We start from the raw sequence: 111,273 nt of genomic DNA on the forward strand, positions 1-111,273 counted from the left end.
CTTTTTTTAAAAAGCATGCACGTAATGATATATTACGAAAGCCTAGTGAGGTCAAATATGAATGTTAAAAAAAATAATAAAATGTCGTTATAACGAGATAAAAGTCGTTATAACGAGATAAAAAGTCGTTATAACGAGATAAAAGGTCGTTATAACGAGATAAAAAGTCGTTATTACGACTTTTTAAAGTCGTTATAACGAGATAAAAAGTCGTTATAACGAGATAAAATGTCGTTATAACGAGATAAAAAGTCGTTATTACGACTTTTTAAAGTCGTTATAACGAGATAAAAAGTCGTTATAACGAGATAAAATGTCGTTATAACGAGATAAAAAGTCGTTATTACGACTTTTAAAAGTCGTTATAACGAGTTTAAAAGTCGTTATAACGAGATAAAAAGTCGTTATTACGACTTTTTTAAGTCGTTATAACGAGATAAAAAGTCGTTATAACGAGATAAAATGTCGTTATAACGAGATAAAAAGTCATTATTACGAGATAAAAAGTCGTTATAACGAGATAAAATGTCGTTATAACGAGATAAAAAGTCATTATTACGAGATAAAAAGTCGTTATAACGAGATAAAATGTCGTTATAACGAGATAAAAAGTCGTTATTACGACTTTTAAAAGTCGTTATAACGAGTTTAAAAGTCGTTATAACGAGATAAAAAGTCGTTATTACGACTTTTTTAAGTCGTTATAACGAGATAAAAAGTCGTTATAACGAGATAAAATGTCGTTATAACGAGATAAAAAGTCATTATTACGAGATAAAAAGTCGTTATAACGAGATAAAAAGTCGTTATTACGACTTTTAAAAGTCGTTTTAACGAGATAAAAGTCGTTATTACGACTTTTAAAAGTCGTATTAACGAGATAAAAAGTCGTTATTACGAGAAATTGCTATATATATACCGTTATACATCTTTAAGGTAAAGGAAATACCAATGGAATATTAAAGGTGTGATAATGGAAACTGAAGAACTAGTAAAACGGTATTTTTACCTTGGTTTGTCAAATGCGGAAATTCTAGCCTTTCTTGCCTTAACTCATCATATTGTCATTAGCGTTTCAACCTTAAAGCGCATCCTACGGCGTTTAAATATGAGAAGAAGAAAAGATTATAGTGATCTATTGGATGTTGCGATATTCATTGCCCAGCAGCAGCAGACTGCTGGAAAACTACATGGTTACCGTTGGATGCATCTCAAATGCTTGCAAAATAATCTACGTGTTCCAAGAGACAGTGTATATGAAATAATGAAGTTACTAGACCCGGGCGGGATGGCAGCTCGAAGAAGGCAACGTTTAAAAAGACGCCAATACGTTAGTAAGGGACCAGACTTTGTATGGCACATTGATTCATATGACAAATTAAAGCCATATGGCATAGCTATTAACGGATGCATCGACGGATTTTCGCGAAATATAATGTGGCTAGAAGCTAGTACAACAAACAGTGATCCTAAAGTAATCGCTTACTACTTTATTCAAGCAGTTCGACGGAAGAAAGGTGTTCCAAAACGAATTCGAACAGACATGGGAACAGAAAACACCCATGTTGAACAGATGCAAGTTTTTCTTAGACGTAACCATCAGGATGAATTATCAGGACAAAAAAGCTTTCTTTATGGAAAAAGCACACATTATCAGAGAATAGAGTGGTTTTGGGGATGTTTGAGAAAAAAAGTAGGACAATTTTGGATGGATCTTTTCCAAAACCTATCCAGTGATAATGAAAGTACGTCATTTTGTGGTACCTTTCTCGACAAAAGCTTAATACAGTTCTGTTTCATCAAGCTAATTCAGGTAAAATTTAAATATCTCTCTTTTCCCTCTCTCTCTCTCTCTCTCTCTCTCTCTCTCTCTCTCTCTCTCTCTCTCTCTCTCTGAGTGTTTGTTGAATTATTAAGTTATACAACTAAAAGGGATCAAACTCGTAAGTGGGCGGTTAGTTTATGAGTTTTGTAGGCCTAGGCTAGCACTTCTTAATTTTTTTTGACAGAAAGACCTGGACGAGTTGGCAGCAATGTGGAATACCCACACTATTTCGTCGAGTGTTAACAGGCTTCGCGAAGGAAATCGTCCACTGATGATGTATACTTTGCCTGAGCTGTTCGGTTGTGAGAACCAACTTTGCCCTGTTAATACACACGAAGTTAACTTGTGTGAAGAAGAAACAACCCCAAAACCAGAACACCCATGTGATGACACTGTTAAAGAACTCTGTTTCGATATAATGGAGGAAACTGGAGATGTCATGCCAGACAATGCATTTAGTGCCAAAGAGTTGTACTTAAGTCTTAGAGATGCGATTCTTGAACAGCTATGAACTATTGTGACTTAATGATTGTCTATTACAATGACAAACGGAATTTACTTTACTGGCTCGATAGAACTATTTAGAATGACATAATTGCAGAATATGAGGAGTTTATATAAAACATTTAAATAAAATGGCTGACAATTCACATATTTCAATTGCCTAATGAATTTCATATTAACGTAAAACTTTTTTGTCTGTAAAGGTTTGGGTATTGTTAACATATAATTTTTCTTTAATATATTAAATTCATATAGTATGGCGTTTTAAAGCTAATTAAGAAATGAACTCAATTTCTACCCAAGTTATACGAGTATTTACGCTTTATAATCCGCGAAGCGGATAATAAAAAAGCGTAAATTGCTCCAACCCAGGTAAACTCGTATAACTTGGGTAGATAATGAGTTCATTCCTTATAATTTAATTTTCTGTAATTAATTATACGAATTGAGTGCGTTTTACTTTTTAAAATGATAATTACCTCTTCAAAATTCAAACGTAACGTCAAGCGGATTAGTACGTTTTTTACGTTGGTACATTGTGACGTGTCTTGTGACAAGCAAACCAGGTTATACAAATTTAACAAAAATTTTCTATCCAATCAAATGCTTCGTTACAACCAGAATTTATATATATATTAATTCTAGTTGTAACGCGCTTTCTGATTGGCTAAACACACAGAAAAAAAATAATTTATTTTGTATAACCTGGTTAGCTATGTAGCCACCCCTCTTGACAACCCCATTTTCACGCGCGTGTTACAGTTTTTATTTAAATTCAAATTTTAAATAATTTCTATCTTTTACAATTAATATTTTTTTAATCTATTCGCGGATTATAAAAAAGCGTGCACTGCCTCAAACCAGGTTATATCGGATAATCTGGGCAAAAATTAAAATTATTCCTTAAATAATTGTTACTTTGACTGTTGCTGTAATAATAACTGGTATATAGCACCCCCCCCCCGCCCCATTTTCTATAACGATTATCACGTTGTTCTATACTTTTGATTTTTTTTCCTTTTTCAGCATTGTCAAAATGATATATTCACTCCTTTTTGCACATTGATATTTAGTTGATATTATGCATGCCCTCTCTGTAAGGAGGAACAAAATATTGAATGAGAAATTCGAAAACTGGTCATACACATTTTGTTCTGTAATTTACATACATGTATAATATATGAATTATAAAATAAGCACACAAGAACAATCTTTTACATTTTGCTTTAATGAACAAACCAATACAAAATATCATCAGCTTCCCGACAAAGATATTTGAATGTTAAAGAACATCAAACAACACATAATCAATGTGAAAGGTTCTGATGTACACTTATTATGAAATGACATCATAATCTACGTACTAGTAGTTTTTAAGTGTGTCTTATAATTTGCAAACTTTAGATCTATTAATAATTATTGGCTGTATTTCTTATATCAATACACAATTCCCCTGTTCCCTACTTATATACATGTACACATGTACAAGAAAAATATAGAATTACATTTTTATGAAATTAATGCTGATATCATAAAAAATCTAAACAAAAACTTTGTTACAAAAAGAATTTAAAAAGAAACAAAACTGAAATTAAGGCTTCTTAAAACTGAGCATACAAGTATTTCCTTTCATGCTTCTTTTCATAAAACACATAAAAAATTAAAGATCAAAGTTAAAAGATTTACGATCTGTTTCGCTTTTAGCAACACATATTCGCCAGTGTAAATATGTACTGCGCATGTATTGAGGCATTTCAAATAATGTCCATTACCCATACATTTGCATTTAGAACTGCCAAAAATTCCGTCCTAAAACCTGGAAAATTTTCGTATGTTTTCGGAATTTCAAGCAAACACGAGCAAGTATGAGCAACAGGGCGGCGCGCCAAACCTTGAACGTTCACAAATGACACTTCAATTTTGTCTTTAAGCAGCAAGTCAGACCCGGTGCAGAATCTCATGAATTTTTTCAAGGTAAAAATGTCAAGCTCTCTGACAAATCGACGTACATGATTTGACACAATTATTTCCTCCTGAGACATGGTTTCGGGGAACTTCAACAACGCTAAAACTTTCCTGGTTGTTGGAAAAAGACTTTCGTACATTGATTTCAGCTTATCTTCTGGAATGCCAAGTTTCTTAAGATAAGGACTGATACAGTCTATGACAAACATAGAAGATTGAATCAGTTCTTTATGTGCAATTTCTTCCAAAATCTTGAGAATGGTATCTTGTTTAGGAACTCTTTTTATTTCGTGTTGATCTAAAATTTCAAGAAACTCATCCATATCAACTGATTCAATGTCTTCTAAGGCAGATTTAAGACACTGCGCATCACTTTCCGGAATAAACTTTAAAAATTCATCAAGTATGTTGCTTTTAACTGTGTTATATAGACATTGCTCTAAAAAAGCAATCGAAAGCTGTATAGGGAAGTGTCCAACACTCTTCCATCCAAAAACAATAATTTTCCCTACGGAATGCCACTCAGACTCTCCAAAATCATGTCTCAGGCATGGTACTTTGAATGCGCTTCCTAAAGTACACTCTTCAAAAAATGAGTTCCAGAACTCGCAAAGGATGTCCCTAGTAACACCCCCTCCATCTTCGGCAGTTTCGGACATCCCATTAGGAAGTATCACGTCCAGAGTACAGAGATCTTTAAAAGGGTCAACATCCTTAAACTCCTGGATCATTTCTTTCAGAACATGTCCTCTATGTACTGTTATTTTCCGTTCCGTAAGCGTTTTCGGAGGAGGGGTTTCATCTAAAACATTGTCATCTATTTCCTCATCTATTCCCGCCAGCTGTATTGCTTGCTTCAAAATGTCATGTTCCGGAGATGCTGTTCTCCTGTGACGTAAGGTTACGTGTAGATCAGGAAGTTCGTCTTCGTCGTCTGACTTATTATCATCTTGCGATATTTCATTTGCGTCCATCTCATTGTTTTCATCCTTTTCAGCATTTTTGAGTTCATTTTTTTCCTTTGTTGTAAAATAGAAACGCAATAGGGAAAGTTTTGTTTCATCATATATTTCTTTAACAGTCATCTCATTTCGAACACTCCTACCACTGAAATCTCTCAGGTCAGTCACAAAGTCTGTAATTGGTCCTTTTGGTGATTCTCCATTAGGAAAAAACAATCTTATTCCTTCTTTTATTAAGTCATCTTTTGTTGCATTTTTTTTAATACTAACTTTTCTGGTACCTCCCCCCTTTTTGAGTCTTACTTGGACTCCTCCATGCATCCACCCTAACTCAATTTTTCTGGTTTGTTTTTCTGCGTTTTTGTTTCCTATCTGCCTAGGTCGCATATCTTCAAGTTGCTGCTCTTCTTCTTCTTCAGACAAATCATTAAATTTGCGCTTTTGTCGCGGGTCTTCAATTTTTTTTCTTAACACCGCAAGAAGATTCTCTCTTTTCGAATTCTGTTTTTGTTTCTTTTGTCTTTGTTCTAAAAAGCGCTTGACTCTTATTCTATCTCCATGCAAAGGGATGTATACTGAGAGCTCCTGATCGCTCATTGACGTTATAAGTTCAGGGTCTATCTAAATAACAAAGAGATCGAACATTATACTTAAGAGGACCTCAAATTATTGATTGTTTCTTAAATTCAACATAAGTACACTTTTACCAATATGCACTAACAGGTATTATTATAGTTTTAAAAAAGAAGAAACCAGAAGAGAGCAATTTAAAATAATCCAAATATTAGTACACTTAAAGGAAAAATCCGAAATTTTAATAAGTAAAAACGTAACTTTGCAAATATTAGTACACTTAAAGGAAAAATCCGAAATTTTAGTAAGTACAAACGTAACTTTGCAAGGACTTTTATAATTCTTGACACATTGCAATTGGGTAAATGCAATTTTATATAAAAATGTGAGGTATAATATTTAAATATATTTTCTGATTCTTTTAATAGCTTTTCTATATGTCAAAAATGGCAAAAGCATTTGTACTGATTTTCATTTTGCTGTGATGTTATTTTATTGTTAACCTTTTGCATAACAAGTAAAGAAGTTGAAATCAGGCAAGCTAAGGCGGAGGGGGGGGGGGGGGGGGGGTGTGTGCCAAAAAATTAAATTTTAATTAACCATTCGATTTTCATGTACCTGAATATTTTTAGAAATGATTATTGAAGCTATCTACAATTATTTGGTAAAGAAAAAAATCATATATTTTGACTTAAATTTTTATCATTTTTTATATCTTTATATGGAGTTTTTCTTTTCAAGGAGGCCAAACTGATATAAAAGGACATCGACCCAAGCCCTCTTAACACACACACACACACACACACACACACACACACACACACAGAGAGAGAGAGAGAGAGAGAGAGAGAGCACGTTAAATAATGAATGCAGATCACTTTTTCTTGAAATTGAATGGTTTACATTACCACTAAATTTGCATAGCCCTGACTTTTTACCTCAGAATTTAAAGGGTTCATACTTCTAAAATATTTATGATCTATATTAATGAAGATTGCATGTATAGTATCAGGCATTTGGCGAAATCTACTTTTTGCGCACACATTAAGCCTCGCACTATTAACTATGTAAACTATGCAGTGACAGCTTCGTGAAAATTAATTTCATATTTTGATGCATTTTACTTGATATTTAAACTTTTATACAGTGACATAATTATTCAATCATCTATTTATATACGGTCACATACTTATTCAATCATACTTAAATGCTTAAAAAAATTTTAATCGGGAAGTACTCTAGCCTCGCCTACTATAAAAGTAAAGTTAATTAAGCTACATGTGTATTCGGAAAACAACAAAACATCGCGATTTATGTTATTTGATGCATGTTGTAGTTTCGGCATAACATTAACTTATTCCATGATACTGACAGTTCATATCACATGCCGATCATTTTTTTTTTAAAGGAATACTTTGTTTCTGTACTGTTTACCGACAACTTTACAATTACTTATGTGTACATATGGCATGGAATCCCGATCCCGATTCAGATTAACGTGTGCTACCCTGGTTCCCTGAGCTACCCATTACGCACAAGAACCATGCTAGCTCATGCGCAAGCTGAATTTTCCCCATAGCATCCGGTTTAACCTCGCTTATATATTTTCTGCGTGGACCTCAGGGTCCACGCAATTAGCAGATCAGATACGAATGGGAATCAAGTGAATTGTTCAAACATGTATTAACAATGTTTGTTTTATAAACATGAATGAAATAGGTGTTAAAAATGTCCGCGGCGAGGCAAGAGAAAATTGCTGAATTTAATAATATGATTTTGAGTTCAGATACGGTCGGTTAAAAAATAAACTGTTGATTTGTATTAAAAGTGTTTGTTTTCTAAATATACGGTATTCATGTAAATAGTTAGTGTTATTATTGTGAAAATGTCAGCGATAAGGTTTTACCACGTAATGACGTTTTCCAACAATTTTAAAAAAATTATAAACAATTGCATGCACAATGCATTGTTATGTGTTCGTACTTATTTGTAAATATAATAGATACTATAAAAACACCAAATCAATTACTTTATCTATCATTTTGAAACATTATGCTAAATATCAAGTATATAATTAAAATAAAATCCAATAATTGTTTTAATAAGGTATTTGATGTTGGCAAATTCATAAGTCTCTATTCAAAGGTCACCTCTGTTAAGAGGTCACTTTGGGTGCCTCCCGCAGGTGACTGCTTAATACAAGTTTGACTGTATATACCTTTTCATCTTTCATTTTTCTCACACATTCTACCGGAATGCAATCCCAAATATCTTCCATCGCGATCGATACTTTATAAAGAGGATAAAATACACAAATTGTCATATTATATACAAAAAAAGTCGTTATTACGACTTTTTAACTCGTTATTACGACTTTTCAAAGTCGTAATAACGACTTTTAATCTTGTTATAACGACATTTTATCTCGTTATAACGACTTTTTATCTCGTTATAACGACTTAAAAAAGTCGTAATAACGACTTTTTATCTCGTTATAACGACATTTTATCTCGTTATAACGACTTTTTATCTCGTTATAACGACTTAAAAAAAGTCGTAATAACGACTTTTTATCTCGTTAATACGACTTTTTATCTCGTTATAACGATTTTAAAAAGTCGTAATAACGACTTTTTATCTCGTTATAACGACTTTTTATCTCGTAATAACGACTTTTTAACTCGTTATAACGACTTTTAAAAGTCGTAATAACGACTTTTTATCTCGTTAATACGACTTTTTATCTCGTTATAACGACTTAAAAAAGTCGTAATAACGACTTTTTATCTCGTTATAACGACTTTTTATCTCGTTATAACGACTTTTTATCTCGTTATAACGACATTTTATCTCGTAATAACGACTTTTTATCTCGTTATAACGACTTTTTATCTCGTTATAACGACATTTTATTATTTTTTTTAACATTCATATTTGACCTCACTAGGCTTTCGTAATATATACTACATATTGTAAAAAATTACATTAATGAGAGTCTATTATTCGGTCCCCTATTATTCAGGATACTAATACTCTTTGAAAGAACAGATTAAGATACATGTACCCCTTTTTTAACATACAGTTATTGCTTAAAAATATCTAGAAAGAAACACATCATTTTAAGTTGTACTAATCTTACAATTAGCAATTAAAGGATGCATAGAAATATCCACTATTGCTTTGTTTTTATATACATGTAGTACAGTGCATTAGAACTGCATGTTTCTCCGTGGATTTTGTCCAGTTTTTAAGGATAGCACGTATATTCATGGCAAATGATCAAAGTAATCGTTTTATATAAGATGTCAGTATATGCAGTCATACATGTAGATATCACTTCGACAACAGAATATTGGAGAGGACTACAGAATTTGAACTTGTGTCTACTCCCATTGTAATTATATATTAATTACTGAATACAATAAAATAAATTAAAAGCAATGAACATTTAATTTCATTTTTAAGGACGAAATCTACGAAATTTAAAAATCATTTACTCATAACATAAATAAATACAAAAACTGCCGAAACATTCTGATCTCCACCTATCACAGATGCTTCAGGACAGGAGAGACCCCCCCCCCTTCACCCCACCCCAAGTATCTAACCCCCTTGACTTTACTCATATTTTTCTTTAGATTATCCTTTAAGACACATTTATAATATAATGTATACATTCATTGCTTTAACAAACATTTTGAAGAAAAAAAATCATATCCCATCTAAAAAAATCTATATAGAAGGGATATGGTTTTTTTCAAAATGTTTGTTTTAAGTAATTTTGTGTAATCATTGTATACATTAGAATATGAATATATCGTAAAAAGATAATTCAGAGGGGAAAAAATGAGTAAAGTCCCAGGTCTAGATACTTGGGGGTTGGGTGGAAGGGGGTCGGTCCTGTCCTCAAGCACCTGTGCCGCCTTCTATATTGGCTGATTGCTTAAAAATGAGGATGTAGGTTCATATGCATCTTCGCCAGCCAAGGGTTTTCGGTCCACTTTGCTCCCCATTATGGGGAGCAAAGTGGACCGAAAACCCTTGGCTAGCGAAGATGGTTCATATGCCCTTATGCCTAATTTCTCATAAACCGTTCTCTCTCTCTCTCTCTCTCTCTCTCTCTCTCTCTCTCTCTCTCTCTCTCTCTCTCTCTCTCTCTCTCTCTCTCTCTAGTTCACGCAAATTCTAGGTGATTTCTTTTTTATCACTGCAGTGAATTTGATTATCTCTGTCTTCCCACATCCCTGCATTCTGGATCCGCCGCTGTATATTTTGGGATTAATACGCGCTAATGTTATGCCTGTTCTTTACATTGTCAAAAAAATAAGTTTGCATTTTAAATGTGTCTGTTGTAATGTGATATTAGCCCTTTTGGAGATACAAGATTTGAATTGAAACTTATTCGGAAAAGATTAAGGCAGAACACAGGGACTAGATTTTTCTCTACGTGAGTTGTTCGGTTCGAGAAATTGACAGAAGAGAAATCGATGTCGGGTGACAGACTGCGAGGATGATTATCATATCGTCAGATTGCAAAAAAATTAAAGGATACTCCCCTTCCGTCATTGGAATCTAATCACTCGAGTAATGCATTTGCTTTAACGTTTCTGTATTTATTTTAAAGTATTTTTTACTGTGTATATGTCATTGTATGATCGAGGAAATTCTAGTTAACCAGCAAATAGTCGCAAAAGACTGAAAAGTGTCTGCAAATGGTTTTAGTTTGGTAAGGATAGATCTACAGGGTAACTGACTTTAACTTAAAATGTTTACCAAGTGGTATAATTGTGATTAAACCTATTGTCTATTTTATGCAGAAATCTATGTATAACTATATATCTTATCCCTTATTATTGAGAGATACATGCTAGCGTGCGACCAGTTCTCGCCGATTACCATTTCTCGCCAAAGCATTGTTACATTATTTTATCAACACATAAAAAATATAGACGAAAAATGACGTAAAAATGCGCTTGTGACAAATGGTACACAGCAGTAACTGGTCGCACGCCTGAAATTCTGGTGAGCAGGCCAAAAACTTAAAGCTACATTTTTTTAATTACAAGAGAAATTGCAATCTACCAGGCTTAAAATGCGGACCGGGCTCCAAGAATCCCAATACATTCTTGATATTAAATATATTTGATACAAAATAAAACACTTCAGTAAACATTTTACTACTGTACGTGACGCGTGAAGGTGAAAGGTAAGTAAAGTAATCAAAATCAGAGGTGAAATGTCTGAAGACTTTTTTCAATATTTATCAATGTCAAACTGATTAAATCCAGATTTTATAGCAACTCGGACAATATTATGTTGCAACTTAAATTGTCGGGATAGGTGACAGTTCTGGCTTTGATCAGGTTGGCCTACCCAAATTTTCTGTAGAGTTAGAGTTCTGCAAGTATGTTGAATCGAACAAGCTTTTCAATGATATATGATTGCAGTATATACATGTATGTGCACATTCAGTGCCTTTTAAAGATGAAGCTGACAAATTTTGATATCTATAGAGACTGGTTGAAAAGCCTGGGAACCCTGCATCGCACGATGTCCACTAGCAGTAACCTAGTGGTACCAGTGGTACTGTGGGGGAGGAGACCACCCACTCACTGTATAGCTGCCATACTTATGACACCTGACCAAAAGAACATTATAACAGGATGTAATGACGGACAGATTGGCATCTGGGATGTTGCTGAAAACTCACAGGTATACATTGTTCAACCTTTTCTATAGCCAGTGCCAGATAACTCGGTTGAGAATATGATTAAGAGATTAAAGTGGTCCTGGTTTGAATTCAGATCTGGCCTGACGTCACTGAAATTAAAATTAGACCTGAAAATAACAAGATCTATCAACACTCTGTACAGGCTCACCTCAATATCCAATGAAATCACCACTGCCAAAATCTTAGCTAGTAATTCAGACATGCTTTTCTTTTTCACTGACGAACCCAAATGCCCCATTTTGGCCTAGACGGTTTGTAACATGTTGCATATACTATAGGTTACATTATCCTTCAGCCATTAAAAGATATTGCACACGTTGTTATGTAGTTGCTTTTTGAAGACGATGAAGTCAGAATGACTTTGACCATAATTATTCCTGACAGATCTACCCCCGCAGCATGTTGTTTGGTCACACGGCAGCCATCAGCTGTTTAGCACTAGGCAGCGAGAAAGTAGACACTCCGTACATTGTGAGTGCTTCAGAGAATGGGTAAGTGCACTTCACCTTTCAAGTGAGATTCTCTTTATAGTTTTGAATTATATTTATGTTTATCAAAATTTTTAAGTGAAATTTTTGATTTTCGAAGCTTTGAGTTAGACCTGTTTGTAGAGGTGTTGTTTACAGTTGATCTAATGTTCTTTTTTTACACACAGAGAGATGTGCTTATGGGATATTAGTGATGGGAGATGTGTAGAAAACACTAAGATGCCCCACATTCACACCAATATGCAGGTAACTCTTTTACTCATTCCTACATCATATTCATTAATAGATTCCAAATTGTCTTTATTATAATTAATGATTTGTAGATGAACATCCTTCTAGTTAGGGTATTACAGAATCAAATTGCGCATGTGCCGGTATTCTGTTTTTTTTCTTACTTTTGAATGAATTGAACATTTATGGTATTCTGTAGTACATGTAAATGTTAATTGAATTATTTCACTATAATTTATGATGATACATTTTATTAGTAGACTTCCCCCCACCCCCAAAACCAAATAAAAAAAACCCACAAAAAATAAAATAGAATAGTGCAGGAATTCTAATAGCATAAAACGTTTAAATTAAGACTGAGGTCATGCAGTGTTTGACACATCTTACAGGCCTATCACTTTCAAGTGTCCAAGGATGTGCGTCTGGTGTGTAACGGATACTATCCAGAAATTTTCATCATCAATCCCAACTCTTTGGAAATCCTATACACGCTGTCATCAAAGGTCGCCCCCGACTGGATCAGTGCATGCTGTATCCTCCATCCCGTCACAAAGGAGGGCCGATCTGTCTGTAAAGGTATTGTTACTTGAAAATGTTTAAGGGAACATTTTTTTATCTTTACCGTTATTTTCATCTGTGTAAAATTTTTTTAGATGAATTAAGGTGGTGAGGGACATCTGCCAATATTAATGTGGATAAAAGTACATTATATTGGTAATCAAAATACTTTCAACGGCTTAGAATTTTCAAATTTTAAAATATTTGACCAAAAAATACATTTTAAATTTTTTTTCAAAGGTAAAAATCTTAAAATCCCAAGTGGTATTCAAACTCATGACTTACAGATTCACAGTGAACGCTCTAACCCTATGCGCTATACTGGTATGTGACAGTTTTGTGGATAGAAAATTTTAATAAAATTACACAATTTTTTTTTTTATTTAGATAAATAGTACGTCACAATTTGGAGGTGTCCCATACCACATTAATGTCACTGAATCATAGATTTATCTTATTGTACATGTTTATTAAGTATAAAAATCACTGAAACAAACCGTGAAAAAAAAAGCAGTATATAATATTGTTTTGTTGTTGGTTTGTTTTCTTTGTTGTTTTTTTTTTTTACATCTTAACAATTTTTTTCTTTACAGATGATGTTGTGGTAGCCATTTCTAATTCAGGAGCAGTCAAAGTTTGGACCCTCACTGGTAGTGAAAACATGGTAGGCATCAGCACTGTTATAATACACTTACGGGTATATACAACTGCATGAAAACCAGTGTGAGGTACTCAGGTAGATTTTTACATAACGTGGTCATCATTGAGGTTTGTGATCTCTTGGAGCAATGACATCTTATCATTTAATGCTCTGATAACTGAGATAAATGGGCACATTGTTAAAGGAAAGCATTTTTAGCATGTGATAATTATTTGCCAGATTTCTTAGCAAACTCTGCTCATTGATACTTCACAATGACATGAAGACAAAAAAAATTCAATTCGGTGGAAATTTATCAAATTATTCACAGAAATGAATTGTCATGGATTAATTTTATTAGTTCTCTAGACTCAAAAGAAATTCTAAATCAATATTTTGTTTATCTGTATCTCAGACACAGCCAGTGTATGAAAATGAGTCCAAGCAGATCCGCTGTTTGAATGCGCAGACTTTAACCTGCTGTCCTTATAATCAGAGAACTGTCCTGATAGTCTGCTCCAAGTATTGGCAGGTGAGTTCCCACAATGCACTGCAACAGTATCTATATACATGTACTTACATTGTATTACAACATTTTTTTTTCAATGTTAAAAAAATTATTTTCTGCCTTATCTGAAGTTTGTGAAAATCACATTTTTATGCAGAGTTTAATTTTACTTTTATTTATGTAAAAATACTTAAATTAGTGAATTTGAAAGCAGCTACTTGTACTGTGTTCAATCACATGTATGTCATTTAATGTACATGTATTTGTGTGTTTCCCCATGCTCACTATAACAGTGTGAAAACTTGATTTTTAGATTTATGATGCAGGAGACTTCACCTTGCTGTGTTCAGAATCCAACAGGTGTGGAGAGCGGTGGTCAGGTGGGGACTTCATCAGCGTGGACAAGGTCATCGTCTGGAGCAATGAGGGCAAAGGTTACCTGTACAAGTTACCTGTCAGGTGAGAGGAATCGCACTGTGGATGTGGCTAGTAGTGCAGTGTTCTTGTACAGTATATAGTCATTTGATAGATACTGTTTGTTCTATATAATCTTGACTTCCTAATATATACCAGTATGTTCCAATTTCTAGGGTTATGGTCATACTTATATTTAATGTTATTAGATATAATCTTTTCATCTCATTTCATTAGAAAAAAAATAAGATAATTGTTATGTCTCACATTTTTTGCACTGAAGTTAGATTGAGGGCTGTTCAATCTTTGTACACTACATATGGAAATGTAGATTGATATGTGTGAAATTAGAATTAAAAACCAAATGCATTTTGAATACCAAGAGATCAAGAAATATTATAGAAATGATGAAATGGCATTTGTGATCAGCATTATATTTTCATGTGTACATTATATCTTAGAGAACATTATGGTTCTGAATCAGAACTGGATTGAGACAACAATTAAGTTGGATTAAATAGCATTTTCTTATGAATAGTAAAAAGTTCAGAAGAAAAATAACTGCTTAAGGAACCATTAATATACACAGGGAGTGAATGTTGTATTGTTTAGAACCATATTTTGTTGTTTAGTATTTGTATATTCATTTGTCATTGTGGAACTGCACTTTGAGTTTGTAATTACTCATTTTTATTAGTAATTATTAGATTTATTTTCACTTTTCAAGTTTGCTTAAGGGAAAAGTATTGGAAAGGTAACAGATGCATTTCTTGAACAAAACAGAATTTTTTCTCAATTTGTATTTTGTTTAATTTGCTTTTATTCATTCATTCAACCTCAATAACCCTTTGCAATAACCCTCTCTTTTGCTAGTCATTCTTGGGAAGATGTAATTATTTATTAAAAAAATAAATAAAAAAAAAGCTAGTGTTTTAATCTGACAAATCTTACAACTTTTGTAAATGTCTGCTTCCCTCCTATAAAACTTTATTTTCAATGTTGTTAGTAATTCTTTTTGCTTATTCTTTTCTCTGATCATTTAAACTAACCAATTTATTATAATTTTTTAAATCTTTGAATTACTACATGTAGTGTCAATTTATTTAAAACTATGAAAATTGATATTTTTGGTCTAAAGCAGGGCTTTTACATGTATGTACAAATTAACAAAAGCATACAGAAAATTTACACATTTATACACATACATGCATATGGAAGAAAATGAATATACAGCTACTTGTACTTATGAATATGCAAATCCTTGGGTGTCTCGGCGCTATTGTATAGTTGTTTATGTGCTGACTATGATAGCATTAGCGAATGTAAAAACGTAGGGCTATACATCTAATGGTGAAAATGTCTTGTCCAGAATGTTTGCTTGCTTGTTGTTCAGTTGTTCTGCAATTAAGACTCACCTGAGCAGAGGAATCTATCAACGTCTTCTGATCAAAGTTCATCTTGGCAAATTCGAATGAAAAAAAAAGAAGATAAAACATCATAGTCAAGTATTTCTAAATGCCAGTATGTTTCACCCAAATGAGTCTCTTGCACAATCATTTTGTAAAGGTCCTTGTCACGATATTTAGGGTCATGGAAAAAGTAATGCAATGCTTGACCAAGGGGTTGTGCCTTAATGTAAATTTACACTCTACTGCTCAGGTGAGCAACCGGTTCATAAACTTCTTCTTGTAAATTGTTAAAATGAGGAAATCTCTAGTTTTAAATACCATTTCTATTTTTAGATAAATTTAGAAAAAAAGAAAAAAGAAACAGGCATAGTAAACCTATGAAGCAACTTAACATGAAACTATTTAGAGAACATGTAAACAAAAAAAAAAAAAAAAAAAAAAAAAACGCAATTTTTTAAAAAAATTTGTGTTGTTTTTCATGAAGTTTATATTATTATCTACACTTTCTTTCTAGTGCCAATGCTGAAAGTATTGAGTACCGTAAACCTTCTAATCAGACCTCACCCCATGCTTATTACATCCTAGACATGTTTTCAGAGTCTGTAAGTATTCATGAAAATCTACAAAATGATAATATTTTCATTCTTTTGTTAAGCCATTTGATACCAAATGTTATTTGTTTTAGTCTATGGCTTGCTCTCCTGCCATGACATTTCACGTTGGCAAAAGTGACATTCCGGGCCGGTACCTGCTCCGTGGAGATTCTGAGGGCCAGATTGTGATGTGGACACTTCCCGAGGTCACAGAGAGGCAAATGACCTTGGTTCGCCAAGAGAGTTTTGATAGATTACCAGGTAAGAATTATTTTTTTCAGTAAACTACATACAGCAAAACTCGGTTATAACAAAGTCACTGGGACCTAAGAAATTACTTCGTTATATCCGTAAATCGTTATAACAGTATAAGAAATTCATTAAATTTACATAGCTGGGGATCCAAGATGACTTCGCTATATCCGTAAATTCGCAATATCCGTGTTCGTACTAAACGAGTGTTACTGTAGTTGCAATAATTTTGACTTCATAATTTTTAATAAATTTAAATCTGAGACTATGTTGCTTACAACTGAAAGGTGATCCCTCCACTGAATATTTTCAATGTGCAAGTTAGCCACTTCATAGATGATTTTGATATTTTAATATTTATTTCTCATTTAAACATTTAGTGTATATTACTGCAATGCAATCATTTTAATTTGCAATCTTTTTTTTTTCTACAGCTTTGCCTCCTAGGTGTAGTACATCCCTGGCTGATATTTGGGAGAATCTGCATCACCCACCAGCTGGCATCATAGATGGACTGGTACAGAGATACATTTGTATACCTGAACATGTCTATGTCAATATTTCTTAAGATTAATCACTATTGTCATGTTTCAGGATGATAAAAATGAAGTTTAGCAACTAGATTCTTATTTGAATCAATGAAATCTCATCTCTAAAGCAATACTGTACAAGGTCCTTCAACATTTTTACCTATATACTTAGTGCCAAGCCCTTTGTCTGTAATCAAATGCACTTTTCACCTTAATGTTAGCATCCACATCTGTGTACATGTCTATTTGGCAAAAGAGAAAATAAATCGGCTGTCTAGAGCTTTAGATCTTTTTACTTCCAGTGTGATGAGAATAACCAGCCATTAGCTATTACTTCGACCATTTACATACCATCCCAAGGAAAAGTGGCCTGTGGGAGAGAGAATGGGTCCATCGTGATTGCCCCGGCAACACAGAGCATTATCTTACAGCTGCTGGAAGTAGAGGAGTTCAAACACAAAGGTAAATGTGTGTGATGTTCAACTTATATCATAGGAAAGATTTAGGTAGTCTCTTCCTTTTTAATGTGTGATGACATTCATTTATATAACAATCATAATTCAATGACAAACAATTCCTAAAACATGGTTTTTTTTATTTTTAAAGTATGGCCATGTATGTTTATAACTTTATAGTATACTGTCTTTTCATTGCATCTAGATGTTCCAATAAAGATTCTACATGGACATCATGGCCGTGTGACCAGTCTGCTGTACCCGTTCAATGAGAGCACTCGCTATGAGCCCCAGCACCTACTGTCGGGCGGGGCAGACTTCTCCGTCATGCTCTGGGATATCTACACTGGCTGTAAACTCCATACTTTCACTGTCCATGGAGGGGAGATAACTCAGTTACTGTGCCCACCAAACAATTGCAATGCAAGTTTCATCAAACTGTTATCAAACTGAATTTAGTGCATAATAAATGCAGTGAAGTATTCAGAGAATATTGTCTCTTAATTTTTTCCCTTTAGTCAACCTACTTTCAAAAACTGTTTTGGAAAAAAAGTTACTAATTTTGATTTTTTCCTCCCTACTTGTATAGTCTAGAATTCTGCCATGTGTGTGTTCAGTGGCCAGTGACCATTCAGTCACCCTGCTGAGTCTGAGGGAGAGGAAGTGTATAATGCTTGCAGGGAGGCACCTGTTTCCTGTACAGACCATTAAGTGGCGACCACTGGACGACTTCATGGTAGTCAGCTGCTCTGATGGCACTGTGTATGTCTGGCAGATGGAAACAGGTAAAGAACATATTTCATCAGTCCAAACTTTGTGTCATTTATCTACAAATGTCTCACAGAATAGGCCAAGACATTTGAAGAATCATGTTGTGTTACATGTAGGTAAAACAGAATAAACTCAATCAGTAAAAGTATGATCATGTAATCTGGTGTAGATTCAAGAGCAGCTAGGGTTTTACAGTTTTAAAGTTTTATAACAATTGAAGCAGTTTATTTATTGCAAATGTTATAGATTTTGAGAATTTAAAAAGGGAACCACATCATATACATACTGTACCTTTTTTAATCTTATCATTTTAAATGTTCCATTCCTTCCCAAGAGTAATATTTTTTAATGTAGGACATGCACAAATGTATGTATATTAATACTTATAGGTCACCTGGACAGAGTTGTACATGGAATAACAGCAGAGGAAATTCTAAATAACTGTGATGAAAATGCTACGCCCATGGAGAGCCTTGTTAACCCAAATATCACCCTCACCCAGGCACTCAAACGCCGCAACCTGGCAACATTTAAAAACCTTGCTCAGCAGAAATTACAGATTCAGAGTGGGACCAGCCACCAAGCATCTACACACAGGAGTGACTTCTTGAAACAACAGACTTATCCAATGTTCATTCAGGGCATCAGAGCCAATCTGAAGGACCCAGACATCCACATTCTGTTTTTTGATACAGAGTCCCTGATTGGTTAGTTGGAAAAAAGCATGCTGTTCAACAATCTTTATGATTATCATTGATGTGATTTAGTGTATGATTCATCTTGATAACTAAATATTTCTAAGGAATCTATGGTTGATTATATGCTATATTTGTACATTCAGTCCAGCTATTGACAGAAGAATATTCCACAATGTCACCGGGAGAGTTGGAGGCCAAGGGATACCTACCATACACTGACCAGTCAGACCATGGTGGAATGCACAGTAAGAGATTGTTTTACATCCACATTTATTGTAAATAGTGGAACTAACACTACATATAAATGTTTAGAATATTCATAAACTAAATCAAGTCATGATTGTGTTATATGGAGACCATGAACTGTGATTTAATGATTTTATTTTGGGCTTTTGTCCATAATCTAAAACAAGATATGGTACATTTAAGAACTGATTCTGTGCAGGAAATATTTGCATTGACAAGACCCTCAAAATTATAGCAATTGAAATTTAAGTCTGTACTTTAAAGTCTTAAATATTATTGAATCAGATATGAAATGCTAATATAACAGAGCAATGCCTGATAAATGCAGAATTAAAGCTTTAATAGGTAATGATTGATTTGTTTTTAGGTATGATGTTTAAGATGAAGGAGAAGGCAGATATTGTAGCTGGAGGACAGAAGAGTCCCTCTCGCTCGGAATCCAGTTCACATGGGGGATCCCCCGCCCACACTTCCTCCCCCAGCCATAAATCTGTTACCTACTCAGACAGGAGCCTAACCCTGGACATTGCTCAGCTCTTCTTGTCCTGCCTACACGCTTGGGGCCTGGACCCAGACCTTGATAAACTCTGTATGAACAAGCTGGGATTGTTGCAGCCCAGGTGCCCAATGTCTTTTGGACTGATTTCACGCACAGGTCACATGTCTTTGATGCTACCTGGCTGGCACAAGTTGTTCTGCCAGGAGGAATCCACGGGTAAAATGCCAAAAGAGGTGATGCGTACGCCTGCTAAAGTCACCCTGATGCAGCAGGCTCGGTCGGCCTCTAGTGGTCAGTTTGACAAATCTGTGAACCTGGCCCAGAGACATGGTCTGGCTCAGTCAGACTACACCGATAGCGACCAGGACAGTGACCCTGGCAACAAGCGAGTAATACCAGAGAGAAGGCCCACCGCAGTACAGGACGAAATGAAGGCGTTCTCATCAAAGGCCCGTTGGCAGATTTCCAGTGCTGTGACAACCAATCATTTGCTGTCTATTATCTCAACAGCCAACACTCTAATGAGTATGAGTCATGCTACCTTTGTAACAGACAAGATAAAGAAAAAAAGAAATAGGTAATATTTTTCTGTCACATTTTATGTAGGTGTTTTATATTTTGCATATGATATGTTTGGTTGTAATGTGTTGGTTGTAGTTTGTGGGTTTTGATTGTAGTGATAGAGAATTTTGGATGCAAAATTATGGTTTTGGTTACGAAGATTTTGATGCAGATTTTGGTTGCGGGCATTGTCCCAACCTTGGCCCATATTTAAGATCCTCTGCCATTTGGCCGGGGTTGCATGAGACAAAAATATCTTGTAGTTCATTGATATATTGACCAAAGCGAATAAAGCATAGACAGGGACTGACCTTTAATGTGACCTCTTATCATCCAAATGCAGTTTACATATAACATGTTGTTTACTGCTGATGCGGTAACAGTGCATTGTATGTAAAATCAAGTTAAAACATGATGTAACATATTACACAGGTATATTCAGCTTTATGATACTTTATATGATTAAGCAGCCACTGGTAGAAGAGAGCAATGTGGAATCAGGACTGTGGCTTGAGAGACGATGGGTTACTGATTACAATTTCGAGGTTTTGGAATTTTGGTTGTAATGAAATGTTTTGGAGTGAAATTTGAAGGTTTATATCATAACTTTAAAGGTTTTTGTATGAATGTTCAGGTATCAGTTAAGAAACATCAATGTAGAGAAGTTGAGGGTGGGTTATCTGAAGAATCTGGTTGAATTAGTGTTGTTGTTTTCTGTAGGAGTAGAAAAAGATACACAGGTAACCTTGGGTTGGTGGTGTCGGAATCCATGGACAGTCCAGGAACTAGTGATGATGAGACAGACGCCATCATGATGCAGCAGTCACAGATAAAGCAGGGGTGGAGTCTGAAGGCGGCACTTCACTGCGTCTTACTGCCAGAAATGGTGGGGTCTGAATACCTGAAGGCGCCCCAACTTGAGATGTTGGCCAGGAGATGGCAGGACAGGTGTTTGGAAGTGAGTTTTGTACAGTTTCATCAACTGTAGAAAGTAAAATGTTGTCAAAGAATTTTTACTTTACAGTTACACATGCATACCGGTATTATTGTAAGCTATAAAAAATAGTATTTGAGCAGACATGTATATCATACTGGTAATGTTGTTACATTTCATTGCTAAGTATTTAATAAGCCCAATAAAATAAGACCAAAGTGTTTCTTTGTACAGGAAAAATATAAGAGAAAAGTAAGCTTAGTTTCTAGGAAGATACAATGGAATAACTAAACTTAAGTAATGGGGGGTAATTTCATAAATGAGAAATCCAATAATGATTTTCCCTTGGCAGATCCGTGAAGCTGCCCAAGCTCTGCTGTTGGCAGAACTGAGAAGAATCGGTCCTGAGGGGAGGAAGGAGATACTGGACCAATGGTCTCCCTTCCTGCCCACCTACGTAGACCCCCAGCTCAGCCTGATGAATGCCGAGTCTCTGCAGAAGAACGAGGAAGGGGATGAAGATGACGAGGAGGAAGATCCCATGATCAATGGTAAATATACTATTATTTATTCAAGTGTAAATGAACTTCACAGATGTATGCACAGGTATGTGTACTATAATAAGTTGAGGCTCATAATCCTGATTGTCATTTATAAAAAGGTTGCTTTAGTGATAATGATTCAGCAAAAGAATTTTAAGATTTTGTCAGAAATTCATTACATCTTTAATAGCCAGTACGTTTTTATGTACTTACAAAGCCTAATTATATGAAATTGTCCCCTGTACATTGAAAAATACTTTATTTCAAATACTTTATCAACTAAGAAAAGAATGATACCGTATATAATAAAAATGAAATATTTGTTTTATTTAGATATCCCCCTTCAGAAAGCTTCATCATCATTTGAAAGTAGAAAGAAACAAGCCACAGCCATTGTGATGCTTGGAGTGATAGGTGCTGAGTTTGGACACGAGATAGAGCCAAGTCGACGGAAGTTAGAGGAACTCAAGAAGAACAAAAAGTCGGCTCAAGAGGGATTCACTCTTCAGAACTATTCCTTAGCCAGACATACCAGTAATTTAAATTCTTCAGAATTTCTTTTTTTTTAAGTCTCCACATTATTAATGAACATCTGTTATGAAAATCATTGCAAACGTGATCAGTGCAATGTTCTCAACTGTGTTTCTCATCCTTGTCTTTAGAAAAATGCCTAGGAAAATATCAACGGAAACAATAAGAATCTTAAAACAGTTTTGATCATTTTTAAATTCAGGTAAAGCTTTGACATTCCTCTTACAACAACCTCCAAGCAGGAAATTACCTGCATACTCTCCCATTCGTCGAGCTGCGATTGATTTGATTGGAAGAGGCTTCACAGTTTGGGAACCATATGTCGAAGTTTCTGCTGTATTACTTGGACTGTTGGAGCTTTGTATAGATTCTGATCGTCTAGTGCCAAGGTAACTGGAGACAATTCCAAATTCTAAATCAGTTTAATAGATGAGTTATCTCTCTTTGTACAAACATACTCTGTCTTCCAGTTTTATACACTTTTGAGTAATATCCCTGTGAGAGTTTCTATGTGAATATTAATAATAAAAAAAAATTCAGCAATTTTTTTATGATAAAAACATAATTTTATGTTTTTCCTGGTACAAGAGAAATTATGATAAATATGCAAACTGTATTCGTGAAATTAAGATCATAGCTATTTAGCCATGTTTTTTGTTATTAGAAAATGTACAAATTTCAAAGCTAAAATATATGGAACTTTTCCCTACATGATAGAAGTTTATAGCTTAAAATATCATTATAACAGCATGACTTATGGTCTACCCCTGACCCCTATTGCTGATGCTTGTCGAACAGCCAGACATGCCCTGTCTCTCATTGCCACGGCCCGACCCCCGGCGTTTATCATCACCATGGCCAAGGAAGTGGCACGCTTTAATGCCATCGCCCAGACAGCGCAGGCTCAGCACTCTCAGATAATTAACTCCGTGCTGGTCAGGGGCAAGCTAGAAATTCTCAAAACGGTGGAGCTACTGGTGGAGAAGATGCCCAGTGATGTCGCTGACCATTTGGTGGAGGTATGTTGACATCTGTCCATACATATAGATATGATTTAAGACTGTCTTGTAAATTGATACGCCTCCATCATGGAAGATGATTTTACATGCTGCAAAAGTTTTGAAATGAACAACCTATTACTGCGAAAACAAAGGATGATATGGGTTATGTTAATTAAAAAAAAACCTGTTTACAGTTGTCCAGGAATTAATGCTTCAACTTAAAGTTAATATGTTTTAACGACATGATAACTGTATGAAATTGCAGTCATTTTTTTACAGCAAAGATTATGGGAAAAAATTGTAACCTTTTTTTTTCAGAAGGTTATTTGCTTTTATTTTTCAGTTTATAAACTGAAAGCAGTACAATGTATAAGACTTATACCCTTAATTATGTGGGGAGGGGATAAAATTGTAAATCATGAGTTTTTGCAGGTTTATTTTCTGTACAGTGACTAATTTTGATTGAAAATACAACATACATTTCACATCATAGACAAAAGAAAACACATACTGGGTACATGTGCACTGTAATACATGTTGCACAATGTAAAACTATAGAATTGCATTAAAACTAAGGTATTGCCAAATCAAATTAATTTGTTCAATGAATACAAAATTTCCTATGCAATACTTTTAGGCAATGGATGTGACTATACACTGTTTGGACATAAACCAACTAAAGACCAAAGGACTGCAGGAACTTTTCCCCACAATATGTCGGTGAGTCACCCAACCAGGCCTCTCCCATTTCAGTGAATCTACACAGTCCCTCCCATTAATGATTATATTCTCCAGAAAGTGCATCAGACTATGTGTACTGTATGTGGTTTCAATATTATGCGTGGGTATCTATTTTGGGGGATTTAGTGGAAATCATGCACATTTTCAATGATACGTAAATTTGTGGCCAATTATTCAGCTATCATGTCATTCTATAATGTTATTTGAAATTGAAGTTTTAATGAAAATCTAAATATCTTAAAAACAAAATCCATTAAAAAATAGTAAATTTTAATGAATATGAATGAGTTTTTGTGTAAAGATTTGCATAAAAAGGGAATATTTCTATATTAGATTCAGCATGGTGTGTATGTGTCCAGTCACAAAGAGGATCTGGGTTGGGGCCAAGAATGGGGGCCTGGCATTTTATGATCTAAAGCAGCATTCCAAGTGTCAGGTATGTCCTACTTGTAACAGCAGGGATCAATATCAAAAGACCTATCCTTACATTTACCATGTGTTTCATTCTTTCTTATGCTTGTATACTACCTCTCAAGTGACCTATTCTCATCCTTACCTTTGATATGCGTCACTTTCTTTTAATGCTCTATACTTGTAATTGAAATTTTACATCTTTTAAAGGGGCATGGTCACGATTTTGGTCAAAAATTATTTTTCCGATTTTAATGTTTACAAAGCTTCAGAAAGGTTTTTTTAATGGGCAACCGAAATTTGATTGTCATTTGTTGAGTTATAAGCGAGTTACAGAGCTTGAAATTCTTCGCTATGTAAACAAAGCGTTTGTTTACATTTTGAACGTTGAAGTAAAAATTTCAGTTTTAAACCTAAAACGAATGTTTTAAACGTTAGGAACTGTTTATCTATGCTTAGAATAAATCAAAAAAAAGACAGAGAAATAAGCTAGAAAAAGATGTTTGACTGGTATATTGAACCTATGTAAACAAAAAAAGGGCACGAGCCTTGTTTACATGACAAAGAATTGTGAGCCATGTATCTTGCTTATAACTCTACAAATGACTCTCAAATTTTATTTGATCAGTTGAAATGTATTCTAAAGCATTGTAAATAATAAAAACATAAAAATAAAATTTGACCAAAATCGTGACCATGCCCCTTTAAGGCCCAGGTACTGCTTATGTCACCTATTCAATCACTGCTTGTCAGTTGCTTCCCTTTCTCAGTGTCTGTTAACATTTAAACATTCAGAGATTCCTCACAAACACAACTTGGCCAGTTGTGACTAAAATAGGGATGACGCATTTGTTAGAGAAGAGGAATATGATTTGTTAATTTCAGGACCTTAACCTCTTGATTAAAGGACTACCGGGGTATTTGCGGTTTTATGCATATTTTGCCCCCAAAATCAAAGTTTTAGAAAGAGCTTTAAAAATAAGGTGAAAGATAGTTAAAAGCATATTGGAAATAAAGGTTTAAAAGTTTATCACCACAGTGACGTCATAAAGTAGAAATGACGTCATGAATATTGCATCATTTTGATAAATTGATGTTTTGTAGCAAAATATGGGTGTTTTCGGATTGTTTTTCGACTGGGAAACATCGAGCACAGGCTTGCTCAAGTACCATTTTTTAGTATAATGTGCATAACGATCTAAAGAGAAACATATGTTAAAATCGTACTTGAGTAGACCTGCGCTCGATACTTCCGAATGCAAAATATAGAGCAAAAATGAGAATATTTCCATTTGTTTGCAAATTTGCAGGAATTGGGTCATTTAGGTGACGTCATAGATAAACAGCGAATGAGCAATGATGACTAAAATCAAGATTAAAGTTATAGGCATCCTCTATACAATGATTTGTGAGGATTTTATTTTTATACGATACTATTTAAAAATTGGTTGAAATCGGGGGCAGATATTTGACTATAGATATGAAAAGCAAAGAGGATTCTATTAAAATTGTGAATTTTATGACCCCAAGGCCAGCTAGAGGTTCTAGTGTAAAGACTGGGTTTCATCATTTTGTAATATTGTTAGGATGCATTCATTCTTTTCTAGTACTCTAGCTATCAAAATGAGGCCTTTACCAGCAGTTTACTGGTAATTTTTTTAACCTGGGATAGAAAAAACAACCAAGCCGGTCTATTTCTCAGGATGATGGGAATGAAATTTCAGATGATAGCCTCATGGGCGCGGTTCAGGGCAGAGCTTGATTAGTTATTAAGTAAAGATGCAGCAATTCTCATAAAATGTAAATCTTCTCCTCCTGAGCAACTAGCAGATAACTTGAATATATAGTTATTAAATGCAAAGGAGCATCTACCTAAATTTTTGGGCATTGGTGTAACTTTATTGGTCTTAATCTGTTGAATAACTGATATTCATCTTGGCTTATTTTTTGTTAATATTTTGGGTACTATTCAATCACAAACAAACAAATTGATTGTTTGTCATTATACATAAAAATGGATCCACAAATCTCCACTCCATGTTTTCACGAAATGCTTAAGGTCAAGATCTAGTAAATGAAAGGTGCCTACAGGTTTATGAAAATCAAGATATAAATTCTGTTAATGATGTTTCATAACAATATCTTTGTTTCATAGGATGTACCGGGGCTTAAATTGTTGATAAACACGTTGAAAAATCATTTTTTAAACAACCATTTTCTATGAAATTGAAGGACAAAAGTAACTAATCTCAGAGTTTTGTCCATTTTTGACTAATAAAATATATCTAGATTGCCCACAGTCTCTCCAAAAACGACATTAAACAAGCTCTTGACCTCCTCTTTAAAATGATGTCAAATTGAACATAGGTACCGGAATTACTTTTCCCGTGATTAAATAAAGAATTTCAAAATATTGTTTATTTTCTACATAATTCGTTTAAAGCCGTGAAATACGGGAAAAGATTCATCAAATCAATTATGATGTCATAATGGTTCTAGCACCAAAAAGACACTCTGGAATCATTTACTAGATCTTGACCTTAAAGCTGAACACTGTTCGTAAATAGGCACTGTCCACCATATTTCTCTTTCAGTACTGCTTTCCCTACAACCCATAATACGCCACAGATCTCTTAAAAGTTTAAAGTATTTCGCTCTAGAGATCTCACCTGTGGGGATGTACATCTTGCCTCCCCTTGTTACCGGGTCGCAATGAAATTATCAAGTTTTACATACTTTTCTCAAACCAGGAGAGTACTAACGTCAAGTTGACTGGTCAATGCATTATTTACAAACATAATATGCACATGAAATATGAATTTAATGCATAAAAATCCAAAGACAACAGAAAAAGCACTACAAGTCAGCCATGAGTTTAAGATGAGCAATCGGGTGTAACGGAATCGAAGGGCTTATATACCAGGTACCTGTGTGACGGTGCCTATTTACGAGCAATGTTCAGCTTTAAAATATACCGGTATTTCATTATACCCATGTTGATATTCTTTGACTGATATTTTGGACCGGTGCTCCCACTTTCCATTATTTTCTCATTTATCCTAAAATGTTGAGCAACACCTTATATTTTCTTGTTGCTCATGTCATAATGCATTAAATTATATGTTTGGCAAATGCACCGGTAGTTAGGGTTAATAACCCTGGCAATATATTCTATTGGAGATTCCTAATTAAACGGGAAGAATAAATTTACGCATAGAATAGTGAGAAGCAAACTCGTTGACTTTAAAATCTTGCTTTTATTTTTCAGACAGTTTTGAATTATTAATAGGAAATTTTATCAAAAAATTGGTGATCACGATTTTATATTTGATACAAAACAACTGAATTAAGTACTCTGACTCGTAAAATTTATTTACAGTATTGTACTACTTTTGATGGCGTAGAATGAATATGCCAAAATAATCACTTTCCACATTCTTTGTAATGGTTTATTATGTTCTGTGAGATTTTGTTTACAGAAAGACTTTACAAAGACTTTCATGTGAAACAAGAGTTTGTTTCTTAATATGTTGTTTGGCTCGCCTATCCTACGTTCTCTTCGTGGTTGTTTGTCTGTCTGGCTGCTATTGTGTTTCATGGGGCTGATGTCTACTTAGAATTGTCTGCAACAAAAACAATAAAACAGATGTTTTAAATTGGAAGAAAATATAATCTTATTACTTAATAAAATTCAATTTTTCATTAATGTTGAATAACACATCATCACAAAATGGCTGACCTCTCATTGAAACAACCTTTTGTTTTATTGATAGGTTTTTATCAACAGCAACATGTAGCTTACTCCATAGCGGAGTGGATAAAGTGTCAGGCTTGTGATCCATGCATCCTGAGTTCGAATCCCGATAATGCTTAAAATTTTTGGTTATTTGACATATGTAAAGTTTATTATATATCAATATTTACATTTTCCAGTGTCGTTGTCTAGAACAAAATACGAATCGATTTTGTACTATACAGTCCAATAAATTTAAAAGATGTATTGTTGGGAACACAAGCTGGTTTGCATAATTAATATTATAATATTTAATCGTACAACTGCTGAAAATTATATAAATATAAGTACATGTAATAAGGAATCATTCTTTTAATATTATAAGGTAATAATTTCAGCATGATCAAATCTATCATAAAGTCCTTTGGGCAGTTATTTGATCATGCCCCAAACGAAATTATCACCTCATAATACTCAAAGAATGATTCCTTATTCCTTCATTCCTTGATATTTTATTTCTTATTTATTAACATATAATTTAATTCTGGTTGTAACACGTTTTCTGATTGGTTGAAAAATTTATTTTATATCATATAAAGAATGTTGCCTACGTCATAGTAAGACTAACGTCTAAAAAGTATCAATCCGCCTGACGTTACGATTGAATTTTGTACAATTCGATGTCATTTTATAGATCAAATGACTGTTTTTATCAACAATTGATAACAAAAAAATAAAATTTTAAGGAATGAATTCAATATTTATTAGTTTTATACAATATAAAATGGTTTGGAACAGTTTACGTTTATTTATAAAGCATAAACTGCCCCAAACCATTTTGTATAAAACTAATAAATATTGAATTCATTCCTTAATTAGACCTGTTAATTCCCAAAAATTCAGTGTACATTACCAAGCTCGTTTTAGAGCTAGAATATTTTGAATTTTCCTTAAAATAGCATGCAAAATGCATTTTAATGTCATACTATACATTTTCAATTGAACACTTTATATCTGAATAAAAAAAAGAATCATATAACATAAAACTATGACTATGAAATTACGAAGTGGAAATCTTCATATTGTGGAGATAGGAAAAAATAGAAAAAATGGAAGTAGGTCGTGTCTGACCTTAAATGTTTTTGAAGATCCTATTTTTCCTCTTATTAAGATTGGATGATAATAATTTGCATGACTGTATAATACAGTGCTTCCTGTTGGTTGTTAACAGTCTTCTGTGTGAAGTGTTTGTTGTAAATCTGTCTGCATGACATCCTTCAGTCTACGGTCTTTCCACAACACGTTGCATTTAGCTCAGTGGTTACATCATGCAGTTTCTAAAAAGAGATTTTTTCATCAAACTTCAAGGAAAGATACATATGGTTGAAAGAAATTTGACTTTATTATAGTTTTGTACTATTAATGTTACATGTGACCATCAAAAAGATTTAACTAGTTCTTATTTTGTATTTACATTGTATCTTAGTTTCACAACACTCTTTAAGATTTTTGTTTATCAAACTTCAAACAAAGATTCATAAGTGTGAGAGCAATTCAACTTTGCTTTAATTGCTTGACTTGGACCTAAATTTAGTCTAATTTCTAAGATACTGTTCAAATATTTTTATCAAATTTCAAACAGATACTTATTAAACTGAACTGAACTTTATTCATTTTACAGTGATTGATAAGCAAGTTCTACAACTTATATTAATATCTCTCGTTGGCACAGATGTTAGCGCGAGCATCTTCAGGAGGTGTAGATTCGAATGTGTTAAAAATCATGATCCCTGGGGGTAAGGTAGGGCCATAATAAGGGGGGGGGGGTTCAAATTATTACAACAAATATATGGAGAAAATTTGTTTAAAATCTTCTCAAAATCATACAGCTTAAAAAGCTGTCACTTGTGTGGAAGCATATCCTCAGGTAAAGTAGATTAAGTTTGATGTTCAAATCATGATCACCAGGGGTATGGTGGGGCCATAATATTGTGGGGGGGGGGGGGGGGTCAAATTTTTACAAAGGAATACATAAAGAAAAAATTAGTCCAGAAAATCTGTAACTTTGGTGAAAGAATGTCTCTCTATAGGAGAATCGATAGGTGGAAATAATGAGCTGTTAGTAGAATAGAAATAAAATTCTTGTTATAGTGAATGTTGCAGAATAACCTCCTCGTAATGTAGTTTTGAAATATAAAAGCCGAGGTAACATGTAAAACAAGGAAAGGGCACCCATAAGAAGTGCTCTTCCTTACAAAATTTTCAATACTGTATAGCAGGTTGAAATCGCGGTCGGAAAAGATTGCGATTTTCCCATTTTGCAGCAAATCGCAGTACATGGACAACAAAATTTGTTAAACAAAATTCAAACCTGATCATAATTATTGGTACATGGTACATGTAAAATAACTCACAGCGAAAAAGAAATTATTTATCTAGGTTTTATTTTCAAAATATATTTTGTTGAAAAACAATTAAGTGATATCTATTTAAATGAAATTCTTTTTGATAAAAACACCGTTTGTGTAATACCAATTCATAATTATTGTTTGGTTAATATAACAGTTTCTTTAAGTGCACCTTACTTCTATAATGGAGAGATTGCTTCTGTCAATTGCGTTTCACACTTTTTCTTGTGCCAGACACTCATAAGGAGCTTGTATAAACACTCTGAGACCCTAATCACTTTGAAATTTACCGATAGTAGTGTGCAGACAGAATTAAGTCACGAATTACCGCACGTGGCTTGGGTACCTGTCCAGTGTCATGTTTGATCTCTGCAGTTCTTTTTAACTGGGTTTTCCAACGAAAAAATCCAGTTATTAAAATGGTGGGCGGGTGGGTGGGCGGCTGCCAAAAGGGTACTCTCATTGTACGGATAACTCCTCCTACAGTTTTCAAGATAGCAAGTTGTTCTTTTGCAGATCAATTGTACATATATCAGAGGTGTGCATATTGCTAGGATTTTGATTTCTGATTATTTATGAAAAAAATACCAGCTTTTGAACTTAGTCATTTTTTGGCAAAATATTGCATATAGGGTACCCTCATTGTACGGATAAATCCTCCTACAGTTTTTAAGATAGCAAGTTGTTCTTTTGCAGATCAATTGTACATATATCAGAGGTGTGTATATTGCTAGGATTTTGATTTCTGATAATTTATGAAAAAAATACCAGCTTTTGAACTTTGAACTCATTTTTTGGCAGAATATTGCATATAGGGTACTCCATTTCACTGGATATGGTAGGTATAGTGTTTATCAATTCAGGGTTGACATGGATAATTGATACAGTTCATAGAAAAGAAAACCCAGTTTGGTGTCACATTGACAGCTTTTCACTTCTTTAAAGTTTATGTAATAGGAAGAATGTACTGAATAAAGAAAGGTTTTGGACAATTCTTGTAGGTTATTTGATTATTCTATTTGCTATTTGAACAAATTATTATAAAAAAAAAAATCGTCTCATGTATGTCTTGTTAGATTTAATCAAAACTGGAAGTAGAGGGGGAAAAAAAACCTAAAATGAAAGCATGTCAGCTAATCGAAAGTCTGTTGGTGGATCATGCAATTTTCCAGTTAGTTACAATATAGCCATGGTCGTTATTATGATAGACCGCTTAATACCATTATTTTTTATCAACAAAATAATTATTATATTCAGGGGGGTCATGCAATTATACTGTTATGCCATTAAAATGGAAACATATTTTGTGCAGTGTGTAACTGATTTCGTAAATCTTATATCTTCATCATTATTATACTCAAATAATTATTCACTAGATGTTAAATTCGCGGAATTTTTATTTCAGCGAATATAACGAAAATTAACTCCGCGAGTTTATTTCCTGCTATAAAGTAATGGAGAACCGTGATATAAATACCATTATTCTGTTTTTGAATAACTACCGGTATATGGGAAATAATGTTTAATTTCAGATGATTCAAGCTCATGCAGGTCCAGTGATTGCCGTATCTGTGTCGGCAGACGGAAAGTTCCTGGTGACATATTCCCATGTTGACAGTCGTCTGAAATTTTGGCAGGTAATCTGAATCCTTAAAAAAAAATTGGTCATGGTCATGATTTAAGCTTAAATTTTCAAATTTTAATCATTTTTTAAAAATAATTACTATGCTTCTTTATGGTAATTCTAATAATAAGCTGAAATTTGAATGTCAGTTGCCTGAGGTTACTCAGGTTCAAGTTACAGTGCTCACAATTCCTCATTATGTAAACAAGATATAAGCCATAATTTTTGTAACATATTTTGTATATGCTGGTAATGGATGTATAGGTGTTAATGCATATAACGGTAAAAAATTATCTTCTTTACCCCTAGACACCTGAAAGGAAAACTGAATTCATGATTTTGTAGACCAGATCTTTATGTTTTTTGCCAAAATTATAGGTTTCACAGTTCTTTTTGAAAGATTCCAGGCAAGAAGGTGGTCATTATTACAAATTTATAATTTTTATACTCCAGAATGAAACCGAATTAATCAAATGCATATATGAGACTCCTCGACAAGTTTGTGTATGGGTTATATGCTACTCAGGTGACCGTTAAGGCCAATTGGCCTCTTGTCTATTGAGCCATTTATACTTTTGAAAAATCATGGCAACACAAGTCACTGTTCACTGACATATTGCAATAAATTATGGAATCTGTGTCTTGCTTCTAACTGACATTTGATATTCAAGTTATGGCTGAGCATTAGAAACAATTAATTAACGATGTTAGGCATTGAAAAGATTTTAATATTTAAAAAAAAAAAAAATTCATCTCAAGTTATGACTATGTCCCCCTTAATTTTATTTTAATTGAATATAATTGTGATTTGATTTAATGATTGTATGTAAGGTATTTAAATCAGTTAATTGCCATTTTGTTGATGCCGACAGACCGCCTCCTCATCTCTGTTTGGGATTGGATCGCAGCAGACAAAGTGTGTCAAACAAACTGCCACCTCGCCGATTCCTGTCACAAACCTGACCAACCTGCTGAAGCTGGTTCGCCTGGTGTGGGTGGACACTCGCTCCATTGTCATGCTCACCGTCGACGGCAAAGAGCACAAGTATTCAGTCTGATCTCTGACAATTTTCTCTATCAGTTTGTTAGCTTAGATAAATACCTGGATGTGTCAGTTTTTATGAAGATAATTATGTGTTAATGACTCTTCACTTATTGAGTAATGTGCAAATTAATGTCATATGTAGTCCACAAGATTGCTGAGAAGGAAACAAGAAATAATTTGTTCTTCTCTTTATATTTGTCTTTTGAGTCTTTTTCTTGATTATTTAAGGAAATATATTTATTCAATCTATTAAAATTATCTAATATATTCTACTCCATGGTATCCACCAGGCAAAATGTGTGGTTAAAATGTCAGTGCAAAGGCTTCTTTATCAAAAATTCAAAACCCTAGAAATCGTGTTCCCTGGGTTGAGGCTTTTAGTGTTAGGGAATGGCTTAATTGATCATGTTGTAAAGCTGCACATGCATTGATATATAATTCAATTAAAATCTTTTCCATCCTCTAGGAATATGTTGTAATTTCATAAAATTTATCATCTTATACCATTTTTTTCATGGTCGAGTTTATCAAGATATGAAATGTTCTTTGAAATGCAATATGTCTGAAAACACATTGTATTGATAGGATCAGGGACCACGAATTTACCTGATGTTGAAACTGTGTTTTTTCACTAAATCTATGAAAATTGATACCTGTGAACACTAATGAAACCACATATAGTAGAAACACTAAGTTCTGACCAGCATTGTCTCTACCAAAATTGTTCAATTAACGGTCGATGGATTTTGGTCCTTTGGTTAGGCTGTATATGTATTGCTTATGAAGTGAAAAAAATGTTTATTCAATTATAATTCAATTATAATTTTCCATTGTCATGTGGATTTTATGTCAAGGAGAATATTGGAAGGATATATATTAATTATACAATATATTAATATTTCGATTTTTTTAATGAAATATATGAACATATAACAGTATATTTCAATATTTTACAACTTGCTGATTACTGTGGAATCATTAGAATTCGTAGTGGCTCAGTTTTCGTGGTATTCGTGGATATCCATCTCCCACGAATTTAAATCCTCCACGAAAACATATTTTGAAAAGAGTTATTTTTTTTACTGAAACTAAAAACCGACGCTTCCACGAAATTACATCCCCATGATCCAGCAAAAAACCCGCAATCCACGAAAATTGGCGCCCACTAATTTAAATGATTCCACAGTACTCATTTTGCTGAAACTGAACACTTTGTTCCAACGGATTGTTCCACTGGAGTAATCCTATTATCAGTTTGTTAGACATTGCTCTTTGGGTCATTGCCATAATAAATAATTGTGTCACAGTCAGTGTCACGGGGATGGTGAACCTTTAGACTTGTGTTAAAGCTGAGCACAATTAATATTTCTCTCTCCTTGCCAATATCCCTACAACCCCTGTATAATAAGATATCAGACACAGTTCAAAGGACATCTTTTGTGCTGTACTGATCTTACCTGTATAGGCATCCATCTTGCAAGTCTCAATGGCAAATTTAACTTTCTTACTCAAAGCCAGAAGGAAGGAAACATTAAATATACAAATTACTGCATTAAATACAAACAGAAAATGCACATGAAACAAACAACAAAAGCACAAAATCAAAGACAATATAATGAAGTCAACCATGAGTTTGAATCAAAGGGCCTATATTACCTTACATTGGTGCCTATTTTCAAATGTGTCATGTTCAGCTTTGCAATTGTATGGGACACATCAATGACTTTCTTTCAAGATAAACTTTTAAAAAAGTTACAATTTCTCAATTTTTTTTACAGTCTTGTTGACTATAGTCTGTCCCAAGTTATTGCTTCCTTCATTTTTTAATGATTTTTAATAAAATTGCACACACCTGTAAAAGAAGTATACAGTTGAAATTGATGAAATGGAAAATATCCAAGATATTTTCATCGACAAATTATCCCTTTTCACTTAAACAGTTTACAGGAACGAAAAACAAATTTCTTACAGGGATTTATGATAGGAAATCCATATTCGGAAGTGCTCGGGACACCTTGCGCAATTTTTCAACGTTATCATTCGGGCTTATTAATGGATGCAATGCAAAATCCCCGTAGACTTTCTATTTTGGGATGTAATTTGAAACCTGAAGCGATAGAGGGGGCGCTTGAAAACAGATAATCTGGAGATTTTTCATACTTCTGGATGAACGTAGTTTGAGCACAAAGGTATTTATAATTATCGAAATATCAAGCGAAAAGTGATGGAAGCAAAAACTCGGGACAGAGTAGACTGTAGAATAATAGCTTGGTTAAGACATTAGCTTCTATAATCTGTATTTCACAGTGATTCATGAGATCTAAAGCTGGATGCTTGATCTTTAAATTTAAAAAAAAAAAAACTATGCTGTATTTTTCAAAATTCATTTTGCCAAATATTGTACAATAGGGAAATGATAAAGCAATGATTATATTTGGAACATGTTGTACTTTTATCTGCATTGATAACTTATTGTGTCACTTATCACCTTTCATAATGTGTTTGTCACCCTATTGGAGACACATCAGGATTTATTGCTTAAATATATTTCGAAACTCGTATGTTGGTTATGTTTTTGTATTGTTTCTGTTCTGAACTTGTGAATGTTTCAGTGAATTGCATGCACATGTATGTATATTTACATTAGAATGTACCCTACTATATGGGTATAAAATGAGATAGAAAATCTGTGATATATGAATTTAGAATTGTTATGTTTATTATTATGTGAGTCATATATTCTACTGATAATATTCTGTGAATTTGATCGAGTCATGTTCTTTGCAATTTGTTGTCAACATGCAACTTTTAAAGTGCAATAGATAATTATACGGAATGCAATTACTGTTTGTTATTTGTGGTTAAGTATTTCGGATTTTTGCATTAAAAGTCATTGAAAGGTGTTAACCAGTATTGATGTTTCTTGATCATGTAGGCCTACTTGAACCAAATTGATGAGAATTTACTTATGACATTAACCAGTGTCCAGCCATCTTTCCAAGCTTTCTGAAAACTTACCTTACATTTTAGATTTCATGTAAAGACTAATATTACCATATCTGGCGAAAAATATTAAAATTGTTCAAACGAAGGGCCTCACCCCCTTTAATCAATATGAAATTACGAAAAGAAGCAGGAATGTTGTTTTTGAGTTTTTTTTTTTTTTTTTATTAAATCTTCTTTTCAACACAATCAACAGACATGCCAATATTTTTTAGCTCATCAAGACAAAATCCGGGGAACTTATTCTTTACCTCTGGCTTTCAGATGCTAGAAGAAGTGAAGGTTTTTGGATCAGGTTAATTTTTTTTGAGGAGGTACCCTTTGATAGCCACATCTAAGTTACTACTGGTCCTATCTTCACCAAACCTTCATGGCTGGTGTGTCTTATGTTACATATATACAACTGACATGCTTGAGTGCTGAATCTAATCATGGTTTTGAATGTTGGGGGAGTGATGCTGATGCACTCAACAGCTCCACGTAAAATTAGGATTTACGGGTCATGGACTGTCAACCCGAATCTGATGAAGCAACAGTTCTGGAGCTACAGGCTTTGATGCTAGATCTGAGCCATAGGTTTTGGATGCTGGAAGAGGTTATGATTTTTTTGAGCTGGGTAAAGTTTTTTGAGCAGATGTATCATAGTAATTATTGGTTCCATCTTTACCAATCCTAAAAACCACCTTTTGTGACTATTACAAAACTCTCCATATTTTTTTTTTGTAAAAAAGGCATCTTAGCTTTTACACACTGAAATTGTCTCCAAAAATAAGTGTTTAGCTTGGCTAAAAGGACATAGTATGTCCATCTAGCATCTGAATATATCAGATTCTTTCCGTTGCCAAAAGCAACCATTGAAAATAATCCACATTCTACCTTTTAATATTAAAAGGTTGCTTGTATCTTGCCTACAACTAAGGCTTCAAAACCAGGAAATTTCAACTAAACATATGAAGTTGACTATGAAAATCTTTTTTAAAAAGAATGAAAAAACTACACACATTCTTTACATGTCTTTAATTAACTTTTGCATGTAGTAGATTTGACTTGACATACAACAGAGAGGACATAATTATAAAGCTACAACTTACTAGACATCACTTAGCACTGGTACTGTTCTATATACCATAAATAGACACTATTAGTATTAGATTTCTAAAAGGTCAAACTTTTTCATGTACTTTTCAATTGATGAATGCATTCATATCTATTAAATGCTGGTTTTATGAAAAGGTCAAGTTTTTCTCACAATTTTTATCTGAACTTTTTCATAGCTGACCTCGTGAATATTTAATAAGATTAATATCAAGAGATTTTAAATATTTTAAAAGGCAACAGAGTACCAGTTCAATATCTAGTGGTGTCTGGTTCACATGTATTTTAGAGCATAAAAATACTGATTACTACTGTAGTTGAAAGCAAATGAAAATAAATGTATATATTCTCAATGTCAGTAAAGTGCACAAATGTTAGCATGATTTGAATTAAAAGCAATTTGCTTGTCAAATTGTTTTACACATATAGGAGGTTCTCAGCTTCATTTTCTACAGACACTTCTTAAGTAAAGAAAAAAAAATCATACATCATTAGAGACTATAAAATAAATTCTATATACATAAACCACATTTTACAACCATAAATAAAAAAAAAATCCTCAGCACACATCCATTCAGTACATTCATTTTCATCAAGACAATCTTTCAGTCACAATCAAATACTTTCCCCCTTTTCCTGTAGCCAACAGCTACACTTGTAGGATGGTGAACAGTTTCAAAAAACCAATCAGATTCTTTTGTTTTATGAAGAAAATGAACACAAGTTCATGAAATAAAACCAATTGAATGCATGTTTTAAATTTTTTGGTTAAAAAATATTAAAGAGAGAAAAAATAGTCAATAAATATCATACCTTATCTAAAACCCAATAAGAAGGATTATAATGGTGTGTATATTTCTTACGATACATGTGTTTGATGGTAATTCTCTCATTTATTTTTGACAGCAGTTTCCAGCACATTTTATTTCAAATATAATAGGTGATATACACAAATCGGATTTCACAACAAATAGCTTTTAACAAATGATAATATCAGAATGAGTTCACACTCCATCGAACATCCATGTTTTTCCTTGGAACAGAAAGTACAAGAATGTACAAGACTGGTTTACAAAAAACTGATATATCTACGCCAATTGCAACAGAATATGAGTTTGTTTTTATTTCCTTTCTCTCTGAAGGTGTTTTTCCAATCCCCTAGGAATGAGTTTCCTTGCCCTAGCAGCAGCCACTTCCCTGGGCTCCACCACCTGAGGAGGAGGGCAAGCTGGGGCTTGGGGAATGCTGGGGTCCGATTTTTATGCCATTGGCCTACAATATCACAAACACAACATAAAATGAATATGTGATGATGATTTGTGGGTGGGGGGGGGGGGGGGGGGGGCAATACCAATTCACCGTCTGCGTTAAAAAAGAAATAGCATTAGGCATGGTGTACTTCACTTAGATTTTAAATAATACAACCTCCATTGACAACTAAATGAGAATATCAGCAAACATTAGAATTAATTTTGATGACCCCTCTTAATCATCTTAACCCAAAAATCTGATTTACTAGAATGTTTCTGTTCATTTAGTAAAAGGCCATGACAGAAGACTTTATGAAAGGGTCAAAATGTCAACAGTGACTAATAAAAGACATTTACAGTCAGTCTTGCCTACTTGTAAAAAACACAAAGTTGTAACAAAGAACCTACCTCATTATTTATATCAAACACTCCATCTTGAATCTTTTGATAAATTTCTTTGGCTGTGTTAATAAATGCCTGATTAAACGAAAAAAAGAGTTAAAATCATCAATATATGACATCCATTACTGCACCATTTACTGTTGAATCATTTAATTTCGTGGGAGCCAATTTTCGTGGATTGTGGATTTTTTGCTTATTTGTGGGGATGTAATTTCGTGGATGTGTCAGTTTTCAGTTTGAGTAGGTTAACTTAATCTTTTATAATTAGTTTATAATTAGTGTTTGTTGAGGATGTAAATTCGTGGGCAAGGGGTACCCACGAATACCACGAAAATTTGGCCACCACGAATTCTACTGCTTCCACAGTAGATTTCTTTATTTTTTCAAAACAAGAACAGAAAAAGAATCAGTAAATCTTTTTGTACAGCATAAAATATGTGTTATAAAGATTAATGTTATTACCTCTTCTACATTTGCTGCTGTTTTGGCCGAGGTCTCCATGAAGATCAAGCCATGTTCCCTGGCAAAAGCCTCCCCCTCCTCTTTTTTCACGTCTCTTCTTGCCTCTAGGTCACTGTTTAATGTGTATATATATTTATTATTTCTTTTCATAATTTTTAATCAAACGGCTAGGATGATCATACTTCATATTTATTTGTTTGATATTAATACATGTATCAGAATTTATTTTTATTTTTAAAATGAGGACTCTGCTCCTCTCCTAATGTACCGTGGTAAGCCCTGTTCATGATACCAAGCAAGATCTCAACCAGCTAGTGTGTTCGAGTGTCTTAGAGTTCATTTTGAAGAAATAAAATATCAATAAATTTGCTAACCTTTTGTTGCCTATCAACATGATGACCATATTTGAGTTGGAATGTTGACGAGCATCTTCTAGCCAAGTTGTTAAATGGTTGAATGTGTCACGCCTAAAATTAGAAAGAGCATGTATAAATGCCTACTGTATAGCACTTGATATTTACATGATGTAGATTTCCTCCACTGAAATCAATCGCCAGTTAATTAGACTCCCTGAGAGGAGTTGCCAGATTAATGAGTTACATAATGTAACATTAAAAAAAAACCCACACACATCAATACCTGTAATATCCATATTTAGAAGATCTACAAACACTGCTGTTACGTATTAGGATTGGTTTTCTTTCAAGCTATCAAGGATTAATTTTAATGTTCCACAAAAGATGTACCGGTATTTGTGAAGCACTTCTACCTTAAAGTGGCCAATGGGATTTTCACTAAGTTTCAATAACTCAATTTGCAATACTCAACACTTTTTAAAAATCCATTTTCTTTTTCCATTTTATCAGCAGGACAAATTTGCCATAAACACCATAATTTTTTTTTGTTTTTTATTTCAATGTTTATACACATTTAACAAATGAAGAATATACATAACATATTTAGTGATATAGCACTACTTTGATGCTTAGAATTAATGAACCTTAAACATTTTAAAGATAACTCTATGGACCATCACTGACCACCACCCATTCTCCTTACGCTGTGCGTGAAACATTACCTTGTGATGTCATACACCAACAATGCACCAGCAGCCCCTCTGTAATAAGATCTGGTGATTGACCGAAAAGATTCTTGTCCTGCCTAAAGAAAGTAAACATATAAATGGCTTATATTAATGCATGATGAAACAAATATAAATATCAATGATGATATAATCAAGTTTTATTTTTAAATTTCATTATCCACAGTTTTACTATGAAGCAAGAATATTGCCTAAGGATTTGTACAATTATCAGTGATCAGTGGAGCGTGTCTGACAACCCCCTGCTCCTTTATCTGCATGCCATTATCTTTATCATAATAAACCATGTACCAAAAACAATGGAAGATTGAATGATACATAATCACAAATTCAACAGAAAAACATTGTGAATTTTAAAACTTTCTTTCCAACAAATATTTGAACAATTGGATCATTTATTTACTACCAATCGCAAAATCTAAAACCAATTGTTAACTAAAACTTCAACAAACTTCTAACCTCCTATAATTTATAAGACTATTACACTTTAATAACTGATTAAAAGAACAACATAAAATAAACTTACTGTGTCCCAGATCTGTAATTTGATTTGTTTACCATCTATGGTAATCATTCGAGCTCCAAATTCAACACCTATTAAACATAATACAGATAAAAAAAATTTTATGTGGTGGTTACTTTCCAAAATAAATTCATTAAATTCTTAATAAGTACTAACTTCATGCATTAATGATGACGAATGATGATTACGCAATATTTCTCACTGAACATCTGCCAGTGGAACTTGTAATCAACAAATCAATTACCTATTGTTAAATCATGTACAGGTTGAAACCTTTTGTCTGTGAACTGGAGCAGAAGGCATGACTTTCCCACTCCTTAAATCAAAAAAGAAAAAGGAAAACATTTTTCACTCCCACAAAATATACTAAATTATCTGCATATAAATGTTAGTTTTCCTGTTATTATGAATAGTATTGGCAACATTTTATGTGTATTTATCAAAGCGTCATCTTCTGAACAAATTAAGTACAGAAACATCGAGTCATGATCGACCAAAAAATCGATTTGCAATGCAAAACAAAATTAGTATTATGTCAAACACATAACAGATATACATTAAATAAGTATATATTGAACAAACCGAAACAATCATTTAAAATTACACAACTTACTGACTAAACAACTTAATTATTCGATTTCTTTTCAGTGACAGCCATTTTGATACCAAAATCAATAACCCTACCATCAATGGCATCATTAATGACACCACAGAAAAACAAAGCTTACTACGTATCAAACACCTTCAGATGTTTCTTCCATTTCTAAAGAGATTCAACAAAAGAAATACCTGTATCTCCTATTATAATGTATTTGAACAAATATGCATATGACATCTTCTGCAGCTAAATATTGACGAGAATCCTCGATTTGTTGATGAAAAAATTTTGACGTCACGAGTATACCGGAAGTTCTTCTACGTGGAAGAGATTCTAGTTTTTGAACCAATATTGACGAACAATATCCGTAGAATTATCTATACTTAAAAATTAAGACATTTTGCCAATAAACTACGAAATGCCTGCACCAGAGTAATTGCTTACACCTTTAGTATTTCAACACCTGTGAGTTGATATCCGTAAGCTATAACTGAATTTTACCTAATGAGTAATTATTGAGAAATAAATTACAAACCTACTTCCATTTTCGATAGAGTTAGGCGGTGAGAGTTAGAGTTGGGCGGTGGCCACGCTTGGTGGCAAGCACGTAGCATCGGGGGGGGGGGCAGGGAGGACCTCGCCCCCCACTTTTTTGCGCAGCAAAGATTTTTCTTAAAATTACATACAAAAAATTGAATTAAAATGGAGTCCCCCCCCCCACTTTTCTGTGACAATGTAAAAATTGAATTGAAGATAAGGAAATAAACAGTGAAATTGAAGTGCCAAATTGTATGTCTAGTTAATCACCGGGCAGTAACATTGGATCTGACAACTTTGGTTAAAAAAATATGTATATACTTATCTAGCGTTTTTAAATTGTATACATTTTCATACCACTACAGATTGGCAGTAAACCATTAAATTAATTTGCGAAACATAAACAAATTGTATTAAGAATTCTACGTCTGTATGAATAGATAATGTATGCAGAAAACAAGGGATTTGAATTTTGTCGGGGTGAGGTTACACTCTTTTTTCTGAAATTCTTCTTTGGGACAGTAATAATAGTTATAGTAAAATTTGGCTTATTGACCTAAAGAACAAAATTTAGAAAAAGATAAATGACGCACCATACATGACGCACCATACAGCCACTTTCTGGTTTGAAATAAAATGAAAAAGTTTTTTTTGGGGGGGGGGGGGGTATTCATCCGGCTGCAACAAAAAAAAAAATAGAGGTCGTATACATGGAGCATTGTAACATTTATTTAAGGTATTCAATGTATTAATTACTGAAGGGATATTGAACAATTTTGAATCGTTTAAATTAGTTAAATATGTATTGCTTGATAACAACGAAAGACTTAGTGAAATGAACAAAATTCACATGACTGCATGACAACAAATATAAGAAGCCGGTCATTTTGCATCTTAAATTTTTTTAAAGAGTTATCTCCCCTTGATGAAAAAAAAAAGAAAATTTTAATTTTGTCAAAATATCTGCGGAAAATGATTTATTTTATTTCATATTTTAATATAAAGAGAGTTTGTGTATGTATTAACCAAGAGAGTTTTACGAATCTTAAGTTACTTTTTACAATATCTTTATAAAAAAAAACCATACGTTGCCCATAGACTTCAATGCAAAATTCGATGTGTAATTAGTTGGACTATAATCAACATTTTGAAAATTCCTTTGGTAGAGTATTTTTATTTGATAACACCTTCAAATTGATATCACGATGAAGAATATCGATCATTCATTTATTATGTACAAAATGTGGTCGCTACACATCGAATACCTTAAAGTTTTAAAAGTGTTAATTCCTGCGTTTGCGCGGGATATTATCTAGTATTGTTTACAATTCGACCCCCTCTCCCTATCACGAAATCAAACTTTATTTTATGTAACTAATTTATTTCTTCTATTTTATTGTCAATAGGCATAGAAGAGAGAGAGAGAGAGAGAGAGAGAGAGAGAGAGAGAGAGAGAGAGAGAGAGAGAGAGAGAGAGAGAGAGAGAGAGAGAGAGAGAGAGAGAGAGAGAGAGAGAGAGAGAGAGAGAGAGAGAGATCATAACTATTATAGTACAGAGAGATGTAGAAATGATACTCGTACATGCTATTTTATAGTTTCTTACAGTGTATTATCACATTAGGGGCATAATATTTTTTTTTTCAACTGAGAGCAACTATATATATGTAGTTTGAATAATTTTCAATTAGTCATTCGCGATAAGGTGTGAAGTAAAAGGAGATGGAGGGGTGGGGGGGGGGGTGGGGTGTCGGCGGTTTGGGACCGCTCTGAGGGACCGGTGCGAATTTTCCTGTTTTCTAAGCTTCTTGATTCTAGAATTTTTTTTGCAGGGTAAAAATTAAGTACTCTCATTAGATATTTGTGATATGTCTTCTCATGATTATATTAAGAAATTATGAATTTTCAAAGGTTTGAAGATCTAAAACAAGGAGTAAGTCCACCTGAAACTTCTGTCTTGCAGAAATATAATATCCTTTTTCTGATAAATGGGAGTAAATTGATGATTTTATAAAATGTCAATGTTTCAACAAAAAAAAGTCAAATTGAGTTTAGTTTTAGGAATTTATTGGTTCTGTTGATTTTTAAAAACATTATTTAAATGTTAATTGGAGAAATATGATTGAAGATTCAGATTAACATACTTGACCTCTGAACCGCAATATTGGGTAGAAAATCTAATTGAAGAAAAATCTTAAATTTCAGAAAAGCATTTGCAAAATTTACTATAGCGGACGGTCTACTTCTCATTCGTAGTTAATGTTTAATACCTTGGTGAATTAAACTTTATATGAACGTTTTTAACGCCGTGTTCATTCACGAAATTACCAAATAACTTAGTAATATAGTTTAATTAATAGTAATTTAGTAGTAATTTAGGGTGCATTAGTATTCACTCATGTAAAAGTATGTATATAATGAAGTTGAAGTATGTGTGTATACGCACACATGAACATAACTATAGTGTATAGCGGCATAAAATTATGTTTTATCTCGTATAAGATTTGCCTCTACAGTATTTGTCTAAATGTGGCAGTATTTGTCTAATGTGTGTGTGTGTGTGTGTGTGTGTGTGTGTGTGTAGACCGGGGATGCGGTCTACACCAGGCCCGTTTTCCCGATGGGAAAAAAAAATATGCATGCGGGGGAGGGAGGGGGGGGGGTGGTCTATGCCACAACACTGAGTCAATTTTCTTCGTTACACCTGCTCCCGTATTTACAGGACACATAAAATGACCTCTGGACTCACTAACCTCAACATTTGGTCAATAATATTCTCAACTCAATCCTCTGTCGATATAACTCAAAAGGTGACTTCTTGTCCGCGTACTGAGCTCAAGAGATCTTATATTTGTTAAAACGTATAATGCAATCAAGTCAAAGTGTTTAAAGGTACACATGCTTATAGTCCTGTTGGTAATTAAGTGTCAGTTATCACTTGTGTACTAGACGTTTTTTCCAATAAAAATTAATAAATGAATATAAAATATATAATTAATAAACACGTATCGAAAAAAAAAGTTTTTTATCAAATTAAATAAAGTAAATTCTAATTCCTCTTACGCATGTTATAGTGATTTTATTAGCAATTATTAACAACTTTATTTTCAGATACAAAATTCAATTTTCATTATGGATTTTCCGATGAAAATATCAGACGAAATAATTCGATGTATGATGTCATCATTGCGTCAGTCTTTTGAAGCATCGGGGCAGAAAACACCGTCGCACACATCTTTGAATGTTACGTAAAACCGACGTCTCCTCCTGGTCGCGGCTTTGAACAGAGTCCATTAGTTTACCCAGGATTGTTGTAACGCTCTGCGGATAAATGACCGCGGTCTCCAAGTACTGACATTCATGGATTCTTGCAACAAGACCGGCTTCTACAATGATACAAAAAAAAAAGCCTGATCATCAGCACACTCTGATTTTTGATTGGTCGTGTCCAGTTCGATTGCATGATTTGCTACAAAACAGTCTAATAATATATATGATGAAAATGTATCCATTATTCTTTAATGTAAGTTAAATAATGTAAAATAAATAATTGTTGAGCAAACTGCAACCCACATCCACATCATCGTCGGATACCCACGGGTGATCGCGTCTTTTACTTATCATGTGATAAGTAAAAGACGCGATCACCCGTGGGTATCCGACGATGCATCCACCTGTAAGTCTAGTCTACACGCGAAAAACCAACCAAAGTATATCGATAGTTTGAAGTATGTGAAGTAGACTAATTATCTGTAAGTATATCGATGGTTACAGATAATTAGTCTACTTCACATTATCATGGTTTGTTTACTAAAGTCCATCCATGCTGAAAATATACCTTTTCTTAAATAAAATTAACAGGTAACCATTAATAACCAATTAATATATAAGAGAGACCATCCATAACTTTCTAATGAAAATAAATTTTCACTGTATATTATTTAAAATTATTACTTTTGTATTAGGGGCGATTTAGAGCTGTCAATGTTTCCCTTATGGGGAGGTTGAACTTTTTTATTTGTTTGGAAAGAAAGTTATAACCTTTTAAAAAATCGACATTTTTTTATACATGGTAAAATTAAATGCTTATTAATTAAAACTCATATTCAAATGACTACTAATTTAAGAAAAACCCAACAACCATGAGAATCTTCGGTAGGTGGTACCTGCTAAAAAAAAAAAACCCGGACATTTTGATGGTAAAGGTACTAGTACTCAAGTAACCATTCCGAGATTGTAAAATATGCCCAGTATATGAAAACGCGTACAGTACCTTTGCTAGGTACTCTTCTACTCTGGATGGCGTCTGCTTTGTTCCCAAGGAGTAAGATGGCAATTTTTCCGTTGTGTTGACACCTCAGGTCCTGGACTTTCCGTTTGGCGTACTGAAAGGAGGACCTGTTCATGAGGGAAAACATCACCACGCAAACATCCTGTTGTGGCGGAGCTAGTGCGCCGTCGCATTCTACACGGGAATCATTCTGTGCGGGAGAAAAAGGAACGTTTTCAATTTTCATTGCAAATGATGCATTTCTTTACGTGCTTTGATAATAGTAGTAATTTTATCAACCAAAACAAAATATACAAACTAAAAGTTAATAAAACACAAAACAAACTTTTAAAAAAATCACTACTGCAAAAATCTGTTATATAACGTATCATGAAATTTCAGTTTAATAGTTTAATATTGTATATTTCTTCTTTAAGCTGCCCCAAAATTATTATTACATGTATAAAATAAATCAATAAAAACAAACATATTGTTCCATAATATGCATACCGTATTTGATTTCTTTTCCATGTTTTTCAATGAAATAATAGTATCCTTTGTGTGAATAGTTAGATAACCTATAAAACAATAATTATATTAAAAATAACATGTTAATGTCATTATAAATATAAATTAAATGAAATATTGCGTTGCTAAAGAGCAGGGGGAAACCTCGAAAAACCGTAGTCACTTCTTAAAATTATCCGGGGAAAATTCGACTGTATTTTTTCTCTTTGTACTCACCTAAATTATCCTTCTTCACGCTGGACCCCCTCAGAAGTATATTTGATATCAACGTTTCCTTGCCCACATTCTGATGTCCAAAGACTTGAAACCGACCGTGCAAAACGCCCTTTCGTTTAACGCTTTCAAACGATTCGTAATTTTGTTCAACTTCCGGTTGGACGGACTCGTAGCAGTCGTGTCTCTTGTGTTTGGTCGCTGTTAACTTAGCAGTCAAGTTCAGTCCGCGGCGTCTTCCTTTAGAAATGGACCTATTTGATGGAACCCATTTCGAAGAAAAAGAGGTAAGAGAACCCAGGTTGCTCTGCTTAGTTTCTCTGTCCATCTCGTTGAAAACTTGATTTCTGTGCCTTAAGGAACGACTATATATGCAGTTTTTTCAACAAAACCAATTTACACCTTTATCTGTACTCTAAATTCATTGGAAGGTGCTGACATTTTAAGTAGGTAGGCGTTCTTGATATTCCTTTCATTAATTAAATATTTGATATCTCATTGGTTCCTTTTTAGAGAGAACATCAACTCGCACAATGGGGAAGGGAAGTTTCCAATCCTCCTACGGATCTTGTATCTATACTACTATATTAAAATAATAGACTCGAATATTTGGGCTTTAATACCGATAAATCGGAAGAGTACTGCCTTTTGTTTTATAGGTTTTAAACATCATTGGTACTTGAAGATTACCAATTTGTTTTTATTTTTTCTCAATTAAGCTTCGCTAATTAATAATCAGTGAAAATTCCTCAAAAAATCCCGGAAATCATCTGGATTTTTTGGATTTTACAATCTAGCGCGTGCGCAATACATTCACGCTAACGGGATCTTTAGTTTATGTTTCCACAATATCATATTTGCATTAATAAACTCAGAAACGATAATACAAATACGTGTAAATTTTCATTGGAAATTTAATTGCTATATATTCCGCTCATATATATTTATGATTTCTTAGGTTGAGAGATTATTAGGAGAGTGAAGATATAAAAAAAAAAGTTGTTGAAAAAGTGTTGAATTTTTAAACTATATGGATTAAATTTTTAGATGAAAGCTATTTACAGACATTCTCAAAATGGTTTATAATGATTCAATTGACTGTTATTTTCAATGCAACTGCATTAATTTTCTCCAAAATCGTTTCGGGGCGATTCTGCAATTTTCTGTTAAATTAAAATATGGGAGGCATTCTAACTGTCCATGGTGAGGGCCTTTCCTAAGACACGTTAGATTAGATCTATTCTAACTCAGAAAGTGTAGTGAAATTAATAGCATTGCTTTGTTATGTAAATGTCAACAATACGGTGTGTCGATGTATGTATTTCGTAAATGTCCGATATGCAATGGATGAACCATGCAATGTCAACCCGTGCACGCACGGGTCAAAGTCTAGTAGTTATTAAAGGACGAGTGCACTTATGGGCCCCGGTAAAATTTGAGAGAAAAAAACGAAGATACAAATTAAGCATAATTTTTACGTTATATATTTATGTAAAAACACGCAGTGAAAATGTGCTAGGGAGGACCTATATGTAATGAACAGCCGATCTCTTAAAAATAAACAATTGAGGCAATACACACGTTTTGACTGGTTTGCGGTTTGAAGTTGTAACACGGGTAATGTAATTTTTTTTCTGCAATGATTGCCACTTTCATAACCCGCATGAATCATCAAAGAAAGCATTTTATTGTTTATATTTACTAGTACACTTTTCTTTTCACAAATTAATATTTTGATTGTAAAAAGTAAGTTAAATAAATTAAATTAGTTGCTAATGAACCTCAGTACGTTATATAAAAGAAACAGCCAAATCGTCCGCTATGGGAATTTGAGTCTAGATCTGACATCTGATTTCATTATGATAAATTCGAGCAGTCCGTGATTTTTCTTAGAAGATCGCTGTATAGGTTTCAACCGATCGATAAACGGGGCGTGTAGATTTCAGTCCTGTTAATTTCCTGTCAGTTTCAGTCGCTGTATGTTTCGACCAATCGATAAACGGGGCGTGTCGTGTTAGTTTCTATAGAGCTATGAATAACTAAAGTTTACGTAAGAAATAGAGGGAATTATGCTCGGTAGATGAGAATATAGTCACATGAACCTCCAAAAAAAAAAAACACCCCAAAAACACCACTATGGTTTGAACGGTCACCAATCCCAATACAAGCATGTTTCAGAATGCTTATATTCCGGAAATAATTGGTTCTGTTCTATATAATTATTTGATATTTTTACTTGGTTTGAATAAATCTTGTTAGGCCTAAAGGGTAAGTCTTATTTTTAGTTAACATTTGTTATCACTTAATGATCTGGGTTTTTTTAAAACATCAAAACGTCATATTAACATTTGTAAATATAATTCCTTGTATGAACCTATATAACGAATCAAAAACGTTTTAATTCTGTGAACTTTTTAATGACGTCAAAATGATTAGCACACGCGTTTGCCGTTTGACAGTTGACCAGTCAAGTCCATATCTCGGCGAAGTTTTTAACTTCATGTTTTATTCCTTTTCAAAATGAAGGAGACATGCACTTCCATTAAAAATAACATATTATCTATTTATTATTAAGACCGCGGAACATTAACTGGCAAGATTGGAAATATACAGCGTACGTCAATTTCACTTGTTGCAGTCAAAACATTTGAAATGGGCGGGAGCAACATTGACACGGACGTCTGAGAAAACAGTGGATTGAAACTGTACATGTATAGATATAGGAAAATTTTTAATCCACCTTTTTCTAACTATATATGAATAAATCAATGAAATGTTCTTAGCATGAAAAAATACGCCACATATACCTTTAAGAGTTTACACTACATTGTATTTTATTACTTTTCAAAAATCAAATGATCACCATGTATACACATGTTCTACATTCTGAAGGTTTACAAAAACCCTGGAAAGCTTATAATATACTAGGCTTTGCCCGTGCGTGCACGGGTTGACATTGCATATCGGACATTATCGACACACCTTATTATTGATATTTACATAACAAAGCTATAAGCCTACAATGAAGCTATTAATTTCACACTTTCCTTAGTTTGAATAATCAGTCTCTCGGGAAAGGCTCTCACCACAGTTAGAATGCCTCCCTTCCGTTATGTAGCAGAAAATTGCAGAATCGCTCCGGAACGATTTTGGAGAAAGTTAATGAAGTTGCCTTAAAAATAACAGTCAAATTCATCACAACAAACCTTTCTGAGAATGCAAATACCTTTCAACTAAAATTTTAATCCATAGAATGGAAGAATTCAACACCTTTTCACCAACGTACACATATTTTCTTTGTAAAACTGGGTCCGTAGGACATTATTCATTTTTACGCTAAAACATATTCTATCTTCACACTCCTAACATAAATAAAATTGCGATATAAATTGTCAGTATTATGAAATAAGGTAATGTTATGCCGAAACTACAACATGCATCAAATAGCATAATTTGCAATGTTTTGTTGTTTTCCGAATACACATGTAGCTTACTATAGTAACTTTACTTTTATAGAAGGCGAGGCTAGAGTACTTCCCAATTAAAATTATTTAAAGCATTTAAGTATGATTAAATAATTATGTGACTGTGTATAATAGATGATTGAATAATTATGTCACTGTATAAAAGTTTAAATCTCATGAAAAATGCATCAAAATATGAAATTGATTTACACATTTATAGTATAGCTGTCACTGCATAACGTAGTTACATGTCACAAAGTAGAGTGAAGCGTAATGTGTGCGCAATTAGTAGAATTCGCCGAATGCCTGATACTATACATGCAATCTTCATTATCATACATCAAATGATTTTAGAAGTATGAACCCTTTAAATTCTGGGATTAAAAGTCAACTATACATATACATGTATATACGTAATACAACGTACAAATTTAGTGGTTAAAAGCAGGGGCTAGAGTCGGTGGAATCTGTGATAATTTTAAGGCTTTCACGTTCTCGTTGGAAACACATGCAAATGGTCCACGTATTGCAGTCCTTGTCAACAGCAACTTGTCATTATCATTTCTGAGTTTATTCATGCAGATGTGTTAATGTGGAAACATAAACTAAAGATCCCGTTAGCGTGAATGTATTGCGCAAGCGCAAGATTGTAAAATCGAAAAAATCCAGGTGATTTCCGGGATTTTTTGAGGAATTTTCGTTGATTATTAATTAGCGAAGCTTAACTGAGAAAAAATAAAAACAAATTGTTAATCTTCATGTACTACTGGTGCTTAAAATATATAAAACAAAAGACAGTATTCTTCCGATTTCTCGGTATTAAAGACCAAAAATTCGAGTCTATTATTCTAATCTATACTACTATATTAAAATAATAGACTCGAATTTTTAGTCTTTAATACCGAGAAATCGGAAGAATACTGTCTTTTGTTTTATATATTTTAAACATCTTTGGTACTTGAAGATTACCAATTTGTTTTTATTTTTTCTCAGTTAAGCTTCGCTAATTAATAATCAACGAAAATTCCTAAAAAAAATCCCGGAAATCACCTGGATTTTTTGGATTTTACAATCTTGCACTTGCGCAATACATTCACACTAACGGGATCTTTAGTTTATATTTGTTTCCACAATATCACATCTGCCTGAATAAACTCAGAAATGATAATACAAATACGGGTAAATTTTCTTTAGACTTTCGCTATATATTTTGTTCATGTAAATTAATGATTTCTTATGAGAGAAAGTATAAAATAACAAATATACATTTCACCTAAGCACTTACTTTCATCTTCGTGATGACAAAAAATATTTGATTACATGCAAAATTGTTACATTATATTTGTTAGGAGAGTGAAGATAGAATATGTTTTATCGTAAAAATGAATAATGTCCTACAGACCCAGTTTTACAAAGAATATACGATTACGTTGGTGAAAAGCCTTAAGGTGTTGAGTTCTTCCATTCTATGGATTAAAATTTTTAGTTGAAAGGTATTTGCAGTCTCAAAAAGGTTTGTTGTGATGTATTTGACTGTTATTTTCAAGGCAACATCATTCATTAACTTTCTCCAAAATCGTTCCAGAGCGATTCTGCAATTTTCTGCTACTTTACGGGTATAAGTAAGGGAGGGGCTTTTCCCGAGACACAGTTAGGTTATTCAAACTAAGGAAAGTGTAGTGAAATTAATAGCATTATTGTAGGCTTATAGCTTTGTTATGTAAATGTCAATAATAAGGTGTATCGATGTACCTATTTCTAAATGTTCGATATGCAATGTCAACCCGCGCACGCACGGGTCAAAGTCTAGTATAGTAGTATAGATCCTCTGAAAAGGAAAATTGCTTGAAATGCATTTAAGCAGAGATGGATTAGAAATGACCACAGCATTTAAATTATGTGATGTGTGCATTTACCACTGACTATTTCTTCGAGTTTTACAAGATTCATAGGTTTCTTCCCACATGGACCCTTTCTCTATCATTTTGTTATATATATATATATATATATATATATATATATATATATATATATATATATATATATATATATATATATATATATATATATATATATATATATACACAGCTATCTTTTTAAAGTAAGCACTCCATGGTAAATCAAAGGACATGTCTTTTAGTAACTTTCATTCAGCCCCAGAAAACAAACTTGTACCTACCTAACTCAAGAGACAGGGTCAGCCATTAGTTTGATAATTTTGAAGTAAAGTGCGTAAATAAATACATGTAGAGCTGTAACTTAATAACAGGTTTAGAAGGTTACAAAACACCATAGCATATGCCAATGTAAACGTGTTCAATCTGAAAAAATACTAGTATAAAAGAGTTGGCTATGTATTTTGATTTTTTTTTTTATGATTTTTTAAAAATTGTCCTTGACATGTGAATAAAGCAAGTTCCCTCTCTCCTGGAGTGTATACCTACAGTCTGAGTCAGATGATAAACCAGAGAAGAAGAATCAATTGAACTCACCAGAGGAGTGCACAATGCAAAAGAAGAATACAAGAGAAAGAATATTTACAGTGAGAGAGGGAGTGACATACGAGCCCAAAGAATTAAATTGCAGTGTTGGTGCACAAGAGGAGATTCCAAAGTTTTTAGAGTTCGATAAATGCTGTGGATTAGTAGTATTTGACCATGAAATTACGGGATTAGGAAGAAAGAGTGACATTACACAATTTGCGGCATGCGGTGGTGTAGAGAGTTTCGAAAACTACGTCATTCCTCGGTGCAACATCACAAGTGAAGCCTCCAGCTCCAGAGGAACGAGACTAACATATTGTCGTGAATCGAACAGTTTGTATTCACATGGTAAAGCGTTGTATGGTGAACTCATCCAAAACGCACCTCTGAACCTTATCGCCTTTCTACAGTCAAAGAAAAATCCTGTTCTCATAGGCCATAACATTCAAAAATTTGATTTTGCCTACATGTTTTGCTTAACAGATTAATTTTTTTTGACGTTCTTTAAAACATGCAGTCGGGGGATTCATTGTTTAAAGTAGGGTTTTCATGCACGGGTAGATAAGTTATATTATTTAAGTGTCATAGGTCAGTGTACATGTAGGTGTGTTGTTTTGGCCTAAACGGCGTCAGGTATATAAAGGTACCGACTGCTGACTTTAAATGTGATTTGAATTGGACAGAGTTTTTTTGTATAAAACACAAACAAAAAGATTAGAAACAAGTTCGAACAATTTACGAAGTCTTCTTCTTAAAAATTTCAGTACTCCTGCAGGTGATCGCATTCAGTTTAAACCTAAAGTTTATGTAGGTTTTTTTTTTTTATGTATGAGCAGAATACATCCTTCAACAAGCATTGTTTGGTTAAATATTTATTAAAATTCATTTTGTTTGGATACATGAACAAGGGTAAAGTTGACCTATCCAACTGTGTCTGTATCACAAGTGCCGGATCGAACCTTCACTATGTTGCTTTTTTGCCTAAAACAAGAGTGCAGATACATGTACAATGGTTACCGTAAAGTTAAGCTTTTTCATATTCATATAGGACTAAATTCACTTTTTTCGGAAATACTTTGCAAAAAGTAGGGTAAGAGAACATGCTCGCGATGTGCTTTTCATCCCTCTCTGACCTTTGATTTTAACTTTTTTTTTTTGGAAAAGGAGTGTACTTATTAGTGCATGGAACTTTGCAAAGTTTAGAGCACTTACAGTTGCTGATTTAAAGTGTATAGTAAACTTCCAGAAAATGCGTGTGTTACATTGGGGTTAATGAGTAGCTATAGTTGGTATACTTGTATATACATGTACTTACAAACAGTTGGTGACCCTGAGTTCACACTCATTGCTGTAGGTGTGGCCGTCAGACCCACACAGAGGGATCCAGCTCATGGGACACACCATGTTACAGTGGGTGGACTGGTCCACACAACCTGAGTTATAAATGTAGAAAGGAAGTCAATGCGTCCGTGTAAAATAGATAATGGGTGATTTGGTTGGATTTGATATGCAATTAAAGGCAGTAAGTTGTATATATACATGTACTAATAATTTTACAAAGTAAGAATCCTTTTACACGGAAAAAAATATTACCAAGGATTCATATTGCTATTATAGGATATCAAATTATTTAATGATCTGTGTTGTTAACAACACGTCTGCACGCAATGGAAAAATTGTCGCTGTAACATATAAGTAAAACAACAAGTACATATGTAAAGGTATATAGATTTTTGTATTTACCAATTTGCTTTCAATATAGCATGGTCAATCGAGGTACTGTTTGATGGTGTGTGTCCCTATAGTGTGTGTATGTTGTGTTTGTTAGGCAACTATATGAAAAGAAAGCCTATATACTACAAACACTAACACGACCAGAAAGGACATTTGAAGAATCAGTACTTTAAATTAATGTTAGATTAGTGATTAAAATATCTTCTGCAGTTTTTAAATCAAACAAATATACATATTTCATCTGTTGCAAGTTTTTGTATAATATTCGTAAATATTCCTACAGCGGCGCGACAACGCAGCAACATCTTCATTTGGAGCGGTGTGGTCGCCTGGTATTTTGACATTCTACATTTGAAATCTGTCAGACATATTTAATTTGAAAAGTAGAGCAGCAATTTTAAAAACTAAAGAAAAGACCTAACATTATGTTTTAAATATCCTTCTTAAAGTGGCATAATGTTTTTAAAAATCGCATCTTGTCAAAGTGGACACGTGTCCCCATTTCAAAGTACATGTGTTTGAGATTTAGAACCGTTGTGAAACTCGATCTTTAGATCCGCCAGTATATCAATAAAGTTTTAATAGTTATACTTACATACATAAGCGAAAAGGACGATGAAAATGAAGGCAGTTTTCATGACTGTTTGCAGACGCAGTTTAAATTGCGTTCTGTTATCTGCACAAGTCTTTGCTTTTATTGCACGACAGACCCGGACTTTCGCACGCTTATCACTCTTAAAATATCTACAACATGTGTTTATATTTCAAACCGCTCAGCGACAGATGTATCAATATTCACAATTTATTTAACCTAAACATCTTTGAAACTATCCCATGAATGTTTTCTTATTTACATGCTCGTATTTATGACGAAAGGTATAATTTCTAAAGAAAACCGATGGTTGTTCAGCCATTCGGTTGAAACTGGATAAAATCAATACAAATAGGGCGAAAGATTAACTTAGCATTCCGGTGGTCTTCAATTTTCTGGGATAAAGTGCAACAAACTTTAACATTCAAAATAAATTATTATTTATAGAGAATGCTTCAATTCTGTTGTTGGTTTATCACAAAAAATTAATAACACTCACCATGCAATTATTTCTCCTATATTAAAAGAAAATCGATTGTGATTCATTTTAAATCCCGAAAGACGGAAAGCAACAGAATCCTGTTCCTACCAGTTTGAAAATGTCTGCTTATTGATTCAAGCATTAAAAAATTCTTACAAACTCAAATACCTATGCACCTATGATAAATAATATTTATACCGTTCATTTGTTTCTTTTCTTCATTTTCGAGATTGACCTTGTGTGGATTATTTCTAATTTGTGATCGATCAAACTTCCCTTATATGGAATGATTTGAAGCAAATAACGCATACGGTTGAATCGGCTGTTCCGTTTATGTAGTGTGCTGATTAACAATTACGACCTTTTACGCTTTCTATAAATAAGTGAAAAAAAGTGTAGAATGAAATGTTATAATAAACAATAAAATGCATTCTTTGGTACTTCATACAAGCTATGAATGAAAAGCGAATCTAGATTCATTTTTTGTTTGTTACTATGAGTAGCAATGGAGGAGAAAATATTTAAATGGATGTAAAAATCTACTTAACCTGTATCATGAGAGTTATATGTATTTTCATGATATTTTTATGGCCAAATTAGTGATAAATCCAAGAAAATAGAGACTTAACAAAGACTTTTTAATATACGATTTTACAGAAAACTTGTTGAGATCATTAGCGCGACACGCTGAGGAGTTGCGCCAGATCCGAGCCATCACAGCTTCCTTGGTGCACTTTGACCACATTCACCTTGTGACTGAAAAATGTATGTTTTATATACTTAGTAGTCATACAAAAACCTTCATTAATATTGATCATATCAGCGATCAATGATAAATTAATTTTCATTAAATGGTCAAACTCTGATTAATCAGTTAGTCAGCTTAAAAAAAAGCAACTCTCTCTCTCTCTCTCTCTCTCTCTCTCTCTCTCTCTCTCTCTCTCTCTCTCTCTCTCTCTCTCTCTCTCTCTCTCTCTCTCTCTCTCTCTCTCTCTCTCTCTCTGTGTGTGTGTGTGTGTACATACAGACAGTTGGTGACGTGGAGCTCGCACTCGTTGCTGTATGTTTTGCCATCAGAGCCACAAAGGGGGGCGTAGTTCATTGGACAGAACATTGGACAGCTAGATTGTCGCTCAACGTTGAAACAGCCTAAACCAAATAAAGATTACATCAAAATTTGGACATCTGTATTTTGGCAAATTAAAGACATCGAAAAAAAAAACCCAAAGAAGGCTTGCAACTATTAAGGTCCGTTCTAGTAATGATTCATTCATTCATTCTTGATGAACCACCGAAGAAAGCAGTTCAAATTACTGTATATACTTACAGCTCTACCAAAATCTCTCTTGAATTATTTCTGTCTGTGGATTAATGTTGCGGATGATACAATTATGAATTATTTTGTTTATGTGTAGCAAATACGACATAATTAGAATGATTGTTCTGCAATTCAAACGCTCCGGTAATTGGAAATGACCACTCGAATAATAACCGCATAAAATATTGTTGATGCAAGAAAACGAAGGGTAATCTGAGTGGACATATGTTGTACAAGATGTCACTACAGTATTTCACTGAAGGCTCACGTCAAAACATGGCTGAGGCAAAATAATTCCCGAATTTTCCTTTGAATTTGGGGCGTTTCCGCTCGAGACAGGAGCTGATTTTTTTTATGAGATGAAAAACAATGTGTAAGAGGTCTAACTATCCCAGTTTTGTAATAATGCGAGCTCATTTGAATTTTTGATGCGTGTTGATTCCGGAGGGGGGTGAAAAGGCCCGGGTTGATTTTCAAGCACACGTGTAACTTCGAGGTAAACGAAGACTCACGCCTTGCTGGGTGCACGTGTGTATTTTGCTAGAAAATTGTAAATGAAGCGTTGTTTAAAAAGATGTCAAGAGGATTTTTTCCAGAAGTTCGTTTTGAATTTTTAATCTGTATATGTAAAGTTGTGCAATTTTGGTAAGAATATATAGTAAAATTTAATACTGTAGTGCAACCTACAAAGACAATGTTGAACAGATTATTCGCCTATGGAACTGATTTCAAGGAAATTTGCAACAGTTCTATTCCCAGACGCTGATTGGGAACGGAGAGGTCGTGGGTTCTTTGTCATGGATACATGGATGGGATAAATTAGGAAAAAAATATGCGCTCCAAACTTTGAAAAAAAAAACTTTTCGTATTTTAAAATAACAACATAATCAATATGACTTTGAAGTACAAAGTTATATTGATTCTGTAATTAACTTCAAAGTCATATTGATTCTGTAATTAGTATACGAAGATGGTTAAAAAGATAATGTTCAAATCACGTATAGTTTATCCAGATAAAGAGTTAAAATTATATTTATTGTGCTAAATGATATTTAATGAGTATATACTACATTCGCTCAGATAAGGTCGATGAGCTGTTAAATAGAAAATGCAATATGAATAAAAGCAATCAGTTTTTTGCTCACCTAAGCTGAAAGCTCAAGTGAGCTTTTCTGATCACCTTTTGTCCGTCGTCCGTCTGTCCGTCCGTCCGTCTGTAAACTTTTCACATTTTAAACTTCTTCTCTAAAACCACTTCGCCAATTTCAACCAAATAAATTTGCCACAAAGCATCCCTATAGAAAGGTGATTATAAATTGCAGAAATGAAAGACCGATCTTTATTTAAAACGGAGAAAACCTCGAAACTGTAGAAAAAGGGGGGTGCATTTTAAAAAATCTTCTTCTCAAGAACTATTGAGTCAAATTCAACGTAATTTTGCAAAAATAATCCTTATGGAAAGGAAAACATAAATTCCAAAAATTATTGGCGAACTCTGTTTCAATTTTGAGTAATTAACGAAAATAAAAATAAGAGATAATCGCTGTCAATCAGTTTATAACTTCGGGTTCGGTATTCCATATCGAAAACGAAAGTTCATTGTGTAAGGCATCCAAGTTTGAATGTTGACGCATGGCAAACGGGTCAAACTGACATGCGAAGGGATACTTGAAACGTGCTAAATATATTTGTGCCAATTTCGTGAAGTCAATTGAGATTCAATCTTTCCATGTGTTGACCTTTTCACTCATGACCGTGGTTTTACGTTGTTTTGAATTTCGTTTATGCTTTTTAACTTGAGAGGAAATATTGCCTGTATTTTGGGATTTTTATGTATTGAATCAAATATAGACTTCGGTAAATCAGACAGTTAATATTTTACCTGCGCAAAATTAGCATAATCTGATGCACTAACAGCATATCATATTATAAATACTATACATTTTATTGGTAACTCGGTACGATCTCTACGTTATGGTTGATTATAATGCAACGTGTTTTGTTAAGATGCTCTGCATTTTCAGTCTAAACGGAGATTGTTTTTGCTGCTAGAAATATATAGGTATATGTATATGATGAAAAATAAATTGTGCTCTTTTTTTGTTTTAGTGCATGTTTCTTCTGTTTTAATTGTTTATTTACAATTTTCTCTTTACTAATCATTTTCAGCTGAGTCAAGTTTCAAATTATAAGCAAGATACATAGCTTTGCTTCCAGAACTGAGACCATGCTTTTGTTCATTCTGAATAGGAAATACCAAGTTTAAAAATCTTAAGTTCAATGTAATTACCTCTTGAGAACAAAAAATTGACTCAAACCAAGCAGAATTGTGAGTTCTGTATCTTGCTTATAATTCTACGATTGACGCTGAAATTTTGATTTATCACTAGAAATGTCTCACTAAACGTAAATACTTGTACAGAAAAATTAAAAGGATGATATGCTAAAACAACTTTTTGGGGGCCCCCTTTTTATACGATGAATCTACACCAACTTTGATGGTTTTTCAGACACAATCAAATTAAAAATTAAAAGGATGATATGCTAAAACAACTTTTTGGGGGCCCCCTTTTTATACGATGAATCTACACCAACTTTGATGGTTTTTCAGACACAATCAAATTAAAACGACCTCTTTAAAACAGTTTAAAACATTACTGTTACGGGGATAAATCTATTGTCGCTATTCTTAAGAAAAAATTACAGCGGATATTATCTTGATTTGTAGCCATTTTTTAACGTTGATCTTGAATAAAGATGAAAATAAAGGTGGGCCTTAGTGAAATAGAGCTATATGCCTGTCAATACATTGCAGTCGGAGGCTCATGGGGGGGGGGGGGGTGTAGACCTTATCAGAAATCTTGACAAGCCAAAAAAAGAGAAGATTTTGAGTATGGCTATTTCTAACTTTGCAAAAAAAAATGGGGGGGGGGGGAAGAACCCCCTACCCCTCCACCCAGTTCCGACGCCTATGCATTGATTATACATGTAATCGCTCTTTAACATATTACATGACAACATTTTTCATTCGAGTGTATTCATCGATCAAGTGAGTAAGGTTATAAAACGTAGCACGAGTTCACGCCTGGTAAACAACAATCGTTTATAATGTGGAAGACCAATTAAATATTTGAATGTTTTTAATTTGACCACCTTGAGGTACAATTTTCCTCTTTCACATATAGGAATCTTTTTTGATAAAATACAATAACTAGCTAGTACATGTACAATGTAGTTGAAGATGAATATGTACCTATGTGCATTTTCTCATATATAATTTGATCGTTTTATAAAGTGAGGGGGCAGAATTAAAATAAAGAGAATTGGAAGTTAAGAGTGTACCCCTACCAAAATTTTGTTTTCTATCTTGCAAAGGATCTTATTTTTGGTAAAAAAGGTATAATGTCATAGATTAAGCGTAGGAAAATAAGTGTAAAATTTGAATACAGTTTATTTTATGGTATTCTTTTTTTGTTTTTCTACCGAGGGGCCATATGGCACAATATCCTTTGAACACCCATATAAAGCCATTGTTGCTCAGGTGAGCGATGTGGCCCCATGGGCCTCTTGTTAATTATACTATACCACGCATACAACCTTTGAATTGACTAAATCACGCAACTAAATATGGTATGATTGTAGAAAATGTCACGTAATGCAAAGGTTGGCTTCAAGTTGGCCAATTTCAGGTTGCCAACATATGTCACAGGGGCCAAGCCCGTTTTAACATTAATTTCAATGTAACCATTTATTATGGTTACATTGAAATTAATGTTAAAACGGGCTTGGCCCCTGTGACATCTGTAATGCAAAGGTTGGCTTCAAGTTGGCCAATTTCAGGTTGCCAACATATGTCACAGGGGCCACATGGGAAATATTGCAAACAGGAGTGGTTTGATGTTGACATTTTCAGGCAAAATGTATAAATCTCAAAATGGTTTAGTTATGGTATTAGAGAAATGACCGACATGGCAGCGCCCATGATGGTCGTGGTCTCTTAGTGAGACATAAAAAAAGAGAAGACTCGATCTCTACCAAGGCTCTTGAGATTTTCGGATAAACTTTGTATAAGCAATGTGGTGCGTTATCAGCATAGATAACAGAACATGTCATCAATGTTTGAGTTGCATATATTACGTCACGGAAGGAAAATCTCTAACCCTAAATAGATAAATGAAATTTAGGGCATACTAGTATTTCGTGTCTTTGCTTTATACTCTATATTGAGAAAGAACAAGTGCACTTAAGCTATAGAGAATGGGCCCTTTTTCAGTGCCGTTTATATGTAGAAAATATCAACAAATTGCTTTTTTCTCGTAATAGTTAAACACTCATGGATACTTCTGATTTATATGCACGCTTAAATTTACCAAAATTAGAATACAATTTAAAAAACTGAGGATTTTTAAATGCCTATAAATAATCAAAATCCGGAAAAATCAAACCGAACCTACTGGAATTGTGTCTATTTAAATCAGAGGGAGGAGACATTTAAAGCAACATTGCTCTGTAGGTGGATCGATTGGCGCGTTTGCTGAATTATACTTTATGCATTATTTTACGTCTGAAAAAAAATCGAATGAAGCTTTGAAGTTGCATATTAGTACCATAGTCACCAAACAAACATTCCTGACCATACAAAGATGAAGGAAAGCGATCTAAAACGTGTCAATGTTTTACAGTGAGCACATTTGACAAACGTTTACCTGTATAGAAACCACGTGATTGTTTGAAATAATTTATTCCATGCGTGAGTTCAAACATGGGTCACGCAGGTAATAGCTTTCGCTTGCTATAGGAAAAACCTTGAAATTTTCATACGTTCTTTCATTTTTTAGGTACCAGCCTAACCGAGTACAAACTTCTTACTTTCACAGGAGTTTACTAAATGTATAATGCGTATTTTGTCTTTTCCACAAGTTTGTACTCGGTTAGGCTGACAGCAAACAAAGGCTTTAAAATGAATGCCTGTCCTCGATTTACTATACAAAATCACGAATGTCTGCTGACCCCTACTATGTTTTAAAGCTTCGTGCTTTTTATATACAATAAATTCAGCGCTAAAACTTGTTAATTCTTATGGAATAGATATCAATAGATAATGTTAGGGGGAAAAATATGCTTAATTTGATTCTTCATTTTTTACTTTTCACCGGGGCCCATAAGTGCACTCGTCCTTTCAGGTTTCTGTGAATACCTGTAACGTAATTTAATGAAACTTCGTATGTCCATCTTGCAATCCACGTATAATAAACAACAAATGATAAGTTAACAAATATAAACTAATAATTTAATTCTGATTGTAACGCCTCATTTGATTGGCTAAATAAATTCATGTATCTCGTATAACATAACTTGCCTACGTCACAATAAGACGCGCGAGCGACACGTATTAATCCGCTTGACGTTACGTTTAAATTTTGTACAAATTAACATATTTTAACTAATTAATGGGCCTTATTATCTAATTTAAATAGTAGAAAATTAAATTATAAGGAATGAATTTAATTTCTACCTACGTTATACGAGTATAACATAACTTGGAACAGTTTACGCTTTTTTATAAACCGCTTCGCGGTTTATAAAGCGTAAACTCTCCCAAGTTATGTTATATCGTATAACATAGGTAGAAATTAAATTCATTCCTTAATGAAATAAAAGTTAACAAAAAGTACTAATAAATACATGTAGGTCAAAACCAGTAAGATGGCTTGCGTAAGAAGTATGCGAAATAATCCAATCATCGTAAATCTAAAGTCTGAAGAGACTAAAATATTAAGACATCATTTCACGAATGAATGTCAGCAATATTTATCGTATATTTGATTTAACCTTTTTTGAAGACGATTTACACGTCACTAAATCAACTTAATTAACACCGCTACATGTAAAAGTCTGTTTAAGATCTTTACCTGAGACCTCTCATATCTTAGGAAAGTTTCGTGAACATGCCTGCAGTTTTGTGACGCATTGGATTTCGAAATAAAACAAAATTAACTACAACTTTTATGACGTCACGGCGTGTTATCCTGGTAATATTTGAACTTGTCCATTTATATTGTGTAATATTTCGTTTTATTTTCTATATTTTTACGATATTCTTCATTTTTATAGTCTTTACTTTATCATTTTTTAAATTCTAAAATCATAATAATCCTTATGTAAAACGAAAATTAAAAAATGATTTAAAAAACCTTAAATATTTAATACATGTAAAAATGATAATGATACTTTGGAAATGAAAAATTGTACAATAACAATAAGAATCTTATACTAAACATCTTTATAAAAATATTCATGAGCATTAAATTCTTATTTCAATACCTTATAGTTAGAATTGCGTGCTTAAACGTAAACAATGCAGTCCCAAAAATATAAAAAAGAAAGAAAGAAAATGTAACTTACATGCCACAGCGAAAAGGGAGACGAGGCAAATAACAGATTTCATGGTGAACAATGTTTGAAGGAGTGAAGTAAATCTAGAATCTAATCCGTCTAATTTATAGGACTGTTTCGTTTCATTCTTATCAGTTAGGTCATTTCAGTGACGAGAAATTAATGTTAAGCCCAGCCACCTACCTCCCCACTTTTTGAGATATCTGATAAAAAAAAATCTAGATATATGTAAAATACTACACGTATTATTGTAGTATTATATAAATAGTGCCTGTTTGGGAGGGTAACAGTTGAAATTGACACCCCGAGAAAACCATTGTCAACCGACGCGAAGCGGAGGTTGACAATGGTTTTCGAGGGGTGTCAATTTTAACTGTTATCCTCCCAAACAGGCACTATTTATTTTGTTATACTGAATGTCTTAATTTTTAAGAAAATTTTACTGCTTTTATATAGGAATAACGTGAATTCTACAGCGAACCGTACGCGCATAATTTTCGCGCATGTAACATTTTTTAATGTTACCCGTTGCTAAGTGCGTTGCTAACGCTGAGGGTAATAGCAAATATTATTAACTGCGTCTTAACCAATCAGATTTCAGTATTTAACATGAAAGTATAACAATACAATATGGTAAGGTTGCAGTCGTCTGGCATCGGTAATCCACATATTATTAAGTAAATGCATTTTGTCTATATGTGACAATGCATTTTTATTTACATGATTAATTATTATACTTAGTGCTATATTATCAAATTTATCCAATTCGGTCAGCATTCATCACTTCACATAGAAGAAGAGGGGGGGGGGGAGGGAGGGGATAAGACAGCGCAAATGCCCATTCGGTTTAGTCGTAAAATACAATTTTGATTTGATTTTTTTGGGGGGGGATAAAATCTTTTCAAATATATTATTATACAAGTTTGCAAAAGCGTAATTTCTAATCGTATTCAGTTTTTAATATACATGTACACTGTATTTGATAAGCGAGAAGAAAAAAATGTCGTTTTGAGTTCTGGTGGTACCCAAACCATAAAAACTCTATAGGTATATAATGTTAAACTCTGTCTGGTGTGTGACTTTGGCCATGGAGTAACGGTATTATTTTTTCAAAACGTTTAATTGTTTGGATACAAAATGATATATTTATCATATATTGGGCCTCCACGTTTTGTTTGTTGAAATCGGTTTGTTTTCCATAAGACCTTATTTAGACTAATAGAAATATTAGAACGGAGCACAGACCCACTCTATTAAAAACAAGGCATAGAATTTCTAAAGAATGGCAGGATTAGGAGGTTTTGATACACATACGCAAGTTTGAATCAACGTACATGTACGTCTCCGAAGTATAAACATATTTATATAAGTTGCAAATCGATGATTTGTTAGATATATACTGTTTTCGATAATTCTTTTTAAAATTATCATATTTGTTGATAGAGGGCGAAGCCCTCTCACGGGCCCGAAGGGCCCGTGAGAGCGAAGCTCTCCCTATAGACAACACGTGTACATATGTCTAAAAATAGAAATTACACTCTATACCTATGAAGTTGAAAAACTTTTCCAAGATGGAGGAAAAAAGATTAACTTCACGCGCAGTGACATCACCGGCATCCATGTTGAATTTGATTCTCGTACTAACTTCACGTTTGGTGATAATTTATCAGCTTTGTTTAATGAGTGATAAATACATTCAAACTTACCTAATGTGTTCTTGAAAAATTAATTCCTAATTTAAGAAAACAAATTTTCGTTTCCTACAACTTTCAACAGTTGCATTAGATCCGATCAAATGAATTTCAGGACATCTGATTGGCCAAAAAACGTGTTTCAACGGTGAAGCAGTTTTAATTCATTGTTATTAAAATATAACATCATGTATTTGAATTAAATTTGCTTTCTGATTACTATTTAAAAACACCAAAGACTTTTCTCCAACTTTCAATTTGAAATTTCGTTTTTTAGGTTTCATCTCAAATCGTAGCCTAACATACTCATACCCAGGTCATTTCGTACCCAGAATTTAAATTAATTATCAAAATAAAAAAAAAATTAAGTTACGACCAATAACTAATTCAATACAAAACAAAAGAAAATCAAAACTTAATTTTGTAGACATCCTAATCTTTGACAGACACATTGTAAAATATTTCCCCATTCTAATTCACCCCCCCCCCCCCCAAAAAAAAAATGTGTAAACCATTTGTATATGATTAAAAAAAATATGCATTATAAATACTTAAAAATTATTTATAATAGGAAGTACTAATCTGCATTCACAATCACAATTATGCATTGAACACTAAATGTAAGACATTTGTCAGACAAACTCAGATTAAATTATACACCCCGGGATGTACAATACACATGAAGGACATAATTTTCACCTTATGATGTGAATTAGCTATAGGGTACTATCTCAATTCTCTAGTTTTAATGCACAAACCAATCATTGAGTGTTTAATAATTCAGTGTTTGGATGACAAATTTTAGTGAATTTATGGAACATTAATATCTGTCCATACAAGTGAAATAATCTCAAGATAAATTGATTTTCTTATTTTTTAAAAATATACGTCATTACTCTTTAATTCATGTTTTATGCATACAATTAAAATAAGGGTCCGAAGTAAAAAGTTAAAATACTTCATGCTGAGAAATTATCCAGAGATCTGCGATGTAGATACTACATGTACCTGCAGCCAGATATTATCCAATATATGTATAATAAATTACTTCAGACTAGACAATAAGACATCAAAATAATACACATGTATATTGATAATTAAAATAATTTTTACCTGTCCCAATATTTTTTGCTTCATTATTAGTTATTCATAAATATCCCTACCTTTGCTACCCAAGGGTTTGTGATCTCCAGGAGTGGCGCGGATCAAAAACCCTTGGCTTACCAAGAAGAAATATTTCAGGGTTCAAACAATATTTATTTACATATCAGAATGAAAATTTGTTTACAGGTTTTTGTATATGAAATTCCTCTCTCTCTCTCTCTCTCTCTCTCTCTCTCTCTCTCTCTCTCTCTCTGACTTGTTCGGCTGAAAAAGCGGCTGTTAAATAAAAATCTATTTTTCTTTCCTGTGAAAATCTATGAGTAAAAAAAAAGATGTTTTAATGAAGGATTTCAATTGTTTTTCTTTTACCTGTGTACGTTCTATAACATTGTCAAAATGTGATGGAGACAGTAACCTGGGGCAGAATATATAGTCTATAGAATATCAGGGCCGGGCTTGAACAAATTTAATAAGCAATAAGATTAGAGTCAAAACAAAACAATTTATGATGCCAAAGATGATTAAAAGGGCATCTACTGATCTCGCCCCGTTTATATTGTCTTCGCCCTCCAAACGGTTACACCGTAAAACATATTAGTTTAATTTTTCAGTATATTATCAGTCCTTGTATATACATTTTACATGCCTTATCTACGCACTTTCTTTTCAAATTAAAAAAATCCGGAAAATTGTAAGTACTGGGTTTAAATTTTATAATAAAAACAGGAAGTCAGATTATAAAGCATATCAATTATGAAAAAAAAATAATTGTCCAAGTTTTCATTGTGTTTGGCTTGTTTGAATACATCACGATTTTTATTATCTTAGTAAATATTTTTTTCACACATATATTTGTATTCGTTTCGAGAGTTTCGTATCAGAAATGTGACGTCATCAAATTTGGCCTACGCAAGGTTTGATAGCCACCAAAATAAACTTCAATGAGGTGACCAGCCCCGATTAGGGCTTATTCCATGATGTCAAAGGGATCCAAGTCCTCGCTTCGTGGAGAGAGTGTGTTAGTGGAGGTAAAAAGCAAGGTAAGGACTCCATTTACATCGCGATCAGTAGCGATGTTGAAGTTAAAATCGACGGGCACCTGCACCTGCCATTATATATGCCCGTGTATCTATTTTGGGGGGCCCCTCCCAACCCAACCTATTCAGACAATGTCATAAATGTTATCATTCGATTTTGGGGTCTCTATTTCATGATATTTTTGGGGGTCAGGCTTATTGTATAGAATGCATTCGGTTCAAATCGTGACGCAGAGCATAAGTATTTGGGAAATACCTTTATAGCTGTTATTGTGGGCATTCACACCTGTCACATTCTGTGTCAAACTGACCTATATATCTTATAACATACATGGGATTGTTATAAAAGAGAAAATAGGACAATGAAACTAACCAGTATTTACAATGTAGGTTGACCAATCATTTGTATGATGGTCATACAAATGATTGATCAATATAATGGATCACAGTATCAATACCAGATTTATTGATAAGGAATGCAAATTGCATCAATGAGTTAAATGAGTCATGTTATGATAGTGGATTATGCTTTTGTTATTGATGTTTTTTGTGTAACACACTTGTAATCACATTTAATAGCTGATCAGTGATGCAACCTAACAATAGGTACTGAAAGTTTTACCTTGGCCAGAATTTAATTAAAAAATTCTTTTCAAATAAGTTGCTAATCCTTCCAAAAATTATGTCATGTTGACTTTAAACACAATATCTTGTCTGAAATATAGAAATGAAAATTGTAATGACTGATGAAACTGTAATTTTTATCACAATGATTGAATTATTTATCAAGTACTTCAAAATAAGAATTTGTCATTAATCATGCTTGATCTTATAAATACAATTGTATCCTTGTCATTATTTACTTGAACTCTTGTTTACAAGTAAATGCAATTCAGGATAAGTGCAGATTCTATTTAATTGAACTGTTTTCACTTGACAAGAGTAAACTGATATGATATATAGATGAAATGGAATCTATATCCAAATAAAGCTGTTGTCTAATGTATGAATTGAGATATCTTGCAACTGAAGACAAGATATGAACCTTTATAGAAGTATAAGTGCACGAAAAAAAACCCAACATAAAATGAAAGCATTAATGTTATTACATTGTAATTGGGAAATGTCTTACCGCACCATCGTGAAAAATTATTCTACATACAGGTACATCTATATCCAATGAGAATTACTTCCTTGTAAAAGGCAATTTTTATTCAAATTCTTAATTTTTATCTATTTTTACTGTTTTAAAATTATGAATATTCATTTGTATGCATCAATATCTTTTCTTGCAGTATGATGCAGAATTTAGAAGGTTTTCGGTGGATAAGAATAAAATGAAAGAGTATGAAGGCTTTGAAAAACTCCTGTCAGCTTTACACAACATTGATCCACAGAGCTTTGTGATAACGTACACCGACACCCATGGTGACCTGCTGCCAATCAACAATAACGAAAACTTTCAGAAAGCCCTTAGCACTGCAAAACCACTGCTGCGAATTATGGTTCAGATGAAAGGTGATATAATATTATTAATAAGATATTAATATCAGTTTTTTGAAATTTAGAGAAAAAAATGAGGTAATAATTTTTGGCCACACCAATATAAGTTCTTGTTCCTCGGACATCCAGTGAAAAAAGGTACAAGTGGGTGAGCGATTAAATAATAAAGTTATTATTTTTGTAGCCAAAATTTTTAGGCAACACATAAATAAATTTGTGCAGACGGTTAAATTTTTTCTACTTGTTTCTGATTTATAAATAAAAATTTAATAAATTTAAAATGCAAAAAATAGAGTGGAATTGAAGAAAAAACAGCACAGAATTTTCTAGATGTGGGAAATTATTAATAATATTATTTGTATAGTTTTATTTAAATACAAGCGTGCGGGGTCCGATGAACAAGAAATTTTATTTGTGTGGCCTTAGTTGAAGAAGATGAAAAGTAGGTTCCTACTAGATATTGTATGTTGATAAACTCTATCCTTTTAAACTAAACAGGATATAAAATGTGCACTTGAAGAATAGATAGATAGAGTAATTTGGTATTATGTCATCTTACACATAAACATACATGTTGTACATACTGGTAGTATGTTTCAATATTAATTGATTATAATTTAATAAACAAGGTGTTTGAAAATCATAAATATAATACCAGTTAGCCCATGAAAGCTGGAAAGCTTATTTCCAATGGGGTCCTTTTAATAATATATGAAACATTACTTATTTAGTTTAGTTTTTACAGTAATACAATGTGTGTTTGTACAAAAGTATAGGCACTGTATTAATTATACCATACACAGCGATATAAACTAATCCTTAGTAAACTTATAATAACATTGATAATATGCATTTGGTAAAATTATTGTGTCTAATAATACACCATATCACTATTTTCTAAAAATGTTATTTGTAACACATTTATGATAAACTTCTTACTTTTGGTTTCAAAACATTCATTCTTTCCATTTGTACATTTGATATGTTATGGTAAAAAATTCCAGTCTTTAATGCCATTATAGTACAGTACCAATCAGACTGAACCTGACACAAGAGCAGACCCCCCCCCCCCAACTAAACCCTGGGTTTACTTTTGGGGTTTACTTGGAGTTTACTATGGGTCTGCATTTGATAATGTGCGTCCACTCAGAGTTTACTTTGGGTCCACTTGGGGTTACTCAGGGTTTGCTTTTGGGGTTCACTTTACACATTGAAGAGTGAAGCAGACCCGTCTTTTATGTTTTTACCATATTGCTGCCTGTAATTCCTGTCTCTTGTATATTACACATGTAGCGTCTGCTTTAAGGGGTATAATTCTGATCAGGGTCTACTCTCTGTGTCCATTCTAGTAACCCCTGAGTAAACCCATAGTAAACTGAGGGTTTAGTTGGAGTTTACCTTCTGTTAGGTTTGGTCTGATCTGTACTGTAAACTCAGGGTTTAGTTGGGGTTTACCTTTTGTTAGGTTGGGTCTAATCTGTACTGTAAACAACATTTGTTAGGTTCGGTCTGATCTGTACTGTAAACTCAGGGTTTAGTTGGGGTTTACCTTCTGTTAGGTTGGGTCTGATCTGTACTGTAAACTGCATTAAGTGTATCTCATTAAGCAGTACTAGTTTATTATTTTGTGACATAGATTTCAGGAATTTACTTGACAATGTATGCATTACATTTTATAATATTAAATGTCCTGTCAGAGTTTTTACAAAACGATACCAATTAAATCACTAATTTTGAAAGATGAGGTACAAAAGGTCAGCAGAGTATACCATAGTTTAATATCATTAGTTTTCAAGGGGATTTTTTTTATGGAAAATATCTGAAAGACCCATGCCTTTGTTAAAAATTATTTTAGAACTAAAGAGCAATTTGTTGTTGGAAGATTGAGAACCAATTAATTCGAGGCTAAATTGTTATAAAATACCTTGAATGTATGTTTTTCTTGCAGGAGAGAGCTATGAACAAATGAATGGGTATGGAACAATAACAAAGAAAAAGAATAAAATTTCAAAACTTATGGGCAGTGGTACAAATGAACCAGTACCTGGTACAAAGCCCAAACTTCACATTGGGCTTCCTGAAGACTTTCGTCGTGTGTCTGCAATAATCGATGTTGATATAGTTCCTGAGCATCACCGGCGTGTGAAACTAATGAAGAACGGGTCTGACAAACCACTTGGATTTTACATTCGAGATGGAACTAGTGTCCGGGTCACTCCGCATGGTTTGGAAAAAGTCCCCGGGATTTTCATCTCAAGACTCGTGCCTGGTGGTCTAGCAGAAAGCACTGGACTTTTAGCGGTCAACGATGAAGTTTTAGAAGTGAACGGCATCGAAGTGGCTGGAAAAACTCTAGATCAAGTGACAGACATGATGGTTGCAAACAGTTCAAATCTGATCATCACCGTGAAGCCAGTGAACCAGAGACTGACCCTGGCCCCCCAGCGAGGGGGCCCGGGCCGACACTCCCAAATGTCCCAGGCTTCACAGGCCTCATCCCAGATGTCCTTCAGTTCCCAGCGGTCATCCAAATCCTTCGACAGCGACCATGTCACGGAACAAGATGATGAGGACGATGAAGTTCACGACCATCTGTTGACGCCGGCACCCAAGAAGATTCCCAACACGGAAGTCGTCACTTTATGAAGAGATCCAATCATGTGTTTATCCACAGCTTTTACATGTTTTGATGTTGGTTCATATTTTTTTTTTCAATTGAAAAAATGTCCATATTTAATATATGTTATATATATGGTCAATAATGATATATACAATGATCACAGCTCTACTTTCATTTTAACATTATTTGCTTACTTTTATTTCTGCATCTGGATATATAAACCCCTCCTTCCATTCCCCAATGCATTGTATTTGTTTTATTTAAATGTCATGCATTTATGGATTTTAATTGTCCATAGTTTTGCAAATCCTTTATTCAGCAGCAATGATATTTTTTGGTCACATTGTAAGAAATGTTCTGTTTATTTATGCATGTCCGTTATTTTTGTTTTTATTCAGACTTGTCTAAGCACATGATGCAGTAATTACCACTGCATATTTTAAATGGTATTCATTTCCCTCCCAGTTTTCTAATTCATAGGCATTGATATACAATTTCATTTTTAGTGAGAAGGAAAAGAAAGCATCTATGAACACTTTTATACTTATATATTTATTTTTGTTATTCATTGGGATCAATAATGATAATTTTTTTTACAAAGGAAGTGTATTTTAACACATACCCCCCTTTTTAGTGATTTTTGTTGAACTCTGTTGAACAGAGATGAGTTGTGTATTAAACTTTTATAACATATCTTGCCTAGAATGCTTTCTCGATTTGCATGTTTAAATTCTCTAGTCGGTTAATGAGAGAAGTTAGTTTTTACAAGGCAGACTTTCTAAAGTTTACAGTGTATTGTTAGCACTTTAAAACTTATAAGTAGTTCAATAGATTTTACAAAGCAAGTTGTTTTGGAAACAGATTCATGCATTTTTATTAGAAAGAGAGAAGAAAAATAGTGCAGACTGTACTAGAATTATTACATTTTTTTTGTACATTTAAATAAATTTTCAATATATAAACTTGTATTGAATACAAATTTTTGGGGACCAAAAACGTATACATGTATATAAACTGGTATATGCACATAATTATATCAGGATAAAATGTTCAGTGAATTATAAGATAATATTGATAATCATTTTACCATTATTTTAGCTTGACCATAATGATTATTTTATGTGGGACCTGATATTTAGATAATACACTGTAGAGTTATAAAATAATACATGAAGTTGTATGAAGTCTTTCATCCAGTCTTTTTTAATTTCATTCATTATGATGCTTAGCGTAGGAACGTGGAATTCATGTATATTATTTTTTATATGGTTTTAATCAGGCTGTTGGAGTTTGAAAAGAGCAAAATTTACTGAATGGGAATTTGTTTGAATGTACACTTGTACACATTGCCATAATGACAAGAGTTTTGTGTCTACTTTTGAACTCAAAGTGGACACCAAACCCTTTACATAAAGGAATCGATTTTACTGCTGAGCAGAACTTTTTAACCAAATTTCCTCGTTTCCAATTAAATTTTATGTGTTGTTTAAATAGAAAGATTTCTCTCATCGCATCAAAGTACTTTTTTGAATTATTATTTGTTTATGATATTATATTGAAATAGTTCTAATTGGCATTTGATTTGATTGCCATTTAAACAAGAAATACTGTAAAATAAATTCAAATAAATCATGTAAATAATTCTCATACAGTTATATGTATAAAAATCTTATAGGCATACAAATATGATTGTAATGATTTTAAAAAAATTATATAGCCATACAAAATTTGCATGTTTTTGTTTATAAGTGGAAAATATTTTTCACTCTTACGTATTGCAAGTCTTCCATTAAGAGAAACTCTTTTTGTCACTGATTTGTTTTTTTCCAATCATACATTCCTTGAACATCTGTTTGGTCTATGGAGCAATTTGTAAACATAATGAAAATATTTTTTTTAAATAATGTGTTTCTGATTTTGTTTTTGAAAAAAAAAATACTGGCATGATTTTCTACATTATTACTTGTAACTGTGAATTTCATATCTTCTAAATAGATTATTTGAAAAATGTATAATTTTGATTTTTTATGAAATTTTAATTTGAAATTATGGACTAAATCATTATTTAAACTGCCAAGTTACAAGTTCCGAGACCAGCAGAGCTTCATTTGTGTCTGACAATAATTGTTTGTAAAAGTGCACAACTTGTTTTGGTTAATTTCGCAATATTTGTTGTCTAGTGTAACCAAATACATGTACTATTAACATTATTATTATTACTATTGATTTTAATTAAACAATAAACGATGCAAATTACTCTTGGGTTTTTTTATTTAAAGAATCTAGAGTTAACCCTCCTTGTTTCGTTTGGAATCCATCTATATTTAACCATTTAACCAATTACGTCCCTTTTTGTTGTTAGTTGCTAAGCGTGACGTCACAAAGGTTTTGGCGTTCTCGGGTATTACTGTAACTAGTACATTGGGAGCTATCGATACCTGGATTAAACCCCCCAGACGTTCATAAGAGCCTCTTTACACAGGTGTCTGACAATAAGAGGATACGCGAATCTTAAAGCGATCACAGATATTTATTGAACTTGTGAAAATGACAACTGTCAGCGTCGATCCCGTCCAGCAAGGAGCTTATCCGATGAAGATCCCCAGCTACTCCTACCAGTATCCCTCCCACCGGAGGGTCCAGCTCGCGGCCGTGAAGGAGGGGCTGTTCCACCCCCGTCTCCCGAGCTTTAGGAGAATGGATATGGATACAGCCGGACACAAGCTCCCCGATGAACATTGCCGTACCACCACTTCCTGTGGGCCAGGTAAAATTTATCAATTTTCATTTTTTTTTATCAAGATCAAAATGGTACGTAGACCAGTTCTAAGTATTGATTATCTTTTCTACAGTTAATTCATTTTGTCAAGCATTGAATAATTAAAGAAATTTATCAGCCCTTGAAGATTAGACCGCCGTGAAGTTCTGAAGGGGTTAAAATCAATAGGCTCTTATGCAGGTTGTGGAATGCATCTTTCGTTAAAATCGGTAGCAGTTAGCATATGTGTCGATCATTTCATGTACCCTGAGAAATTTATGTCGCTTGGAATAAGTCGCCAAAAGTTTGATCCTCATTTGAAAACATTATCGAGTTTTGGTCAACGTATTGGAATGAAAACTGTCAAAAAATAACCCACTGACTTTATATATCGTATAGAGGTTTTAGATGTCACTTATTAATTACGTGAAATAATGATAATGACCTGTGGGACGTTTACAATGACAGGACATTGTGTGTGTATGAGTTAAATGGGCTTAAAATATATATCAAAATTGTGACCCTTAATCCAAAGGCTATCACTTAAATCCTTTGCACAAAGACCAATCAAGTATATCGTTATTTAAAGTTATTGCAGAATATTTAAAGACAGTCATACAACATATTCATCGGGTTTAATCATAATCCATGCCAAAGTGATTGGAATCTGTATATGGCTGAACAAAAATCGTTACTGGAAAGCACAGTTAGGGGTTTCCATGTTTATGCTCTTATAGACCAAGACATCGTTTGTTTGTTTTTCAATATGCTTTAAAAGGTTGATCCCACCTATTGTGTGGACTTTTTCGTTTGGGACTATTGATTTCACTTAATTGTAAATTAAGAATGAATTTCCCAATACATGCCACTCGGAACAGAGTATACCCGCCTCCCTATCAAAAGTACAAAGAGTTTATAAACTTTAAGTAAGCCTTTGTCGCAAAGATTGAATAGTACATTTTCTGGCAATCGGAAAGGTTTAAATATTCTTGCTGTATGGAAAGCACCGACAAAATTGTTGAAAGGTACACATGCATTTCCATTCTACAAACATACGCACACTGAAAGATTTTAATCCTGTTACCGTTTTCCTCCGATTTTAAATGTACGCACGTTCAATGCCTCTATTCTACCGCATTATTGTATATTTTTTCCTACGACAGCTAGAATTGACATGTAAATATGTTCAGCTGGAATGTTATTTTAGGTGGTATCATCATGTCTGTCTATCAATGACATAATGTTCAAAAAGACACGCGCACATGGAATGAATTTTAATTTATTTAGTTTCTTTTTTTGGGGGGTGGGGGGGGGTCTCTAAATAAACATGTTCAGTAAGATATTTGCCGTAATATACTCGTTTGATTTGACGTACTATAGTACTCTATGAAAAAAACCTATCTTTATGCATGCCTGAAAGCCGACACAAATCTAGATTTTACATTGATTTACGTCATTCGTTTCCGACAGATGACTTCCGAAGATCCACGTCCACTATGCTGGAGCCCCCAGTGAAGAATATGTCTGGTTTGGTAAGTTTCAGCATTTTTACACGAGTGCTCGATTTGTTTTCTTTAACATGTGCTGCTTGGTGCTCCGATTCATAATATTCTCATTTATTACGGTTAGAGTAAATGATAGAGACTGATGTTCGAAAATTTTAACATCAGATCTACCTTAAATTTCAAATATGATAGTCATAAACTGTGATGTACTAGAGAAAAATCTTGATATTTTAGTTCTATATATTTTATTTATTGAACATTATATCTTTATTCAGAGCTCTTCATCTCAAGGAGATCAATATGGTCTAAAAATAGTCAGGACCATCCGGTCCTCTTAATTGTATATAATGTAACACCAACAGTTGATCAAGAATTTACTATTTATAGCTAACCTGATAGCTTTTCTGATCACTTTTTGTCCGTCCGTCCGTCCGTCTGTCTGTCTGTCAACTTTTTACATTTTCGACTTCTTCTCCTGAACCACTTGGTCAATTTCAACCAAACTTGGCACAAAGCATCATTGGGTAAAGGGGATTCAAGTTTATTAAAATAAAGGGCACGCCCTATTTTAAGGGAAAATAATTAGGATTTATTGAAAATTTGGTGATATTTAAAAAAATCTTTTTCTCAAAAACCATTAGGCCAGAAAAGCTGAAAACTTGTGTGGAAGCATCCTCAGATAGTGTAGATTCAAACTTGTTCAAATCATGGTCCCCGGGGGTAAGGTGGGGGCCACAATGGGGTGTCGAAGTTTTACATAAGAGTATATAGAGTTAATATTTAAAAATCTTCTTCTAAAAAACCATTTGGTCAGAAAAGCGGAAACTTGTGTGGAAGCATCCTCAGATCATGTAGATTCAAGTTTGTTCAAATCATGGTCCCCGGGGGTAAGGTGGGGCCACAATGGGGAGTCGAAGTTTTACATAGGAGTATATAGAGTTAATCTTTAAAAATCTTCTTCTCAAAAACCTTTTGGCAAGAAAAGCTGCAACTTGTGTGGAAGCATCCTCAGATAGTGTCGAATCAAGTTTGTTCAAATCATGGTCCCTGGGAGTAAGGTGGGGCCACAATGGGGGGGGGGGCGATTTTTTACATAAGAGTATATAGAGTTAATCTTTAAAAATCTTTTTCGCAAAAACCATTTGGCCAGAAAAGCTGAAACTTGTGTGGAAGCATCCTTAGATCATGTAGATTCAAGTTTGAGCAAATCATGGTCCCCGGGGGTAAGGTGGGGCCACAATGGGGAGGTCGAAGTTTTACATAGGAGTATATAGAGTTAAACTTTTAAAATTTACTTTTTAAAAACCTTTTGGCAAGAAAAGCTGCAACTTGTGAGGAAGCATCCTCAGATAGTGTAGATTCAAGTTTGTTCAAATCATGGTCCCCGGGGTAATGTGGGGCCACATTGGGGAGGTCAAAGTTTTACAAAGAAATACGAGGGTTGATCCAAAAGTAATGTCACAGATGCAATAACATCATGAAAAATCCGCGTAAAGTGACAAAAATTCGTGCTTTAAGATATCTACCTAATTCAATTCAGACCTGAAAATTTTAATGCTTTGTGATAATTATTTCCGAAGATAATATATTTTGGAGAGCATGAGGTAACGATAGTCGCCGCACGTTAGCGACGTCATTGCTAAATCTTTGGTGTTCTGGTAGAATTTCGTAATTTAGTACTCTATAGAAATTCACCACAATGCTCTACTTTACATTTTTAAAAATCAAATTTTTTCATAATGTAACTAATTAATCTTTTTGTGTTCGACGAAGTAGTATATTGGATTAGTTAATGTGTTAATCAGTTTGTCGAGGTCTCTTCGAGATGTCATGAACGTAGCTTATGATATATAGCCATTGACGTAAGAATCAAGATTTAATTTTCCTTCAGAGTGTATGTCTTCTATCTAATTTATTTGTTAACATGACATATGCTTTTATAAGGTTTTGGAACCATGTTAAAGGTACCCTGTACCCTCGCTCTCAATTTTAGATTGATATATCAATTCCAGTACATGTACATGTTCTAGTGATTTCTATCCATCGAAGCAAAAAATGCATCTATCACAATTCACATACCAAGCCTTTTTATCCCTTGATCTTGAGACAAAAGGCATTGGGTAGATATCCGAAATGGACAGTAAGGGTCCTTAATTTTTCAAAACAGTCAGAAAAAGTTAATAATACATCTGTTTTAAAATATTGTGTTGTTCGGGGCGTTTTCAAATTTTGAAGCATGTAATTTATTCATATAAACAAACCTTTAAAAAAGATGTAAATTCATAACGCGGCGATATCACGTATATATCATGCTATAAACATCAATATCTTGTTAAACAAAATTTAAATAGAATTTTAATTAGAATTTAATTTTTGATAAGGAAAATTTTGATGTATCATTTAATACAATAGCGCGTCCTTGAGTTGCGCGGTGCATAGTGTGACATTACTTTTGATCAACCCTTGTATATAGAGTTAATCTTTGAAAATCTTCTACTAAAAAACCATTAGGCCAGAAAAGCTGATATTTGCATGGAAGCATCCTCAAATAGTGCAGATTCAAGTTTACTCAAATAATGGTCCCTGGGGGTAATGTAGGGACACAATGGGGGGGGGGGGGTCAACTCTTTACATATGAATATAAAGAGAAATTTTATTTTAAATCTTCTACTCAGAACACGACTGGCCATAAAAGCTGTAACTTGTGTGAAGTATCATCAGGTAGGGTAGAAAACTAGTTTTGTCAAATTATGATCCCTGGGGGTAGGGTAGGGGCACAATGGGGACCGGTTAAATCTTTACAAAGGAATATATTGAGAAAAAATTTTTCTAAAAAAAAAATTTTCTTAGAAAAGGTGCAACATTAGTAAAAGCAACCTTAGATAGTGTAGATTTTGATTTGTCAAAATCAGATTTCTCAGGAGTAGGATGGAGCCACATGGGGTGAGGGGGGGGGGTCCAATTTTACAAAGGAAACAATCTTAAATTCACCAAAACTCAAATGTTATGATATATGGTTTCACTTATACACAAGCATTTTGACATATTTTTTATTCTTTAAAATTGTTTAGACTTTGGCTTCTGGACAATTCTTGGGCTTCACAAGTTTGATGTAGGTTTATATCCCATGTGATTTAGATCTTCTTGAGAACTGTAATGCTCAATATATGTAAAATGACTATACTGTAACAAAAAGGATCAATGATAAACAGAATATCCAGGGAAAAAAAAATGATTTTTTAGAATACAGGATCTGATAGACTACATTATCCATAATTTTTTTGGGTATATTACTCTGTAAAGCTGATTTTATAATGTCTATTGTTGCTCAGGTGAGCAATGTGGCCCATGGGCTTCTTGTTTAAGATAAGAAAGATATGGGGAATTTTGCTCTAGAAATAAAAATATCGAGGAAAGATGTTGACTATTCCAATAAGTACATATATATATATATAAATATATATATATATATATATATATATATATATATATATATATATATATATATATATATATATATATATATATATATATATATATATATATATATATATATATATATATATATATATATATATATATATATATATATATATATATATATAGTGTGCGTTGAAATAACATGATTTTTACCATTTTACATTATTCTTCTTTCTTAATTCTTGTTTGTCTTCTGGTAGGGGATATATCAGCTGCAGGTCTGTAGCTTCCGGTCTGAGAAATAAATCGGATGGATGAACTGGGAGTCATCAATCCAAAATTTTTCAGATCGGGAGCTACAGACCTGCAACTAGGTATGTACATGTATGTGTAAAATAATCGTATTATTAAATATATAGAATTATTAAATAGTTTCATGTTGTAAATTTTGTATAAACTGCTACCCGATACTAGTAACTTCACAGTTTACAACAAGGCGGTAGGAGAGGTACGCTTCCATTTATGCAGGTCTCTTATTACCTTTAGATATTTATATGCGATAAAAACCAACAGTGTTCAAAGACAATTTCATTTTATAGGCAAAATATGTCATAATTGGAATTAGGTCAGACATATTCCAAAGTGATAAAGTGTTAATTACATGAATTTAAAAGAGAACAAATGTTCATGTATTAATATACTGTTTGATTCATATAACCGTCTTCCAGGAAATAACATCGACGGGAAAGCAGTTACACAAGCATTATACAACTCCAGAGGAGCTTAAGTAAGTCGAACCCAATTGTCTGTCTTAGATGAACGTTTTAATCTTAAAGGTTTAAATCTAATTATCATTATAGTGCGCAACCTATAGGTGACATTATTTTAAGCACGAATTAACCTGGTTGCTACATTGGTAAATGTTAATCTAACATGAATTTTCAGGCGGGCTCGCACTGAGTGGTCGGACTTCCTGAACAGGTCCCCGGAGAGGTTCAACATTCAGCTACCATCCCTTCCAAGTAGCAAAGGTGAGTGACGCAATGCATATTAAAATACTGATTCTAGATTTAGTATTTTAAGTCCATCGAGCCAGTAAATTCGAGTTTATTACGACGTCACTATTAATTAATAATACAACATACACACAGTCTTATTTATTGATATTAATAACGGTTTTCCAATTAACGTATACTTGTATGGTTTTTGTTTCACCTGAGAGAGAGAGAGAGAGAGAGAGAGAGAGAGAGAGAGAGAGAAAGAGAGAGAGAGAGAGAGATGAAATCAATGTGGCAGCTTTTGAATATGAATTTGAGAGTATGAAATGCAATATTTTCTTTAATCAAAAATAAATGGACAGAATATGCGTACCGTAGTACAAACAACAGACACTAACAATTTTTATGATATTCCAATTGCTCCTTTGAATGTTATGTTGTGAATAATCAAACAAAACAAGTTTTATGCACAGAAAATGACCAAATGATACATTTTCTAACGAATGTTTCACCTTTCTTTCAGATCAGCGGTTTGTTGGTTACGCAGTACGCTATCTCCGACCGGAAGTCACCAAGTCTTGGAATGTAAGACACTATATATAGCGGCCAAAAATTTACACCGAATTTTGAATCAGTAAAAATTACAGAAACAATTTATTGAAAAACTTTTATATCGTTGTCTTTTATCTATTTATTTTCAGTACACATTGCGCCAGGAGCCATCTTTAGATCAATACGGCCAAAAGCCAATTCCTGCTAATATCTAGTAAGTTTAAAAAAAAAAAATTAAAAATGATATTAACATCCCTTTTAATGAATTTATTCGACAGATTTTGGTTCCTTGAAATATGAAACAGTAAGTGAAAGCGTAAAGAAGGGATGATAAACAAATGCACAAATTTTCTTATTTGTTCTAAATGCATATATGACATCATCTGTCCTCGACCGTCATAACCTGACCTTGACCTTTCTTTCAGTGCTAGATACAGGGATACATATCCTCAGTACAGCAGAAATATCGCATCCGAAGCCTGGCGATAAACCAAGATATTTTTCTCTCAAGAAAATCCTTTTTAGACTGTGTATGTTTAGAAATTGTACATCATTGTTAATATTGGTGATTGTTTGTTACAATGTATCATAGCGCATATTTGAAACCGTTCAGTATTATTATCGAACGAACTATTTTTTGTGTGTTTTTTTTTACACTTTTCATCAGTATTAAGAATAGAATATATTTATATCAAAGTTATAAGCTGTTATTTCATGCATATGTTGAAATGCGCTTGTTATGTTTGAGTCTTTAAGATATCATTATTTTTTTGTTCTTGAGTATAAAATTTTTTCTCATGAATAGTATTTGTATTTAAAGTATTAGTTTCATCTTGCTCAAACTTTGTGATTGGCATTGTGCCAGCTTTTAATGTATTGCATCCAGTATTCACAATGTGCTCAACCATTTAAGATTTTTACATAAAGTGGTTTTTTATTCATTAAACCTTTATCAAGCCATACAATCTGCTTTATTTTTTATCACAGTGTACACATTGGTACAATATCCGATGAAAATATGCAATATGCAATCCTATGACAATATGCAAATGAAATATTTCAGAATGGAAAAAACACCAAAAAAATTAACCCCCCCCCCCAAAAAAAAAGAAAGAAAAAAAACTAAATCAAAAAACCTCGGCACTTCTGATCTTACCTTGGATCCGCTACAATTTTAATACATTCTTTTATACATGTAGCATGGTATTGAATGTTGAAAACCGAAAATGTCGCATTTCTTATCCTTCTAATATTACATTTGAAGAATCATTTAATTAAGTTTTGAATTCTGAAACTTAAAACCAATCAAAACAAAAACAATGTATAGCATTGGCACTTGTAACCACTTGTAACCGCACATGACTTTTTCCATTTCTAAATGATATTTAAATTAGAAATATGAAAAAGACGGGAAAGTGGAACGGATTCCGAAGATTGAGGAAGGGTCTGGGGCTGTAAATGCTCTATTAGATTACAAGGACTGCGAGATTAAACAGTTTCCGTCTAAACTGGTCGTGTAAATAAGTATATGACATCTTCGCAAGCCAACGGTTTTTTTTGGGGGGGGGTTAATTTTTTTTTTTATTTTTTTTTTTGTAAATACAAAGACGTTTAATCGTTTATTCCTTAGATATTTTAATACTATAGGAGTAGTTCTATTTCCTTTAAAACTTGCAAAGGAAATAACGTCAGTTGAATAACAAAACGAATTGCCACAAATTAGATTCGTAGTGTGAAAGGCTTTATAATAGATTTGATCACGCCGGACCGTTTTTGATCACCTTATAATATTCAAAGAATGATTTCTTATTACTTAAATAACATTTAGCAATTGTACGATTAAATATCAAAATAGTCATTGATGAAATATATTTGACTGTATAGTACAAAATCGATTCGTAGTGTTATCACAGACAAAGATACAGAAAATGAAAATATTTTAATATTGTGACACATCTCAACGCTCATTAATCATGTAATATTTAATTAGTAAGCTAAAATCAAAAATCGAAAAGTCAGTTTACAACTCGTCATGATGATGTGAATGTCTGTTTTCTTTGCCTTGAGTTTTGTTTTTCTGTTTCCCCGTCTTCTTCTTCAGTTTAACGGTCCTACCGTCACCCGTGGCTCGGTATTCCTCGCCGTTATCAAGATATACAAGTTCTTCATCAATCTGTAGTTTGACTTCGCGCGCTTCCCTATTCACAACGAACTTGGATTCTGCAGTATTCTTATGTAAATCTTTCCCTGTCGCGTCCACGAAGGCGTAGATAATGTTCCTCATTTTGATCAGCGCCTCTGAAGACTTTGGTCCAGGATCTGGAACAAGTTGTAAATTTTGAACCTGACAGATTTGTAAATATCATTGCAAATTATGATTTTGGTACCAGTAAGATTATACATTTTGGGCCTAAGGAACTATTTAAAATTTTGACTTGATTCAGCTTTGATTCAACTTCGTTTACGCAACAAATCAACAGAATATGTATTTCGAAACAAAATTCACCCCCCTCCACCAAAAATGCAAACTTTTAGAAAATGGTTCATAGATATGTATACCTTCAGACAATGCTCTGTTTATTGCGGCTCTTTCGTCATCCAGGATATCAATTGATTTAGCTTTCTTAATTTCTTTTAATAGGTATATATAATATTTAGCCAAACTGAAAGAGAAATGGAAAAGTTTAAATCTATCAATTAATGTGACTTGAATTTTTAATAACATTTTCTAAAAAAAAAACTTTTAGTGCTTACTCTTGTTTATGATATTTAGACCTTCGTTTTGCTTCTGTAATAATCAAATCCTGAAAAGAATAAATAAAAATACATAGTATACAATGTAAGCAAAATAAACTATATATTGTCATTTACATCCATCAGTATACGAGTTAAATTCAAGGAAGAAATTGTTCTGTTTCAATTGTAATAATTTGAAGAAGAAAAAATACTGAAAAATTTGTAGCTTACTTCGTCTATTCATGAATCTTCAAAATCATTGTATGCACTGATTCAAGAATTGGTTTTCAAAAAGAAAATAAAATACGACATTTACCATGTTTCTGACTTTCTCAATAAAATGGATTTGCTCCGATATCAACCGATCGAGATCAGTAAGTCGCCCTGCCTGGGAAATAAAAAGAAAAAAAAAAACGCAAAAAAGAATTTTAAAATATCTGCTATAGCATGGGAAGAATTGTTATATAAATCCTCAGATCTTTTGTATGTGATGCTGATTTTGTAAAATGTTGTTAAACATTAACTGTTTTATATTGGCTTTGTATTTTGAACCTGTAAATAATTAAAATTCAATTTCAATGTTCTCGGTCAACCCGGGCACAAACCAATGCTAATTAAGTTAATGCTGCTTGTTTTAAGCTTGCTGATTCATGCTGCTTTTGTGAAGATTTTCTATAATCATAGACATTCATAACCTTAAAAGTAAAATGCTGTTTGCGGTTCTAGTATACCCGAAACAGCAGATCGTTTATAAATGCTTATGCTGCTGCTGCTGCTTATTTTGTCCTTATATTGAGTCTGACCTGCTTGGCGAGCCATTTGTGCTTTTTTTATGCCACGACTAAAACGCCAAAAAATAAAGTATAGAAACTGCTGCAAAAATATCAATATAAACCATTTATGCAGAACTGAGTAATTTCTGTATCCTTATATTGCAATAACATGTTTGCAAAAAGATAGTAACACAACTGTAGCTATGAATTAAAGCGGATCAAGAATTTTACGTGGGAAGGGGTGGGGTGGGGGTGAGAGGGAGTTTTTTGTTGGCAAATGGACATATGAGGAGGGATGTGGTGCAAGGCCAATTTTGTAACAATGCTTTGAGATTTTAATGATTATATTTTTTTTCTGGTGGAGAGGGGGTTGCGCTCTGACATCCATCTCTCTAGATTAGGAAGCCGGTCATTAATAGCAAATACTGGATTCGACTTTTGTTTTTGTCAGAGTCGACATATTGTCTAACCTTTGCATATATAAAAGTAACCCAGATATGTTTTGCAAAACTATTTTCCAGAAAATGCTTACATTTTCTACTAAAGCCCCAGACTTAGTTCTTTGAATTCCAGTTTGGTCTTTGATGAATTCCAAGATCTGAGTATCGTCCATTTTTCCGCCATATCTGGCTTTTTCGGGACGCTCATCGTCTGGATACCAATATAATGAAGGGTATTGGCGCGTTTCAAACCTAATGTAGATTCGAGAATTAAAAAAAAAATAAAAAAATTGGTTTACACCATAGCACATTGTTTGAGGAATTGGAATGGTCATTTATTAAGCTAATAAACCGCAATTTTTAAAGTATCATGCCAAAAAGATGTCACAAAAAAGGATAAAACAAACAAAAGAACACAATACCACAATGCGGTTTAAGGGATTGTGACTAATTAAACATTCAAAAGTTGCAACGTTGTTTTCATCTCTCTCTCTCTCTCTCTCTCTCTCTCTCTCTCTCTCTCTCTCTCTCTCTCTCTCTCTCTCTCTCTCTCTCTCTCTCTCTCTCTCTCTCAGTGTAATGTATGTAATGTTTACAAACTTACTGTTCAGCTAAATTCGGTTCTCGTAATACATCTAGTCGCAGAAAAATAATCTATAATAATAAACAAAAACCATATCATATTCACAATAATTCGTTGATAAATGTATACTAGCATTCACTTTATCTTAAAATAAATATTTCATCTTGCACTAATTGAAATATTCTAATGCTAGTACGTACATATAGCTTATTTTTAATATATTCGATCAATGCCTGCTACTATTCATGTTAATATTTATCTACAATCTGTCTTGAGTTTCCATCAAAATCTTCGCTCTCTGTATCTGTATTTCGCAAAAGTTAATGGTTTTAAAAATTTACTTTCTCTTTTCTAAAATGCAAAAATCACATGCACATATATTAGTCATTCTCTATTAACAGTTTTTTCTAATTATTTTCTAATTATTTACTGTCTACTCTTCTTACATGTTTATCACGTTCTTGATTATTGTTTACGGAATAATGACTTACATTTTTTGTTATTATATATTTAATAATTATATTTTGGCTTGATCGCACGTACACGTAGTGACTTCTATATATTATGAAGACGCTAAAGACCAAACAACCGGCCCTAATTCATACAGTATACTTATGAATCAAAATATGCAGATTTTATGCCACAAAGGGTGGTTTGCGTATTTTCTGAGAGTGTTTTTAATTGTCTTTTAGTGATTGAAGGCCACAAGACATTTAACCACATTTTCCCGTGTTGATTTCATTAAGGCATTGTCCTTTACAAAATTTTATATTTTTGGGAATCAAATTCTGTACACGACAATTACAAATTTTGATTCCCAATAATCTAAATTTTTGTAAAGCACAGCATACTCCAAATCGTGTTTTTACATTACAGATAAAAATAAACTAATTCTACATGTAAATCAGTTGTCTTTAGTTCTATTTTATATGGATTATGAACTACATCCTACTGTCCGATTTAGAGGAAAAAGAGAAAATTCATTGTTCAGTTAGAAGACGGCATGGTTAAGCATGTTACCTAGTGGTAGCAAATCTGGAAAGCTAAATTCAACCAACAGTCTTATTTCTGAACACCCCAAACCGGCATGAGTGATCTACGTGCGTACCGGTAATAAATGGCTCTAAGTCAAGACCTTCGCTTGCTTTATGTTCTACCTGTACTTACAGAATCCTCGTTTTTAAAAATTTCAGCGTATTTTTCAATTCTAGCGACTTCCTCCTCGTGTTCTAATGGAAGATTCAAGAATAAAAAAAAATGATAACGTTAAAATAATGAAAGCTTTGTTAAACAGTTTCTCCAATATATATAATTATATTAAACACTGCTTTAAATTTATTTTAGCTAGCATGGTACAAATGTTTCTACTTGTATCATTCTCGGTCTAAATTCAAGCACGCTAGAGTTTTAAACAAAATGGAAATTAAAAAAGAGGAAAAAATGGAATTTAAATCAAAGAAAACAATATATAACTGTCAAATGAGCAATCAGTAATTTCTACCCTACGTGTGCTCTAGAAATGTCCATATTCATAAAGAGAATTTATATATATTTTGTTACCTTGTTTGTACAACAGTAGAAACTTGAACTGGCGGGGAATCCCCAGGATCTCGTAGAAGTTGGTGGTGGTCAGTTCTGTGGTGTAGTGGCGCCGCACGGTGGCGCTGTCCCTCCCCAGGGCCCGGGACACGAACTCCGTCAACGTGTCCACCGTGATGTCACCCCGGTGTCTGTGAAAACAATTCAACCCTGTAACTAATAAACTAATATAAAACATATGAAACAGATTAGGAGGAAGAGCCACAAGAAGGCTCGAAGTCGACACACTTCCGTTTAAAAACGAACACGCATCTAGTATATAACTCGTATAAATGTAAAGGTCATGTTGTAAATTTTGAATCTACTGGGTGAGTGTAAATATAAAATTCATTACATGACATAAATATATATGTGTGTTCTACGAAATCATCATTATAAATTGATAAGATCACATTATCTTAAGTCGTATACTCACAAGTCATATACATGTACAACATTATTCTTCCTCTACTTGTACAGTACAACCTGACTCTCGCAAAAAAGTAATCTCGGTAGATTTTTTTAAATTGCGAATTAAGGGACTATCGCACTATATGTGTATATATACCGATATCCATTTACTTACTTCATTGGGTGCTTGCCGCCCTTCTCAAAGAACACCAGGGACGGGAAGGAAGTGACCTCCCATTCTGAGGTCAGTTTTGTGTCCTTGACCCGACCAAACAAAACGGAAGTGTCCCCCTTAAAAGCTTGGGAGGCGGCCACAAACTTTGGATACAAAAGTCGGCACTTCTCACAATCTGAAAGAAGAAACTGGTTACTAATCCAATGTGATATAAATATTCATAAACTGTTCTAGTTCGTAACCATAATCAAGAAGATCATTCTGACATAGTGACAGATGCTGCATTGTATCTAAATAAAAGTCTGTACTCACTTTTGGTAACGATCAAGAAGACTGAAAATGGCTCTGCTTTTCTGACCTGCATGGAAGAACAATCTGAATCTATAAGATATAATGACTCCATGTTTAATTAATGAAAACACTATGCTAGTTTTACTTATAGTACACACATACATGTACTCCAGTGCATTTGAATTGACAACAACATCGAAGAAAAAAGCGTCGCGTATTGGATTGGAGATTTTTTTTTCGACAAAGTGAATATTCATTAGCTGTTATAGGCAAAAACCTTTCGTTGTTTCAAAGATTTTTAGATTGGAAACAATTTAATTTTATACCCGTACCCATTTTGGACATCGTTCATTGTTTTGAGATGTTACTTATCTTACCTTATCAAGATTTTTGTACGATACATCGACAACGGCAGCAAGAGCAACAGACATACAAAGCCATACGTGGAGTACTGAGACTGAGACAAACGACCAAACATTCATGATGGCCAACGGAGGAAGGAGGGTGTCTCTCTGACGCGCACGACCATTGATCTGAAGATGTTTGCACGTGTCACCAAAGATCGACAGATGCAGTCGCTAATCTATACACGTGGACTTATCATTGATTTATATTAACTCACGCAAGTTTTTCCGGGTCAAGATTGACTCCACAGAGCTACAAACATTGATTATTGGAGTATTAATCGTGGCAATATTAAAGATGTTCTAGTTTTTTTTCCTGTTGATAAAGGCTAAATTGCTCTGCAGCTGAACTATATCTGATAAATCTTGAAATAGTTTAGAGTAATCTCCCGTTGGTTTTAATTTTTCATCAAAACGTCCTTTTCTTTTAAAAAAAAAAGTTCCCTGTTTGTTAAGGTAAATTTTCAGCAATCATTGATCAATGAAATACAATGAACTATAAAACAGTTTGCATTCGGGAAAAAACACTATATCTTATTGTTCAACCGCATGTTGACTTTTGGTAGGTTGCAACTACTATATATATAACTATTTCTTGCACCAAAACAATTTCAAAATGATCTGGTTTCAAATGAAGTATGCACAGATTTCGTAGTCTTTGCTCAAAAAAACCCCAAAAACCCAGACAAATCTTGTTGATTTCAAAGAGCCATGGCTGAGTGGCCAGCAGTGAAATAGACAGACCTACGTCACATTGCTGTTTCACACAAATACCCAATGTCCAAACTTTTGTTAAAATGATTCTAAGAATTATATATCTTGTTCTGACAACGGATATGAATATGTTCGGCTGTGTGCTTTTTAAATAATTTAAACTTATGAGGAAAGGATTGCACTCTCCATCAAAACCCCTATAGAGCATTCAGGAAGGCACCGAAGCACACATGGTAACAAAGCACGGCATCAAGTTTTTAATGGTAATATCCTAATCGCTCATTAAAAACTCGTTAATTTTCATACTGGTATGATACGTCTAGCTTAAAAGATGAAATGCATGTATAATATCATACATGTAATGCTTTTAACACACTTAAAAAAATGGTAAAAAGACATGAGACGTATTTTTTAAACTTAAAAAGCCATGTTTTAATAAGATTTTGTAATGGTGATAGACAAAACTAATTTTTTTACTGCATAAAACAGACTTTACGTGCAGAAAAATGAGTTGACATTATTTAACATCAATTACTTTTTTTTTGCCAACCGAGGGCTCAAATGAGTTTTTTCTGCTCAATATGTGTTCGCTGTCGTCGTTGTCGTAAACTTTTCTAATTTTCATTGCCTCTAAAATCCTGCACTAGGCCATTTTTTTTTGAATTTTTATTTTTACCAAATTTGCTTCCTTGATTGACGGCATGTCTAGTTATTCTGATAAGCCTTGTCCTTTTTGAAGGGAAGATAATTAAGAATTTAAAAAATAATAAAAATCATTGTTTTGTAAATTCTTCTTCTCGCAAACCATTTGGCCCAAAAAGCCAAAACTTGTGTGGAGGCTGGTAGTGTATTTCCAAATTTGTTCAAATCAAGATCCTCTGGGATAGGGTGAAGCCACAGTGGGGGGTTGAATTTTCTCATGGAAAAATAAATAAAGAACAATCTTTTCCAATTTTTTGAAAATCTTTCATCAAAACATTTATATATCATGGTATATCTTTAGTGTAATCATTATACATTTTCACATACATTAAACACAACGTTGTATATACATTGTATATGTATCCCTCCAAACATCAATGGGGAGTTGAATTTTGTCATAGAAATTAATATAAAAACAAATCTTTTAAAATATTCTTCTTAAAGACCGAAACAACAAAAGGGGCATAATGTTTTACACAAGAATATGTGGAGAAAATTTTGAAAATCTTTAATAATTGAGAGATACTCCGAAAAAATGGTCCAGATATTTTGTATTTGATACCCTAAAGTTGATTTCATTAGAGTTATGGCTATCGTTGCTCAGGTGAGCGATGTGGCCTCTTAACACCTACTTATTGTAAACTGTGTGTAAAGAAACGTGAGTGTGCGGAAATCTATTCGAATGTTTGCATCACGATGTAGTATGATAATTGTAAAACCATTACATATAGCAAGAATAGATTGCAAAACAAAATTATAATGTCTGTCAAATAATTATCTAACATGTTTTCGATTTCGACTAACCAATGCTTCTCTCAGGTAATCAAGTTCTTTAAGTAACCGTAGCAAGTGTGTCATGTGCCATGTGTGTGTGTATGTGTGTGTGTGTGTATGTGTGCAAGGTATCAAAATGTAAGCAGCAATAACCCTGAATGTAACTTCATCATGCCCGGCTGTTGGCTGTATAGTGTATACTAATAACTAAAGGGACCTAGACACGATTTGAGCTCAAACTTTACAAATCTTATTTTTTTTTTTCAATTTTAAAGTCTAGAATGGTTAATATGGGTTATGGTAATACTTCATCAAAATTTAAACTTTAAATTTTGAGTTACAAGCAAGATACGGAGTTTTGAATACTTTGGTTTGTAAACAAAGCTCGAGCCTTGCATTGTTTAGATTTATGATTTATAGGTACAAGTTTCAATAAAACCTGTCTTTCTTTTGTTGATAGTATTATTTATTAACATACTAAAATCATTTATCTTGTTTGCCATGAGTCATTTTGTCATAGAAATGGCAATTTTTACTTTTCATAATTTATAAACAAATAAAAGACTCGAGCTTTGTTTACATAACAATGAATTCTAACCTCTGTATCTCGCTTGTAACTTCACTTATTTAAATTTTGATCAATCATTCAAAATGCACAAGTAAACTATTTAATACATACTACAAAAACTAAAGAAGAAAAAAATTTAAAATTTTTAATGTGCCTTTCATTTTAAATAGTAATGTTTGTTTCAAAATGTTTTGGGTTAAAAGCATGACATCTTTAAAAAAATGTGTGCTTTCAGAGCATACAAAACATTTGCTCGAACGTTTAGATAAGTTTTGGTCGCAGCCAGATTATAATACCCGGTATCTCTATCAGCATGCATTTTGTGAAATAACTGTGCATTTTAAATATGATTGTAAATGTATATACACATGTACATACCGATTTTAACTTTTTAGAATACAGAGATATAATTTGTGACATTTGGTGTTTTATTTCATTTTGATGTGATAAACAATACTGCTTAATTGCAATATTGTTTAAGATAATCTTGGCATATCTTTTTCCTTATAAAACTTCAATAGAATGTTTCTCTTGAGTTTTTTTTTTTTGCTTGGTCCGTACGTGCGCTTTTGCCTTTGCCGCATCCAATAGTAAACCATGAGGGATAACTCTCACGCAAATTTGATTTTTTTTCCCTCTCTCCCGAGAATATCTTTAATAAATAAGTGATCATGTGTTGAAAATGATAACAAATTAAGAAGACGAGCTTCATATCATGTACCTTTAAAAAATCGGTATTGGTGCACCATCTTCATGCATCAATGACCTATTCATAATTCTTGGTAGCAACGAGAGAAATCGGCATATTACACATGGGTTGCACGACCTACAAAATGGGTGGCATTTCATCGCTTGTAAAATTAATTTCGAAAACTCATAATTTTATGTAAACATAAATTTTGATGAATGGTTTAATCTATGCCTCAGACACGCGTTCGATTGCCCGCCTATGCCATTTTGGGTTTACCATGGTCTTTTGTTTTCTATCTTCTTGCATAATAAAAGAACAAAAAGTGTTAGTTGTTCTATCACATACAATAAGACAGAAAGATGAGAGAGAGAGAGAGAGAGAGAGAGAGAGAGAGAGAGAGAGAGAGAGAGAGAGAGAGAGAGGGGGATTAAAAAAGTAGTAATATTTTATGATGATTGGAGTTTATTATTTTCCTTATGCCCTATGGCATATCAAATAAGATGAACAATGAGATATGATAATTATGATAGACTTGATACACTACATGCGTAGTTATTCAGCTTTACTTCATGTGGGTACACCTCTATAGCTAATATAATACAAACTGTTCATATAATCTTATCTTTGTAATATCTTTCCAGTTTAAACATTTCTTTCTGAATACCTAACAATAGTGTTTATTTAAAACACGTACTTGTAATTAAGTATAATTAAAAGCTTAATATACTGATGAAAAATATATTAGCAAATTTATTTTTAGATACAGAATTAAATTTTAAAAAATTGGAATTTCAAACAAAAAAGTCAGACCAATTAATTCGATGATGTCATCGTGTCGTCATGCAGTCTCTTGAAGCATGGGGACAGAACACTCTTTGAAGGTGTACATGTACATTTACATACGCGTATGCAAATGAGTGCGTACATTAGTATCATACATGCATAATACAAAATTAATGTACATTTGATTTCAACATAAGGCGACTTATTAGCCAGAGGTATCTTGATATACGTTGTACATAAAATGAAAAAAGGAACTTCTTAACGGCATTACCGGTATTTGTCACAGTTTATTCTCGAGGAATTCATGCAATTTCTGATCAAATCAATGAATAATCTGTTAAAAGATATATAAACAATATTGCATTGTATATATCAACTTAATTCTTTATCAAATTTATCAAATAATATCAAATTATATAGAGTTATCGGAATTTTCGTTTTCCGATCCGTTCCGCTTTACGTTACATTTTCCGTTCCGCGTTCAGCATTTGGTTAAAAGTCGCACTGTGTGCAGAACATGTCAAACATATTTTAAGAAGGGAAAATTTAAAGTTATCCCAAACAAAAACTAAGCTTAATACACACGGAAATCAGTTCATGTTTTTATAACTGTTAGCTGTATAGCTCATCAGTACAAATAAATAAAAACAATTATGTACATGAATAGGTAGGTTTACAGGATGTAACTGTAGTGTACGTATGGTACATGTATTAACATCGAGTTATCTAATTGGCATTAGTGAATATTGTCCAGCTTTCAAGCTAGGGGTAAAAAATATATATACCTAAATTACGTAACATTTACATTTTTAGCATTAAAAAGCTGCAATAATTTAGACATTGAAGTTAAATTTCTTCAGTAATCATGCTTTTTCTTTTTTTTTTGGGGGGGGGGGTATATTGCTAATTGATGAATCAATTAATCAGACCAAAAAAAAAAATAAACAAGAATTTATCAGTATATTTTATAATGTATGTACTGTGTAAAATAATCTTTGTTCTTTCCAGTTTGGTGTTTCCCACAGCCCTGATAGGTCTATTTTGTCAAATTCAGGACTCAGTCATTAACAGCGCTTTCAGAACATTACTGTGTCGATAGATTCTATCATCCATGCTTGATAAGGGACGTTTCATCCGAGCAGCTGGGGGTGAAAGTGTCAGTTCTACTCCGAAAATGACAATCAAACAGAATGCAGGCGAAGGAAATTGAAGCAAGCAAATTATTTCAAAACTCTAAGGTGTTAAAATTGCTTCAATTTCTAACGTCAGACAATTACGTCACTGTTCCACAAAGGTGTTTTTTTTTATTGGTGGTTTTATTTTTTCATGGAATGGTGTGATAGTAAAATCGACGCGTATTCGATGGGAATTTCGAGATAAGTTCTTTGTTACGTATTCGTAGGGCAGGGCAAAGTTGTAAAGTTTATTTTCTCTTTTATTCTGATCTCAGTTTCGGTAATATTCTGCTATGATGAAGAAACAACAAAAATCCCTGTCTAACATAGGCACTTCAAAGAGGCTTGCTTCCTCGCCGTTATGGCCGATAATACGAGAAGTTTCATCATGGAGTTTATCTGTCATCATCCCCGCTTTTTAGTTCGGATTTTTTCTTACAAAAGTATTAAAGCACTTGGGCAAGATAACGTCATTTTGATGACAAATTGGTCTAAATCGTGAAGATTGAATATTTTTTACCGTATCGATAACATCCTTTGGGTAGCAGTCGTTTATTGCTGAATCATACGGGGTCGCGTCCTCCATGGTTTAGTTCAAAAAGTTTATAAATACATGCATACATATTCACATTTTTGCGATGACTATGATATCGAATGAGAAAAATATTCATTTCTAAATCTTATTTTTTTAGTTTCCTAAAAATACATATATGTAGCTTCACAGTTGCCTCAACTGTGCTTCTATTTTCTGTGCCCTGTGTTCACAAATTATCCAATTAGATAGTAGATTAGATTTGTTAACCATATGGTGTCAAAACTCGTGCGCGTGTAAACAATCGGCTCCGAAAACATATTCATCGCTCACCAAGACAGAGCCCAGAAAGCCGCTTCTACAACCTGGCATATTTTGACAACTAATTTGATATCATTTGGAAACGTTTATTTCTTATGCGTGTGGTCCGAACATTAAAAACTGAAATTATTTGGTCAATTTTAAGAAAGCTAATATGGTTAGAAATATTCTAATTAATTAAGAAAAGGAAATAGTTTTCCCGATGTTTTTCATGCCTTTAGCTTTGATTTGTAGAAACATCTTAAAATCCAATATATGATTTATTTATAGGAGAGCAATTTGTCTGAACAAATTATATTTTAATGGTTTGGCTAATATCTGGCAAGGACCACGTGTTCCAAACTTGATTGTAGTGTAATTACCGTCTATTAGTGCGCCCCGTCCACGGACTCTCGTAAATTAGAGATCTGGAGGGATAAAGTCTGCGAGAATTCCATCCACTAATGTTCATTTCATAGAATCTCGTCATCAATGATTCTGTTTGTTTAACTTTCAACTTGAACCTATCTTGGAATCGATGTGGTTTTTCCCCTTGATTTTAATCCGGTGAAGCCTACATACAGAAACCACATTGCCCAATTCCTGAACTCATGGAATTGCCTCTCAAGTATTTCTTTCACAGTGGAGACCATCATCGTTGCTTTTGGTTTTTGTCTTGCTTTTGGGAGGTTTTTTACTTTTTCAACTCTTTCGCAGAAGAGAAAAATAGGTTTGATTTGGGTACGAAATTTCGCCATTAAGTTGTCATTTTCTTTTGACAAATGTAGATCCATGAGTGGTTAGCCCTTTTCTTCTGGCAATAAAGATTCCGCGTCGTGTAGCAGAAGTTCTCTTTTGATAAGCAGTTGAAAATCGTAAATTTGATTAATCATGTAATTTGTCACTTCAAAGATATACGTCTTGTTTCTACTTTTTGACCCGGGTTTGCTTGAAGTTCGCCTGACTTTCGGGAATTCATCAGTTTGGTGCACGTAGCGTGCTTTTGACTGATGTTTTCATCCCCTCTCCCCAACACCGCGCAAAACTAAATTAAAAAAAGAAACTCTATTTAAATGCACAATGGCACAAATCATTTACAGGTTAAGATAATTTTTGGTTAACTGAAATACTATATTACTCTTTATTGTTTACTCACAACTACATGTAGATTGCTTTTTTTTTTTTAAAAACACACAACCGTCACAGTTTTTGATCTATCGGCGGAAGAATGTTGAAATGAGTACTGTCTGCCCGTCTGTAAATCGACATTCAGATAGCGGAAATATATATTTTTCATCTTATAACTTCCTTGCTCGAGCCTCAATATTACAAATCTTTTTTCAGTTAAAACAGGCTTACTAAATTTACTTCTGTATCTGGTACCAGTTTAGAAAAATGACTTAATTAATAAGCATAGAATAAGTAATGTGAATCAATTATCTCATAATTTTTTTTTTAATATTTGTTCCTCATTAATAAACGGGAAAAAAATCAGGCAAAGTATATAGCTATCTTTGCTATAAAGTTTTTTGAAAGAATTAGGTTTTGTGTCAATGAAAAAATTATGAATTACAAATGCTCTCACAGAAAACTGACCTGGAAAGTGATTTCTGTGAACGAAAACTTTGTTTATATGTATATATTATAATATGAATTAGAAATTAGTTTACAATATACGTATTAATTTGGATTATTTCACTTGTAACCAGTGAGTTGTGACATACAAACTTGTGTTTCAAATTGACAAAGAAATCAAAAGATTTATGAAAAAGATCATATAATTATACTTAAATTTCTCTAAAACATTTATTGAAAAAAAGATCATTCTGAACATTTTTTTTAAATCACTGTTGAGCCACGGTGCCTATCCTGATATAAGTTAGCTCCGATTTAAAATTTTGTTTGATGGAACAAAAACTGCAAAGCAAGGACTCGCAAAGAACAAGAATTATCGGCAACAATATTGTTTTCTTTCAATCAGATTATATTTTGTGTATATTTTGCCATCAACAGTAAAATGAAAAGTCTAGTATAATGATTTCTTTTTCTTTCAGGAAAGATCACTCGATTCAGAAAAAATTACAAGCCGATCTGTTTTCTGTTTTAGTATAGGCTGCTTGTGTAAGAAAATAAACAAATCGTGAACTGTATTATAAATATTTAGGACAGAATTTACGCTTGAGTAACAGCAAGTCTCACGCGTTTCAAACGATAAAAATCGAATTTAATTTGATTATTTGACATTTGGGCATTTACTTAAAGCAAATGCCCTGCACACATTAGAATATTCTGTAGGAAAATATATAATTCACGAGATATAGAATGTTAAAATGTAAACAATAAACGTACAATTAAGTTGAAGCTGTTGAAAACCATTCGTTTAAATAGATAGTTGGTTTATCTTATTATATACTTTACTGGTGTACATAGAGTTTTGGTACCGGGTATTAAAACATGAATTTTAATTTAGAATATAGTAAATAAAATAATGCTATCTCTTGTTCGAGAAAAAAATAAAAGAATGTATGACAATAAAGAGTTCTTAATTATGAATATTTTTGGGACTCCACACAGATCTATTTGACTTTGATATCATTTAATCAGATGATCATTTTCCAGATTTGAAATTGTGGTTAAACATATAGAGTGCGAAAAAGGCGCGCTTAGATATTGTACATTTGTTTCATTGTGCTGCAAACGAGTGTATAACAGTTTTCATGCAGTCCAGTATTTGGGAATCTGTTTATACTCTAAAACCGTTGAAGACGAAATATCATCACAGATAGAGTCGTCATATCAAATACAAACCAACTAATGTTCAGGACGAATTGAAGTATAGCGTCAGTCAATCTAGGCATAGGTAGGCCAACACGGAGAGCACGGACTGCACGGACTGACGTCATACTCCCAGTTTGATCCAAATACGCAATAAATTGATGTTCCTTTTTGTATTGCGTTGACGGACAATGTCGATTGTTTAGTTACTTCTACTCATTTTATTTGGGCATTTGAAGAGAATATTACAAAAACGATTTCTTGAAATAAAGTTAATTTGTGAAAAGTCAGAAGAAATCACGATTTCCGTAATTTTAAACGAATAATTAACCATAGAATTATTTTTTAACCATTTACTATTTTTATTATTGTGAATAAAATTTATTTCAGATATTTTCAATACACAATATAGTATTTTAAGGGGGTAGATTTGTTTTTAAATTAATTTTATTATTCCCTTTTTCTTTTTCGAATATACTGAAGGCGGCACCTACCGAGATTGAATACCATTGTGTTAGAAGTAGATATAACATATTTAAAGTTTCTTGCTGGTCACATTTGATGTAACTCAAACAACCTATTTTCAAATCTAAAATTTTTCAAAGAAGAGTTTTGAAACATGCAAGATTTTTTTCTCATTAAATGCGATCACTGTTGATACATATCATTTGTTGCTCGATTTAATAAAGTTTTAAACACACATTTCTATGGCGTTTATAATTTTAACTCCTAATAATCTTGATGATCCAACCGATTTAGATTTAGTATCATACAAAGAGTTTGTAAAATATGTAGACTCTTTCCAATTACATTAAGTATGTATATTAAGCAGAGAAACGATGACAATTTTGTTATATTTGTATTTATAGTTGTATTTGAAATACTTTGGGAGATTTAGTGTAAAATTATTTTGATCATTCAATGTAAGGTATGGTTTTGCCGCTGAGCGCTGATAATAGACGATTGTATCAAGTACTTTGGGTTGCGATGTAAACATTGTCAGACCAATTACCTGACAATGAATCGTTGAAAAAAAAAGTATAGATAAACACAGCAAATCAGAATATTTTGTGTAAGTTTATATATAGAAATATACAATACATTGTATAGAATAAGATCCACATGTCAAATTGCTAAAAATACAATGAATATTATCAAAATGTCACATACAACATTAAATTACTAACACACACAGTCCATTTTACACCCGAATCATACATGTATCATATTTTTTTGATTTAATAAAATATTTCCACTCTTCAATGAGACAAGATTTTTTTTTTCTGAGCAAATTCTTCATTCGATCAGCGTTGTCACATGACACATTTCTCGGTATAATATGGCGCATGATGCAGCGCCGAATTCATTGCATTTGTTCCATAGTGTCCAAAATATGGCTTCCTGTCACAAGACGTATTCTGGCTATAAGAAGGTGCTTGAAGTCGCATGCCTGAAAAAAAAGACAATTAAGAAAATTAGGAAACATGAAGAAAAAAAAATCAAACTTATTGCATACCCAGGTGGACAAAAAGAGAACTCAAAGGATTTTTTTTCGGAAATCTCAAGAAAGAAAAATATACCCAAGATCACGTGTACTTATTTTTCTATGCTAACCATCTTAGACAGGCGAGATGACTTATTCATTAGGGCGAGTTCACGGAGGGAGTTATCTGTTACAATACATCTGCTTCGTTTTCGGGACAAATTACGTTCCCATTAAGAGGATCGGGCTCCCCTCAATTCATAATGCACGTTTTGGAACGTTGTAGAAACCGCCAGGTCGCCGTGTACAACAGGTGTTGAGAAAGTGTCTGAATTTTGCCCGAGTCTAAATTACATGTACTTACTGAAGTAATGATATATCTTTAAAGTCATTATGCTTGTTGGAAGAACTTTAGTCTACGTATAGATAAGATTGAAAAAAAAAATTAATATCGTTACTTTATTACAAGAATAGATGTAGGAGTGATGAGATATTGTTTGTGCAACAAGCGAATGTTGAAGTCCTCAAAATCTTGTATTCCTAAATTTGTGGGTTTTTTTTGTTTGTTCTATTTTTACAGCTGAAATGATTGAAATATGTTTAATAATCTGACTGTTTTTATTTATTACACTAAAATAAGTTTGTTTTGAACTGAAATAAAAAGACTTTGCAAAGGTTTAGTTCTTTTCACTGTGATACTATAATACATTGTTCAACTTAATTTCTAATCCAATATATCGGATATTGCATCTCAAAATATTGTATCGTATTGGAAAATTTTATTAATACACGCCCTTAATGTACATGTAAGTCATCAACAGTGATTTTGTATTCATATAATATTTGCATCTTTTACTGGAGTTTGATACTCTCTCGATACAAATATAATATCTAGTGTATATAAAAAAAAAACCCAAGCTATAACGTATTATATAGGAGCGATGTCTTCATACTGGTAAGTTATAAAACCACATCTTATTTTTGAATAAAATAAATATTTGGGGAAAAGAAGTCAATCAAGAGATACTAACTTTTCGTATTGATTTGGTATGATATAAAAAGATACAAATTCGATTGATGTCGAAAAAATAACATTTTCCGCCGAAAAAAACATGCATGCAAACAAAGCTTTATTTTCCAAGATGAAAATTTCCATATCAATCTGACACCACACTAAATGGTGTCACGCGGATCCCCGTAATTCACAGTTATCGTCAGATCGTGTGTGGGGCTTCGTCAGATCGCCACAAGGGTACCACTGGTGGCCCTTCAGACGGAGATAAAAACATGAAGAAAGTGTTTTCCACACGATAAAGGTGAAGCAACCGACAACGTCAAACCGCCATGCGGAGATAAAACGCCATATTTATTTGCTTGACACTGATGTAATAGTTTTCATTATGATTTTTTTATCAACCGATTTTTTTTCCTAAAAATTTTCGACTTGAAAGAATTTTAGAATATAAGCTAGTATTTATATATATAACATCCATAAGGCACATTGAATGACTTTTGGCAACGATGAACAGTAATCTATCATTTTGATTTTTAAAGAAATTTATTTAAAAAAAAAACAAAAAAAACGACAAATGTTGCATTCGTATCAAAAGTTATTTTTCGCACATTTTTTTGTAAAATAATTAAGAAATAAAATCTGCATATTAAGAAGAAAAATCGGGTTTTTTTCTTTGGTTTCACAATAACGACTGCCAACGACGCAGATTTCTAGTCATATGAACAGTTCATGCTGCGAAGCCCCACGAAAAATCGCATCCTTACAAAGTTTTTCGTTCCGTTACGAAATCATTGGATATTTCGTTACTATCTATATATACATTAAATTGCTTTGTCAAAACATTGGACAAATTTTTGACGAGAAATCAAGCATTTCCTTCTTGTCTTGATATTGTCGTGGTCGTTTTTGTGTGTAAAGAAAAGATTTGGAGGTTCTAGGAACCCGCTAAGACAACAAGAGAAGGAAAAATTCCGCTTTCCCTTACACTTCCTTGCGAAAACATCGTGTTTGAAACCAAATACAACAAGAATTATGTTGTTTTCCTAAACATTCTCTCACGAATCATCACTTCTGATGAGGGTAATGCGGCGATTCTTATCCGACAAGAATAACCGTGAAATGCCGCTCATCGACCAAAAGCTTTCAAGATCTGTGGTTTCTGACCAGTCTTATCTACAATCTAAAGAGGTCCCGAGTTATGCAATTCACCGTATCGTCCGAAGGAACGGAGGTTTACTTAACCCCTCCGAATAAACAAACAATCCCCGCGGTGTCCGAGCGGACCCCAGTAATGAAGCGTTTGATAGTCCTGATGAATTATCATATGACGATCAGTTTGAAGTGGACGCTTTTCCTCTCGGGACTTCCCGGGGGTTCACATTAAAGACCATTAAATTATCTACACCCGAGGAATAACATTGTTTCAATTTCACAGTTAATCGCCGGCACAAACGCATGATAATATTTTCATACCCGACTTATCCGATATGGTTGATCTATATCTATGTAAATTGCATAATTGATCGTTCGTTCTAATACGTATTAATTATGAATATATCTGTAAAATATTATTTTCAATGTTTTTCAGATTTAAAAATAAGTATACAAATTACACAAAAAGAAAAATTATCAAATTGATAGATGTAGTCTAGATGAAATAAATTAATTTTTTGTTTCACACTTATTCAAGTTCACAAAATATTTGACGCTTGCTAGTTTTACATATCCCATATTCAATATGATATACTATTTATTTATCACGTATTAGTTTTTAGTGAATGTAGTATATATAAATCAGAGAAAGGAGAGAGAGAGAGAGAGAGAGAGAGAGAGAGAGAGAGAGAGAGAGAGAGAGAGAGAGAGAGAGAGAGAGAGAGAGAGAGAGAGAGATTCGTAATGTGATTTATGGTCAATGTACATCTAATTCTTAATTAGTGACTAATTGCCTGATTTTCATCAGAGATGAGGGAGTCTGACACAGACAGAACCATACGGATCCCGACCCCTGACACGCCCCTGGAGGACCCCGAGGTATCGCAGGGAGCGCTATCTGATGTGTCAGGGAGGGGCTCAATTAGTGGACACTTGTGTACAACCACGAGTCCTTCATGGTCGAGCTGTACGGAATATCTGATTTTCCCCCATAAATACTATAATTCAAAGGATTAATTTACAAGATATTTTGATATATACTCGCTAGAATGTCATGTGTTTATATGTATAGATTTTAAGTTTTCAGATTACAAAACAAATGTAGACAATAAGCAGAATGAGAACTTCAGAAGATAAATTCAAGTATGATATTATTTAAGCCCGATATTCATTGTTTAGAAAATTAATTTAAAAAAACGAAATGAAAACCAAACCAATGTATTTTTGTGGGTTTTAGTTTTGTTTTGTTGCTTTTAGGCCTATTACATTATCATTTACTATTTTGCGACAGGACACAGGCGGTGCATGGTGGGATTGCTTGCCACGGCCACTGGTAGATAAGGTCATGACATCTGTATCGGTGTACCGATCTGGACATTAATTCATTAGAGGCGCTGGATAATCACCCCTTTTAGCTCATTAACAACCAGACACATAAGTTACTGTCTGGCGTAAACACTATGTGAACAAAAGCCTTGCAGTCTCGTACCAACGGTTCAAATATTTGGTTGCTCAAGAATTGATTTTATTTTCCCAAGAAAAAGTCAATGAGATATTTATGAATATTCACTATTTAATCATCATATCTGTCATAATCTATGAATATTCATTATTTAATCATCATATCCGTAACCGGTGTTTTCTTTTAGTTCCTCAAAGAAATAAATATTTTTCTCGATTGATTAATCAGAAAATATTTTAAATTTTTCAAAATTCAATGTTGAAATTATAAACTGGTTGTATTTCTTTTTTTTCAGATCTTATATTTTAATTTAGTTAAATGCATATACTCAGCTTGATGTAAACAATCGTGTGATATACAAATAAAATTTTTATATTTTTTAAAGTATTCATTTGAAACTTTTAATTACTGGTAGTTTATATATCCAATTTTCTAAGCAATTGATCGATTATATACCGAGTTTTGGAAAAGTACACGTAATCCTTGAAGGGATTCTTCTGGTATTTGGGCCTAGATTTGAAAACACCCCGTCGAATGAAAACACAAACGTGCTAATCCCTCACACGTGGAAAGAACATTTTTCGACCGTTTTGTAATTTTTTAGGTGGGTGAAGAATGCTCCCTCGTGAGTTGTGTCAAAAACGATGTCAGTTTTTTTCGACGAAAAAAACCCGGCGATAATTGAGTTACTTCTGTTGCAAAATTCACTAATTAATGCGCCGGTTTCAAACGTGCAAAAAGTTGATAAGAGAACTGAATAGTTTCTTCCTTAAAAAATAACAGAAATTTTTGCTGTTTAAACATTTCTCATTTGACGTCGGGGTATAAATAATGAGTTAAAGAGATATATTTTTTAAAATATAGATGTACCTGCAAGAGCTAGATCCATAGGTTCTGATGTGGTAATGGTGTTGGTTACATATGGTGAAGGCTCCCCGGAACCGGATGGAGATATACTGGGAACGGAACCTGTGCTTCCCGCCGGACTAAGAGGTTGCTGCTTGGAAAAACGTTGCGTTGTCCACGCCATGGAAAGACCCTGCATATTATGGTCTCTGTCATATAAGGGGAGATTACCCGAGGGTCCACTCTGAACATACTCCCCCTCTAATCCGGACATAGCACAACTGGACCCGAACCTTCCACTCCCGGGTAAATTAAAACTACAATTTTGATTGTACTGATGCTGAACAGTGGAATAGCTAGATGGGTGAAGTCCTGTGGGTTGTGACGTCATCATCCCTGACGTGTCATAAGGCTGCGAGGAGTTCACTGCACATTGCATGTTCATAGAATTCATATTTGTATTTTGAAAGAAATCATAATGGGACCCTAGCATTGGAGATCCAGCGGGAGTCACCCCATTCATTCCGATCATTCCGAAAGGCTTCAGAGCCTGACATTTTCTTCGGAATCCTCTTGGACGGCGACGGAAGGATCCTTCCTCGAACATAAATTCGGCTGCAGGGTCGATGGTCCAGTAATGTCCTTTCCCGGGCCGACCGAGGCCCTTAGGTAATTTGATAAAGCACTCATTCAAAGATAGATTATGTCGGACAGAGTTTTTCCAACCTTGGTATGTTCCTCTGAAAAATGGAAACCTTTGTTGAAGAAAATTATAAATTTCACTCAATGTGCATCGTTTGTTAGGGGTAGCTTGGATGGCCATCACGATCAAAGCAATGTACGAGTAAGGAGGCTTTTCCTGACGCCGAACCCCAACTCCGGGTTTCTTGGCGTCTTTCGGATTTGGTTCCTCCGTTGTAGTGGTGGTCGGTGTTTCCTCGGAAGAGTCCTCGTCGTCGTCATCAGAAGTCGCGTCATCATCGCAAGTATCTGGTTCGGTTTTGGGAATTATTTTCCCGTCCACGTCCTGAAGGATTTGCAGGTTTGTAGAAATATCCTTGCTATCCACGAGAGTTGTTGCAGTCTCCATCTTGTTTATTTTTCTGCGTTCCCAATAGTAAACTGACCGATATTCAGACTACTATCTAGAGACCTCGCACAAATAAATATACCAACAAACAAGTAAAAATATACACTAAAGCCAAAATATTATTGTGCAAAAAATCGGTAGTCCAACAGTCACACACGTAGAAATATATCAAAAGAATATTAGTCCATTTTTGCCTGTTCTAATCGTTTTCATTTCACTTTCGTTGATAATGTCATAAACTTGCGATCATGTTTGATTAAATAGTACATCCAAATTCCCATTTTATGCATAATTTGCCGAGAATTATCGCATCAAAATGCTGCTGCTCGATTTTCGGCGATTCGGCGTTTTGATTGGTGGAATGTTAATGAGGCGGGCGGCCGCTTTCGCTGTCGGTTTATCGGTATTAACCAGATTCAGCAACAGGGGTAACCCAATCTACAGTAGAGTCCCGCGGAGAAAGATAAAGCGGAATCAGCGTACAATTCTTCCATACAAATGTAAATATCCATGATTTTATTTTTACACAAAAACAATTAAACGAAGAGATACAAATTAAGAAAAAATATTTTCTTTGATTAGGACGTTATTTATTATAAAACTTGAATCCAAGATATAAAAAAAAACCGAACGAAAAAGAAGTTACACACACACAATGAACTTTTTACCAAACAAATGTTCTAGCGTTTTGTAAATATATTTACGCATATGAATTTCATTTTATTTTTCGTTAAAAATTCAGTTATTTTGAATTAAACTATTTTTTATATCAAAAAGGAATTTTAGATAACCGTAAAAAAACCATTGACAACAATATTATTTTAACAATAAGGATAAAATTAATGCTTAAACATACAAATACAATGCAGTCTCCCTTCCCATAAAGCTAAAAATATCGACAATTAGACTTGTAAAGATATATTTTTATACATGAATGTTATATATTCATAAATTTGCAAAGTTTGCTTGCTAGATCTTTTTGTCTATTAACTATTTCTAAAAATCTTTTGGAAAAAAATATTCTTTCTTTTCGGCACATGCATGCAAAGTTGGGCATATTTTAAAAATCAATCAAATGTCAAGCTTAGGGATAATGACAAGCTTTGTAAACAAATGTAGATTTCACTTTAAGCAAACGATGTCCATGGCAATATTTGTTTGTTTTGAAAAATCAGTTTAATTCAAATTTATTTTTTATATTCAAACCAATTGATTGAAAGTTTTTGAAATAATTTGATCTAATAGAAATTAAACTTCTACAAAATATTCAATTTTGGATGGTGAAACCACGAATTTAATTTTTTAAAATATGAACCTGGCATTCGCAATAGCCGTCTTTGATTTTCGTTTATATCATAAACTTTGTATATACTTTGTATATCATTCTTGAATTAGTATTAAAACTCTTACATTGTTACACTTAAATTACATTGTTACACGTTCTTAATCTTCAGAAAATATTTCCAACAAAAACAAAAACAAAACAAAATTGTAAAAGTTTAAATCATCGTTTATGTTAACTAAAAGAAATTGTACGTGTGCAAACACATTTGAGAAAAGAACAGTTATATGTTGTTATTGTTGATGCCAATTAGATACCGAAACAATAAATGTACGCTCACCTTTAATTAAATAAGTGAAAATAAACAATCATACAACAGGGAAATATATTTTTTCTTAAGGCTTTGCATCGGATTTAAACACTATAAACAGCAATCAATGTACGTTGATTAATATTGCGAATAATTTTAACAAATGCACACACGTCACACGTTTGTAGTAGTACTTTGGCAGTTATAGATCACGATATGATTGTTTTAATTTCATTTAGATAATCTGATTGCCTCGAGATAATGCCCCGATGACTCGTTTCTTACTGCGCGAGAGTCTCGCTATCTCTCGTCATCTCGCTTGTGACGTCACTGACACCGAGACCTGCTGCTATTACCTCTCTGAGCCCTTTTCATTTCATAAATTACCAAATATTTGACACATAGGTCAGAAGCTATGTTGAGAGCTTCCAAAACTTTTTATTGTTGTGAGAATAAAAAAATCCCTTTTATAATATAAATGCCTTTCTGAAACTATGTTGTACAATTCCAAAACCACACACGAAGTTGTGCAGATTTTTGGTGATATTAATTGTTCAATATATGTGTAATGGAACCCACGTTAATAGGATGATACAAAAGAAAAGCGTTGCATAATGACCCTCCTTAAAGACATTTATAGTTCCTAATAAAGATTTCATATGCTTTTTTACGAGTTTACCGAGTGATAACGTTGCGAACAACGTAGGTGGCGGGGTTAGAAGCTGGTACAGTTCTAGGAATTATTGGTCAATCAAACTTCTAATTATCCACGTGTTGAAAAATGAAATATTTTTTAAGAAGTCGCGTTAAACGGAAAAGGGGAATCTCGTTCATGCAAAACAACGCGAATTTATCACCATGCAACTATAGGAGGAACTTGCGGCTTTGATTTCGAGTAGGCGTAAATGAATAATTCAAATGGAAACTTAAAAAAAAGAGATTTTGTTTGAATGGTAGAGAGTAATTGGAAAAAATAGTATAAGAATGTATAATATTTCAATTTCTGCCATTCACGTATCAATACCAATATGAAAGTGTAATTTTCGTTATAAAATGGAGTATGTGAATAATTTAAGAAATTTTCGACGATCATAATTGGTTTCAGCTAGACATGAGGCACATTTATGTGAAAAAATATTTTTCTAAAATTCTAAAATTTGTTTTTATGCTAAATGTTAGTTCTGACTTCAAAGAAATAATCATTTATTTCAATAAATATTATCTATATAACTAATAAATATTAAGATAATGTATAAATATTTGGTTATATCTTTAAAATTAAACAAATCGAATTTATATATTTCTTCTGTAAGCCGTAAAACCCCATTCAAAATTGAATACTCCAACTGAACGTAAAACGCAGGTATGAAATAAACATATCATTATTTTAAAAAATCACATGAAGACAACATTAATTTTTTTTCTTAAAAAGAACCTGAAAACAACACTAATTCTGAGATTTTATAGATATATGTAATGGCAAATGAAGGATTAAAGCTATTATTTGTATTGAGCTGTTTTTAAATTTAAAATATATACCCGGTAGATGATTTAACTTAAGCAAGAAACATCGAAATTCTTATGTATTTATTGATGCCTTTTTCAATGTATGAATTTACAGTTTTAAACAATAAAAATGACACGAATTATATCTGCTACATAATTTATGAGTTGATTAAAAACGTGGAAAGGTAGATAAAATATTACAGCAGAAAAAAGCAATTTTATAAAAAGAAATGTTCCAGCTAATTAAAGATATGTAAAAACCAAGACTGTTTTTTAATGATTGCTTTTAAATTTTAATTAATATTGAGCTTTTTTGAGTAATTAAGCAGGTCATATGATTTTTTATAAACCTAAATTCAGTGCAATCTTATCACAAAAATATTCAAGTACGAAGGGCTTTTATTATTATCTGATTTACATATATTATACTATATTAATTTTTTTTTTTTACAAATACCAAAAAGATGCAGAACACCAATGATGTGATTGTTTTTAAAGCAGAAATTCTATAACAGATGACGACCTTTGGATGATAAGAAAAAGCCAAAGCATAAATCAGTGATTTTGGGTGGTATGGCATTTCCTTGAGATATAGAACTCTTCTATCGTCGCTGTTTAAAAGACAAACTGAACTTGCGACCCTGTTCTGGCTCCCGGCGTATGAATACCGAAGACATTATATAGTCCACCTGTAAAATAAAAAAAACCTGGGCCGTTTTGGCAATTTCGCCAAACTCTGGTCAAAACAGATCAAATTCTTTTGGGTTTCTTTGATTCTGATTTCTGATCCGAACTTCTGAACACTGCATTTGAAGCTAATCAATTTTTCTCTAATGGATGCTATTATATTCCGATTTTTCTTGCTCAGTGAACAGATCTTACTAATTACTGGCGATGAAATGACTAAATGTAAATAAACGATCATCTTTCATAGAGAATGACATTATTCTGAGCATTTCTATCCGACCTTCATGGTCTTGCATCCGTCGAAGATGCGATGTATTGAATACATCTGTCCTCCCTAGAATCATTTCCTAGCCATACTTACTTTCCTCCATCTTAACCCGTGAGCAGATTAGTTTAGAAATTTAAGACTTTATTTGTGTGCTTTATTATTCATATTTCAAAAGAAAGAAAATAGTATCAAGAACTTGTTCTATATGATCTGATAAAATACATATTCAAGAACACTCAGTGACAAGGACTAATTAGTAACGTCATTTGTTTTAATTATGTGTTTTTGATGATCAAAGATCATATTGTCAAAGCAATTCAACATATTTACAAACAAAAACACCACAGATTTTGTCCACAGTATTGAAGTGTTTTTGATGTGTTTTTTTCAATTACGCATTTTTTTTTACTCAATGGAAACAAAATTGTCAAAAACACGAATCAATTTTGAATATAAAAGAGAAAATGACAACTGTTTACTACGTCATCAATTCCCTCATTGTTACGTAGCTGCGAAAAGAAAAAGGAAATTATTTATCAACGTATTCATGAAGACATTTACACAAACTGATGTATTTTTTCAATACATTGTATTGCTCCTGTATATGCTATTAGGCAGTTGCTTATTTAAGGAACTTTATAATATTTTGATAAAGGCGCGAGTCTAAGGCAAATATTTAAAGAAATCGTCAACAAACAGTATGAGAACACTCCGATGTATGTTTAAAATGTCAAACGATCGCCCTAATCTCATTGTAACAATGACAGACAAGTGTTCCCCTGTATTGTAGGGAAGCATTTCCATTCTTCTCTTACGCACTGTCAAATACTGAGAGGAGTTAACAGGTGATTATAAAATACTAGATAAACTTTTTGGTTTCAAACATCGTTTTCATGTACATTTCACCAAAAAGCATACTGAGAATGTTAGTTTAATTTTATCACCATAAAATTACAGAAATTATTTTTGGTAAATACGAATCTAAAATGCATATCGTTAATTAAAACAATTTATTTCTTCTCTCTCTCTCTCTCTCTCTCTCTCTCTCTCTCTTATAAAGTGATATATTTTAAGTGGCAATATACCCGTTGAGTCGGGTAATTTTATACCGATTGTTGTTAATATAATGTATGAAAATGTATTTATAAATGTATATAAATAAACTACTACTACTACTACTTGCAAAGAAGAAAATAAAAGAGATTTTTATTTAATTACTTATTATTATAAATAGAATAATAAAATTATCATCAATTTAAATTCAAAATGAGGAAAAAATAAATGTAAAAAGTATTAGAAAGACATTCTCGTCTTCTTTGTAATAAAATATGAATAACAAGAAACATAAATATCCGTACTCTTCAATGAAACAAAGAAAAATTACAAAGAAAAATTACACCAATGTATTGACATATTATTGCCCATGCCTCTGCAAATTTACTCATTCATTTTCATCAATGAAAAATGCAACATATATATTTATTTATAATTGTTCGTTAAATATTCGTAGAAAGACTTATGACAAAACATGACAAAGGGTTATAAAAGTTTGAAAGTCTCGAAGAAATTAAAAAAAAAAGAAGAAAAGTGCAGTTCGATAATGATCGCTCTTTTAAAACTGAACACATTTTTTTGTAAACTATAGTGCGTTCAGAGGGCCAGGAAAATCGTGCTTCGACCACCCGCAAATATAGAATAACATTAAAAATCTTCAGCAGGTTCTCTCGCGAATTTTAACATCTTGGCAAATATAATACAGATTGGTTGGCAATTCCAGCTCTCGATGTTGATGGTTCTTGGGAACGTCTTGTGGTGGCTGTTCGCTCCTGTAAAAGATCGTAGCCCCAGTAAATGACCAGTACCTCCTATAAAGAGCCAAACCCTATAGTACTTCAAACAAACTTAATAGGTTGCCCGATGCCTTAATTTCTTTCGTTTCGTGTCTGCTAGTGTTGCGTGTTTTCTTTGAAGAATAACCTTTTTTATAATAAATTTAAGACTGAAATTACATCACAAGCAATGGTCATTATACATGTACTAGAAATTATTTCAATGAAACTTTCAAATTTAAACAACACTGTATTATTTTAACTTTATTTTTATATACAACAATATTTTCCTTCTTGACTCACATTCTGTGGGATGAACTAAGTTTGCTTTGTGATTAATCTTTGTGATTTTTACAGTACAGGAGTCAAACATGCAGTTTTTTTTAAAAGCTAAATAAATAACTTTTTTGACTCAACTGTTCTGCTTGGCAGCAATCATTTCAATACAAAAATAATTTTCAATGATTTAGAAGTGACTCATGAAAAACAGTCGTAAATCAACAGTTTGAAATTTGCTAGCAGACTGTGGTTTTATTTCAAATTGAAATCGTAATATTGTGTCGTTATAACATGACATGGTAAAATAAAATATAATGCGTCATAATGCGTCATATAGCGCAGAAAATCTTACATATTTAGAATTGCAATTCACACACAGATTTTTATAAGATAACTCTATGTAATAAGATAGTTAATTAAGTAGAAAAAGAAATGCATAGTTAAAAAAATGTTGTTTACCCGTATATAATTGATTTTTTAAGAAAAAACCCAGAAAATAAAACTTGATTCGTAAATTCACAATTACTGATAAAATACCTACACAAGTACTTTAATGATACTCATTATTAATATTTTAATGTATCGATGATGTATATGTATATCACTACATTTTTTTTTTTGAAAATCATTGAAAAATGAA

At 33.2% G+C, this 111,273-nt stretch overlaps 8 protein-coding genes across 12 annotated transcripts; 3 read left to right on the top strand and 5 right to left on the bottom strand.

The window, feature by feature from the left end:
* Positions 1 to 10,264: 10,264 nt before the first annotated feature.
* Positions 10,265 to 36,224, top strand: LOC105327163 (WD repeat-containing protein 7). Of its 5 annotated transcripts, none has more exons than XM_034481747.2 (27): positions 10,265 to 10,413; positions 11,343 to 11,541; positions 11,945 to 12,051; positions 12,216 to 12,294; positions 12,669 to 12,855; positions 13,431 to 13,501; positions 13,893 to 14,009; positions 14,299 to 14,444; positions 15,127 to 15,153; positions 16,323 to 16,410; positions 16,494 to 16,662; positions 17,088 to 17,170; positions 17,486 to 17,645; positions 17,844 to 18,061; positions 18,228 to 18,423; positions 18,799 to 19,116; positions 19,251 to 19,352; positions 19,721 to 20,429; positions 21,134 to 21,371; positions 21,700 to 21,898; positions 22,223 to 22,423; positions 22,623 to 22,809; positions 23,169 to 23,439; positions 24,059 to 24,141; positions 24,496 to 24,598; positions 32,247 to 32,351; positions 33,211 to 36,224. In XM_034481747.2, the coding sequence occupies exons 2-27, from the start codon at positions 11,380 to 11,382 to the stop codon at positions 33,394 to 33,396; spliced, it is 4,512 nt and encodes a 1,503-aa protein (XP_034337638.1). In that variant the 5' UTR covers positions 10,265 to 10,413; positions 11,343 to 11,379; the 3' UTR covers positions 33,397 to 36,224. The 5 variants fall into 5 exon arrangements, with proteins under 5 accessions (XP_034337638.1, XP_034337640.1, XP_034337639.1 ...); XM_034481748.2 differs by lacking the exon at positions 10,265 to 10,413 and adding an exon at positions 10,483 to 10,574; XM_066079082.1 differs by lacking the exon at positions 10,265 to 10,413 and adding an exon at positions 10,537 to 10,555.
* Positions 36,225 to 38,354: 2,130 nt separating this feature from the next.
* Positions 38,355 to 42,149, bottom strand: LOC105327165 (ras-related protein Rab-2). The gene is made up of 8 exons (XM_011427481.4): positions 42,010 to 42,149; positions 41,465 to 41,536; positions 41,224 to 41,291; positions 40,674 to 40,756; positions 39,970 to 40,062; positions 39,596 to 39,707; positions 39,140 to 39,208; positions 38,355 to 38,753 (listed from the first exon to the last, which is right to left on the bottom strand). Exons 1-8 carry the CDS (start codon positions 42,053 to 42,055, stop codon positions 38,661 to 38,663), a joined length of 636 nt encoding a protein of 211 aa, XP_011425783.1. The 5' UTR covers positions 42,056 to 42,149; the 3' UTR covers positions 38,355 to 38,660.
* Positions 42,150 to 45,417: 3,268 nt separating this feature from the next.
* On the bottom strand, positions 45,418 to 47,732 carry LOC105327166 (GTP-binding protein Di-Ras2). Its single transcript, XM_020066758.3, has 4 exons — positions 47,367 to 47,732; positions 47,133 to 47,200; positions 46,626 to 46,833; positions 45,418 to 45,738 (listed from the first exon to the last, which is right to left on the bottom strand). Exons 1-4 carry the CDS (start codon positions 47,689 to 47,691, stop codon positions 45,536 to 45,538), a joined length of 804 nt encoding a protein of 267 aa, XP_019922317.2. The 5' UTR covers positions 47,692 to 47,732; the 3' UTR covers positions 45,418 to 45,535.
* A 9,004-nt stretch (positions 47,733 to 56,736) lies between these two features.
* On the bottom strand, positions 56,737 to 63,981 carry LOC105340830 (turripeptide OL11-like). The gene is made up of 3 exons (XM_011447053.4): positions 63,841 to 63,981; positions 57,143 to 57,266; positions 56,737 to 56,873 (listed from the first exon to the last, which is right to left on the bottom strand). Exons 1-3 carry the CDS (start codon positions 63,881 to 63,883, stop codon positions 56,792 to 56,794), a joined length of 249 nt encoding a protein of 82 aa, XP_011445355.1. The 5' UTR covers positions 63,884 to 63,981; the 3' UTR covers positions 56,737 to 56,791.
* Positions 63,982 to 67,501: 3,520 nt separating this feature from the next.
* On the top strand, positions 67,502 to 72,447 carry LOC105340821 (partitioning defective 6 homolog gamma). Its single transcript, XM_034481750.2, has 3 exons — positions 67,502 to 67,666; positions 68,959 to 69,181; positions 71,115 to 72,447. Exons 1-3 carry the CDS (start codon positions 67,601 to 67,603, stop codon positions 71,810 to 71,812), a joined length of 987 nt encoding a protein of 328 aa, XP_034337641.1. The 5' UTR covers positions 67,502 to 67,600; the 3' UTR covers positions 71,813 to 72,447.
* A 1,725-nt stretch (positions 72,448 to 74,172) lies between these two features.
* Positions 74,173 to 81,984, top strand: LOC105324245 (sperm microtubule inner protein 8). Its single transcript, XM_034481751.2, has 7 exons — positions 74,173 to 74,553; positions 76,015 to 76,076; positions 80,198 to 80,256; positions 80,415 to 80,500; positions 80,991 to 81,052; positions 81,169 to 81,233; positions 81,445 to 81,984. Exons 1-7 carry the CDS (start codon positions 74,334 to 74,336, stop codon positions 81,506 to 81,508), a joined length of 618 nt encoding a protein of 205 aa, XP_034337642.1. The 5' UTR covers positions 74,173 to 74,333; the 3' UTR covers positions 81,509 to 81,984.
* A 959-nt stretch (positions 81,985 to 82,943) lies between these two features.
* On the bottom strand, positions 82,944 to 88,557 carry LOC105340803 (uncharacterized). The gene is made up of 11 exons (XM_011447024.4): positions 88,384 to 88,557; positions 88,028 to 88,073; positions 87,716 to 87,890; positions 87,112 to 87,281; positions 86,719 to 86,780; positions 85,573 to 85,622; positions 85,061 to 85,220; positions 84,072 to 84,143; positions 83,774 to 83,823; positions 83,579 to 83,682; positions 82,944 to 83,338 (listed from the first exon to the last, which is right to left on the bottom strand). The coding sequence occupies exons 1-11, from the start codon at positions 88,486 to 88,488 to the stop codon at positions 83,040 to 83,042; spliced, it is 1,293 nt and encodes a 430-aa protein (XP_011445326.2). The 5' UTR covers positions 88,489 to 88,557; the 3' UTR covers positions 82,944 to 83,039.
* A 9,929-nt stretch (positions 88,558 to 98,486) lies between these two features.
* On the bottom strand, positions 98,487 to 104,748 carry LOC105340793 (forkhead box protein F1). The gene is made up of 2 exons (XM_011447015.4): positions 103,407 to 104,748; positions 98,487 to 98,874 (listed from the first exon to the last, which is right to left on the bottom strand). Exons 1-2 carry the CDS (start codon positions 104,470 to 104,472, stop codon positions 98,738 to 98,740), a joined length of 1,203 nt encoding a protein of 400 aa, XP_011445317.2. The 5' UTR covers positions 104,473 to 104,748; the 3' UTR covers positions 98,487 to 98,737.
* Positions 104,749 to 111,273: the final 6,525 nt, after the last annotated feature.

This window comes from Magallana gigas, chromosome 3 (genome assembly GCF_963853765.1).
Source record: "Magallana gigas chromosome 3, xbMagGiga1.1, whole genome shotgun sequence".
Classification (NCBI taxonomy): domain Eukaryota; kingdom Metazoa; phylum Mollusca; class Bivalvia; order Ostreida; family Ostreidae; genus Magallana; species Magallana gigas.

Coding starts and splice junctions, on each gene's coding strand:
- LOC105340803 (XM_011447024.4), bottom strand. CDS start 88,488: ATGAATGTTTGGTCGTTTGTCTCAGTCTCAGTACTCCACGTATGGCTT. Junction 87,282..87,715: donor GGCGGCAAGCACCCAATGAA/GTAAGTAAATGG, acceptor TTGTTTTCACAG/ACACCGGGGTGACATCACGG. Junction 83,339..83,578: donor AAACAGAGCATTGTCTGAAG/GTATACATATCT, acceptor AACTTGTTCCAG/ATCCTGGACCAAAGTCTTCA.
- LOC105324245 (XM_034481751.2), top strand. CDS start 74,334: ATGACAACTGTCAGCGTCGATCCCGTCCAGCAAGGAGCTTATCCGATG. Junction 76,077..80,197: donor TGAAGAATATGTCTGGTTTG/GTAAGTTTCAGC, acceptor ACCGTCTTCCAG/GAAATAACATCGACGGGAAA. Junction 80,257..80,414: donor ACAACTCCAGAGGAGCTTAA/GTAAGTCGAACC, acceptor ATGAATTTTCAG/GCGGGCTCGCACTGAGTGGT.
- LOC105340830 (XM_011447053.4), bottom strand. CDS start 63,883: ATGAAATCTGTTATTTGCCTCGTCTCCCTTTTCGCTGTGGCAT. Junction 57,267..63,840: donor CTCCCTTTTCGCTGTGGCAT/GTAAGTTACATT, acceptor TATTTGGTTTAG/GCTGTTTCAACGTTGAGCGA. Junction 56,874..57,142: donor CTCCACGTCACCAACTGTCT/GTATGTACACAC, acceptor TACATTTTTCAG/TCACAAGGTGAATGTGGTCA.
- LOC105340821 (XM_034481750.2), top strand. CDS start 67,601: ATGATGTCAAAGGGATCCAAGTCCTCGCTTCGTGGAGAGAGTGTGTTA. Junction 67,667..68,958: donor TAGTGGAGGTAAAAAGCAAG/GTAAGGACTCCA, acceptor CTTTTCTTGCAG/TATGATGCAGAATTTAGAAG. Junction 69,182..71,114: donor AATTATGGTTCAGATGAAAG/GTGATATAATAT, acceptor TTTTTCTTGCAG/GAGAGAGCTATGAACAAATG.
- LOC105327165 (XM_011427481.4), bottom strand. CDS start 42,055: ATGTCATATGCATATTTGTTCAAATACATTATAATAGGAGATACAG. Junction 41,292..41,464: donor TGTACATGATTTAACAATAG/GTAATTGATTTG, acceptor TATGTTTAATAG/GTGTTGAATTTGGAGCTCGA. Junction 38,754..39,139: donor TGTTTGATATAAATAATGAG/GTAGGTTCTTTG, acceptor GTGATATTGTAG/GCCAATGGCATAAAAATCGG.
- LOC105340793 (XM_011447015.4), bottom strand. CDS start 104,472: ATGGAGACTGCAACAACTCTCGTGGATAGCAAGGATATTTCTACAAAC. Junction 98,875..103,406: donor TATGGATCTAGCTCTTGCAG/GTACATCTATAT, acceptor CTTTTTTTTCAG/GCATGCGACTTCAAGCACCT.
- LOC105327163 (XM_034481747.2), top strand. CDS start 11,380: ATGTCCACTAGCAGTAACCTAGTGGTACCAGTGGTACTGTGGGGGAGG. Junction 21,372..21,699: donor GGCAGGACAGGTGTTTGGAA/GTGAGTTTTGTA, acceptor TTCCCTTGGCAG/ATCCGTGAAGCTGCCCAAGC. Junction 21,899..22,222: donor GGAAGATCCCATGATCAATG/GTAAATATACTA, acceptor TGTTTTATTTAG/ATATCCCCCTTCAGAAAGCT.
- LOC105327166 (XM_020066758.3), bottom strand. CDS start 47,691: ATGGACAGAGAAACTAAGCAGAGCAACCTGGGTTCTCTTACCTCTTTT. Junction 47,201..47,366: donor CGTGAAGAAGGATAATTTAG/GTGAGTACAAAG, acceptor ATTGTTTTATAG/GTTATCTAACTATTCACACA. Junction 46,834..47,132: donor TGGAAAAGAAATCAAATACG/GTATGCATATTA, acceptor TCTCCCGCACAG/AATGATTCCCGTGTAGAATG.